At 37.1% G+C, this 144179-nt stretch overlaps 2 protein-coding genes across 2 annotated transcripts; both read right to left on the minus strand.

Annotated features, from left to right (window-relative positions):
* Positions 1–4260: 4260 nt before the first annotated feature.
* Dhx36 (DEAH-box helicase 36) lies at positions 4261–41232 on the minus strand. The gene is made up of 25 exons (XM_076867401.2): positions 40965–41232; positions 36447–36571; positions 35485–35719; positions 33051–33089; positions 31294–31464; positions 29389–29468; positions 28685–28759; positions 28382–28548; positions 26954–27035; positions 23438–23578; positions 23067–23169; positions 22264–22351; positions 21539–21594; positions 20223–20287; positions 19224–19367; positions 17117–17234; positions 16370–16468; positions 12520–12693; positions 12285–12371; positions 11410–11493; positions 9458–9557; positions 9275–9365; positions 6506–6626; positions 5416–5568; positions 4261–4921 (listed from the first exon to the last, which is right to left on the minus strand). Exons 1-25 carry the CDS (start codon positions 41181–41183, stop codon positions 4736–4738), a joined length of 3003 nt encoding a protein of 1000 aa, XP_076723516.1. The 5' UTR covers positions 41184–41232; the 3' UTR covers positions 4261–4735.
* An 11132-nt stretch (positions 41233–52364) lies between these two features.
* On the minus strand, positions 52365–121045 carry Gpr149 (G protein-coupled receptor 149). The gene is made up of 4 exons (XM_076868845.2): positions 120065–121045; positions 118976–119168; positions 112550–112998; positions 52365–52937 (listed from the first exon to the last, which is right to left on the minus strand). Exons 1-4 carry the CDS (start codon positions 121043–121045, stop codon positions 52365–52367), a joined length of 2196 nt encoding a protein of 731 aa, XP_076724960.1.
* Positions 121046–144179: the final 23134 nt, after the last annotated feature.

The following is a 144179-nucleotide window of genomic DNA, read 5'->3' on the forward strand; positions in this document are numbered from 1 at the left end:
ATAGTCAACACGTACTAATAGCCTACTGATGACTGGAAGTCTCACTGAATAACATGAACAGTTCAAATTAACATGTATTTTGTATGTTATATGTATCATTCGTATATGGTGCAAAATGGAACCAAGAGATCACACGTGACCGTGATATACAGTGATGCACTGCATACTCAAAGGTACGTCTGTGACCACCCACGTGGTGCCTCAAATGGATACCTGAAAGTAGTTCATTGGACAGACACAGGAGGACAGTGCAGTGGTTGCAGTGTCCCAGTGTGCTGTGCTAGTGCAGAGGATTACTCGATGCAAACAATGCTGCATCTTTGCATTTCCCTCTGCTGTGAGCAGCGTCAAGTAGTCTGTTAATTTTGATAAATTGTCTGGCACTTTTCAACATGTCTAGGCGACATGAATCACCTGCACCTTTTTTCAAAATATCACAAATCTTCTCCCCCAAAATATGCATATAAGCTGATCCACGAGGTTCTTCACAAGCATGTTATTCAGTGGTCAAAAACTGTGCCAGAATGCCAACAAAGAAAAAAGTCACCGAAGACTCTTCTTTAAAGCTTTCCTAAATGAATTATTCCTGCCCAAGTTGTGTTCACTGTGTGAAGGTAACACAATCTATTCTGCAAGGACTCAGAAATATACCACTTACCATTGTCTTGAAAAAACTTACTTGAAAATTGATACCAGATATAAAGAACTAGAAAAAGAGTAGTCACGACCCACAGATTTCCTAGCTCAGCAGGACTGGTGGATTCCCTCAGCTATGGTAGATCAGCTCCCACACACTTCCACCACTTGTCTCGTCCCTGGCCCGCCCTTCACTTTGTGGTGAATATGCATCATCTTGCCATCATGACTGCCTTTTCTCTGGGACTTACCTCTGAGCTGTAGCAGCCAACTGAATAGTAGCACAATTGGACATTTTAAATGTCAAGGAACACGAATAACTTCCTGTATATCTAAAGTAAATAAACTTCTCTCCCCTACTTACACATACTGTTCAGCTCCCAACCATTCAATGTGAGGTACAAAATCAAAACACACAGGATGTAAGACAATTAACAAAAACAACAAGCAAGCTCATGAAAAGATGCCCATCATTAATCATAGAAGCAAAAATGATAACATGAAACAAGACTACAACATGAAATAGGACTACACATCCACTAAGTTAGTATTAAACAACCAAAAACCAACTAAAAATTCCAAGTACTGGCAAGAATATGAAACACCTGGAACCCCACATATTGTTGTTAGGAATGCAAGACAGGCATGTAATTCATTAATTATGGCAAAAGCCTTAGATAAGCTGATACCAGTGAATTATAAGTTATTCTCTATTTTTTAAGTTATTCTCTATTTTTAAGGCATTTTAAAAACAGTCACTTCTGAGAAACTCAGCTGTTTCTTATGAATACACTTACCATGACACCACATTCTTATTTCTAGGTATTTAAACAAGAGAAGCAAAAACATAACCACACAGACTGTATGCACACATTCATAGCAGCTTTATTCATAATAGCAGAAACACTGAAAATAAGTCAAATGTCCACCAACTGGTAAACAAATACTGTCATAATGATAAAGTGCAATACTGAACAAAAGAACTAACACATGCGCCTACACGGCTTATCTCAGAAACTCTGCAGTACATTAAGAGAAAGAAGCGGGACACCAAAGACTGACTATATACATGATTCCATTTATTGGAGATTCTAGAAAAGGAAAAACTGAAGACAAAAAGCATATGAATGCAGGCCAGGGAGAAGTGGGGAAGGGGAACTGCCTGCAAAGAATGAGGAAATATTTAGGCGATGTAAATATTCAGTATCAAGATTGTTGTGGCATTAATTATACAACTTTATACAGGTGACAAATTCACTGACTTACACATTTAAACCAATTAAGTTCATTGTATACAAATACTTCAAAGTTTAAAAAAAGTATGGAAATATATCATAACAAATGGTAACATGATTTAATGTCTATGCTGAATTTCCAAAGATTCTGTAGTGAGGATGGATTGTTTTAAAAATCAGAATAAAAATGCCATTTAAAAACAATTAACATTATCACAAATACAACATAATCAGAGTTGTTAAAATTAAATATAAACTCAGAGCTAAGAATGGAGGGAAATCTACTATTTATTTACTCTGGATGAGGGGGTACTAAAATCCCTTCTAAAATTTTTCTACAATTAATAACTAGTAGGGGTGGACTTTTGTTTTAAAAATGCAGTAAAAATAGAGAATAGCTTGTAATTAACTGGTATCAACTTATCTAGAGTTTTTGCCATAATTAATAATTAAGCAGGTGTTATATGCTTTCTTTGTGTACTTTTTAAACCTTATACAGTGGTTTATTTCTTCCATGTTTTCCCCATATATGGCTGTTTCACTGTTAATTTTTCAAGTTATTCTCTATTCTGTTCAGAATGGTAAGACATTTGATTTCTTAACTTAATGTCTTTATTCTTTCAAAATCTCTACACAGCAAACACATTTCAGATATAGAACTTATTTTCCATGAAGCAATGCCCTATTCTGTAAACAAAAGAAACAACATTAGTAGCACCTTCAATAAGATTTCCAACTGCATCAGAAACAAGAAATAAACTAGAGGTGACAGTAACTGCTTTAATTTCTGTGAATCCCTCACCTATTAATTCTTCCTCAGCAGTTCTCCCATTCACAGGAAGACTAAATACCAGTTTGCAAAGATGGAATCAACTAATAATTTTTTTTAACAGAATCTTTAAATCCTGTCTTCCAAGACCATTTGGTCAAGTGACCAAGTAATTAAACTGTATAATATGGGGGGAAAAATCCCTACAAATAATAAACACTCTTCTAGAGCAAACAGGACACGATGGTCACCTTGACTTTATGGGCAAAACTAATATGTACAATATTGTGACATAACTCAGTCCAGATACTCACTGTGGGAGACCAGCTGAGAGAATGAACTGAGGAGGCACAACATACGTGACCCCTTGGTAGGCAATGATGGGTGACACACATTCCCAGAGATGGGAGTAGGAACTGAACCAGTGCCATTAACAGAACACCATACCATCATCAATACATCCCATCACCAAGGATACATTTACTCCTTTGGTTTCCTTGCAATTTATTGGAAGGCACAATGAAATCTGTATTCTTTAGGGTATAGCAGGATGCTCTCTCTGCGTTTTTTAAATACCTTCAGACATAAGAGTCAAAACTGTTACATCACAATAAACAAAAGGAGACCACAGCTCAAAGATACTGTTTCAGTTAATATGCTTTCTGCCAAGTTAAAAATACTTTGCTAAAAGGGGCTTTAAAAAAAAATGAAAGACTTATTCTATTAACATAAATCCATATGTAGGCAGTTCTAGAATCACTTAAATTCTGCAGCTCACCCAGCATGATCAAGGACTTTGATGTCCCCTTTCCACCCTGAGCCAACCTCAGAATATGGCTGTGTCCCCTTTCTGATCCTAAGTTGGCTACAGCAGTTCCCAGTATCAGATTCTGACAAGACAATGTCCAAAGAAAGAGAGCAGAGTTTTCTCTTTTATGTCAATTAGCAAGAAAAATCTTTCTCAGACACCCCGTTGCAGATCACTTCTTAGTTGCTATTGCCATGGACAGACTCATGTACACGCCTTACAAATGACTTATAAAGGGAGTAAGATTACACACAATTGGCTCAGAACAACCTAATTCACTCTTGGGGAAGAGTTCAACATCCGAGGGCCCAAGGCCCCACAGGGATGGGGATACTTTTGACAAGAAAGCAAGAAGGGAGGGACAACCAACAATTGTTGTCAAAATCTGACAGAGCTGAAAACACACATTACCTGTCCTCACACTAGCTTCCACTGGCTAAGAAAGTAAAGCATGTGTTGGAAAAAAAAAAGAAACCATACATTTAAAAAATATTTCATGGATAAATAAAGTCTCAGTGAGGATATAGTATGTACCAGACACTAATCTATGTGTTTAACAGTATCAACATATTGCAGCCTCATAATTTACTATATTTAAGAAAACAGAAAAGCCAAGTAACTTGCCTAAGACATCTAGTTAACTGACAGCTGAGATAGGAACTTGGTTAATCAGGGTGCAGACCCATGCTCTCTAATGCTGCCACATCATGCTGTACCAGGCATGAAGAGGAGGACCTGTATATTAGAAATAGCGTAAACACCAAAGAAACCAAGGGAGGGTGGAGATGTAGAAACCAAGCCAAGAAGTTAGCTGAGACTTTACATATTGTACATTTTATTAAATACTGGACTTTAGTACAACAAATTTACTTCTGTTCGAAGTTTCATTTTTTTAAAAAAATGTGGCTGTGTTCAAATTCTTACCTGACCCTGCTTTCTGACTAACCATTCATTTTTACTGGTTCTGCCCTTAATTATGAACAGAAAATTAATTTTTTATAACAGAACAAAGGAATTTCTTATGGTACAAGACTCAGAGGAATAGTTCCAAAGAGTGGGCATGACCCAACAGACTGTGATCAGAGAACATATTGCTTTTTATGGCATATTCAGAATAGCTACAGATAACATCATCAAGTCATGCACATTAAATCTTTACTACTCACTAAAGGCTTCTACCTTACAAATGAAAATTGGTCATGTCCCAGAGTTTGGCATTTAGCCAGAAGTTAAACCATGAGGAAAATGGTTGTCAAACTGGCTTTTCAGATCACCACAGAAAAGTTGTCAGCTGTAATATCCATCCTGGAAGCGTGGTGGAAAGTTCCTGGGAGTTGCCTTTTCCTGTGTTTTGATTAAGTCTGTAATAGCTGACAGGACAGCACAGTCTCTGGATTTCGTGTCCTTCCAGTCTACAGGATGAGGGCTTTCAATCTTCTCTTGTAGAAGGATATCTAGCTCCTTTCTTAATTCCTAAGTTTAAAAAAATTATACGTATTCAACAAAGGCAAGGTATATTATCCAACAATGTAATAGATAAAAATGACTTTAGTTCATACAAAGAGATTCACAAGCTATTACACACACACACACACAAAAAAAAAAAAAACATGAAATATTCAGTGAAAAACAAAGTGTGGTTAAAAAGTTCCAAATTTCATCAGACTGCGCCATTTTGAAGTTGGTCTGTTACTACCTCAAAAAACAACTTGAAGGGCTGGGGATTTAGCTCACTTGGTAGAGTGCTTGCCTAGCACACACAAGGCCCTGGGTTTAATCTACAGCACCACCAAAAAACAAAACAAAAAACCACAACTACTTGGAAAAACTGTGGATCAGTTTCTCTACACTATATGCTCTGCTGAAATCAAGCAAAAATCTTTACTGTATAACATATGAAACAAAACCACCAGATCACCTGCTGACTGACACAGACATCTAAAGACAATCACATAGAGATCAGTCACCTTAACGAGATGGGCAATTCTTGCTGGAGATTGAAACACGATCCATTCATCTACAGCAATGGTTTCCTGGTCATTATCCTTCTGGATGGAAATATCACCTCCAAAGAACAAGAGACAGTATGGGGAAACTTCTGTGCAGTCATACAAGTATATCTGTAATGAGAAATAAAGTAAATCAGTGTGTTTAGGAGTCTGAAAGGATGATTACTAGGCTAATTTGATAACATCATCAATACTGCTCTTATTTGTGGTCGCCTTCTAAAGTATTTACGTATTTGCAATGCTGTGGTTCAAACCCAGGTAAGCCTTCGCCTCCTTATATATTAGGTAAATGGTATCCCACAGAGTAATATTCCTACCTCCAAGAAATCTTTTTTTGAGGGGCTGGAGGTGTTTACTGGGGACTGAACTCAGGGGCACTCAACCACTGAGTCACATTCCCAGCCTTATTTAGTATTTTTTATTTAGAGACAGGATCTGAGTTGCTTAGCACCTCATCATTGCTGAGGCTGGCTTTGAACTTGCAATCCTCCTGCTTCAGCCTCCTAAGCCGCTGGGATTATAGGCATGTGCAACTGAAATATAATTTTAAATGAAATATTCTTCATCAATCCAGAAAAGACAGATTTCATATTTTTGTTTTAATTTAAAATACACTATTCTTTGGACAAAATATTTTATGAGTGTCAAAACCAAAACACTAGTGTAGCTGAAGTTATTTTTACCTATATATTCAGCATTTTAAAAATCATCTCATAAATAAACAGAATCCACTTAATATTCTGACCAGTACTTATGAGGTATACTGTTGTGCTAACAAAACTGTGCCCCAGTGTAAACTCCTGTACACCATAAAATGCAAGGATCTTTTGAAAGCAGGCTCTCAAAATCACACCAACCAAATATAACTATCTTATTTCATGAACACATAAAGTTCCACCACAACAGTTAAAAGCATAGGTTATCTGTTTAAAAGAATAAAGTTGCAATTTATGTGAGAAGCAAAATTATTCATTATTTTGAACACTATCCATTTATAAGGAAGTAAGACTGATAGTTCAGATTTATAATTATTTAAATGTTCACTTACACTACTTGTTCTCATCTTCAGGTGATAGATAAGCCAGTTGTAGTGAAAATCTGTTTGCTCCACATTAACAGATTTAGGATGAAGAGCAACCAGGCCATCTGTTTTTGTGTAAACTTTTACCCTTTAAAAAAGTTAAAATGCAGTTTGTTAAGTTTTTTAGGAAATTCTTTTTTCCCCCAAAATTCCAAACATACCCCAGAACCAAAAAGTAATTCCACAGGTGAATTTTTGCAACATATAAATGTCAAAGTTTACATTTAAGGAAAGAATGATTTTCTTAATGATACATGGGAAAATATCAGCTAAATAGGAACACTCTAAACCATATAACTAACTCTTATAGGTGTTAATTACTGAATATATTACAAAAAAGCTAACACAATATTCCTTATTTTAAATATATACTATACCACTAAGAATGAGGAACAACGAAAAATCTGAAATAAATGACTAATTTAAAATTTTTACAGGGTGTGTACACAGATGAATATACACTAAAAACAGAATTTTGCTGAGAAGCGAGTTTTGATAACACCGATTTAAAAGAATCTAACTTAAAATATGGTTAAATGGTCTCAGAGTCACTCAAATCCCTCAATTTCAAAACAGGAATATCTAGAATACATCTATTTTGACAGTTCAATATCTCAATTCTTACGGGGGGGGTCTTTTCTTTAATAAGTTATCACAATTTATAAGAGCTTATAATATTATTCAGGAGTTTATTTTTAAATACCAAAGGAAATTTCTTGTATTCCATAAGAACATAAAAGCTATAATTCACAAATTCTTCCCAATTGTTTTTAAGAGTATTTTTTAAGTTCTAAAAATACACAGTTATGAGATTCATTATTCAGAATAAATCAAATTATTTTTTCTGACCCAACAGTTAATTTAACCAATATCATTCTACAACTGTTGGCAAATTTCCACACAGCATCTGACTCTACAGCCTCAGACCCAGAAACCCAACACAGCACAGCAGGAAGGCAGACATACAGCATGTCAATGAGTGTGGCTGTGCTCTATTAAAAGAAAAGCTTTTGGCCTTTAAGCCAGAATTTACTGACCCGTCTATTCTAGAACAAAACAAAGCCAATCCAAAGAGAACTGTTTTTTCATAAATCCCTCCTAGATGACAGAGGAAGATAATAAAATATTTGTTTTCAAAGAGTCTCTCTGATAACCTACCCATAAAGTTAGATATAAAGAAAATAATCTTTCAAAGTACTGTAGTTGTATGACTTAAAATACAGATAACTCCAACCATAATGATGAAAAGTCATCAGTTATCCATAATCTTATACCTTTAAATAGAGTTTCTTGACCTCAGCACTACTGAATTGAACTGGGTAACAATTAACTGTGGGGAGTTCATATGGGATGTTTAGTAGTACCCCTGGCCTCTTGTAAGCGTAAGCATTGTCCCAGTTTTGACAACCTTAAATGTCTCCACACATTGTCCAATATTCTCTGGAGGGGACAATTGGACTCAAAACAGTGCCTCAAAACAGTGTTGGCATGCTCTATATTTTTTTCAAATATACTTGCAGTCTTTATTTTCAGGTTATAAATCACAGGGTATCCAACTTTGTGTATGTATACATGTGTGTTGTGTTGGGGATCGAACCCCAAACTTTGCTCATATCAGATAAACACTTTACCTGAGCTACATCCTTAGCCCCTGTCTCTTTTCTTTTTAATTTTTATTTTGAGACAGTTCTCAATAAGTTGCCCAGGTGGGCCTTGAACTTGGCAATTCTCTTGGCTCAACCTCACAGGTGGGTGGGATTGCCCAGGCTTGGCGGGGTACCAAACATTTTCATTTAACATCAGTTTAATATCTTATATGTTCTTCAACAATGACTGTTTAAATGCCTACCTACAGAACTACAGGATCACAAAGCTATTAATTTCCCCACTGGTACTAGACTCGTATATTGTTTGCAATGCCACTAGTAAATTAAAATGCAGTTATAAGTGCATTGGGTCAATGACTATTTTAATGACTCCTGATATATATAATTAAAATCTAGACTTGCCTTCCAAAAGTTGGCAACAATTCACATACCACTAGTAATTGATGACTTTCAGCTTCTCTGTACTTATGGAATTTACTTATTGGGCAGAAATATGCCTCACAGTTGTCCCCAATTACTACAAAGGCTATTTGTGGGTGTTTCTATACTAGATATACTTTATTTCTCAAAACAGTGAAATTACCACAAACTTATTTAAAGAGTTGTTATCCATTTTGCAATAAGAAAAATCACTGAAACAAACACTACTTAACCAATGTGCATTAGGCACTTGTTTTTTAAAGCTGACTGGCTTTCAAATATTTACATTGGTATCATGTTAGTTTACTAACTTTCTTTGTAATTAATGAGTGATCAGATAGGTGACTCTTAGGATGTGTTCTGAGTTTGCTGCCTTCTAAGTAATAAAAATAAAGATGAAACTGTGTGCGGTGATGCACACCTGTAATCCCAGTAGCTTGGGAGGCTGAGGCAGGAGGATCACAAGTTCAAAGCCAACCTCAGCAATTTAGCAAGATCCTGTCTCAAAAAAAAAAAAAAAAAAAGGAAAGGGCTGGGGGATGTGAAGCATTCCTGGATTCATTCCCCAGTACCCCCCCATATATATATATATGAAGAATATGGCCTAAATATGAGTAAGAACACTTTACAATTAAAAGCCCTATTAAATTAGAGGACTCAAAAGTTCACGGAAAACGGCAAGTAATCCTTAGTAATCTTCAATGCTTACATTTTTCTTTTTTTACCCAAATTTAGTCGAATTTTAGCAACTTTGGGATATAAACCAGCACAGATGACAGCTTTAATTATCTTCTCATTATCTAGGGGGGTGGAAAGGTAGAGGGGGAAAAAAGTAAAATACTGAGACAATGGACAACAGTGCAAGTTATTTACACTTTGTTTTCTCCTTTACCTGAATTTATATTAGATTCTGGGTCTTTAGGATTTCTACTGCTTACAAATCCAGCTCCAAGAAGATGCTCAGCAAACTGTCCTTTCATGTTATGCAGCATCTAGAGAGCAATGGTAACAAGCAGAACCAGAACACTGTTCACACACTGGGGGTATAAAGCATATACTCATAAGAATTATAAACTGTCCTTGCTTTATGAGAACACTTTTTTACAAAAATATAATATTTTAAAGGAGGTGTTGGCAAATATAAAAACTAGGTTTTGTCAATAGAATGCTATTGGAACACAGTCACATCGTATCATTTACATATTGTGTAAGGCTGCTTTTGAATTGTAATTATAAAGATGAATAATTCAACAGACTATACAGTCTGAAAGCGTGAAGTACATTCTGGCCTTTTATAGACAAAGTTTGCAAATCACTGATATTTAAGGATTATTTCATTTTGCAAAAAAGTCATCAATAGAATTTCAATAACTGCTCCTCACTCCATTGTTTTTTTTTTTTTTTTAGGGGGGTGAACCAAACACAAAATAACCAACATTAACCAACACCCATATTTGTTACTAAGAATGAACTCTTGTTAATGAATGGGCACATACACTTTTAAGAAAATTATGATTTGAGTACAAATGATACATGTCTCAGTAAAAGCATTCAAAAAATAGAAGTACTAATGAAGAAACTTCCTTCATCTCAAGTATCTTCAGATATAATCATTATTAAGTACACAAGACTGCAGATATTCATTATGCAGAGATGTTAACAAATTATATCCTAATAATGAGATCAGTTTTAAAAACAATAGTTATTTTTACAAAACTCTTTAACTTCAGTTCAATTTGAAGAAACTACAGACATGAAAGTGAACAGTCATCAAATGAGTCTACAGTTTCATATCCCAAGAAAGATTTTCTACGGAATTCCTTTTAAGCTTAGGAGATTATAAAACAGACTTGGGTCACCTCTATGCAAGATTTCATTTTCCTATCTACTATTCCCTATAACTGACTTTGTCATTGGTTCCTATTACCATTCAGAATAAAGATCTTTACATTCTGCTCTGTATGTATAACTCCTTCACCCCTTTACTCCTTTGTGTAAATTCTCTATATAAATAAAAGTACACTACGAGCTGACTCAGCGTGTGTTCTCCATTCCTTAAATCTTCATTTTGATTCAACTCTTAGTAAGAAGAATTTCACTATCAATGAGTTTTTCAAAAGCTCACAGGCACAGTATCTCTTGAGGGCTTTCTTAAATGCTCATCCTTTGTCTTTAGAGTTGAATTAGCATCTTTACTGAACATATCTCAACACTTTAATTAAGTCATCTTTTATACTTCTAATCCACTTTATTTTTTCCATTTCAGGGGAATAGTCCTTTACTTGTTTCTGAATATTCATTTATACACGATTTCTATATAGAGATATCTACTGTCCTCATGATGTATAAGTCCTGTCTAAAAATTTTTTATTATTTAACTGCTTTAAGTTTTGTCTTTTTTTAGCTAAATCCATAAACTGACCAACTCAAGCCTTTCTTCTATGGCAATAATTACTTTCAAGGGTGTCCATTTTGTTCTTCATGATTTTCTTTTGGTCTTCAATTTGGGTTCCTAGCTCAATGGTCTTCTACTGGCTTATTTTCTTTCATATGCTTTATGAAATACATATTCACATTAAACTATTTCATATCATAAAATGGTTAAGATTTCTTCTGTTGAAAGATGCTAGGTTCCATTCATTTTTTTTCTTTAGCCTCAATATCTTTCAGAGTTGTCAAGTCACTTTTCAGTTTGCTAATGACTGAGCATTTTTAAAATTAGGCTGAATTCTTCATTCATATCTCATACACTTGTACATATCACATCTTACTACATATCCAGTTATACAAAATGGATACAGATATACTCCAATGTGGTAATTACTGCAAAACATTCATCATTACCTGCAGTGTGTTTGAGGACAGAAAATACTCCCAGCAGTAGTCCTTCTCATATCTAAAACCACGCCGCCTAGCTTCTTCCCAGCCCTATGGGGCAAAAAAAAAGAAAAAAAAAGAAGAAGAAATCTACTCATAGCATTCCCTGGAGCAAAGATTATTTACTAGTTTCCTTCTTTATTTAATAACAGTCTAATCTTCCATTGATGTTTCATTTGTAAAAAAAAATTCAAAGATTTCAAAATTTACAAAGTAAAAATCACACTTATGATGCTGGTCCCTAAGAAATCTGTCACTCAAGTTCCAGGTTTTTATACAAATAAGTAAAAGTCAAAGAGTAAGAGATTGTGTACTTTACACAAAATGACATCATACCATACATAACTGGACTAAATGCCACCTACATTTTCAAAGAAGAGTATTAAAGATTTCTGTTCAGGTAAGCCTGACTTACAAAAGCAGAAAACATTTTCCTAATCTAAATCATGTACATGGTTATGATATTCTATCAAAATCTTAAATCTGAATACAAGAGTAATTGCTTAATGAATAAAGACTGTCATATAGGTCAGTAAGACAAAAATACAAAAGAATGATAACAAATATAAAAACAAATTCATTTGGTTTATTTGTACCTGCTCCCCCCAACCAAAAAATAATAATAATTTTTAAATAATCTTTTTTCCAAAAGGGTAAATATAACAATCTATTTCAAAACTAAAAATAAATTATTTTTTCAAATGTTTGCCTAATTTCAAACATTCTTAGCCCTTTCCTCTGAATCTATAATATAAATTTTTAAATGTTAAATATGTTCCTGTTCTACTGTCAGCTTTGCACTTGAATACAATCCAGAACAAGATCTTTTTTTCTTTTTTTACCTCAAATGCATTCACAACGGTCAGGTGATCACTTCTAGTTTGCTTTGCCAATTCCTTTCTTCTTGCATCTGCAATCTTTTCTTTACCCTAAAATAAAAATTTAAAAAAATCAATTTAAATTGTTCTGATACTATAACAAAGAATATTCTAATAAAAAGGTGCTGAAAAAATATTACACAATCAACTGCAATTTTCAGTATCTAAAAATGCACATCCTTTATTCCATCCTTCTTACCAATGGAATGACAAAGGGATCTTTGAAGCTGAGACTAGCAGCAATGGTGAGCACTGGGTCTAAGCAGCAGAAGAGAGCGCCAAAAAGAATCATCTTCCCAATATGTGGCTCAACTGGTAACCGGGCTAAGTGGACTCCAAGAGGTGTCAGTTCTTCTAGTTTATCCAGAGCATTCTGTAAAGAAAGTTTATTTTAAAATTAGACATGGTAAAGCATTACATTAAAGCTATTTTAGTTTTTTTCTTAAAAAAAAAAAAAAAAGATAACTTAATGCGTCAACATTGTTGTTTCAATTTTCTTCATCAAAACATAAATTATGATGTCATTAAAGGTTAGAAAGTTATTTAAATAATAACAAAATTAGTCCACAATCTGGCTTTATTGGAAATGGTATGAGAGAAATAACAAACTAGCAAACTTTCAGTCAAATAAAGAAAATCACCCAATAAAGCACAAGAGTGGTGGAAAAAAGAAAATAAAAGACGTGACTATATATTTGGATGGAGCGTAGAGCCCCTGGATTCTACTAGTTTAGGTACTAGGAGATAGCAAGGCAGAATATAAAAGGCCTATCTAGAACCTTGGGAAATGGGAATGACTTCTGCTCTGATTTCCTAGGCTCTGGTCCAACCATACTTGTGGACAGCTAGAAAGTGGCTTGATGAAACCAAGAAGCTAAGAAAGACCTATAAGAATTAAAAGTCTAAAATATGGATCGGGGAGGTAAGTTCAGAGGTCAGGCCTCTTTTCCTGGCAGAATAATAAATGCTCTCTGGAAAAAGTTATCATTCAGATTTCAAATTTTAATCTATAACTAATTTTGAAAATAGAACTTCCAATATATAGTTAAAATAACTAGACACAAATACAAACAAGAATTTTTTTAAAAAAAAGAAATCCATAAGCATCCCACTGGACACAAATTTCTAAATACTTAGGGAGGGAATACCACTGATCTTAAGAAAAGCTCTCATAGACAGTAAAATCATAATAGCCCTAATTCTTGAACCTAGTGTTAATACCTAACTCTGACAGAGACATTTGAGCAAAGGAAAACTACTAAATAATTTTACACATGAAAAATACAAAATACTGCAAAGGCAAGTGAATCCTAGCAACTGATTTCAGAAATGAAAACTGGCTTAACATCTGAAATATCAAAATAATTCAACACATAAATAACAAAAACTCAAAAGCAGAAAAATTATAGTTACTAGTATAAATGCATTTTGTAGCATTAATAATTATAAACAAGGTCAATATTAAAAAATGAATTTCATTTCTATCAGACTTACAAGAAAAAGAAAAACCTAAAAGTTAGTGTAGAATCCAAACATACCACTAACCTAGAAATAAATCTTTAAAAATACACATAAAACCCTAAAAAATGGAAATTCTAAATCAAATAAAAGGAAGATGGTAGACAAAGTTCTTATTAATAACACATTATAAATATGTCAATTCCCCCCAAATTGCTAAGTCAGTATAGCCCTGGATGAGGATAGAAATATAACCATTAGATTGCCTAGAAAGAAATGAACAAATCCATAAACACTTGATCAATGACAAAGGCCTCAGAATAAAACTGGATAGATACTTCTATAAAGGGTATCTGATCAAAAAAATCTTCATAATTAATTAAGAAGACATGCTGTGGGGCAAAAAGCAATAACCTTTAAGACTGATATATTTGACTGGATTAAAGTCAGGCATTGGTTAATCAAGACCTTAAAAAAAAAAGAGGAAAAAAACAGATATGTGCAATATACATGACAAAGGGTGAAGACTGAGTCCCTGAGAAATATATCTCATCTTCAACCCAGCAGAAAAACAGGGACCAACAATTCGGAGAAAGGACTTTCCAATGGACAATAAACATGAAAACCGCCCACAAATTCATGGAAATGAGAATTAAAACCACAAATTAAAACATCTGCATACCTAACCAGTATGGCTAGAGTAAGGCTGGTAATACCCAGGTTAGTGAAGCTACAGAGCAATAATGAGAACTCTCCCCTAGGATAAATGCAAGTGCTTTGACAACTCTGGAACACTGCAGGGCAACATCTACCAAATTTTATCATATATAATGCCGCCTTATGACCCAGTGGATTCATACCTAAGTATATACTCATGAACATTCTCACCAGGAAACACTGATTCTTGAATGTTCATACCAGTGTATATACAGTAGCCCAATATAGGCCGTGACAATTATATATGCCAAAGAAATGAAAACGAATAACAGCTAAAAGCAACAGTGCACATGAATCCATAAAGTTAAATTAAAGAAACCACAACTCTATTTCTCCCGCCCAAAGCAGGGGAAAAAATCCGTAATCTTATGTAAGATCATGTGAAGATCATAGAATCGACAAAATTAAACTGAATTCTTTACAGGAATGTACATTTGTAGGAAAAACCACAAAGAAAAAGAATCAAGGGGTTACTATTAGTCATGACAGAGGTTAGCTTCAGGATTAAGAGACAGGAGCAACTGGAGAGAGCAGGAAGGTGGCTTGTACCACACTACTGATGTCCATTGCTTCTCAACTCAGGCACCAGCCCATGCTTACTTTGTGGTGTATCCTTAAGGTACACAATCTAACACTTTTGCTAGATGTGCATGATGCTGTATTTCACAATAAAGCTTTTTAAAACTGGACCTCAGTCCTTCCTACAAACAGCTACAAAACGCTCTTTTATTCAGTCAGGAGACAGGAAGTCATCTCATTCAGGATTCAGAGTCCAGCTGATTCCTCTGGTTGTCTATTGATTCTCTGAAAACTACCTAGCTCTCCACACCTAGTCCTCAATTCCAGTAATATAACTAAACTTAATCCAATTCCAAGAGACCAGTGCTTTTTTGTTTAACAGGGTACTATATTAAGCACTATAAGGTGGTTCCAATATATTTAAATTACCAAATATTATCTACATGAATGAATTCTGAAAACTTATGAAATATGTAAAACAAGTCTTTGACAGCCTCCAACCCATCACTAACCATGAGAATTTATAGCAAAGACAGAAATGTCCTATTTCTGTGCTGTCCGGTATGGTTGCTGTATATGCTACTGAGCATTTGAAATATGTGAGTAAAACTGAGATACAGACTTTCTAAATTAATGCATAATTTAAACTGGCACATCTGGCCTCACGTATAATGAACGTCTCAGCTTTAGCCCTGTGGGCCTTCTGCCCAGGTTGGGCATTAACTTGCAGCCACTCCTGAGCCTCTCTGGCTATGGTCCTCTGCAGAAGAGTCTACCCACTCAGTGGTCAACAAACTGAACGTGGTTTCTCAAACCACTAATCTCACAAAAAGTAAACTAATGAAATCAGAAATAAGCAATAGTAAAATGACAGGTTGAAGACTAGTATTTTGGAGAAAGACTACATGCTAGTATTTCTTCAAAAAACATGTAAGAGTTGCCTTTATAAAATGACCATGCTATCATTAAATTATTTGGATGTGATACAAAATTATATTAATAAGAAATAATAGAATAAACCAACAAGGTTTATTTCAAGAATCTACAAAAAGAGCATACTTGAAAAATTTCAAAATGTCATGCAATTTTAAATCAATCCTCCAATGGGGGGAAAAAAGTGTAGAAAGGGCCCAGTATCCTAAGAACACAACAAAAGTATCATTTTATAATTTTCTAATTCAATCATGTATACTAAATTAAGAGCCACATGGTTAGTCAGAGTCAACACTGCACCTTCCACCAGTCTACTCTGCAGTAATGTTTTGTAATTAGTTGGCTTACTGCTCTGACACTCTGACTCAAAGTTAGATTAAAAAGAAAAAAAAGAAAGAAAACAAACAAAAAGCCCAACTTACCAGTTCCATCAGGTGTTTTATGGACAGTAACACTGCCTCATTTGATGGTGGATCCATTAACCTACTCAGAAAATAAGCAATTCCACCTAGTCTTAAAATCTGGGGAAAGAAAATATGATTAAACATATATCACACATCAACAGAATTATTTAGTCCTACCTATATGGATCTCTCAAACAAAACACTAATCTTACAATTTTCAAACTACATATTTTACCAAAATGAATTATTATGTGTTATTTTACTAAAACATGTTTAAAAGCCTACATACTGCTTTCTACCAACAACTTTGTTAGTGAGAAAAGTAGTAGCCCGTTAAAATCTCAACACGTTCATTATTATCTTCAAAATAAGGCTAGTTATATCAAAATATGTAAAATAAGATGCTAAAAGAGGTGAATAACATATAACAAGAAAAAGATATCTATCATAAGAGCAGCTAACATTTATTGAGCACTCACTGTATCAGAAATTCTGAGAATTTTCTATGAAGAGAGATAATCTGCCCAGTAATAGAAGAAGCTTTCAGAGGGCAAGGGGGATCCAAAGAGGCAGTCATGTTCCACAGCAATACTTGATTTAAAACTCGTTAGTACACAACTCAAGGAAATTTGGTGACACAAGCAAAACCAAGTATACAGTAATAATTCCTTCCTGAAGATTAATATGTTAACATCTTCTAAACAAGATATTGAAAATAAAAACACTACTCTCCACTTTGTTTCTTAACTATGCCACCTAATTTACCTTTATCTGCAAACAAAGTTCTTCCAAAGGTGTTCTCAGAATCTCTGGTAGTTGATAATCATCCAGAAGACTTGCTCTCAGGCCATTATACAGGTGATAGCAATGCCCAGGTTGAACTCTTAAAAAAAAAAAAAGGTATCAATGACTTTAAGAACTCCAAATAAAAGGAGGAAGGGAAAGCAGCCAGTATAATATCTACTTCTCATAAAGCACATAATTACTATTTCAATTCTATGAATCCTATTTCATTCTTCTCCTCTGTTTGGAATAAAATCCTAAATCCTCTATCCCAATGTCCTGAATTGTTTGTCCTGTCTTTCACTTTTTAACTTTATTCCGTCTTTTAAATTAATATGTAGTAACTGTAGATATTTCTGGGATTCAGTGTGTTGATATTGAGCAAACCAAATAACTGGCATTTCCATCTCACTTTCATTAATGCAAGTGTGAAGCTTCTCAGAGCCTCTCTTCCAGCTCTTCAGAAACTATGTAATGATACTGTGAATCGTAGTCACCCTACAGTGAACTAGAACTCGTAACTCCTAATTGTATTTAAGTACCTGCCATGTCCCAGTTTAGGAAAAAAATTAAGGCTCCCTTCCCTCTTCCAATAATTTGGTTCTCTATTTCTGATGGATTCCAGACTACTATGCTTAGTAATAGCAATCTATTTTAAGCCAAGGCCAAGAGGTACAACCTCAACTATGCCTTGAAAGTTTGTATTACGTTAACCTGTGTGTGTGTGTGTGTGTGTGTGTGTTTAAAGATTTTAAGTACATTTTATTCAGTGACTTCTCAGAGGGGCACTGGAATTTTTTGTTTTATGTTTGTAACTAGTGACATTGAGTATACTATTTTTTGGACAACGATGAGGACAAATGTGAAGAGATGACAGTAACGCATACATTTTCAAACGGAATAAATATTTCTATAGGCTGTTTCTGCTAGAAGAATAAAAATTAAATCTAAAAATCTTAGTTATTTTTGCCAAATCTTTCTAGACCCACCATTATATAACATGTCTGAGAAAGACCCTACTAGAAACTAAGAGTACATCCATTGAGGACGATACAGGATGGCGTTTTCCGGCCTCCAAAATAGCCACCTATCTAAATTGGGCTTTGCTAAAGGAATAATTTTGGTTCAACAACATCAACTGCATAATCTTTTAATTGACTGGAAATCAAATTCTACTGAGAAAATCCATGAAGGTTATAATAGGTGAGTCAAAACTTTACAGATATAGTACAAATTTAAAACAAAATTCCAGTAATCTCACTGGGATGATAAAATGGTCAACAAGGTTTCTTTTAACTCTACTTTTCTTAAATAGTCCATATATAAAGATTAATGGATATCTTTTCTTCCTGTAAGAAGCAAAAGAAAAATTCTCTTCTGCAACTCCAGAATGATTCTATCACTCATGAATGAGTGTAAAACTATTGTAGAATACACATTTGTAAGTCCAATTATTTCTCAAGGTAAATAATTTTCCCACCATTGAGTGAGAAATTTTTACTTTGTATACTACTATCACATTAATGCAGAAAAGGTACTTTCCTTGTTTTTCTCCTAGTAACTAATGTTTTTCTCCTAGTAACATTCTAGGAGCCTAGAATGTGGAGCCAGAGTGCCCAGAAATAAAATCCTGGCTCTGTTACTTAAAAAGCTATGTGACTTTGGACATATTACTTCTATTTTTATTTCCTTACTCTTACAAATGGAGACAATAGCCTATTACATGCCACTGTGGTGAGGATTAAGCAAAGTCAATACATATGACCTAACACTCAAATAGTATTAGATGTTATTATGATTAATATGCACTTTATAAAAGGGAATGAAAACAAGATTATAAAAAATATTAATTTTAGTTAAACAGACTGAAGAATTGAAGGTAAAATATTCATAAAGTAGAAAACATGGCAGATACTCTTCCAAATCCAAATAAACTATAAATAAAAACAATTTTCTCACTTAAAAATATGTCAAAGTAAGTTCAAAATAATATGAAAGGTGATTCTTCCAATAAATATTTTAAATCACAACACATTTTGCTACACAAAAACTATATTTTCTTAAGGCTTTGAATAAAGTCCCATCTTACCTTCCAGCTCGACCTTTCCTCTGTTTGGCATTAGCTTTACTAACCCACTCGGCAGACATTGTGCTGATGTTGTTCTGAGTGTCAAAGTGTGTCTCTTTAATTTTTCCTCCATCTATCACATAAACTACGTCATCTATGGTAATGCTGTTTGGAAAATAAAACAAATTATCAGACATCAAATGCTCTATTAATCTATAAAAGACCTACAATTTTTTCTTTTTTTGTACCAAGTATTGAACAGGGGTGTATAACTACTGAACCACATCTCCAGCTGGTTTTTATTTTGAGACAGGGTCTCAATAAGTTGCTTAAGGCCTTGCTAAGTGGCTGAGACTGGCTTTGAACTTACAATCCTGCTGCCTCAGACTCCTGAGCTGCTTGGATTACAAGCATGTGCCACTTTGCCCTACCAAATAGGGTTACTAGATCAAGTTGTACTTTGCAGCTCAGGATTTCCACCAATCTTCTCAAACTTACCAACACTACAAGATCAAGCGCCTAAAAGTGGGCAGCATGAGTGGCAATTCCTACTGGCCCACAACCACACTTCATAGCTTTTCTGGCCTTTTCATACCGAGCTCTATGGGCACCAAGTGCTATGACTTGGTATCAGTTTCTATAGTTAAAATGTTCCAGCAACCAAACTGTATATTAGTACCTCCAAGAGAACATAAGAAATTTTAAAGTCTGTATGGAATAACACCTAATACCAAATAGTAACATTACCCAACGAGGGAAGAGGCAAAAAGACCTAAATTTATCTCAGCTCCCATGCTTTGTTATAAAAGGTCTGAAAAGGATATCACTCAAAAGGCTGTTTTAATGAGAGAGCTAAAAAATGACAGGTATTATAAATAAAACAAAATAAAGCTATGCTTACCACTATGACTAAGTTAAACAGAAAATATTTTTAAGTAATTACAAAAATCTGGTAGAGAAAACAAGACTAGGTTTATTAATAATTCATGTCATCAACAGTGATATTTAAACTCTTTTTACCTAGTCTCCGCAATGTTGGTAGCAATTACTATCTTCCGAACACCAGGAGGAGTTCTTTTAAATACCTGTAAAATAAATACATCAAAATCCCAAAAGTAGACTACTTTATATTACACTATTACTTTAGCTACTGTACACTGTTAACACTGTATTGGTTAGATGACATGTATCCATAGACATATTTATAAAGTATCCTTCATTTTCAATACTACAAAATTCTTCTCTTAGTAAATCAGTTCCCACAGATGTAATTTTATCAAAAACAGCACTGCAAACACTAAAAAAGCACTGCAAATAAAATGTGCTTTATATGTATATAAAAATATCTTGAACATAAAAGAGGATTTATTTAAGTGAGACGGGATAGAGTTCCTGAAGGGTGAGAGGGAGACAACAGGGGTTTCCCTATAACACATCTTTTAACAAAAGCTTGAGGGTGTGAGGCAAAGGAAGAGAAGTATAGTTTAAGGGTAAGAACTATAAGATAAGCAATGGGTAAGAACATGGGACCAGGAGACAGATGCCTAACTCATCAGACTGGATGTCAGTTGGCTATAACACTGTGTATCAGTTTGAGAGTAGATTGGAATAAAAACTCCTCTTCAAAACTGACTCATAAAAATAATACTGTCCTTGACAATGCTACCAACGGATCAGATAGACAGGTGTCAAGCAGTACTGGCTGTATTGCATATACTTATATAATAATCAGTAGAGCAAATGTCATTTCTTATCACATATTCTCCAGCAAAGAAATACATTCTTTACTAAATTCAGAGGTCAGAGGTATAGCCACACTGGTACTCTTCCATCCAGTCTTTGAAGAGTTCATTCTAATTAGGGAAACGTTTATATCTGACAGAGCTAAGATTCATCATATGTCACTGACAGAAAAGGAACTCCCATGCCTGCTAATATATTAATTGTGTTAAATGAATATCTCAAACATCAAGCTGTACTATGTCACAGAGAACTGTTTTCTAGGTTGCGTTTTTTTAGTGACATTCACATATCTTTTTCTTTTATTCAGGAAACCCAACAAGTTAGGTAAAACCAATTCTTTAAACTTTTGCCTAATGTTGACAGAACTAATGTGATTTATGGATTACCTTCCGTTATTCAACTTTTTGTGCAAACATCCCCTGAAAACTTATTTGCAAAGGTTCTCAAGGAAGTATTTGTTATAATGGATTACTATTTGAAAATGTTCCTTAAAAAACAAACAAACAAAAAAAAAAAAAACAAAGAAAACACAAACAAGCAGTTAAAACTTGTATAGTTGGAAAGACAAAGAAAAACTAAATTTAACAACATACCTGTGTCTGGTTTACTGTAGGCATCAGCGAATGCAAAGGTATAATAATAAACTTATCTGAAAATTAAAAAAGTAAATTGAACTTTTTGATAAAGAGATAAAGACTCATCAAACATATGAAATAATGAATTCTGATACTGAATCACATAATATTTAATTTACATTTCTACATAATAATCAGATCAACTTAGTTTTCTAGAATTTTTGCTTTCTGAGTACTCTAGCAGGATCTAGTTGACATTTTATTTTGTTAATTTACTTTGTGACAATGAGCATTTCCCCCAAATTCTTAAAGAATGCTCACAAGCTGGAGTGATCCTTCCAAATTTCACCAATAAATGTCATTAACTCTATCCCCATCATTATTCAAACTTGTTCTAGGTGAAAAAAAAAAAAAAAAGAAAAACCCCAATACCAACATTTTAACTCACTTAAGAGCTTGATTTTGTTAGGTAAATTTAGAAAAAGAGGTAAAACATTCTCTTCATAATGCTAGATAAAGAGCTTCACTACATACCCAGAAGCTTCACTTGTGATTCAGACCTTTTAGAAGACCCCAATTTGTTATTTAAAAAAACAAAAACAAAATAATAGCAATGTAGATTTATATCATCAAGTTTCTTCACTGAGGTAGCTACAGAAATAATACTTCTTTAAGTTAAAGGGAAAAAAATACATGTTTCAACTATTGCTGTTAAATTACTATAAAATATATTAACATAATACCTGATTTAAACATCACTTGGGACATCAAGAGATCATGTAATGTGCTGATGTTGTCCCAGCCTGGTAGAAAGACCAGTATTGCACCATCCTATGTAGAGGAGAAATAACTATTACAAAGGATGACATCAACAAAACATGCTACACCATAAAATTCTGTACATACTTAAAAATTATACTAGCTCTGGATAATTTTATTAATATCTAAAAACATACAAGATCTTATTGATTGATCAACTGTGGTACTGGAGATTAAACCCAGGATGCATACCACTGAGCTACATCCCCAGCCCTTTTACATTTTTATTTTAAGACAGTCTCTAAATGGCCCCGGTTGGCCTCCTACCTACCCTCCCAAACTGCAGGTGTACAGTACCATGTTCAGCTACAAAATCACTTTTAGAAATATGATTTATAATCCAAAGAATTAATTTGTTTAGTCTTTTCTTTAGATAGGTCAAATTCCCAAATTCTTTGATATTTTGAGATTATTTCTAGTGTCAAAACAATTTCAACAAATCTATTCTTTTTATTGGGAAAAAATTTTGCTAACTACATCTGGGACTTTTTTTTTCTAGTAATCATTGCTTTATAATTTATAATACAGAAAAATGGAATTCATTCAGTCATCTTCATGTATGCACATAATTTGATTAAACTGATTCTCCAGTACCTTTCCTTTCCCTCATCCTTCCATTTGCTTCTACAAATGTATTTTTTGAAAGCATTTAGAAAATTATTCTTTTCACGGTTTTAATGGTAATAAAATTAAAATGGTGCTACTTGAAGAAAAAAATAAAACTAACCTCTTCTTCCAAAACAATGTACCGAATAAGGGCGGCAATCAAATTCAGATCAACTTTATCATCATCCATCATTTCTATAACATCTACAGTACTTGCAGAATACCTATCAAAGTTAAAAAGAGTGTCATGAAGTACTTGATAGTTTCCTGTGGTTTAATGTACTATAAAAATTAACTTAGCATCTATAAACAAAAAAAAATCATCAACAGAAACATGCTGAAACAATAAATAGCATTTAAAAGTTAAACTGGCATTGCTTAGCTGAAATGAAATTCACAAAACTTTCAAGCATGCAAAAATAAAAAAACTACTTGATATTTTGTTCAGCGATTCAGCCACAGTGGTCTCACCTTCAAATAACATAAACTCACCTTCTTCGCAGTTCCCTGATGTAATCTGGCCATCGTTCTTTATAGATTGCTTCTTTTTCTTCTTTTTCTTGTCTATTCACATGTCCTTGCATGAAACCCCTCTTAAACTGGGATCTCTGTTCTTTTTGTTCTGGAACGTATCTGAAATAAAAAGAATCTTCAACATTTTCACATTTTTTAAAGTCTCTGGTTCTAACTAACATCTGAATATCTGAAGCTTTTTATAATGAGGATTTATAAAAGGGTCCTAAAGAACATTTTTACTATAATTTCCAGTAAAAAATATAAAAATATCAATTTTGGGGAGGTGTTCATTAAATGAAACTTGACAAGTCAGATAATAATCATTCTTCTCTACTGGAGTATATAAACCTCCAGACAAACCTTTAGCAGTCAAAATAAAAAATACTAAAGAAACTTTTACCTTCAATTTTAAGTTTGCTCTAAAACGAAAGTTAACTTTAAACTTTAACATGAGTTGAAAATTACAAATAGATTCATATTTTAAAAACAGAAGCTTTCCAAACCTAATTGCATTTAAGGATCCCCTGGGGAGCTCATAAAATACAAATTACCAAACCCAATACCTTTTGATTCACATTTAGGTCTGTTAATCTAAGAAGTTTAATTAGTGACCCTGAGAAACTCAGATTGTACATTAAGAGACCTATAGACCCATACTAGACAACTATTTAATTCTGCTCAGTTATAATTACAGCAAATGGCAGATCCAGAATCTGCATTCAAGTATACTGTGTGTCTATCTAGTGCTACAATGACTCTAACATGCTGTAGTGACTGATAAAAACAGAGGGCACACATCTGTAAGAATCCTTCCTTCCACTGAGTTCTGAGAAGCATGCCAGATGGAGAGAGATAAAGAAAAACAAACCTACACTTCAACCCCCAAAACTCTCAGAGTTTACCTAAAGAAGGCATCTAAGACGGAATGAGCGGGGTGGAGCACGAGCTCTGGAGTTACACAAAAGTGATGTTGCAGCTCTATCTGTGTGGCCTTACACAAGGTTATAAATCTTCTGGCGCTTTATCTTATTTGAGTGATTGATACTTTTATAGTAGCAATTGGCATAATAATAATAAAAGTGATAAAGTACAGTGCCTGCTTTATAAACACCAAAAAAAGTATTAAGCCCCTTCACTATTCAGACCTGTAACCCAGAGTCCCCTAAATCTTCAATACATATAGAGGCACTGACATTACTGATCCCCCAATGTTGCTTTCGTACTATCAAGCTATTCCTATTATTCCCTTAGAAATGAATTGCTACATGTGCCATGGTGGGAAGTAAGGCATACTGTACAAAGTGGAATCGAGGAACAAGTACCTAGAACATTTATGGACACTAAGGAAAAAAACAAAGAATGGAAGAGCAATTGGCATAATAATAATAATAAAAGTGACAAAATGCCATCTCTCTCATTTTGAACAAGTTCCTCCCTCTCTGAAATATCAATTTCCCTCCTTTCTATTCTGCTTTCAACGTTTCCTTGACTTTCCTAGTCCATGCTTGATATATAAACTCATTTCCAAAACACATTTTACTTTCCCCAGTCTTTATATTACAGTTCACAGAGCTGTCAAGATGTGAGTGTACACCAAGTCTTCCCTTGCTTTATGCTTAAAATCTGTCGTTATGCAACACACAAGAGTAAAACTTAAATAACTGTTAAATAAATGTCTAGTCAAAAATCTAGTTGTCTTTTCTCCATGTAAAATAACTGGAGGACCTTTGTTGTTATCTTCCCACTCTCACCTTCTGGTTTTCTCATGTAATGGTGAGCTGAATCATTAATCTATCATTTATTTATTCTGATATTCATTATAGGCTAGGCACTTTGCTACTATTAACTAAGATGAACTCTAGAGCAAAAGGCAAATTCAGAGATAGACTACATGGCAATAACATAAGTATTAACAATAGATTCAAATGCTACAGGAAATGAAGATGAAATTTTCCTTAGTCACAAGTTTACAGATGAAAGGATAAAGTAGCAAAGGGAAGGCTAAATGGAGAAAATAACATGTAGCAAAGTACAAAGGCATGAAGAAAAGGCAGGGCCTGGCACATTAGGGAAGAGTGCATTGAGCACTAATAGGGGACGTCTGACAGAGAAAATGAGGCTAAAGAAGAGGATGCAGCCAAACAGCAAAGGGCTCTGGGATGGAATTTGGGGGCCTGGCTTTCCCAATCTTTTTCTTTTGAAGGAATACAAACATAATTGTGTACAGGTTGCTGGGAAAAGTTGGTAGCAGCTAAAAGCCAGTGTCCAGAGTGTTGAGGGCAAGTCAGATGAGCTTTTCTGTTAGAGGCCATGTTAAACCAATAAAGACTCAGTTTTTCAAAGATAAAATTATAAGCAGAAAGGAATCTCTTGTGCAGCAAGAGAAAGCTTACATGATCATATTTATTTTCAGTTGGAACAGTAAAGTCCATAATACCAAAAAAAGAACTATTATATTAGCACAGGACAGATTAAGAACCTCCAGTAATAATGAGAAGGGATGTTCAAAAGAAAGACTCATAGTTTAGGTGTGTTGGAGAATAAGTACAAAACCATCTGGAGTAAACTGGTTACTCAGCATATAAAGTAGGGGCACATTTCAGTGTATATAAATGCTTGATAAGTATTTGCTCTTTTAATTTAATGTATATAAAACTGATCAGGAGATAGTATTGTTAACTGTTTTAGGATCAATGTTTTTGTTGTTATTTTTACTGGTGGGAGCTAGGTGGGGATCAAATATACGACAATAACTTGGACTTGAAAAATATGATGTCCAAGGTATCTGTGGTGCTGCAATACTACTGAATAGAAAAAATTTCAGCATTCAAGAAGAGCTTTTCAGTCCTGAAGCTGTAGTGATAAGCTGTGGAAATAGTCAATTACAATTATGTAAATAGACAGGATGAAGAAAGAAAACACAAAGCACTGAAAAAGACTTGAGATTCCTAAGGGGATACAATAGTAAAGGGTGGTAGGAAAACCAGAAGAGCAGCACAAACACTAAAGACAGAGGATCCCAAACTCTGCTGCCCAAGGACTTCTAAAACTCATTGATTCCACCAGGTGTGGTGGCACACACCTGTAATTCTAGCAACTTAGGAGGCTGAGGCAGGAGGATCGCCAAGTTCAAGGCCAGGCTCAGCAGCATGGAAGGCCCTCAGCAACTTAGTGAGACACTGTCTCAAAATTTTTTTAAAAAGCATGGAGATGTTGCTCATTGGTAAGACCCTTTGGGTTCAATACCTAGTACAAGAAAAAAAGAAAAAGATTATGGCTACCAACACAAACTTCATAATGAAATGAAACAGGAATCTGGATTTTTAAAAACTCCAGGTAATTTCAACATGTAGATAAGTCTGAAAATCCCTGATCCATGGAGAAGTAGAAGGAAGTGGTCAATGCTGAGTATCTAAAACTAACTGAAGCTTGGTATGAGAAACGTTGCACTCTAGTAGCTGTAAGTTTCTTCTATTCCTAATGTTTACTTACCTTATTTTTTCAATAATATCTTCCAAAAGATATTCTACAACCGGAAAAGTAAAACCAGGTATATGTATCATTGGACAGTTACCTATTAAGGCAGACAAAAATAAACATAAATTTGTACTTGAATGTATATAAATAAAAATAATCAACACACCATAAACTAAGACAATATTCTGAATTTTAAGAAAATGTTCCTATAATATAGTTCTACTCTATTTTCTACAGATCTCACTGTTCTACACGATGACATAAGATATAACGAAAGATATAAAAGAAAAAGAGCTATTTTAAGCTGAACTCAGAAACTACTACAAGTCTACATTCTCTTTATTATTAAACCAAGATAGTACTACAGAAGAATACATGTTTTACTAAAAACCTAGATAAGAAGTCTTACTACTGGTGGCACCCAGAATTAGAGGGGAAAAGGAGTCAAAACAAGACCTACTTCAATTTTAAATTGTTACTATTTCAAAATCACTAATTAAAAAAAAAAATCACCACAGTACTGTTATTTAAATGCTTTTCATAGCAAGCAAAACAAGCAGCACACACTCTAAACAAACCCTAAGACAGCAGAGATTAAAATATCCAAGCCACCATTACTATTGCTCTGTCTCTGGCCTGTATCAAATTGAGCCAAGGTCTTCAATATTAGTTGCAGATATCTATTAAAAAAAGACAAAAGGAAAAAAATACCTGCCTCAACTAATCTCATAATGCTTTAAGGATTAACTGGTATGTATTTTAAGGAAGTTATTAAAAGCCAAAACAAGAGCATTAAATATTGTCACCTACACTGATTCTCTCCCTTTTCCCCTTCTTCCACCATAATTATAAGCAGAAAGGACAGTGAACTTAATTTTAAAATAATGTACTTTATAGCCAGTTGAATCTAATTTTAGATTTTTGTCCTCCCATTAATTATGCAACCATGAATAAGCTACTTTAACTGTTCTGAGTCTGCCTTCTCACTTTTAAAAATGTGAGTAGTAACACTACCTACCATACAAGGTATTACTCAGGTTACTGAAAACAAAGGGTCAAACACACTACCTGACACATTCAGTATTCCCTAACTGATCATTAGTGCTACTGGCCAACTGTCAACCTAGCCACAGAAGAATCACAAACAGATGTTTATAACCTACTATGTCTTTAGTTTGCTTCCATGATTCCACCTAAACTGTCTGGTGGTGATATCAGTAACCTGCTATCACTGATATCAGAAATGCCACCACCATTTAAAAATATTCCTCTAATCCAAGAAACTAAATGGAGGCAGGGATCTGTGTGTGTGGGGGGGAGTTAAGATATTATTAAAATGCAACAAATTACATGACATGTATTATGACTATACCAATTCTACATTTTTTAAAATTAAATTTAGTGGTTTTCTGGTACCTTTTCTAATAATCAAAGTTTACTCACCAAAATATTCTGAAAATTTCTCAGCATTCAGAGTTGCACTCATCAATATTACTTTTAGGTCAGATCGAAACTGGAGAAGATCTTTAATCACAGTCATTAAAACATCTGACTGTAGATTTCTTTCATGGATTTCATCAAGTACAATATGACTAACACTGGATAAATGCCTACAACAGAAGTGTGAAGTATTTTAACTCAGTATAAAACTTAAAAACACAATTTTTCTTTAACAACCAGCAACATTAAATTTAATAATTACATCTTTTGATAATATTTACAATTTCTCAGTTGAAACATACTCACGGGTCTGACTGGAGCCACTGAAGGATGATTCCTGTTGTACAGTATAAGATAGAACCCTGTTTCCTTGGCAACCGACTGTGGATGAAAGACATAGTTAATAGTTCTGGAGTTTCTTTTCTAATAATTTACTAAGTACCATACAAGTTTAATAAAAAATCTTCATACTTCATATTTAGTTATACAACACCTACTACAATGGGGACTAATGAGGAATATAATGCCATAATAATAGAGAGAATAACAGAGATTTATATGCCCTAAATTTCTGGTTCAGTGATTGAAAAGTCTAATCATTTAAATAGGTAAAAGGAATCTGAAGTTCCAGAAAAGAGCAAAAGTTCAGTGGGGAGACTGTGGGGTTAGAGTAAGGATATCAAAATCAATAAATAAAGCCAGTCAAGGGAGGGGCCATGAGGTATCAAAAGAATAGGATACCAATTCCTTTGAGGAGAAGAGATGATATTCAACTAAAAAGTCATTTTTCTTATCACTGTATAATGTAAAAGCACATTTTAACATGGCAATTTGGGGGAAAAAAGATGACTTAGCAGCAGCAAGCCAGCTATGCTGCAATGGTTTTAAATGTTAATTCTAACAGTAATGACAAGAATAAAAATGAAAAAAAAAAAATCCCCTTTCTTTTCAATCGCCAGTTTCAATGTTTTCACTTAATCTATCTGTAACAAGAAATAAACATTCTTTACCTCTGGAGACGAATTTGGTATCCAGTGCTGTTTCCATTGCCACAAGATTCTGCCCTTTCTGCAGCCACTCTCTCTGCAACCTTTAATTTAAATAAAACAGTTACAAAGAAAATACCATTTCCTTTAGGACAAATGTCCTAATATCCATGAAAAACCTAAGATTGTTGAAAAATAATTCTTTAGATTTTGAGATAAATTTTAAAAAGATATTAAAATCTGAGATAGTTAAATTGTGCATTCCTTTCTTAAAAGCTGTAGACTACCTGATTCTTATATATTCTTTTCATTTATCCTTATAAAGTCCTTCAAAGCCAAATGTTCTTTCATCATTACTTTCAAAATGCTTTTCTATGGAATCCTCTGATAAATTTCTATCTTCCCTGACTTTATTCTACAAGAGTTGGAAATCAAGGTAATTTATCTTTATCTTACACAATTCGTAGTTTTGTTTGGTTTTTATCTTAAAAAAAAGAAAACTGTACTGTTTAATTCCTAGTTTTTATGTATAGTTGAAAGGCTGTCAAATGTAAACTCTGGACCAATGTTATTATAATCCAATACTGATATGTGTAACTAAAAGTATCAACAGTCCCCTTGTGACAGACCAGTGATAATTTGATGTTAGAAACAGCAAAAGACAATCATTATAATACTTCAGAAGTAAAACTTTTCAATCAGTATATCCAAAATACACTTAGACCATATTAATCTGCACATCCAAATTCAAACAGATCTTAGAAAACAAAGAAAAAAATCAAATTAGCATTAATTTCTACTGTCAATATACATTATTAAAAATTTAAGTACAGCTATATATCTGTTACCATTTTTACCACTGTGTGATTTTATGCAATGTACAGGAACATGGCTCTCCCCCAAAATAGTGTGAAGAATGTTGCTCTATTTAAAAAGTACACTATACATTGCTTAAAGGTATGCTATATTTATCAACAAGTATTGCTATAATAATTGGTAATGAGTCCCTAATCAGAAACCCTTATTAAATTACTTAGAAAATGTGATAACACTATCATAAAACTAAAGACAACCACAAATCTTTATATTTTAAATTTATACACAGAACTACATTATATAACATGAAAATAAACTCACATACTCACTACATATTATAACAAACCCCAAAATGCCTTTTGATACTGGGGATTGAACCCTGGGCCTCTAGCATGCATTCTACCATGGAGCTACATCCCCAAGCCACCCTAAATCTTTAAAGGATACGTAACTCATAAATAAGGTTACCTAAAACAACTACACAAAGAACTAAAAGACCTAAATGTTGTTTGTAAAAACATGTACTTATAACTATTACTTGTGCTTATCTTATTTAAACTTTGTTTTTACAGATACAAAGAACTCTAGATCACTTAAACAAACAACATTAACCTGAAAAATTGATAAGCTCCCTCTTGATAAGTAGATGAATTTGTAAATCACCGACTACTAAAATGTTGCTTCAAAAAAAGGGGGCTTTCCACCTTCAACATTATTCAGTTTACTTATATACTGAAAAAAGAGATTTAAGAAATACTAAATAAACCAAGTTGCAAAATTTAAAGCATCTAATGTTGAAGATTATTTGGAGGATGTCATCAATTCTGCAAATATTTTATTTAGTTTTCATTCTTGTGGATTTATTCTGAAAATTTCCTGGATTAATAATTTATCTTGAATTCATAAATATCTACTATCTATTAGGCAGATGTTGTTCAATCTTTTGGCCTTTATTACTAAGTATTTGTCAAGCAAATATGTACTTTCATAGCAACAAATTCTATGCCTAATTAAGAATCACTTCAAACCTTAGAAATTAGTAAGTCCTTACAAAATTACTTAAAGGAGAATAGGAGTTAAAAGAGGGAGTTGTAACAGGTGAGAATTACTTACTGAAATGGCACTAATTCTTCTTGGCTGAGTACAAACTATCCTGCATGCAGATCCTTTTCCTCTTTCAATGTAGTTATCCAAAATGAACTGAGTAACTTGAGTGGTTTTTCCACAACCAGTTTCACCACTTATTACTGTTACTTGATGATTATCAATTAAATTTACCAACTCCTATTTCAAAAGGGAAAATAAGGAATGTTGAGTAAATCTGAAAAGAAACTAATCAAAATCCTACCCGACTGAAAATATAAACATTTTTAATAAACATATTAATGCTTTTTAAAATTTTGTCATGTACATTGCTGGCAGTTTGGATACCTAGATCTTACAATTTTCAAGAAATAAAAAGCATCAAGCTATAAAGCAGAGAGAAGGTACTGCCAAAGAAAAACATGGATAAGAACAGAAAGAAACAGGTCATGAATTCCAAGCATAAGTGTTAACATTAAACTGAAAGCAAATCTCTTGCCTGAGTAACTACTGAGGATATCATGGAATTATAGCATAATTCATCAATATGGCTTAAAGTACTAGCCAAATTTTACATACTGCTTAAGTTATTTTCAGACTATTTCCTTTCAAGTAATTAAAATAAAAACAGATTTTAAATACCTAATTAAATGGATAAACTTTAGGTGTCTAGAAAACTCCATCTTTAGGAAGATTTTCCTTAAAAATTTTTGATGTATACTAGCATTCTGAATAGTAACATTCACTGTATTAATGAAATCTTCCTGTTACTTCAAAACAAATCATGGGTTATATTTTCAACTACAAAATAATGTTACTTGAAAACTTATGTTTTAAACATTTCTTGTCTAAACCGACCTATTTGGAAAACGCTTCAAATTTGAATTCTGAAAATATAGTTGGTAAATATAGCGAGTCCATCCTTATCCTTTAGTGTTGCATCTGTGAATTCAACCAACTATAGATGGAAAATTTTTGAAAAACTGCATGTATTCTGAACATTTTTTGTCATTATTCCCTAAATAATATAGTACTAACAACTATTTATAAAAACATTTATAATGCATTAGGAATTATAAGTAATCTGGAAATGACTTAAAGTATACAAGGGATGTGTGTAGATTATATGTAAATACTGTCCATGTTATATAAGGGGACTTGAATACTTATGGTATTCATAAAACATCCTGGCAGCAATTTTTGTGGAGACCAAGAGATTACTATACTAAGAAGTGGAATGTAATCTATTCATTCATTCAATAAATATTTACTGGATGGCTGTACAATGCCAGGAGTTTCGCATTATATAATGTTTGGAGTAAAGAAATACAGAATAAACAAAACAGACCCAGTTCTGAAGAACTTACACTGGACTAGGAGGGGAAGACAGTCAGGTAGTAATAGAAAAATAAATAAGGGTGGGAGGACAGAGAAGGATGGGGTACTTCTTCATTCTATATAAGGTAAATGTGTTATGAAGCATAAATATTAAAGTAAGTAATGTCTTCATTTTAACTGAAGTGCTTAGTCTTGCATTAAGATCAGGGTATTTATCCAAAGGAAATTATACAAAAAAATTCTATTTTTTTAAACTCCAAAGATTTCAATTGTAGATATAAATGATAAATTTCTAAAAGACTATTTCATTATCATTTTTCCTTTAATCCTGCAAAAATTTTTAAAAAATTACTTCCCTTTGGAAGGTTCATTAACATATTTTTCAACATATATAGCTATTTTAAAAAATTGTACTCATGCTACAAATCAAATAGTATAAAGTATTTTACCTTTTGCATTCCATATGAAGGCAGCTTTTCCCTGAAATGCTGAAATTGTAAGAAAAAGTAATTTTTATAAAAGCAATATATTCAAATTGGAACCACAGTAATAACATAATCTAACCAAATGTGCTAGAATCGAAAAGTATTTTTATTATAACTTGTGTGGGATATTGTAACTCATTTAATTCTCAAATAACCTTCTGATTTATACATTCATCTCAGATTTGATCTGAATATCACATTCTTTTTTCTATTCATCAGTAAACTGTTCACTAATGCAGTAGGCTCTTGATCTGATTTAAAGATTATTTTAGGGTAGATGCCTCTGAGTGTAAAAGAAAACTTAAAAGAAGGACTATACAGTCATTTCAGAACTGTGTTCTTAGTTAATTCAAACACAGCCTGAATGCCTCAAAGGTTTTATTTTATAGGGCTGCCACATCTTTTTATTAAAAAAACACAAAAAGCAATTTGACACAATAAGATACTGAACAAATTTACAATTTGCTGGATTACAACTGAAATACTAAAAAGGAAGTGACTGATTCTTTCCTATATTTTCTTTTACTATGAAACAATTTCTGGCTAATTCTGAAAGTTTTTATAGAATCTTATATCCTACTACATAAAAACACTAAGATTTACATTTAACTAGAGACAGCATATGACATGAACCTCCAGTGGCATAAAAATAAATGTTTTAACACTCTCTTAATAAAATAAACTTGATTTTAAAATAAATAAAGTCAAAATTAGAATTGCCATAGGTAATTAATTACTCCCACACTTGATATAGTAAAGTAATCCTTCCCAGTAGCATAAAAATGACAACGTGATGATTTAAAGTGACTTCAGTGAAGTAATAAGTGACCACATTTTTGCTGTAGTAATTAAAAAAAATTTCTCGAAGTAACATCTGAAAGTATTAATACCCACTGCATCAAATGTAACCATCTTAATATGTAAGCATGTCCACATTACCCCACTGCACTTCAAACAAGAAATATCCAGATTTGCTTCCCATGTATGTGAATCCTGCTAAAATAGAGAGATACGGTCCAATATTCTTTCCCAAGGCCACCAAATCTTCTGTCTTAAATTTCTGGCTGTGGCCAAGATACAAGATGTGATTATAAGCAATGTGAAGAAAGGGAATGTCTTATTATTCTTCAGAAGATAAGCATAACTAGCATATAGCAAGTAGAAAGTTAATGCTAATTATACAAACCATAAAATAAAGAAAAAATATTGCATATTGCCAAGTATTTAAAAACAGTTCTTTGAGAGTCCTTAATTTTTTGTATACATTAAGCCTTTACAAATTGTCTGGGAAATAAAAACAAATTGTTTTTACGTTTTATGCATTTCTTCTTTCTGTTTCAGATCAATTTTCAGTCTTTAAGAACATTTGAGTTCTGTCCACCATACAATAGAAAGCGAGATAACAACCAACTTTCCTTGTTCATAAGTCTACAAAAGCAGCTAATCTTTAGCAACAATATTTTGAATTAATTCACCTCAAAATCTTCTCCATCTCCTCAAATCGTATTTTTAACTCATAGGTATCAAAGAATTACATGATTTGGCTCATGGACAATCACAGCTTTCAAAAAATCCAATTTTTATCAAAGAAAAATCAATGAATTGATCCTGTCTTTCTTACAGGAGATAGCTGCCTTTCTCAAAAAATGACACATTATTTGCATAAAGATATGTTCCTCAAAATTCCCTCAATATTATATATATATTCACATATACATACATACACACACATACACATATATTTTATTACATCTCTAGAATACCCACAAAGCATACATTTGTGTGTGTGTGTGTGTGTGTGTGTGTGTGTGTGTGTGGTGTGCTGGGGATGGAACCCAGGGCCTTATGCATGCGAGGCAAGCACTGTACCAAATGAGCTATATCCTCAGCCCCAAAGAGTACAATTTTATAACTACAAGAGACCTTGAAATGTCTCGCCTAGTATGGAAAGAAAATATTAGAACCACTCAGGGGAACTTCAGTTCTTATCATAGTTTTATATTTAAAATGTTGGTTAATATATGAACATCACAATTTTTTTTCATTTATAGAAGGAAGGAGATGATTAAATGATCTGAAAACTTCATAATTCTAATCACCTTCACTAAACAGACCTAAGAAGTTAAGAGTGATTTTGTTTTCACTGGCATTAGCATTTCTTAAACATTTCTTCTCACCACACAAGCTTCTGCAGATGAGATAGGAAACTGTAGGTTATATGTAGTAATTTTTGTTCCCAATGTTTCTTTTTACTACTTGAAAAGCAAAAGATTCCCAGAGAATGGTTTCTTGAGAAATCTCACATATCTACATTGTGCAGCCTATCTTTAACCATTTCTCTCATGTCTAAGGAGAGATCGAAGAGTAAAACTTTTTTCCACGTCTTGTTTTCTATTACCTGCATTTCAATATAACGAGGGTCAGTTTTTTTCTTTTGTAAATCCTCCAGTAACTTTTGGTCTAAGGTTCCATCTGGTTCATTTTCTTGTAAGAGATACTCAGAATCTTGGTCAATGTATGATTTGTCTCTGATCCTAAATGTCTTTTTATCTTGGTTTTTCACTTTCTTTTCCTGGCTGTCAAGTTTCTTCTCTGAGCTTGGTTTTGTCTCATCAGAAACTTCAGTACCATATCTACTTTGACAAAATAAAGAGTAAAAACAGGTCAGATGAAAAGACACTCAAGTCCTGGAACAAAACATAATAATGTGCTGTCTAAATATTTCAAAAATCACCAAAACTTAAAAGCTTGTATTTCTGCCTATAAAGCAGTAATGAAATATACTTAGATTCCTGTATAAATTCAGATTTTTCCTCCTTTAAAACAGATACTGTCAGATGAGTTATTCTCTGTGACAATTAAAAACAAAAATCCACAAGTTATTCTTCCATAGAAATTTTTTTTCTGATTTTTATGGACTTACTGTATTTCATAACTTCATTTTCTTCCTTTCTGAGCTACAAATGGGATACATTATACAGTCTCTGAAATACTTCTAGGTTTTCCTCTCAATGATTTAGTTTTTTCAAATTTCTAAAACAGAAGCAATTTAACTTTATGCAGACCTCCCCCACAGAAGAATTAAGAAAATACAAAGTTGATGCACAGGAAATACTAGTACATCTCACATCTACATACACTATGTATTCCCACTGCATGGGTTTCCTATGGGAATAAGCCATCTAATATTTTTCCTCAAAATCTGCCTAATTAACATAAGAAAAATGAATTACTTCAAGAGTAAATTCTACTTATCGAAGAGCCTAATGATGTTATATTTATTATCACTATTTTCCAGCTTATGCTATAAAAGAAGTGTTATTCTTTGCCCTTTTTTTAAAAGAACGCTCTTTGTTTTACCCATGATCCTCAGGCGCAAACCAGGATATCTCTGCTTCTGAATCTTTATCATTCTTTGCTTGGACAGAATTTAGCAGCTGCACAATTTGCTCTTCTCGTCGTTCATCCATGTGTACCACAGCTCTCTATTTTGTGCAATGGAAAGAGTGTCTTTATCAATGTAAGAAAGCATGCGCAAAACCATTTGATAACTAAAAAGAAAAATAAAGGCAAAATAACATATGTTCAACAAACACATAAAAAAAAGTTAATTATCCATACATGCCCTCTAGCCCAACCCTACTTCCTAGACCTAGTTAACGTTAACATTTTAAATCTATCTTTATAGACCTTTTCTCACCATCTAGTTTTAGAAATAGCTGTAAATGAGACTGGGAAAGAAAGCATGCTTGTATGCTTCCTCTCATGTACGTATGATAGATGTTTTCCTGTCTTAAATTTTTATTTATTAAATTCTAAACGTCCTATCTAAAAAAAAAAAGAAAGCTGAACACAGGGAAACAATATTTTGGGTGTAATGAGCATCTGAAATTTCTCACACTAAAACAAATATAACTGGGAAGTAAGAAGGCTGATCTCTAAGAGGGACTAAATAAAATCGATAAGTACTAATGGAGATAACAAATGCAGTTGTTTCAGAAAACTAATTAAAACACCAACTTGAAAAAGATAAGATCCTTGGTAAGCCATGAAAACTTTTAGAAACCTTAAGTATGCATCTAAAAATTATAGGCCAAGGTAAAAGAATGAATGCCAAACCCAATTTTTGGTGGCAAAGGATGAACTAAGCTTGAATTTTAGGCAATGAAGAACTAGAGGACTTTAGATAATTGAGAACAACAGTGAAGTTTCCTAACTATAGTAATCATTAGGCAGATGGAAATATAAACCTTGATCTCTGGAGAGATTTTATATTTTTAAAGTCATGATATAAATTTTGGAGTGCTCAGCAAAAGGCCAGGAATTGAAATTACACAGATACAGGAAAAAACACCATCTCCATAGAGATAAGGAAGAACTTTGACAAAGTCTGGCATTGGTGGGTGGCTAAAGCAGAAAAACAAATCAGTACCTGAACATCATCAAACATCTTAAAAAACAAACAAACAAAAAACCCTCTCTTGAATCCTTCCACCCCAAAACCCACTGCACTATTTTGCTTCCACCACAGTAAAACTGTCAGGAAACACTCCCCTTCTCATCTTTCCTTCTCTGGCCCCACTGCAATCAGGCTGCAATCCCTCCACTCAGAGAGGCGATCTCACCATGGCTGCCCATGACCTTGTTAACCAATCTAAGACATTCTCAACTCTCACCTCAGGTCTATGCAGTCTTGCCACTGTTAGTTCTTCTTTCATACACTCTTCTCTCAAATACTGCTCCTGGATTCCAAAAGATTGCCCACCTCCTCATTTCTTCACTTCTCTGACTGCTCTAACCTGGATTCTTTTGCATCCTTCTCTCCCTTGGACCATCTCCTAAATATTTGTGTTCTGTATTTTACAGCCTGAGTGCTCTACAGACCAAAAGCACTGCCATCATCTGGGAATCTATCAGGAAGGCAAAATCTCTGGCTCCATACCAGTCCTACTTTTTAACAAGGCCAGGTAGTTCCTATGCACATTCAAGCTGGAGACACCAACTGTTTACAGAATTCAGGCTTGGGTCCATTCCTCTTCTCAATATTTACTCTGACCCTTCAACGGTATACCACATGTGGACCCATGACCAATCAAATGCTTACCTCTGGTCTAGAATTCTCTAAGCATCAGATGCATTCTGAAATCCTCTTTTTTATGCCCCCATACAGTATCAAATTCACAGTGTCCTTAGCTGAGCCCACCATCTTCCTCCAACAAGCCTGATATCTATATAGTCATAAAAGTGTCATCCATTAATATTGCTGTTCTCATCCTTCCAGATTAAAAAAATAATAATAATACAAAAGCATTCAGTGTATCTGCTAAATCATTTCAATATGTCCATTTCTACTTCCAGTAATTATAATCAAGCTGCCAATCCTTATCTTAATTAGTACAAGGGATACTTAACTGGTCTCCCTACCCCAGGATTACCTCTCTTCAATCCTACACTGCTGAGTGAATTTTAAAAATTTAAAATCCAATCATTTCATTTTTTTATTTCATGTTTCAACGCACTTCCCAGGAAAAGTCAATAAATTTCAAGTTCTGGACTAGAAAAATATAAGTCCAGAACTTTTCAAACTAGTGTTTGTACAATTTTATTAAAGAATCATGATTTGCATTAATGTATTAATTTAAAAATGCAGAAAAAGTGCAAAAACAAAAACACAACAACAAAAACATAACAATATGCAGATAATTATTACTTTGTGAAATTTTTGGTTTAAGTATGTTCTGAATTTTAAATCGTAACACATTTCCTTTTGTGTGAAGTGACACACAAGTTTGAAATTCATTGTTCTACCCACCAAACTCTAAGTTTCAGGTTCTTATCGTTCAGGTCTTTGAACATGCTTTTCCTGATCTCTATGCATGCTGTGGCACATACTTCTGCCTCAATCCAAAAATCCTTACCAAACTCCAGAATCCTGAACACATAGATAAATACACTTTGCTATAGCTCAGGTTTCAGCTTAAGGATTACTGCTTCTCCAAAATCTTCTAAAAGTTCTAAGTCAAAAGATAACCCATACTGTCCATAACTTAATACTTTAACACTGCACTTTGTCTATACCCCCTAACAATCTCTCTGGTAAATATGTTCTACACCTTTTAAACACCAGGCTTAAGACAATGTCTCAAATTAAGTCCTCCATGAACATCTATTGAAAGAACTGTAAGACTCTATTAGCAGAATGCTTTTACTTTGCAATTACATGGGTTACTTTAAAAGTAAAAGCTATGGGAACTCTAATGAGGAAGTAATCATACCAGGTTGAAGGCAGTCAAAGGAAAAGTTAGAATACAACACCAACTAAAAAGTATTCATATTTCAAGAATATACACTCATTTCGGACAGCAGAATGATGTGTAATAATAAGAAGCAAAAATAAAATACATTTACAAAGTCTACAATTACTTCAAATTGGAGACATGGTCTCAGAAAGATAAGCACAGAGAGGGCAACCTGATATGTTGAAGCCAGAATCACGAAGATTCCCAGAAAACATGCTAAGAAGCATTAAAATGAGATAGAAATGACTTAGCTTCAGATCTCAAGTTGCAAGCAAGAGAATGAGACAATGAAATTAGCAAATCTTTCCTTTTAAAAGATCACAACAGTGGTTTAATAGGTCAGTTTAATAGCATGTAGAAGTAGAAGCTATAAGACTAGTTAGGAGTCTATGAACAGAAAACAAAAAGTGGTCTGAGTCTATGGTAATTGTTAGAGATAAGTGGTTGGATCTAGGATGCATTAAAGCTGCAGAACAGATAGATTTGCTAGAATTAGCAGAATGAAAGATATATACCATTTGGCTATAAGTAAATAAACAGTAGTGAGATTTATTAAAATGGAGGTTTGAGGATGGAGCTAAATATCAAGAATTCCTTTCATAATATTTTCATGTGAAAATAATAATCAATATTTTTCCTTATTTAACTTTTCATCTGTTTAGGTCTTTTTTTTCCAACTACACTATAAAATCCTTAAATATAGCTATGTCTTTAGAGCCCCATAGTAACGTGTAAAACCTTGTTTGAAAAGGGGTTAATAAAAGTTAAGTTACTGTGTACATAATTTTAGTTATGACTCAATTCTATTACTTTTCCAATTTCAATATGGCTTATATGTGTTTCTCTGGATTTTCAAAAAAGTTTATTCAACGAACAATTAGCTATTTTTTTAAGATAAAAATGTGATAAGCTGTGAAGATAAAGCCCCAGAATCATTTCAATGAAAATGACATAAAGAAAAATAGTTCAAAAGATGATTTAATTACACTTTGTATCTAATATAAAAGATGCTTTCCATAAAGTCACTAAAAGTTGTTTTAAGGCCTGTATTAAGCCAACTTTTGTTTAATGAAAAAAATCATGTTTTTATTAGAATAGATACTCAGGAAACTTGATATTTCCTATAGTGCTGGTCTTCAAAATAGTAAACTCTTAAAAAAAAACTTAAGCCAAATCATATAAACTACTTCTTTCACTTCTAGATGCCTAAGTTTCCTCCTTAAAGAGGAGCAGCTGATCAGAAATTTCCCCACCCCAACATAGAAACAAAAAACTCTGGGTTCATGGCTAATTTTAACGCTGACGAAAACAGCAGGCCAATTTCCCTGAACCACCTACATTTTAAACAGCGCATGGCACTTTCGTCCTACGTAAATGTAGCTGAAACGCACAAGGTCGCGACTCCAGACTGAGACATGCAAAGCTCTGGACAAGAGTGCACAGAGCGCCGCACGCTAAGAACCTGCGCGCACGTGCTCAGCCGGCCCCGCCCACTCGTCCGCCGGGGCTGACGTCAGAGCGACGTACGACCCAGCGGCCCGGCGCGTCGAGAGACCCGCCCGCCCCGCGCTCGGTGTACCTCCTGCCTCTCGGCATCCTTGTTCTTCTGCGTCTGCTTTTTCGCGTACCATAGGCCAATCTCGCGACCCTTCAGGTGCCCGGGATGCCGACCGCGGCCGCCCCGCCCTCCCCCACTACCCCCAGGTCCTCTGCTTCCCCCGCGGCCCCCGCCGTAGCCCCCGCCAGAGTTTCGGGATCCCCCGTCGCGGCTCCAGTTCTGATGGGAGTCATAGCTCATTGTCCCGGCGGGCGGCAACGGGTGAAGAGCCGCAACCGCTGGAAATGGCGTCCAGTCCCGGAAGCGGATGTGCGTCCACTTCCGTTCTTGCGCCGGCCCGGGGGGCGGGCCGCTGGCGTCACAGGCAGGCGTTTCCGGTGACGCCAGGAGGCCGCTGGGTGGTTCACGTGGTATCTGCTGAAGGGATTGTGCTGGAGTCTTGCGTGGATTCTGGAGACTACTTGTTATGGTCTGAGTCTAATCAATGTTATAGATTGTAGGTATAAGATGTTGATAAGCAGAGTAAGTAAGATCAGATAAAGTAGGATAATAGAAATGGGCACTACAGGGGCTGGGGATGTGGCTCAAGTGGTAGGGTGCTCGCTTGGCATACGTGTGGCCCGGGTTCGATCATCAGCACCACATACAAAGATGTTGTGTCTGCCGAAAACTAAATAAATAAATAAATATTTTTTAAAAAAGAAAAGAAATAGGCACTATAAGGTGAGCAAACTGCCCTGGTAATAAGTTAGAAGTGAGCATAGAACTGACCTTCATCAGGCAGGAATGGGCCCACTTATGGGAACATGCCTCAAGAAGCACTTAAGTCCGAATTCAAATCAAAAGAGAGCTTTATTTACTTGGCCAGGGATTGTTACTCACTGCAGAGACTCAAGCTCTGTGGGAGGACAGCAGCTTTCTGGTCCATCCAAGGAGAATATAAGCACAAGAACCACAACTCAGTGACTTGCCTATTGTCATGTAAGCTATCCAATCATAGACTTAATTACTAAATTAAAACATTAATAAGTGGGACCTGTGGGCTCTAGGCAGGAATGGAATTTTCCAATCAGCAAGTGAGAAACTGATGCAACTTCATTTTTTAAAATAAATAACAGCAGCTTCTACCTCAAGACCTGTCCTAAGGAAGGGGGGTGTGACCCTTGCCTTGGAAAAACCCACAGAGCACTCCTAAGCACATACCCACCCTGCTGAGTTGTTTGTCTGTAATTAACAGGAGAGGTCTGCAGCACCAGGTGACCCTGACTCAGGCTAGGTGAGGACCCATAGCAACCCCCCTAGCAACCTCCAATCAGCATGAGACAGGGAAAATACCTGGAATGCCAGATGACCCCCAAGTAGTTTATGGTGGTTGATATCATGTTGGGAAACCATGTAGTTTAGCACGCCTCTTGGCCTACACCAATCAGTTCAAACGAATCCCCCTATTGTACTAACCAATCACACCTACCCAACTTGTTCCCGCCATTGAATGTGCTAATCAATGTTAAGAGTTGTTGTTTGATTTTCCCGCAGTATGGAATGATTTGCTGTGTGATGTTTTGACGAATAGAGTATCCCCCCCCAAACCTTTAAAATCTCACTGAACAAAGGACCAGGACTCACTCCCTGGTACCGCTGCATCAAGAATGGTTGTGGGTCCAGGCTCTAGCTTGCAATAAGGATTCTTGTGTGATTGCATCAGATTCGGCTCCTGGAGGTCTATTGGGGTCCCAGGAATCTGGCATAACACAAGCAAGCGATAAAATAGAAGCAAAAAAGAAAAAAAAAAAAAACATTAGCTTTGCAGTTCAGTTGACCACAGTCCTGGGTTCAAGCAGGTGTTAGACAGTCGCATCCTGAATTTGGGTTGGGGGGGGTGAGAATCTACTTCAAAGTCATGTAGACCAACAAGGGCATTCAAACCCAGAACATAGCTCACTAGGACCACCTCTGCATCCTGAGTAGGGTACAAAGTACAGAAAGATAATTTTTTATAAGAAAATAGCTTTCATTTCAGTTTCTCAGAAACAGTTCTTTTAACAGTTTTTAAATTAAAGAATGCAGCAAAATGGAGTCTTAGGCCTATGACAGTTCTTGCTTTATAATTGTCTTATCTCATTTATCAAAATCTTATATCTATAATCTCTATCTTTTGCTAATCTATAACCTATAACTTACACTCTTATTGATTGTATTTATCAGATCACACTACAACATCCAGGTAATGGTGTAATCAGGTAACCATAAGACATAGAAAGTAAGCCCCAGGAAACAAGATCTAAAACATGATAAGGTTTAGATAAGTAGGCCAGTGGTTGTAGATAAGTACAGGCTAACAGGCTAACATGGTATGAATAAGGTTAAGTCAATGTAGCCATAGTAACCCCTCTATGAACTTGTTATGTAAGCGTTTTTTAAGATTAATTAATTTTTTATTAAGAAAGAGAGAGAGAGAGAATTTTAATATATTTTTTTTTTTAGTTTTCGGCAGACACAACATCTTTGTTTGTATGTGGTGCTGAGGATTGAACCCGCGCCGCACACATGCCAGGCAAGCACGCTACCGCTTGAGCCACATCCCCAGCCCCAAGATTAATTAATTTTTAATTAATTAAAAATTAAATTAATTAAAATTTTAAAAATTGTTTGTTTGTACTTCATGTGCTTGCCCACCAATGTACCTGAACCCAGGATGCCCACAAATGTGGTCAAACCCAGCATGTGGTTGTCTGTTTTTATTTTGCTAACTGCTTTCTCAGCCCCTGTATTCAGCTTGCTTGCAACTTACAGAGTCCATAGGATGTGGTTTTCTTCCTTAAATACTCTGGCCACAGACAGCATGAGGTTGTTCTCCCTTAGGGTCCCTTAGACTCCGTGAGGGACAGTCTTTGGCCAGATAATAAAAATTCTTAAATTGGCTTTTAATTTGGATTTAAGAGTGTTTTCTGAGTGGGCACCCCATAATATTCTTGAGTTTGTTTCCAACATCAGTTCAAGCAGAAGAACTTGTGATTCAGTGCAGGGTACTAAAAATGAAGAAATGAGTTCATCATCTGTCACGAACAGCCTGGACCGCATTTACATATGTAATTAATTTTACGCTTCATCAAAGCACTATCTTTATTTGCCACCTTTTTCCAGTAGTCTAAGAGCAGCATGTGTACCCACCTTCAGTGCATGGCACCTGGGAACATAAATGAATAGCACTTTTAAGATCTGGACACTCACTTGAAATCATATACTATCAACCAGGAGGACACTGGGGATTGGTACAAAATATTCTGGACTGATAGATTGGCCCACACAGGCTTTCTTCTTATGGGGGAATATCCAGTTCATTCATAAGTCTAACTGATCCACAAGTGCTGGAGATACCCACTGAACAAGGCAAGTGTGATGAGCTTTCATTTCTTAGTGCGGAGTGGGAGGTATGGGCAGAAACCATTGTGCTATGAACTAAAGGGAAATGCTGTAGGCCATCCAGAAGTCCAGATCACTCTGCTCAGTACTGAAGCTACCTTGAATAGATGATATTTGAGTTCCTGAAGTCTTATCCCCAAACTGAGTGTCAAAAGAACTCAAGAGAGCTCAGTTGTTGTAAATCCCTTGGCTAAGAAAGGAACCAGAAAAGACCAGAGTTTCCTTGTTGTAAAGCTGAGATTTTCTGAGAAACAGGCAGCTTGAAGACAACCCCTTCTTCAAACCCTGAATCTTATGATAAATTCAGAAAGATATCAGACCTGCTAGTCAAGACTATTAGGAATGAGTTCATTGAAGGAATAGGGGAAGAGGACACTTAAGGAAAATAGTGGATATTCTCAGAGAGGAGGACAGCATGCCTCTCCTGCATTCCAGTTTTACTGGGGATCTCAGAGAAGTTTCCAGAGAGTCCTGCCCAGGCCCATCTCTTGGCTTTTGGCTGATAGCAGCATGACATCAGGTTGTCAAGTACCCACTGCCATGGCAACTCTAGGTCATCTTGGCCCATGCTGACCAGTTTTAATTGGAGTCTTAACCTACATTCTTACATATTATATTATTGGGAAAAATTATCCCTAGCTTCCTGAGTTTCAGGATCTGGTCACAAGAGTCTCCTGGGTTTCTCCCACTGGCGTTGGGGCTGCATTTTCTCCTGCAGATTAGTTTGCTGAGGAATGTGACCTGTCCTATCTACTTAGGCCAGACCAGGCTGCAGGTAAAGTGCTTCTTGGAAAAGAAAGCATGTGGGGATCAGCACAATGTTTTATAGAATTATTGTCTTAATCTCATGTTCCCTTATTTACATCTGTCTGTCTCCAAACATCACTAGAGACTAGGAGTCAATACTGCCTAGGTATAAAACTATCATAGCTCCCATCTATCCTGTGGACCCTTTTATCCTCCCTAAAATCATTCATTTTCCCTGAAGTGTCCTTCTTCCCTTTCCCCTCCATTATCAGACAGAAAAAAGTTGGCCCACTTTATGCATGTTTTCACTTTCCATGGTTCAGTTACCTGTGGTCAACTATAGTCTAAAAATATCAAAATAGAAAATTCCAGATAAACAGTTCTTGAGTTTTAAATTGTATGATAGTCTTACCAAAATGCTGGAATCTCTTACTGTTCTACTCCGTCCTGCTGGGAATATGAGTCACCCCTGTGATGTATCCACATAGTGTAGGCTGCCGGCCCTATACTTAGTTAATTGATCCAGCGTGGTGGTATTGGAGTGCTTGTGTTCATGTAACCTTTTGTTTTGTTTTTTACTTAATAATGGCCCCCAAAGTGTAAGAGTAGTGTTTCTGGCACTTCAGATATGCCAAAAAAGAAGCCATAAATGAAAAGATGAAAGTTCTCAGCTTAATCAGAGAAGGGAAAAAAATCTTGTTGAGGTTGCTGAGCTATATGGTAAGAACAAACCCGTCTCTAAAATTGTGAAGAAGGAAAAAGAAACTCATGCTAATTTTGCTGTTGCACCTCATACTACAAAAATTACAGCCACAGTGCAGGATATGTGCTTAGTTAAGATGGAAAAGTGGTTGTGTTTTAGGTGAAGGACATGCACAGAAAACATGTTCCTGTTGACAGCAACAGGTTGCACCCAAAAGCACCGCTTCTGGCTTCAGCTCACAATGTGGGAGTGTTTCATCTCAACATCATTAGAAAGGTAAGTTCAGAACAATGAGATAGTCTAAGAGGGGAAAGAAAGAGAAGAGAGATACCACATTCATATCACTTTTATTACAGTATATTTCATAATTATTTTATTAGTAATTAATGTTAATAACTTAATTACCTAATTTATGAATTAAATGTTATCATAAATATGTTTGGGTAGGTAAAACATTCTTTATCTTGACATGGTGACATTTGGGTCTGATATTTATGAAGGTCTAGGAGTAGGTTTATTGTTCCCTTTGGAAGATAAAACCCTTATTTGACCCCTGCCTCCACTTGGAGATGAGGATGATGGGAAGACATGGTGATGAATGTGACCCTAGCTCTGTATAGATTATAAAAGTATGGATATTTGTGAGGAAGGGAAAAGGGGGAGAAAGGGAGAAAATGTTTCTGTGTCACATCAGAAAGAATACGGAAAAACTTTTAAAATAAGTTAGTAGATTCCCATGTTCAATTTTGGAACAAACTGGACATTTTAATTACCTTGAAAATGAATTTGTAGAGAACAGCTCTTCCTAACTATAACTGGTACAGTAAAATCATAACTAACTTAAAATCAGCTGGGCAAAGAAATTGACCGATTTAAAAAGTATTACTTTTATTTTTACTAATTTGTTCTCCAAGTTCCCTCCTTGCTAGGTAAAAAGGGAATAGTGGGAACCTCTTAAAATTGCTAGCTAATGTTTGTCGATTTCTTCAAACCAATCTTTTTGTTGTCGTTACTGTTTTTTTTTTTTGTACTGGGGACCAAACCCAGGGGCACCTTACCACTGAACTACATTCCCAGCCTTTTTATTTTTCATTTTGAGACATGGTCTTGCTAAGTTGCTGAGACTGGCTTTGAACTTGCAATCCTCTGCCTCAGCCTCTTTAGCTGTGGGATTACAGGTATGTGCCACTGTACCCAGCCTCTTTAGGACAGTCTTGTTTCAGGTAATTTTGAAGTTCCACTTCCTATTAGGCTTTTTTCACTCTGTTCCCTTTCTCTAAGATGGGGCATGATTGAGATGTCTGGCATCCCTGGCCCTGTCATTGACTGCTCTTCTGAGGCTGCTGGTTTGATCTGGTGCTTTGGCCTGTGCTCATTAATGAAGTTTCTGCTAATGCACTCATACCCATCATTGCCTGGTGGTTGGCCCTGTGGCTAATTTAGTTTTGCTTCAGGAGTTGTGTCCTGGGACCCCTGCAGTGGGCTTTCCCTTCCAGTTGGTTCACTGGCAAGCAGTCCACCTGAGACTTTCAGCTTCAGGTTCACTTTGCTTCATCTCAGCAGTCTCTCTGGCAAAAACACTAGCTAGATCATCACCTGCCTCCTCATCTCTTGAGCAGTAAGCAGCAGCTTCTGCATCTCTTCTAAGCTACGTGTGTGGGAAGGAAGGTTCTAAAGTGCAGTTACAAGTATTTTTTTTTTTTTTTGTACAGTGAGCCACCTGAAAATTCGGTGTAAAAACAACCATTATGCTCATGTAGTTCATGCATCAGGAATTTGGACAAGGCATAGAGAAGAGAGTTTTTCCTTGCTGCAAAACAGGTGGTATCTCTTCTGGAAGGCTTGCTAGTTTGCATCTAGAATCATTTGGAGGCATCTTCCCTGGAATATCTGCTGGTGGCTGCAGGCTTTGGCTGGAGCTTGGTTGGCTGTGGGCTGGGAGGCCTCCTTGTAGCCCCTCCCTTGGCTTCCCTGTGTGACCTCCTTTGAGCCTTGCAGCAAGACAGCTGGGTTCTAAGAGCAGGTGTCACAGAGCAAGGAGGAAATGTTTGGCATTAACTAACCTCAGAAGTCACACAGCATTTTACTAGTTGAGATGGTTACAGATGTCCATCTGGGACCACATCTGGAATAAGACCCAAGGTCCATACCTAGCCTACAGGGCGCTACTGACCTGCCTTTCCCTTCCTCACCAGTCTGCCTCCACCTGCCAGCACTCTCTCCCTCTCTCACTTATCTATATTTGTGTTGACCTCCTGGATGGTTCCACAGCATCCATAAGCACCCTCCTGCTTCCAGAAACTTGTGGTTCTCTTTGCTGGGCTAGGATTGCCCGAGAGAATCACAGTATGCATCCTATTTTGAGTCTCTTATTCATGAACCTTTCCTGACTGAATTATTAGAAAATGCACTCAGTATTTTCCTTTACTCTAATTTTTCTCCTCAGCACTTACTGTACCTGATCCTGCTTTTAGTTGGTCTCCTTGGTACTTAACACATGCATGCATGCTCACATGCATACACACATACAAATTCACTACTCATGATGGTGTTATATCCAAATAAATCCATCAGAAATTGAGTGTATCTTAAGCTGAAAATGTGTTTGATGCTCCTAACTTGCTAAACGTCATAGCTTAGCAACACTACCCTCCAAGTCCCGTTGTCTGCCTGAGGATCCTGGGGCTAACTGGGCACTCCAGCACAGTGATGCCTCCCAGCTTCTCAAGAGATTAACCTACCATGTTTCACTAGCCTGGAGAAAGGTCAGAAAATTAGAAGTATAGTTTCTTCTGAATGTGTATGGATTTTGCATATTTTTCATAAAGTCCAAATTTTTAAATGGGATCACTATATGTTGGTATATATATATAGTGTAGTAAAGAACCTGATCTTATTCAGAGAGATGTAGTCTCTAATGCCCTGCAATGTCATGCTTGATCAGGCTGTCTTTGAGGGCATGGGCCCAGCCAGACAGTAATGATGTGATTGATAGTGGGGGGCTTTGGGCCACTTTTGGCTGGCTTGACCTCCAAAGGGGCTGGAAACTAGCATCAGTCTAGTGAGCAGTCCATCATGCTTACCTCTGCCCCTACTGTGATGAAGCCCATTAAAGACACTGGACTCAGTTTCAGATGGCTTTCCTGGTTGGCAATATTCTGCACATGTTGTCGCACACTGATGCCAGGAAAGTATTGTTGTCCATGACACCACAGGAAAAGTGCAACGCAGATTCCACACTTAGTTTTCCTGGATTCTGCTCTATATACTTCTAACCTTGGCAGATTTCAATTTGTAATCTTTTGCCCATAATAAACCATAACCATGAATGTAGTTTCCCATGAGTTCTATGACTCTATCAAGTGAATATGCAAACAGAACCCTGTGAACTTGCAGTTGTGTCAAGAGGGAGGAAATCTTATGTGGTCTGTGTTCACCAACTGCAGTTCCTCTACTCACAGAATATGTATATTTATGTATGTATTTTGCTTTTCTTCCCAGTTACAATTCCAAGTAACTAGAATAATTTGTAATGTGTAGTAGTCATCTATTGTAGTGAAGAAATGAATGGAATTAATGGAAAAGTACAGAAATTAAGAGGAAATCTGTAAAATCCAACCCTTTAGGATCATGTTAAGAAAGCCTCCAAGAGGAGGCATAACCAAGTTCTCCTTTATTATATTCTGAGAAATTCTGTCTTCAGAATGAGTTGCCTCTGACAGTCACAACTTTTGGAAGTTTGGAAGATTATGTGTTTTTATTATTCGAGAGGTGTAGGAATTATGTTTGCAGTTTGTAAGTGTCGCCACCAGATGGTGACATTTTTATTAGGTAGCAAGTTGTTTTTATCCTCAGATACATTAATTTATGGAGAAAAGAGATAAGCTATCCAAAGTACTTCCTAATAAGAGCAACTATGTGATCATATTTTACAAGAGTAAGAGATCGGAATATATCTATCACAAGATATCAGTAAGGGTAGTTCCTGTGCCAGGAACACGTTTTGATCATTAGAATTACTCTAAGGAGTAAACAAGCCTGAGCAGACTGTGTAGTGAACTTCCCTCTCCACTGTCCATGTGGGTCTGGAGGAGCCACATGTGCTTGTTCACAGATCTGCCTGGTCTTTCTTGCAGACCCAGCCGCTGTTGGTTTAGGGGTCGAGGTGTCACAGCTTAGCCCTATGCTGTAATGAGCAGGTTTCTTTGGGCTACATCATCCCAGTACTTCTACAGTACAGCAGAATTTTGAAATGTGCCTCTTGTGTTGTTCAGTACCAAGGGCTGTTCAGGGTATATCCTAATGGGTTTCATTTTCTCAGTCCCCAGCTGTGTTCTCCAGTGAAAAGAACGTGGAAGACAGCAGGGAAGTGGTCTTCTAGCCCAGTTCCTCTGCTCTTCTGACCTGATTTCTATCGTCTTTCCATTCACTGTGCCCAGTTAAAAGGGGTTTGTTTGCATTCTTTACTGTCTTTTCAGTTTTATTATGATCCTGTTTCTAATTTCCTTGTTGCCCAAAACTGCATTTTTAAGTAGCAGTATCATATACCTCTTCTTTAGAAAATGATATGTCTACATTTATCAGTCTGTCTTTTAAGCATTATTGGAATATTCCATTAACTTTTATTTTTAAAAGACATTTGGTGTTAATGATTGATAACATTAGACTGATTTGATATTTGTCATTGTGTTAAAATTTGAATTTATAGGTATGCCTTATTTGAGACTTGATTGCAAACATTACTAATGGCATTGCATTTGTTTCCCAAATTTAGATAACAAGATATTGAGTAGTTATGTAAAACATTGAGAAAGTCCATTGAGATCATCATTTTGAAAATTATTTTTTCTTGGTGGCAAAAAATGCCTTCTAAAAATGAAGTCATCTGAAAGCCCATTTGAATCAGTTTGGAATTTCAGTTTGGTATAATTAAATCACCAAAACGAGCTGTTCCAGGGAACAATTCACTCAATCTATAAGTTAATAAATGAGGTGTGAGTGAGGTGGGGCCACAAAAATGTCATTTCAGTAATTTTGGGAAGTAAGTATTTAAGTGATATATTTAATATCTGCATACAGAAAGAGAAGAATAAAGCAGTTTGAGGAAAAACCACTTCAGAATGTTTGAAATATACATCATAATAAACTGACAAAGGAGATTTTGCAACTTAATGTATTTTGAAATTAATCTTGAAAAGTCTACCTTACAGTCATTTAATAGAACATATTTTGAATCATTTCTTTGGGAGAACATATCTTTGGGGAAGAAAGAAAACAGTGCTTCAACTTAAAGTAATATTTGAAATAAAACTGTGCTTCAAGAATATCTAAGTAATTCACCCAACTTGCACCTTAGGGACACTTTTGTTTTAGACTTAGAGGGTTTCCCTCTACTTTATCCTGCACCTCTTAGGACTTAATCTGGAAGTTTTCCCCAAAAATTTCCATTCAAATAAACCAGACAGTTCAGGATGAAGTGTACAATTACAGCCTTGTTGAAGCTTGGATCTTAAAAATTCAGGTAGTGGGGTCTTGTCCCAAGGAAGGTGCTGTTGGGAGGAAAGGGTGACTCTATAGGGTCTGGTGGAGGTCCTTGTGTGGTTGGGACATGCCCTTGAAGGGGAGTGTGGGATGGGTCCTTCCTCTGTCCCTTGCTCCCTGGCTCACCCTGACCTGAGTGGCTTTGCCACATGCTACTGCCATTATGTGCTGTCCAGCACAGCTTTAAATACAATTGGGCCAACCAGTCATGGACTGGAGTCTCTGAAATTGTGAGCCAAATAGACCTTTTCTCTCTGTAAGTTGATTATGTCAGGTATGTATTATAGTAAAGGAAAGCTAACACAAACTTTTACAATAATATTTGAATTAAGAGACTACTTTGAATTACACCTGTAACATACAACATACTAGTTTTATAGGCTAGCTGTTACATTTAAGAGAGAGAGAAAAAATAAGAACCAGCATTTATAGAAATGAAAGAAACAACTATTTATAAACTAGAGACATGCGTATTTCCAAGATGGAAGCTAATTTGCTTTTAAACACAAGAATGTATTTCCTAGACACAGGTGTAAAGATAACATAGTAATTGGAATAAGCTTGCTTTGCTAGCCACATTTAGGCAAGGCTCTTCAAATATAACTTGAAGTTTTGCTACATTGCTTCCATTGTCAAAATGCCTCTTTCCCCCCCTTTCTGTGAAGGCCAACACTGGGTGTAGAAACATGTGCGTGGGATCAGTATATGCACATGACAAACACAGGCAAACACATTAGTAAACTAGGCCAGGATTTGACTTAGAAAAGATTTTTTTAGAAATCAGATAAGACAGGAAATCATTTAATTACCACAGTGTGTGATCTTAGGTAGCACATAAGATGCACTCAGTGTCTGCACTGGTTCCAGTTCCTCACACTGAGCATAATCAACTAGTAGAGCAGTGAAGCTCACACCGATGGGAGATGGCAGGACCTCAGCCCTGGAAGGAGGGCTGGTGCACAGTACGTGGTGGCAGTGTCCCCTCTGCCTGTTAGAGCAGCCCATTGCTAAGTCCCCTTGCCTTCCTCCTCTCTCTTCCTGTAAGCTTGATTGAGCAGCTGGATTTCCTCCTGGTAGCCCTCCCTTTCCTGGTGCTGCCTCTTGCTGTTCTGTCTGTGAGCTTCCACGGTGTCTGGAATGGAGATGTTGATGTCTCCGTCGGGATTGCTGGTGGGTAAAAAAAGGGAGTAGGAAGCCGATTCCCCTAGATCACATGAAACAAATCTGTTCTCTTTCCGTGAGTAGCGCAGCGACGGGGATCTGACTTGGGTGGAGGACTGGCTGATGTTGCTGATGATTGACACAGTGTCCAGGGCCTCCTCATTGTCGCAAATTTCAAGAACCTCGAGGTGTATTTTCACACTGGTGTCCGCAAATGTGGGGTGAGACTCCTCTGAGTTTGGTTCATGGCCAACGCTTTTAGATCGATAGACTTCTATTTTCTTAGAGGCTGGGGTTATTTTTTGCCCTTCTGCGCTTACCTCATATGTAGAAAGAGAGAGGGTTTTCCCCGTAGGTGCCTGGAGAGATACCGTCCCCTGGAATGCACACAAGGGAATGGCGAGCCCACCACCAGCACGCTGTGGACAGAAACAACATGTTGTTATGGAAAATGAGTCTCTGAGAGTTGCATATTTACAAATTCATTTTATGCATCAGAATAGTAAAATTTTTCTCTTTCAGAACCATTTCCCTAGAAACTGTTTATAGATATAGGAATCATGTCACAAAAGTACCAAGCTCAGTTTCTCCAAGTTCAAATACAGCCTCTAAATGAGCACAGTCAGAACCTTTCTTTGAAGATAAGGAGCATATTTCCACAGTTGAAGGCAAAATGAATGTACTGATGGGAAGGAATAGACATTTCTAAGCGAAGAATTTGGGCATAAAATTGAATACATATTTACAATATGGAGTTGCTTTTATATGTTTGTTACATATTCATTTACATTTAAAAGTTTGCATAGGTTGAAAGAAATACCAACTGCATTATCAGCCTGTACTTTTTTTTCTAATTAGTATGCCTGAGAGAATGATAATTGAACAATGGTGACTCAATGAGGTACAAAAGCTATTTCAACTTTTTGGTTTGAACATTCGTAAGAGGAACTAAATGTCATCAGAACTATGCTGCAGTGGCTTTCTTTCCAGAGAAACCACAGTCATTAAAGTAACCCAACAATGGAAGACCTCTCTACATCACTGCAAAATCTTTCATAGAAGTTTAAACCTTTTCTATTATACTTTGTATATTGTTATTTTTCAAACCATACTCACCACTGAGAAGTGCTTAAGAAATGGAGAAGAAAATAAAATTAATTCTTGTGAAAGTCTATGCTTCATATTGCTAATTCATCCCTTTATACTTTCAACTGACCCTTTTTTTCCTGCATGTTAATTAGTCTCACAAGCAGATGGCAATATGCAAAATTTCCCTGTGCAATGGTTCTCAAAACCGAGTCCCTAGACCATCATCATCACCATCATCTGATAACTTGTAAGAAATGCAAGTGTTAAAGCTGAATGCTAGACTTCCTAAATTAAGACACTCTGAACACAGGGTCTAGCAGTCTGTTTTAACAAGCCCTCTGGCTGATGCGGTTCCCTAGTAAAGTTTGAGATACATTGCTCTAACTACAGAAATGTCACAGTTCAGTAAAAGAAGGGTGTGTTGGTCTGACATTCTATACATGTGCTTACTACCCCAAAAGCCTGGATTTGCCTGTTTCTGTCTACTAGGGGAATTGATAGGTAGCTACTGGTGTTTTACCTATTTGGGGTGGCCAGCCTTCCCAATTTCCCTAGGACTGTTATAGCATTGAAATTTCTGCATTTCCAGAAATCCCTCAGTCTTAGGCAAATTGTTGTTGGGCGGTGGAGAGTGGGAGCTTGGTTACCTGTTTTCCATGGACATTTTGTATCTAGACCCAAGAAGAGTGACTAGAGGAAGCACAGGATCAGGTCCCACTTTTGGAGAGCAGCTTGGGTTCTCTTCTGTTCAGAGAAGTTTGTATGACAAAGTGTATCACAAACTTCTTGGGTGCTTTTACACTGTGCTCCTTCAGTGAATTTCGGGACTATGAAGAATGCATTCTGGTATGTGTATGACATGTCTCCAGATTTTCCCAGTTACTCCCTGTGGAGAAGTTTTGAATTTCGTTTATCCATAAAGGGACCTGGGAACCTGACTTCAGGGCCTTGTACTCCAAGGGGCCAAAAACTTTAACAGCATATTCTATAAAATTCAGTTTGGCCTTATGCCGAGGTCGAGGACTTCATCAGCTCCACTGAATGATGTGGCTGAAGCTGGAAACAACACTGAGTTTAACAGCTGTATATAGTGGTGTTTGGTGGCAGCTTTTGGCAAAGAGAAAATGGATGGCCTCCATGTTTATTAATCTATTCATTGAACATTTGCTAATTGTTATATGCCAGAATCTTAGCAAGCATTGGGAGTGCAGAGATCCCACAGATGGTTGAACAAGTAAGACATGGCAAGATAAAACATTTTTAGCTTTAGGTGTAGTAACTGAGTTACAAACCAAGTTCTATCGGATCCAAAGAATGATTACCTCTGATGGAGAGATTAAAGGTAGGGGTGGCACTTGAAATTGACCTTAAGAATCAAAAGATTTGTAGTTTTAAAAGCCAGCCAGCCAGCGAGCCTGCCTGCCTGCCTGCCTATCTGCTTCCTTCCAATACAAAATGCAACAGGATATTGAGCCATTTTAGCTTATTTACATACATGTTACACTTCTGGCTAATTTGAAGAAGAATTTACAGCATCACATTGTGAAGCTAGTTTACATATATCCTTTTAAATGACATAAAATCAGTGTTACCGTCCTTAGTATCAGACTTTACAGGCCTTGATTTCTGAGTGACACCTCATAAGTTGAAGGACTATCCTAAAAAATGTCCCAAAACACTTTTGTTATCAAAGACAGAAACTTCTGTATTATTTTTTAAATCAAACTTGAATGAAACATTACTCAATCAGAAAATCCAACTGTCATGTAGTAAAACTTATAAATACAGCTTTCTTTCTTTATTCTGAGAGTAAATCTGAAAACTGAACTCCCTTACATGACACTTGGTTATGAGAAAAAAAATCTACCTCAGTGCTTCATAAATAATTTCTAACATTTTTTTACATGATGTGATATATTATGTAAACAAAGTGCTATGGACTATACTAGCTTAAGACAAAAATATGCTACAGAAACTTAGTTACTAGGCAGTCCTCAGTGGTTTAGACATGTCTGTCTAGGGAGAATTTTCACTAGACCATTTACCATGTAAGCACTCACCATGTTCTTATGTGTACCAACTTGCACCACCGATAAGCCATTAATATAAACCAAATGAGATGATGAATTTCTGTGCATCTGATTTTATATTTCCACATAATTCACATTGCAATAACTCCCCCAAGATAACCTTCCCTTCAAAGGAATAAACCAACCTCACTAAGGTAGCAAATGACAGCTCATTAAAATTGGCATTTCAGAATTGCATAGAGCCAGGGTTTGGTTAAGTATAATGCCTGATTTTCCTGAAATAACACACAAAGACCTAAGTTATTAAAATCATTCTGAAGCATTCTCATTCAAATGGATGGTCTCCATTTAAAAGACATAGGGGCAAGAACAAAAAGACGATAACAAAACAACAGCCTGGTTAAAAATGTGCAAAAAACTTTCATAGATAACTTCTCTAAAGAAGATCTACAAATGGCCAAGAAGCATAGAGAAAATGCTCAACATCACTTCTTACTAGGAAAATGCAAATGAAGACTGCAGTGTGATACCACATGGCACCTGTTGGTCTGACTGTTATTTTAAAAAATAAACAATAAATGAGGAGGATGTGTAGAAGTTGAAACTCTTGCACACTGTTGATAGGAATGTAAAATGTGGTAACTGCTAAAGAAAACAGAATATAAGTTTCTCAAAAAGTTTAAAATTGGAATTATCACATGATCTGGCAATTCCACTTCTGGGAATATACTGAAAAAGAATTTAAAATGGTCTTAAAGGGATATATGCACACTGATGTTCATGGCTACATTATCTGCAATAGCTAATGTGGGAGCCATCTAAATGTCCACTTGTTGATGGATGGTTAAGGAAAATATGATATATACATATAATGGGATATCATTCAGGATTAGAAAGGAAATTCTGCCATATATTACAACATGGTTGAACCTCAAAGACATTATACTAAGTGAAATAAGCCTATCTTGAGAAAGTAAATAGTGTATGATTCCAGTTCTATGAGGTAATTAGAATAGTCAAAATGTAAAGACAGGAAGTAAAATAATAAATTCTAGGGACTGGGGAGAAAGAGTAATGGCAGAAGGGGCAGGGGGTAATTGTGTAATGCACATGGAGTTTTAGTTTCACTAAATGAACAGAGTACTAGAGATAGATGGGTGATGGTCATGGCATCGTTATATAAATATACTTAGTACCATGGAACTATACATTTAAAATTGATTAAGATAGTAAATTTTATGTGTATTTTACCACAATTAAAAAATTAGGGGGAAAATTAGAGACAGATTATATAGAAACAGATATGAGCATCCATTTATACCATCAAAAATTGGCAACTTAATTTCAGCAAAACAGTATTACCTGTCATTTTAAGCCAATTTATTAATTAGAATCATGCTGGGGTGTAAATATTTAATGTATAAATTTGCTTTGGTTATAGAGTTCATGAACAGTTACTCCATGTGATCCATGCCGCAATATACCCATGCTGAGTTATTATGAAAATATTGGAGAAAAAGTTCCTTAACTTGGATAGATCAAGGGTTTAAGAAAATCCAGGAAATTTCCTATGTCATGACTCAGTTTTTACAGATGAGTAGAAATATCTGATATAAATGCTTTTATGTAACATTCTTCTAGAGGTCCTAGCTGGGCAAAAATCAAGAAAAAGAAATAAGGAGCATAAATGTTGAGTAGAAAAAGATAAGAATATCTTACAGATGAAATAATTTACAGATGAAAATATTGTAGAAAATTCTAGAGAAGCAAATCCAAAAAAGAACTCATTAGGGAGTTTAGTAAGGTGACTGAGTGCTAGATAAATAAACATAGTTTTTGCCAACAAAAAGCATATTTTAAGATGGTCCTATTCAGAAATAACAAAGCTATAAAAGTGTGTGACACTTTATGAAGAAAACACTACAATAATGAGAAATCCAGAAGAAATAAAAAACAGTGTTTTCTCATCAAAAAACTACATTTAGATACAAAAATTTGATTAAAATAAATTTTAATCAAAAATCCCAAAGAAATTTTATTTTGGAACTTAAAAAATTCTGCTTAAGAATTATTTGTTGGAATAAATATGCTTGCAAATAACCAAGAAAATTGGAAGCAGACTAATGAGGTGGACTTCCAAATAGAAAATGAAGTTATAGTAGCTAATAGAGGGTGTTAATGGCAAGATTTGATAAATATGTAAAAGAGGCTAGACAGTCAGGAAGCTAGTTTAGTATATAATGAAAACGGCAATTCAACGTATGTGGGGTAATTGTCCTTTAAACAACAAACTCCAAAATTAAAATAAATAGGAGAAGGATTCAGATGAACTTTTTACATGTCATCGGCTGTACATTACAAAATTAGATCCCTTTTCATTTCACGTGAACATTTTAAAAAATTGTTAATTCTTTTAAAAGCCTAGGTCAATGAGAACTTTTCAAATCTGGACTGAAAACTGGGAGTCATGAAGTAAAAGATCAACAGATTTGATTGCCAAAAAAGAACAAAAATTGAATTTCCCCTGTAGAATATATAGTATAAACAAAGGCAGAAGGGCCACCGGGAAGATACCTGTAGCCTAGGTAAGAGAGCATTTACTAGTTAAAATATAGAGAGTTCCTCTGAATCAATGATAAATCTCCAGCAGGAAAGTGGAAAGGGAAATTAAGCGTAAGTTTAAAGAAAGAACAAAACATGGCAAATGCACAAAAAGATTATCAATTTCACCAACAATAAAAAGCAAGTAGAAACAATGAATCATCTTAGTTTCTCAGATTGCCCTCCATGAAAAACAAAACAAAACAACAACAACAACAACAACAAACTCAGAAGAAATAAAAAGATTGATGTTATCTTTAGGGTACATTTTTGACCATATTTGACTGCAAAACAAAACTACATATACTTACCAGCAATCTTATTTTTGTGAGTCTGTTCCACCAAATGTCAGCACATGGTAGTGTTTATTTCAGCACTTTGTAAGCCCCTGGTTAGAAACAACTTAAGTATCCATGATTTGGGAAATAATTTAATACATTGTGGTAGAGTTATATACTGGGAACTCTGCTGAATGAATGAGGTAAGGCTGTACAGGCTGCATGGGTAAAATCACTTCCATACAATTTACATTGTAAAAGCCAACTGCAAATCTATATTATTGTTTTCTTGTAGAAAAATACCCACCAGAAATCAAGCCAGAAAATTATTCATGTATAGGAATAAAGTAGATACACAGTACATCTATATGATAGGCCTAGAAAAAATTTTTGAAAGACTACCAGACAATTATTTTCAACATTACTTTATGATTTTTTTCTTCTCTAAATTGTATCATTTTTTCTTTGTTACTGTGGTTATTATTTCAGTTATGGAAATGTATTGGGTAGGGAGGAGGCAGAGACTCTTACTCATGATGGTGTCAGCCCCAGGCCTCCAGAGTTGGATTCTGAACTGCATTTGGAGTTTGCTTTCTTATTAGGTTGGAAACAGAAGATACTCTGGATGGAAGGTATGTCTCAAAATCTTGCCCTCATGGTTTGGTTGATTGGAATAAGAGTCCCAGTTGGGGTATATAGCTAATTTCTTATTCACATTTTAAAGAATAGAAAATGCCACTAAAATAGAAAATAGTTGAATTTGATAATTAAAATTCTATTAAAATAATCTTCTGGCTCTAGTTAGACAAAAAGTTACAGCATTCTCAGAGTGCCAGAGTCTATAATAAGTCAGAATCTCCTCCCTAATTTTACTGGAAAAACTGTTTTATAAATATTCAAGTTCAGTGTCCGTCATTGTAAATATAAAAGTTCTGCCTGGGGAAAAATAGAGAAGGAACATGAATCACAACCATAGTGCCTTGCTGTCCAAGGATCTGCAACTCATTCAGAAGTTCAAGAACAATTTCAAAAAGACACCAACAGCAAATGGCAATAAAGCTTTACAAGAAAATGAACATTAATTGTGTGAAGTAAGAGATAATACAAAAACCTACCAATACTGGCTTAATTTATCTTTACATTGGTGCTGAGCTGAATAGTGTCCCCCCAAAATCCGTGTTTACCCACCTCTGTGAATGTGACCTTTTTTGAAAATAGGGTTTTTGCAGGTGCAATGAAATTGAGATGAAGTCATTGAATTCAAATGGGCCCTCACACAGCTATTGGTATCCTTAGGAGAAGAGGAAAATTTGGACACACATACACAAACACACACACACACACACACACAGAAGTTGGCCATGCGAGGATGCAGATAGTGGTTGGATTTATGTAACCACAAGCCAAGGAACACAAAGGATTACTGGGAGATACAGAGAAGCACTCAGGAGAGTGCACAGCCCTGCTGACACCTGGATTTCAGATTTCTGGGCCTCAGAACACAGATTTCTATTATTTTAAGCCACCCAAGTTTGTGGTGATTTGTCTAGCAAAAATGCAATACAATGTTTTATGCAAATAGGTACAAAAATTTATATGTAAATGACTTTATTTTGCAAAGTCCTACAACTGCCCACTTTTTCTTGGAGACAGGCTATGTGGTTGCTTTTCTCTAATTCACAGAAAATATAATCTCCTCAAGGGAAAAGAACATTTCCAGTTGATCTTTATTTTCTCTGACATTTGTAACAGTACCTAGCACATAGCAGGCCCTCAAAAAATATTTGTTGAATGAATATAATTATGCATGAATAAATGCATCTGTAACATTGACCTTACATGATTTTTAGATTCCATATTTTAACTTTCTAAAGCACAAAAAATAGGATCATTTTTTAAAATATTGCATTTACAACTTTATTTTTGTATTTTGACAGTCCTATGTAATATGTATTGGCAGTCATAAGTGCATCAGAATGTTATATTAGAATATATTCTTTTTAAAAATAAAATATATAGAACTTAATTGCATGTGAACATGTATTGCATGATAAAGAATGATAGATTCAGAGAACATAAAATGATTCATTTCATAGTCTCTGTTTTCTTTCCATCAAAAAGTCAATGAATTAGCATATGCTGTCAGAAATAATGATGATCCATTATCGCTGTAATCCTGAGTGGGTGGCAGGGAGCTTTTTTATTTGGAAATGAAAAGCAGTGTCTAAACCTCACAAATACTACTGGAGGGGGAACATGCCATGTGAGCACATTAGCACAAATAATCTACTGTGTTATTTGACTCAGACTTACTGACCTTGAGTACATTGAATACTTTTTATTTCTTTGCTATACGCCTCTAGGTGAATTCAGGGTGAAATTACAATATAAAAAGAGTTGCTTTTAATTTCGCTCCTAACAAGGTGAAATATTCTGTTGATCTGAATCACTCAACTTCAGAAAGATATAATATAGCAGGTAACATCATACCCATTTTCAATGATCTGGGAGGTGGTCATGGGTTTTCTGCCCTGGAAAGGAGAACTATATCATTAACTCATGAATAATCCAAGTGATTGACAACGCAAATATAAATAAACTCATGTAGAAGACCTTTAGGTGATTTAGATGACTTTTAGTCTCTAAAAGTGTACAAACGGAGAAATTTAAATCAAGCAAGACCACCTAAAATGGTTTGGGGGAAAAGGGATAGAGACACTAAAAGGAAAAAAGTAGAGTGAGAACTTGGTGAGGAAAGGAAAAGCCAATGTTTAATCATTTGCTCTCTGGAGTTTTACTCAGTAAGTAAAATTATGTGGTTGCTATCTTTTTATTTACTTATTTATTCAACTCCCAAAGTTTCTTTGGAGTATACTGTCATATTCATGTAAATATTTAGTAAACCCAAGTAAGAGCACACAAGAGCTGCTCGAGGCAGGATAGGACAGCTTTGATCAAAGGCCACCACTGGCATGGAAAGGGCCAGGCATGTGAACACACTTCACCATTAGTTCTCCCAGGCCTTAGGCCCATAAATTAAGCCTTTTCTTTATAATGATACAAAGCCTATAACTGATTTAAGATTGATATTCTCATAGCAAGTACTTATTGATCCCGCTAAACACAAGCCACAGGTCAGACTTCTTGCTGAGCACCTCCACTCTCATAGTTAATATTCACATTAATCTTATGAGAGACATTGATTGTCACCATCACACACACAGATGATATAACTGAGTTGTAGGTGGTAAAACAAATCATTTCTTGGTAGAGTCAAATCCAAATCCAAAGTCACTTTCTCAGATCCTCTACTGTTAGCCATTATGCTATTTCAAGGCGTAGTGAAAATATGGGTGGCCTCTCACTCTCCCACTGCAGCTAGAAGCCTGAGATAAAAAATGGAAGACATCCCACTCTCTAATTCCTGCAGTGTCTTGTGGATATAGGAGAGAGAAAGCATTTATTCACATTAGGATGTGAGGGCATATTCAGAGAAGAACCATAAGAAAATGGCCTTTAAAAGGTAGTTTTAATAGGCAGAAAAGTGAGACAAGCATGTTCTAGGCAATTGGAAGTTGGGAAAATCACATAGGAGGTGAAAAGTGGGTCAGGACAGGTTTGACTCAGGGATGAGAAGCTGAACACAGATGTAAATTTGTTTGTAACCCACAGACAAGGAAAAACCTCTGTTTCTCATTTCTATAATTGTGGAAACAAGTCAGATACACTACTACCAGGTGCTGCCCTAGGCACTTTGCATGTAAATCCTCATTTAATGTAATTGTAAGCATGGTAAAAGCATTTTCATTTTACAGATCAGAAGGTCAGGTGTGAAGAGGTAACTAACTTGCAGGGTTCCATAGGAAATTGAGGTTGAGTGGACTGGGGATATAGCTCAGTTAGTAGAGTGCTTGCCTCATATGCACAAGGCCTTGGGTTCAATCCCCAGAAAAATAAATAAATAAATAAATAAAACACAGAAGGAAAGTGAGGTTGGAACTCTGATCTAAACTAAACTCAGATTCCAAAACCTTTCCATTGTGCCTCTCGGGACCTAAGAAGACAACTGAGGATCCTGTGAGGGGTGGATTGGCGGAAGGACAGTGGGCTGGCAGGGGGAGCTATTAGAGGTTTTAAAAATCTCATGTGCAGAGAAAGGATCTGGACTTCAGTACTGGAAGTAGAAGTGGCAAACCTGGTGAGGACTTGAAAGGCATTAGAACTCTTGGGACTGTGGACTGTGGAGTCATGTGCACTGGGCATTAAATCCCATGGTCACTATCTCTGTAATCCTCAACTTTCTAAGCCTCAGCCATCTCATGTGCAGAACGTGAATGTTAAGCGAGTGAATGCACCTGCAACAGTAATGGGACACCTCACACATAGCAAGTGCTCCAAAGACTTAGTTGTTTTTGGAAGGTGAAGAGAGAGGAATCCAAGATGGCTTCCAGACTTCTTTCCCCATGCCTGGTACCAGTGGTTGAGATGAGGTGCTTAGGAAGAAGTAGGTAAGTCAATGCTATCAAACAATGTTTTATCTCCTGTTTAGCATGTTCCTTTTATTCTTAGGATCTAAATAAACCAAGTAAAAATCAGAGATTAGCAGAATGGATTGAAATCATGTCCAAACTATGTATCATTGTAATAATGAGTTGGTAGAATATAGAAGAGTAGGAACAGACATATTATGCAGAAATCAATCAAAGGAAACAAGAGTGTCCATATTAATATGAGAAAAAAGAGACTTCAGAACAAAGAAAATTCTCAGCAATTAGGAAGATTATCATGGAGTAGCAAAAGGATCAATGCACCAGGAAGACATAGCGATCCTAAATGTACATATAGCAGACAACAGGGCTGTAAAATAATAAGACAAGATGGTAGAACTGAAAGGAGAAAGAATCAAGCTTGCAATAAAAGAGACTTCGACACTCCCTGTGGACAACTGATAGATTACATGGACTGAAGATTAACACCATCCACCAGTATGATCTGATCACCATCTGTAGAAAATTTTATAAAAGAAAATTCCACCTAACAACAGCAGGATACACTGTATTTTCAAGTATTCATGAAACATAAACTAATATAGACCATGTCTGGGCCATAGAACAAACCCAGATAAATTTAAAAGAAATTAAATTATACAGACTATTGTTCTCTGGTCATAATGGAGTCATGGTAGTAAAAAATAGCAGAAAGATAACAGGTAAATCTTCAGACTCTTAGAAACTAAACAAAACACCTATAAATAACCCACGAGTCAAGTATAAGTCATGAGGGAAATTAAAAAATTCACTGAACTGAATTAAAATACACACGTCAAATTCATGCTAATGCAGTTCTGACAAGGAAATTTAAAGCTCTCAATCCACATACTAGGAAAGAGAAATGGTCCCAAGTCAGTAATCTAAGCTCTTACCTCGATACATTGTTTAGAAAAAGGACAAAATATACCAAGCAAATATCAAGGAGGAAATATAAAGATAAGGGAAGAAATCAATGAAATTGTAAACAGAAAAACAACAGGGGGGAAAATCCATAAAAAAAGAGTTACTTTTTTTTAACAGATTAATAAAATTCACAAACTTTTAGCAACATAGATTTAAAAAAAAAAAAAGGAAGACACAAATTTCTGGTGTTAGAAATGAAACAGGAGAAGTCAACACAGAATCTGCAGATATTGAAAAGATAGGAAATATTGCAAACAATGTTGCACATTTAAATTTGACAACTTAGATGAAATGGACTGATTCCTTTAAAAACACAAAAACTACCACAACGTTCACACTATGAAATAGATAGTCTGAATTTTCTTATACCTATTAAGACCACTGCAATCATTATTTTAAAATGCCAAAAAAGAAGTATATTTAGGCCCAGGTAGTTTCACTGGAGAAATCTATCAAACATTTAGGGAAGGACTAATATAAATTCTGCAGTCTCTTGCAGAAAATAGAAAATACTTTTTCATCTATCTCATAAACCAAGCTTGCCCCTGATACCAAAACTACAAAAACAATACAAAATAAAACCGCCATTTGACCCAGCTATTGCCCTTCTCAGACTATTCCCTGAAGACCTTAAAAGAGCATACTATAGGGATACTGCTACATCGATGTTCATAGCAGCACAATTCACAATAGCTAGACTGTGGAACCAACCTAGATGCCCTTCAATAGATGAATGGATTAAAAAATGTGGCATTTATACACAATGGAGTATTACTCTGCACTAAAAAATGACAAAACCATGGAATTTGCAGGGAAATGGATGGCACTAGAGCAGATTATGCTAAGTGAAGCTAGCCAATGCCTAAAAAACAAATGCCAAATGTCATCTTTGATATAAGGAGAGCAACTAAGAACAGAATAGGGGGGAAGAGCATGAGAAGAAGATCACCATTAAACAGGGATGAGAGGCGGGAGGGAAAGAGAGAGAGAAGGGAAATTGCATGGTAAAGGAAGGAGACCCTCGCTGTTATACAAAATTACATATAAGAGGAAGTGAGGGGAAAGGGGAAAAAAACAAGAGAGAGAAATGAATTACAGTAGATGGGGTAGAGAGAGAAGATGGGAGGAGAGGGGAGGGGAGGGGAGGGGAGGGGGGATAGTAGAGGATAGGAAGGGCAGCAGAATACAACAGACACTAGTATGGCAGTATGTAAAAAAGTGGATGTGGAACCGATGTGATTCTGCAATATGTATACAGGGTAAAAATGGGAGTTCATAATCTGCTTGAATCAAATGTATGAAATATGATATGTCAAGAGCTTTGTAATGTTTTGAACAACTAATAATAAAAAAATAAAATAAAATTCAAGTGTCAAAAAAAAAGAAATTTTTTCTTTCAGAATATAGGTGGTAAAATAAGACAAAAGAGAGAATGTGAAGCATAAATATAGTAAGTAATATGCAAAAAAAATCACCAAAATATTTATTACAAAAAAATCATATCTACAGAAATGGTTCAAAAGAAGCAGTCTTTTTGTCAGGAATAAACATTTGGACAGGAATGGAAGTTTTGGTTCTCTTTTTAGGTAGTTTTACTCATAGTGAATAATCTTTACACTTTGTCTGCATTTTACTGGTTGGAATTAATTATAATTCATATATCTTCAAAAAAGTTACTGAATGCAGAAAAATATTATTGCTCATGTTTTAATCACCTATATTATTTGATCTTCCCCTTTTTAAACCAAAAATCTGCATAAAACCATCTCTAAATAAATATCTCTATCTCTGTATATTAGCAGCAACTGAGTTATAAAATTTGCTATGATAACTTATCTCTTCATGTACTTAAAGACTATGAATTTGCTGCTTTGCATTTAGGTATAATTTTCTATGGTGTTCTCTAGTTATTTATGACTCTGTGCCAAGTTTTATACCAAGCTCTTAGTATGTGCCTTAATTACTCTGTGTAGCAATGTAAGATCCATGTCTTATTTGTGACACTTTGTTCTCAGTACTGTATCTAAAGGGAAATATGTATAAGATGATTATGCAGAAAAAAAATCTAATATTATAAAATAAATAAATAAATAAAACTACAGATTGATCTGATTTATGAATATAGATGCAAGCATCCTTAACAAGTACTAACAAATGGAATTCAGAAATCTATAAAAATAATTATACACCATGACCACATGGAGATTATTCAAAAATGCAAGGTGGGTTCAATACTCAAAACTCGATTGATGTGATCAATTAGTAGGCTAAATAAGAAAAATTACATGATCTTATCAATTGATGCAGAAAAGTATTTAGCAATTTCCAATATCATTTGTGACAAAAACAAATCAGGAAAGTGGGCATAGAAAAATAACTTTCTCACTTTTATAAGACATCCATAAAACTCTACAGCTAACATTATATTTTATGTTGAAAGACTATAATCTTCCTAAGACCAGTAGCAAGTAGAGGATGTAGGTGCTCATCGATTTTATTCAACACACTGTTGGGAGTTCTAGCCAGTGCAGAAAGTTAAGAAAAGGAAACGGGTTATACAACAGGAAAGGAAGAAAGAAAATTGTCACTATGTGGAGATGACATGATTAGTCTAGGTAGAAAATCCTGAGTAATCTACAAAATACTCTTAGAATGATTAGCCTACGCAGGATTGTAGGATACAAAGTATATGTACAAAATCATTGGTATTTATATGCACCAATAATGAACATGGGAACATAAACAGTTGAAAATATGGCGCCATTTACAATTGCTGAAAAAAGTTACTTTGATGTCAATTATACAAAACACATATGTACTTACATATTGGAAACTACATGGCATTCTTAAATCAATGATATGAATAAAGGAAGACACCTATGGTGTTCATGGACTGGAAGATTCAACTAGTAAAGATGCCAATTCTCTCCAAATCAAAACATAACTTTGATGTAATTCCTATCAGAATCCCAGCAAGACATTTTTGCAGATATTAGACAAGAGTCTTTTAAAGTTTATATGGAAAGGCAAATTAAATAGCTAAAAATTACTCTTAAAAAGAATGAATATGGTGGTAGGAATCAGTGTTCCTGTTCCTAATTCCAGAAAAGGTACAATAATCGACACTATGTTGTTGATAGAGGGCTAAACACACAGATCAGTGGGACGGAATGGAGAATCCAAATGTAGATTCACATGCATATGCAGCTGACTTTCTACAAAGATAATGAAACAATTTGGTGAAAGAAAAAGAGCCTTTCTTACAGACCGTGCTGGAGCAATTGGACACAAGTAGGGGAAAAAAATTAACCTATATCTATGTCATACTTTATTCAAAATTTACTGTTGAAGTCAACAAGATGTAAATACACAACTTCTGTTTTAAAATGTAGCAGAAAATCTTAGAGATCTAAGGCTGGGAAAAATGTTGTATTAGACTGGAAACCAAAATCAAGATTCATAAAAGGTAACTCCATAAGTTGGACTTCATCAAAATTAAAGACTTGGTTTTGTGTTAGAATCTGAACAGTAGTTCTGTGTTTGGACCTGAGATTCTGCACTTGTTAAAAGCTCTCAGCTGATGATGCTAAGGCTGTGTTTCACAGACCAAACTTGAATATCAGGAAACAATAAAATGCTTGGCTCCTTACAGCTCTAAAATTACATGACTTCACAGATAAGTAGTTTTTGTTATTTTATAGTGTAAGCAATGTACAGAAGTAAAAGAGAATTCAATTTCAATTTAGGGAATAATAGAAATCCCCTAAATGCCTGCTTTATAGCTAAGTAGAATACAAAACAAAATCTTACCTTTTCAAATACCTTTAATATGTTCTAAAGCTTTTTCAAAATTTTATGGCAAATGATGAACCTCTCTGATGACAAACTGGTCAAGTGCAGCATGAAACCATTCTACACTGACCTTGTAGGCACAATATGCGCTGCTGAAATCATTCTACACTGACCGTATAAGCACAATGAGCGCTGCTGAAATGGATGTGTCATTGCATTCACTTTACTTCACATTTATGGGAATTGTGTTCTCATATTTCAATTCATACTTTTAAACTTGTCTGAGTCCACAAGCACAGCCATCACAGGCTATAGAAAATCCTACAGAAATTTTGAATTGTAGTGTGTCATTGCTCTTGGGATTATTAGATATGGTTTTTTTTTTTTCTTTCTCTGGTCTAATAGAAACTAAATCTCTTGCCTCTAAAAGTGACATTTCAACTCAAATGTGGTATATATTCAAGTTTATTTCCATATACTATCAGGTTTTTTTCTGCCCTTCTGAGATAATTGAGTAACTTGAGAGGAAGGGCACACTAATTTAGAAAAGTAAGATTTCATCAGAAATAAGTGGATCCTAAGAATTAGAATGCTTTTGATTTTCCTTCCTGCCTTTCTTTTCTTTCTTTCTTTCTTTCTTTCTTTCTTTCTTTCTTTCTTTCTTTCTTTCTTTCTTTCTTTCTTTCTTTCTGTCTTTTTCCTCTCTCTCTCTCTCTCTCTCTCTCTCTCTCTCTCTCCCCCTCCCTCCCTCCCTCCCTCCCTCCCTTCCTTCCTTCCTTTCTTTCTTTTTCTCTTTTGGTCCTAGGGAGTGAACCTAAGGGCACTTTACCACCGAATCATACCTCAACCCTTTTTATTTTTTCCATAGAATTTTTATGTGTTCTTGTTAGTTACAAATAACAGTAGAATATATTTTGACAATATCATACATAATAACATCTATACATGGAGCATAACTTCTAATTCTTGTAGTTGGACATGCTGTGGAGTTTCACTGGTTATGTATTCATATGTTAACAGAGGAAAGTTATGTCCTATTCATTCTGCTGTCTTCCCCATTCCCATCTCCCTCCCTTCCAGCCATTCCCCAGACCCCAATCTAATTTAGTGAACCTCCACTCCTCCCTCCCTGCTGCCTATTTTGAGTCAGCATCTGCATATCAGAGAGAACATTTGGCCTTTGGTTTGGGGGGATTGGCTTATTTCTCATATTATCATAGCCTCCAGTTCTATCCATTTATGAGCAAATACCATAATTTCATTCTTCTTTATGGCTGAATAATATTCCACTGTGTTTTATTTTTTATACTTAGATAGGGTCTCACTAAGTTGTTTAAGGCCTCGCTGAATTGCTAAGGCTGGCCTTGAACTTATATCCTTTTGTACCAGCCTCCTGGATTATCAGAATTATATGCATATGCCACTGTGCCCAGCCAATTTCCCATATTTTAATGATACAAATTCATTTAATAGGGGTGTTGTATCACTTGTAAATATCCTACTAAAAATGACTATAAGAAAAAATATTCTTATATCTTTTTGGCTAGATTAGATGAGGAATAAAGATATATTTTTGTTTGTAAGACATTTTCAAAAGATAAAAACATTGATTTGGATAAGACTTCTATGCCAGAAAAGGTTCATTGATGATGTTTGTGAAAGATGATGAGAATGTTTGTGTCAGCATATTGTAGCAAAAAAATCATCAAAGTAAAAAACACACTTATGGAGATTAGGGATGTCTTGGGACAGGGGAATGGTGACAGGGACTGAGTAAATGGGCACATTAGATGTTGTTGGAGTGATGAACATGTCCTAAAATGGATCCACAGGGATGTTTACAACCCAGTAATCCTAGAAATCACTGAGCTGTGTGCTTGAAATGTGTAAATTATACAATATGCAAATATTCTTTGATAAGGTTTTTTTTTTTAAAAAAAAATGTCTGACATTCAGGAGACCCTGAAACACACACTGTTCCACCACTAAATAGGTGTATGACCATGCAAACAGTATTCTCACTAAAGGTCTCTGTCTCATTATCTATGAGGATGGGGTAGGGCTAGGTGAATCTCAAAGTATTTTTTTTTAAATCTATTTTAGCCAATATAAAAGAAAGCACTTTCATTTCTTGACAAATATCTAAGGGATGCTCCTCTAAAGGAAACTGCAATCACAAAATTTCTATTAATGATTGCCAAGAGATATTATGGAACTAAGACTTCTGAGGACCCTATTTTAATTAATGAAGCACTGTGGCTTATGGAATGTTTTTATGCTTTCAAAATTTCTGAAATCCAAGTCACTATGCATGCCACAGTGAAAACATGTGTGGTGAGAAAGCATAATAGGGGAGAAAGTGAAGCTGATTATAAACAATGTTTTATGTGTGACAAAGACCTTTGTAAACCTAGAAAGAAATCAATAAGCAGGACTTACTGATGCTTATGCTGTCTTAACTTAAACCCTCCACCAATAGGACACATTTATTGGGAACTGGATACTGCTAAGAGACCTTGTGGGATTCTGCAAATATGGGTGCCTATGGGTATGCATATGTGTGTGTTATATATCTGTGTGTTTGTATGTGTGTGCATATAAAATAATTTTAGTTAACTTTTTTGATGATAAAATAATAGGTTACTAATTAATTTTTGAAACTGATACAATATTTGAAGAATATGAATATGCACCAAGCATTCTTTAGGTTATAGCAAATTAAGAATGACTTTTATGTGATTTTAATTTAAAAATTCTTAATCCTTATGAAAAAAGGCTTCATCTAATGTAGTTTATATGGATCCTATGTGTTAATCTGAATAAATGCAATTTGCTTTACAAATTTTGCAAAATGGAGGAAAATTCTCTAGAAAAGTCTTTGATATTTCTTCTTTTGACAGCTATTTGATAAATCTAATATTTATACCAAAAAAAATAGGACAATACTTGGCGTTATCCTCTGTGGTTTTTACCTGTTGGTGCAACTAACCTGGGAATCACCACGATTCCCTCCCTGTGTGCCAGACTGGAGCTGGGCAAGAGAAGAACTAGGATGGAATATGGAAAGTGGAACCAAGGCAGTGACCATGACATCGATGGTCTTCTCACAGGCAGGCAGAGACAGAAGAAGAGCTGCCCACTGGAGGCCAGTTTGTCATCCTTCTTTCTGCTCTGCAGTTCTTCCTGACTGTGACACTGTGACTGTCAATGGCCACGGATGCACCCACAGAAGCTTGGCTATGGACACACAGTGACAATAGCTTCTCATGAACAGCTCTAAAACCTTTTCTTCCTCGTGCTCCCTACATGACAAGACATACTTGACTTCTCAGACTGAATAGATGAGGCTTATCTCTGATCCTCCAACTTGTCTTCATGACCTTCACTTCCCCAGACTTCCCCAAAACTCTCAGATCAATTTTTACCCTATAATACTCAGTGCTTCTGTTCAAACAGGAATTCCTATTTGCAAGGAAAAGGAAAATCCAAGCACAATAGTTTAAAAAAGTGATGACTTTTAACTAATTCAAAACTCCAAACATACTCTGCATGAAGGTGAAAAAACATGTTCCAATCACAGGATCTCCCTCAGCCAGTCATAAAATGAAGAATAAAGGAACCACCATGGATTTACTAGCAACAACATAATAAGGCAGAGTAGGGTCCAAAGCATAGACCTCTAGAAGTAGTGGTTACAGAAAGAGGCAAAGTATGCATCCACCTCCACAAGCAGCTGTACATAAAGAAGATGACTTCCAAGAGCTCCAAGAGTTTAGACTATAGCCTCCACTTTGGCAAGAAGTGGTTTGAAGTGCTTGGTTGTTCTGCAGACCGTTTCTGCACACAGTTCCAGAGATCTGTGCAGTCAGAACTATTTTCATAACACTGCTAAGGCTTTCTTTGCCATTTTCCCTGTGTTGACATTTTAATTGATGTTGCAAAAACAGTAATGGATAAAACTTCTGGAACTTTAACATGAAGCAAGGCACTGATCCCAAGTGCTATTGGTAATCATTGTATATTTCATAAATAAAACACAGAATAAAAAGTAAATCAAGGATTTCTTTGATGAGGAGAATATCATCTCCCTGTTTTGCAAATGAGGACACTGAGATACTTTTTAAAGGTCAAACAGACAGTAAGCAGTAGAACTGGGATACTAATATGGGCAGTATGACTCCAGAAAAAAAATAGTACAATCTGATTCATCCATTCACTGTATTTTTAACAGAGTACTTAATCAGAACCAGGCCCTGTTCCAGGAACTGAAGACAAAGAGTAATTATCCATCTATCCATCCCTTATTCTCTCTGTGCATGCAGAGAAATCTATGTTTTCTTTTTTTGCCAGTAGTATGATTTTTAGTTCAGTTGCCTCCCTCCTCTGAGTACTTTTTGGTGTTGCTTGAATTTTAAAAATAATGAGGATATGCTATTTGGTAGAAACAATAAAGTAATTATTCTTAAGACAAAATGGAATGCAACTCGCTTTTTTTTTTCTTTTGAAGAAAATACAAAGTAAAATTTCAGGTCTCAATTCAAAGAGTATAAAAAGGAAGCTTCGTTCTTTCTTCTCACTCTTAAATTTTCTTTACTCCCACTACTTCCATAGCAATAGAACACAGTGCATGGAAAAATTATTTTTGAAAACTAATTTGGAAGACAAGGTCTCCAAAATCTACCCATCCTACTTAGCAAATATTAAAGCAATCTTTTTAAATACACTATTACAAAGATTCTTTAGAAAAAATTAACTAAAAAATCCTACTAACATTATTGGATCTCAAAAATGGAGAATACTAATGATGAATGTGCACCTGTATGCACATGTCTTAGAAAGTAACCACTTCCCTTCAGAGGAAGGGAGGCCTGTGACGGTTAAATGGCATCTTGGACTGTGGTAGTCCCTCTATCCACAGGGCACATGTTCCCAGATCCCACTGGATGCCTGAGACCATAGGTAGTACCAAACCCAAAACTTACACCATGACTTCTCCGAAATATGCATACAAATGTAATACCGGTGCCATCTAAAGTTAACTTATGAATTAGTTAGGATGTGGGGACAGCGGTAGTGGCCCCTCGAGGCCTGGGAGTAAAAGCATGGATTTCTTTTTCCCTTCCTCACAATTTCACAATTTTACCTCAGAGCCTCGCAGGTTCAGCATGTGATTTATTCATTTTTTAGATTTGGAACTTCAGTCTTCTCACTTAAAGGAACTATTTTATGACTTCTCTGTCTTATTCAAACAGCCAGCATGACTACTCTTGTGCATTGAACCAATATTAAGTAAAATAAGGATTGCTTGAGCAGAAGCACTGTGATATCAAGACAGTACCTCTGTCACTAAGAGAGCTCCTAAATGACTAGTGAGCATGGATGAGGAGGGACAGGGCGGGTTTGCACAAGATCCCATCTCTACTTAAAATGGCACATCACTTAAAATCTATAAGTATTTTTATTGCTTGAATTTCCATTTAATATTTTTAGACTATGGTTGATTTCAGGTAATTAAAATTGTGGAAAGGAAATTTGCAGATAAGTGGTGACTGCTGGATTCTTCTTATTCCTTAGTAGAGAACAGCATACAACACAACATCAGGAACATATTCAAGTCCTTGATCTAAAATATCTGTATGGTTTCCTCAGAACATGTTTGCTAGTTTTTTTTTTTTAATTGATGAAATTACGAAGATTTCTGTGTTGATATTTTCTGTTAAATTTATTTTAATTCACATTAGTTATTTGCATAGTGGACAAGACAACCATATGCACAAATGCATGTTTTAGTTTCATGAGGTAAATTCTATTGCTGCTCCAAAATCTGTTTTTTAAAAGTTCTGAGAAGTTCATAGCAGGTTTTTCTCTGTCAAACTGGTAGGGTTTCTGCACAAATGGAATGTGCTAATGAGACAGACTTATGAATCTAACATAGGGCATCTAAGTTCTTAGGATCAGTGATCTCTGTATTACAAAAGTGTTTGAAGAAAATTAAACGAGCTGATTGGAGCTATTTGTTCTTCAGGGACTCAAGCTTACATCTGTCCTTCAATCTTTTAATCCAGTATTTTCCAAATTTGAATCTTAATCTGGTGGCAAACTGACCGAATAATAATTACCAGAAGGGCTAGATAATAACGCAGGTTTTCTTACCTAATTTTGTAGTTATGATTTGCATGCTTTTTTTTTTTTAATCTCATGAAAAGTACAGTATTCAAATCCCACACATCCTGGATCCATTCATTTCTAATGTGTCAATATTAATAAAGGAGCAGGAATATCAGGCCCATTTGGAGACACTTCACTGGAGAAGTATTACACATGGGATCACTTGATGATTCACATTATCAGATAATCTGTGAAAAGTCCCTTATAAGAACGTTGTGGGTGGAGAATGCAAAGGTCTTGTGAAGCATAAAAGCATGACATGATCAAGGAACCCAAATTAACAGAGCAGGGTGTTCAAAAAGAAGGAGTCGAGGAAGAGAAGAAGCTAGAGGACCAATCACGTAAGCCACATTAAGGAGTTTTAACTTTGTCCGGGGTTGACACAAAGAAAGTCACATTTTTTTGCAATTTTTTTTCTGGGCTGTGATGTGTAGAATAGACACTAGGGATTCAAATAAAGAGATAGTAGGAGATACAGAGTAAGGAGGGCAGTGAGAAAGAATGGTGAGTAGAAGAGCCACCAACAGTGGTAAGACACTGGCATGTCAAGATGTATTTAAGGTACAGAATTTGATGTGAGTTGCGACAGAGAAAGAAGAGAAAAGAATGTTCAATAAATATCTAGCTTGGAATACTGGATTGATGATGGGTTTCAGTTCTTAAGAGAAGGAACACAGGTGAGAGGCAAGTTTGGGGGGTGCGGTAGTTGAATCAAGGGAGCTCAGGAGTTCAGCACTGAAGAGCTGAAATTGAAATGCCTGTGGATCTCCAGCTGGGTAAATAGCAGGAGGTTGGATATTGGAGCCTAAGGCTCAGGAGAGAATTGACCTGGAGTATGTATTTGAAATGAAATTGCATCAGAGGAGTGTGTGAGTGGGAATCAGGTCCGAAAGGACACAGACATTGAAAGAATGAGCAAGAGATGGGTGGGACGACAAAGAGCCTGGGAAGGAGTCCCCAGAGTAGGAGGGAGAAACCTAGGAAGGTGTGACGTCACAGAAGCTCCTGAAATGCACAGGAGGTCAGGGTGGGACAGCTCATCGGTTCCAGACTACACAGGCACGCAGATGGAAATCTGGCCACAGCCATGGGATCACTGCCAAGGTGAACGTGTGTGTTCTTCCTTCGGGGTTGGCTAATGAAACCAACACTGAAATGCCCCTGGGAGATTTCAGAAGAAATCCGTGAGCCTCCATCAGTGTTTACCAAGGACTCCGATTAAATAGCCTCAGTTTTAACTGTCAGCTCCAGTTTTATCAAGCCCTCTTTTATAACATATGTTGGAACTGGTCATTCCATTTTCTGAGGTTCAGGAAATGACAGAGCTATAGCTCATCCTGCCTCCTCCCCTCTTTACACTGAACACCTAGACAAGAACCTACGTGGATTGGATCCAGAACTCTTTGTCCTTTTCTACCTCCCCAGAAATGCTTGGTCTAGGCTAATCTCAACCCCTGTTCATCAGACTGATGTGTGGGATTTTAGGTAAGGTAAAGTACCATGAAGAAAAAAGATGGTTATTCATTCTATATTTTCAGTGCATTAGTGAGTCTCTGGAACACAGTTGGGTGTTAATAAATATTTATCCAATTAACAGATGAAAGGAAGAGGATAATAGCAATCGTTATCCTTATGTTTGATAAAAAGGATTGGGGGGGAACCCATAAAAAAAAAAACTATTAAGAAAATCCCTTTGGGTGCTTGGAGTTGGTTGTTTGACCAACTTTTTTTTTTTTTTTTTTTTTTAAAAAAAAGAAAAAAAATAAAAGAACTCTAAGAGAGAGCAATCACATATTTAAGGTGGCACACACAAGTCTTAACATCCCTGAGTCCCCAGAGGGCAGGTGGTTGGGGTGAGGACTCTAGTCCCTCTTGCTGCCCAGGATTAGAGGGATGGTCTGACTCTCAAACTGGGATTGGTCAGAATGTATGAAAAGGAATGCCCCAGAGTTTCACTAGCAAGAAGGAAACATTGCCATCTCTAATTTATTTTAATTAGTATGTGTAGGCCTACTGGGGATATTTTAAGGAAGAAATCATTCTTGGCACACCTGGAGGAAGCCAGGGAAGGTTGAAAAGTGTTGAGGGATAACATCATCAGAGAAGTTGAGCTTGGTCCTCAGAGAAGCCCAAGAGTGGGCTGTGCAAACTCACTGCGGTCCAGCCCTCACCCACCATCCTAAAGCCTGCCGTGCAGGGGGCTTCGTAGGCTGTTTCTCTGGCTATCCCTCCAGTCTATTGGATGTGGTACAGTTGGAAAAGATGTAAATATTAGAAACTAGCTGTGTGGCAGCTTTGACAGAGGTTTGTTCCTTGAAATTTAAATATCATATGCTCCCTGGGAAATATTTAATATAAAATTTTAATTCACCCAAGAGCTAGTTTTTAATATTGCTTGCTTGCTTGTTTTTTTTATTTTCCTACGAATGTACTCTCTTTTAAAATGCAACTTAGAGTTAAATAGGAAATGTAACCTTACAGCATTTAATAAATGATTTGAGAATATTTCACCCTCAATAATACCATGAAAAATATTACAGTTAGTAAAGATTGTGTTTTTTTTTTAAATGATGTTCTTCTTTTTAAACAGATTTTTTTTCCCTCATTGAACTTTATTCAATACCATTATCATCACTTACTACAGGGTAGTTTTGTCAGTATTAACTCTGTATAAATTCTGGCCTGAAATACCTTTAGGTTATTTTGTTAACTTCAAACTGGAACAGTATTTTCACCCGGGGACCACAGGTATCAAAATATTAGCTGTTAATATGCTAAATGTATCCTAATACTGAAAGTTATTATGCAATAAATTATAGTCCTCAGTGGCAGTCAGGCTTAGCAAAAATCATAATAGATGAATTATGCTGAAAATGGATGGATATTCTTGTCCCTGATTGTGAAAAGTATACAGTTAATTATATGTGTCGACTTGAGTGGACTTGGCCAGGCATGGTATCTCCCTGAAATCCCGGGAACCTGAGAGGCTAAGGCAGGAGGAGAGCAAGTTTGAGGCCAGCCTGGGCAATTTAGTGAGAAGCTATCTCAGTATAAACCAATCCTCAGTATTGGGAAAAACAACCAATCACTCCACAAAACCACTACCAACAACAACAAAAGGAATGACAGGATTAATGAATGCCCAGATGGCTGGTAAAACATTATTTATGGGTGGTAAATTAAGTATGAATAACCCAAAAGGCAGCTTCCAATGGTGGCACCAGAACTGTTGCTTTGTCTAGATGCCTATCTTTATGGCTATTCCAGGTGTCCAAGCAACCGTGCCACACCTCTTGCCCCATCTTCATGAATCACTTTGTGATTCTCTTGTGCCTTAATTTAACTAAAATGTGGAGAGAGCTGCTTGTGAAAGATAAACTAAAATTAACATTTGTGCTGATGAGAATCAGTAGACCCTAATCTGGTATAGGAAAATATTCCTTCCTAATGTGTTTGTGTAAATAGCCTCTTTTACTCTTCAAGAAGCCCTTCAATGCCAGATTAAATTTAAAATGCATTCATGAATTGCTCCCCCTACTTTTAGAAATGAATACATTCCAAATTTAATATTTGGAGCTAATATGTAACACAAATTAATTAATTTAGGGTCAAAATTGTGTGTCTAGAAAAATTAAATTCAAACTGCCAAGATGTGATCCTATAAAAGCATTTACGAGTTTGTTATTCATACAGAGAGTTTTGCTGTATGAGTGTTTTTTATTTTCTTTTTTTAAAAGAAAATCCACTTGCTATTAGGCCAGGTATCCAAATAAATCTCAAGCAAACCCAAGCCCAGCTTCTCTTGAGCTAAGGCAATGTCAAGTATAGGATTTAAGAAATGGGAACAGCAAAGCCAATGACCAGGCTCTAGGGACAGAAAACTGAAACAGAGTTCCTACAGCTATTCTGTTCTTTAAACTCACAGATATTATGTTCCAAACCAGTGTTTTCTAAATCTGAGTGCATATAAGGATCGCTTGGGGAATGATTTAAAAATGCAAATACCAGGATTCCACACTCGGAAATTTGAGTTAGTTTATGCAGACATCGTTAGGTAATCCTAATGTGCAGCTAGAATCACATGCAGTTTGAAGGGCCACTTTTGTAAACAAAAACTGGAAAAGGCAGTTCAGTGTGATGTCATGATTGATGCAAGTGAGGCTTTCTCCAGTTAAAATATTGAAACTACTTGGCTTCCTTGAAAGGCCACTGTGAGCACCAGAGCCAGCTACCGACACCAGCACTTGCTGTCATTCCCATGAACTTATCTATTCCATCCACTCTGCCACAACCTGACAGAAAAGAACCCTTGAATGGTGTGCCCTGGATGCTCTCTGTGCAGTTTTCCAGGTAACAAAGCATCTCAATGCTGCCAATCGACAATTGCTGGATTACTTTGATCTGAGAAGTCAAGATTTTTCACTTAATATTTTCCTTGAGTGTCAACAAAATAAAGTTTTAATCTTTGATGTGCTATATTTAGAAACTAATTCAGCTCTGTTCTTCAAATATTTCAGGGTTAGTTTTTCTTATAACTAACAATTATTTTGAAATATTCCATACCATAACAGAAATATCTGATTGCTTTAAGTTATTGAAAGTCTTTATATTTGGCAGTGGTAGGAGTGAGGCTATGCCACATAAAAGGATATGTGGCAGAACTCACTTAATTTATCTAGGTTTAGTTGAAAAAATAAAAGTAATGATTTGAAGCCCACCTAAGAGAGAGCAGAGAAGTCCTCCTGAATATATTTAGTAAATGTATTTTACTCTAGGTGTAATATAAATAATCTTCAATTTATTAAATGACGAATCATAAGGATCATTTAGATTTCTTATATTTTCCTAAGAAAAAGATTCATAGAAATATTCATATTAATTAAATCTATTCAAAGAATATATTTTTGATTATATTGAAGCAAAAGGTATCCTTCCATATATTGTCAGTAAGAATATATACAAATTCATTTAGTATATATAAAGTAATTTAGTATATATAAAGTAATTTATTAATAAAAATAATTTATGGGAAATTAAAGTATATGTATTTTGTGTATATAAAAATTATATATGTTATGCCTATTAAGAACTATGACTGTACTATAACAGTACTGTAAAGTATATTTAATAAACTAAGTCTCTCAATGAAAATAATTGGAGCCCACAACAATTAAAGAATTGAAAAAATGAAATACAGCTGTGAAACTTAAATTCTAGGGGCTTAAGAAAAGCTTTTAAACTAAATAATTGATAAACCAATTCCAATCACAAAAATATTTACACAATAAAAATAAAATTAACAAAATTTTCCCTTAAAATTGCTGATATATTGGTATATGTATTCAGTCAGTCGTTAAAAATTTCTCCTTCAGGGAATTGACTTTAGATGAATTGTTCTGTTTTCTATCTGGGCTGGAATTGCGCGGTAGGCTTAGGTCTGGGATGAGGGTTGCAAGATCTGAAAGAGGAAGAAAAGCTCTGGTTGGGACTGCAGCGAGGGTGATGCAGGACCTGTGCACCTGGGGCCAGCCTACAGGAAAGGGCACACTGGAATAAGCCTGGACAAGTGGAGGCCCTGTGCCTCAGGCCACTTCTCTATGTCCTGCTGAATCCCCAATTGCTTTAAAAATAGTGAGGTGGACCTGCAGAAGATTAAGTAAGTTGACCCAGCCTGGAAGAACTGGGGACAGTAGGGACTGAAAACCAGGGGGTGCTAAGGAGGCCACACTAAACCCAGTCAGATCACACACTGCTTCTTGGTTTAAGAAGATGCTCGAGCAGTGCTTGAACACAGGTTTCTCTCCCAGGAAGGAAGCAGGATTTCTCCTTCTGATTTTGCCTGAGCCATCCACAGCTGTTCTGGAATACTCAAGAAACATTCCTCGGCTTGGTACCATTATGTGTGGACTCTTGAGAACTCTTGTCAAGTCGCTCATGGCCCTCTTTTGTGCCAAGTTCTGACTGATGCTGTGTGTGGCAGATTCCCCCAGGACTCAGTCCCCTGGGGGACTGGTACATGCTGGGCACACAGAGGTACCATGACGTTCCTTGTTCCTGGAAGAGATGCTATGGCCTAAATATCTGTGCCCCCCAACTCATTTGTCTAAATCCTAACCCCCTGGGTGATGGTGTTAGGAGGTGCAGCCTTTTGGGGACAGTTCTGCCCCTATGAATGGGATTAGTGCCCTTATCGAGTAGGCCCCCAGGAGCTGGTTTGCCTCTTGTACCACAAGTGGACACAGCAAGAAGTGGGTCACCTGTGAAGCAAAAGGCAGTCCCTCACCAGGTGCTGTGTCTGCTGGCGCCTTGACCTGAGGCTGCACAGACTCCAAAACTGTGGGAAAAATGTGGTGATTTATGGCATTTTGTTACAGCAGCCCAAGCAGGCTAAGAGAGGAAGAAAGAAAGAAAGCCACGTATAAGAGAGTCATGGAAGCAAGGGCCTTTCCTCTCTGAGTGCTGGAAGTTCGACAGGGACAGAGAATTCTGAAGATTAAAAACCTGCAGGCATTTTCCTAAAGCTTTCCATGAGGCTTTATTTCCAGTAAATTAAACTTGAAAAGCAAATTATAAATAGCTTTAAGTAGTAAGAAAACTGTTTTGTTATTGTTTCTTTATTTTCAGGCTCTTTTAATTATGTAGCAGGAATGCCTTAAACATAAAAAGGATTATTCTAAAGTAACTCCTACTTGATTCATTGATAATCACAAGTGTGTAGCTCTGCAACAGATATAAACAACATCGAAAAGAAATACCAGCTGAGGCGATCACGATCACATAGCTGTCGTGGAACATAAAGCTGGGATGTAACTGGGCTGGGGAAGCCCTAATACTATGAAGAGAGAAACTCTTTGAAGTGGAATCTGGGGACTGTCCAGAGTATGAAAGAGAGCTACAGACCATAGCATTTTAGGGTGGAAAAAAAACCTGGGCTCATCTAGTTCCAGGCTTTGTCTTTTCTCAAATGCCTCATTTATTACAAGAGGGAAAACAGAGAGAAAGCCTGCTCTATGTCCGAGCACCAGAGCCAGAGTCCAAATTCTGCCCAGCAACAGGAAAGCCACCCTTGATTCCAGGGTTTATGTGCCTTAGCTAAATTGCTCTGTGCCAAGCCAGGGCTAATTCAGGTGTCTTTCGTTGGAATTCCATTCTCAGGCTGACCACTCTCTATGGAACAAATGCAGAATCATTATTTGTGCTTCTTTTAAGCAGAAGGTAACACGTGAGCCATTGCTATCTCTTCTTTGGCTCTCCTGGAAACTTCTGTGGACTGAATTGATATGTAAGTTGACACGGCCTTGAATGCATGTTTCTTATCTTATTGTGAGCATGGGTGAGTACATATTTTTGTGTTTGGGAAATATATATTATGAAGATACGAATGCTTTTTTTGGGGGGTGGATGGGGTTCTCACTATGTTGCATACGCTGGCTCCAACTCAGGATCCTTCAGCCTCCACCACCCAAAGAGCTGGAATCATAGGTGTGTGCCACTGTGCCCAGCTGAGTGTTTCTTAAACAGTTCAAGTGGGTCATGCATATTTGAGTTTCTGAGTTATATCTCGGCCAGTTTTTGTCTGGAGACTTGATTCTTATGTGTTGTTAGCCAGAGGCATAATTTGCTGAAAGGAAACTCACAGTATGTCTGGTATGGGGCAGGCCAAAAGTAATGAATTTAGAAGTTATCCTACCTGATTACCATCTCCTATCCCGGGAGACCCTGGAGATGTAAAATCCAGAATGGGTACCTACTTTTGGTACTGTGTGTGAGCACTTAGAAGCTTAAAACTCAAAAGAAGCAATACAACTACAGTCCCCTTGGGTAAAACTCTTTGTATAATTTCCAAAATCCAATCCTTGTCTTCTTTGTGAATGACTGCCTACTATTTCCACAGTTTCTTGGAAGAGTAAATAAGTAAAACAGTTCAAAGTGAATTCTGGAACCTGTCACTCTGGGTAGAATCTTGACCCCACTATTCATTAGCTTTGTGGTTTTAGTGGGCTTTTTGTTGTTGCTTTATTATCAGGTCTAAACTTGGACTCTACCCTTAGGAACTGGTAAATGGCCTGGAAAAATACAAATAGCTCTGACACATGTCCATTGCAATAAGTTTGACAAATTTCTGTAATTATTTGATTCTTCAGGTGCAGATAAGGGAAATGATTAGTGACTCCTAACAAATATTAGTTGAACATGAATAAATACATATTCAGTGAATGACAAACCCCTAAGCTGCTTCATATTTTCAGCTTGTTTTACCTCAATTCTTATCCTTCTTTTTAATTGATAGAACTGAGAGCCAAAAAGAGATCTCATAGTAGCTGAGACTCAGAAGTACAAAGTTCCAGTTTTGAGGCACCTGCGTCAAACTCTAAAGACCCAGAATCACAACTTATACAGTAGCAAAGAGCTAGACATCTTTTCTGAGGATCCAAGAATGCCTGTCTACCTTTGTTTACAACAGTGTCAGTGTTGTACCTGATGAGGTACAGGCCTGACCTCAAGGGTATACCCTGCTGAGGGGTGGGAGGTGCTGACTCACAGTGGGACTCTATGATCATAACAAAGAGCCATATACAGACGTTTAAAAGAAGAGGAGCTCCAAAACCAAGCCTGTGTCCTTGCACAGGAAGCTCTTAATGGTGTAAAGCAATTCCCTAAAGCAGCGTGCATCTTATTCTCAGGAAGGGACCACCTCCCACTTTTTGATTCCACTAGGATTTGCCTTAGAGAGACTGTGTTCTGTAAATAAGTTATTCCTGTGAAAGATGTTACTAAAACCCACAAAATTAGGAAGCTGGTAGAGTCTAAATCATTTCCCTAGTTCAATCATCTGCTATCTCCAGGTGTCTCATTAAACTTCAAAAGTTGTGACTTTTCCTTTCTCAAAGAATGGTGGAAAACAAATGAACCATATCTAAAGAGCTAGAATTTCCTTTTTTTTTTTTTTTTTTAAAGTTGTTCATGGACCTTTATTTTACTTATTTATATGCAGTGCTGAGAATCAAACCCAGTGCTTCACACATCCTAGGCAAGAGCTCTACCTCTGAGCTACAGCCCCAGCCCTAAAATTTCTTATAGTACCATATTATCATTACATCATGGAAGTTCTAGGCACTTTCCAGAGTACTAAAACATCTATCCTGAAAATAAAAAACAAAACAAAATTAGAAATGGTTTTGCTGGGGCTGGGGATGTGGCTCAAGCGGTAGCGCGCTCGCCTGGTGTGCGTGCGGCTCGGGTTCGATCCTCAGCACCACATACAAACAAAGATGTTGTGTCCGCCGAGAACTAAAAAACAAATATTAAAAAAATTCTCTCTCTCTCTCTCTCTCTCTCTCTCCCCCACTCTCTCTTTAAAAAAAAAAAAAGAAATGGTTTTGCTCAGCCTGTATTTCAGGCCTGTGCTCTATGATTACATTTGATAAAGCTTAAGAGCAGACACAACTAAATTAAGTGGTTTAGGGGTACATACAAAAGTGGTAAAAGCCTAAAAAAAGAGGTGGGAGATGATTGTCCCAGGAGTTGGAGCACCATTTACCTTTAGAAGGGGTTATGGGGGCATGGGGGTCAACTCACCAGGATGATTTAACAATCATAAATATATATGCATCACACATCATAGCACCTAAATACATAAAGAAAACTGTAGCAGAACTCAAGACAGGATTAGACCGCAAACAAAAGTAACAGGGAACCATGATGTCTTACTTTCAATAATGGGTAGAATATTTGGATAATAAGATCAGTAAGAAAACTGAGGAACCAAACTATGAATCAGGGAGCTATACTTAACATTCCATGGAGCGGTCACACAGAATAAATTCTTCTCAAGTGCCTTTGGGACATTCTTCAGGATGAATAATATTTTAGGCTGCAAGACAAGTTTTAACAAATTGAAAATGATCAAAATCATGCTGTGTCCTTTCCAATCACAGTGGAATAAAACTAGAAATCAACAGCAGAAGAAAGATTGAAAACTTCACAAAATTTGGAAATTAAACACCACCTACTGTGCCAGTAACAGATGAGAAGATAGAACTAGATTTCAGCTACTGAAATGAGAGTTAAGATGAAAAAACTATCAAGCCGCTCTATTCAAAAAAAATTTATTAATATATATTTTTTAGTTATAGTTGGATACAATATCTTTATTTTATATATTTATTTTTATGTAGTGCTGAGGGCCTTGCATGTGCTAGGTAAGCGCTGTACTGCTGAGCCACAACCCTAACCCTCAATTTTTGTAGTGATGGAAACATTCTATGTCCTTATTGTCTAGTGAGGCAGCCACAAGGCATGTGTAGCTACTGAGTACCTGAAATGTGGCTATTATTACTACAAAACATATTTTAAAATTTTATTTAATCTTATTAAATTAAAAAAGCCACATGTGGCCAGTGGCTACATTATTAAGGAGTGTAGGCTAGGTCCCAGAAATCTGAGAAGAAATGGCCAATTTAGATTAATTAGGTTAACTCCTTTAGACCTAAGAGAGGGATAGCTGGGTCAAATGGTGGTTCCATTCCTAGATTTCCAAGGAATCTCCATACTACTTTTCATGAGTGTGCCTTTTCCTCCACATCCCCACCAACACTTATTATTGCTTGTATTCATAATAGCTGCCCTTCTGATAGGAGTGAGATGAAATCTTAGAGTAGTTTTGATTTGCATTTCTCTAACTGCTAGAGATGTTGAACATTTTTTCATACATTTTTTGATTGATTGTATATACTCTTCTGAGAAGTGTCTGTTCAGGTCTTTGGCCCATTTATTGATTGGGTTATTTGATTTTTTGGTGTTTAGCTTTTTGAGTTCTTTATATACCCTAGAGAATAGTGCTCTATCTGATGTATGAGGGGTAAAAATTTGCTCCTAAGATGTAGGCTCTCTATTCACCTCACAGATTGTTTCTTTTGCTGAGAAGAAACTTTTTAGTTTGAATCCATCCAATTCACAATAGCTAAACTGTGGGACCAACCTAGATGCTCCCAGTAGATGAATGGATTAAAAAAATGTGGCATATATACACAATGGAATATTACTCAGCAATAAAAGAGAATAAAATCATGGCATTTGCAGGTAAATGGATGGAGTTGGAGAAGATAATGCTAAGTGAAGTTATCTAATCCCCAAAAACCAAATGCCAAATGTTTTCTCTGATATAAGGTGACTGACTCATAGTGGGGTAGGGAAGGGGAGCATGGGAGAAATAGATGAACTCTAGATCATAGGAGGGAAAGGGAGGGGCAGGGGGTTAGCAATGATGGCGGAATGTGATGGACATTATTATCCAAATTACATGTATGAAGACACAAATTGGTGTGAACATATGAATATGAAAAATTATGCTCTATCGAAATGAAAAATTGTGCTCTATATGTGTAGAAAGAATTGTAATGCATTCAGCTGTCATTTATTTAAAAAAATAAAGAAAAAAGTAAGCTAAAAAATAGATTAACTAGGTTAACAACTATGAGTTATGCCAGAACAAAATTGAGAATAGTTTTAAATACTGTAAGACTTAAACAGAAACCTAAAAGTCTTCAATGCAGTATACAGATGTGTGGACGTTGATTGAATGGCATGAATCTGTAGCTGCCCAAGGCCTGAAGGTAACTGTCTTCTAAGTGGAATTCCAGCTCTCAATAGCTTCTGTCTACTGTCTATTATGCAAGGTGACTTCTCCCTTCTTGTTTTGTAAAAGAATAATTTTTTTTTTCTCACAGATTGCAAGGCTGACATACAATGCCTCACATGAGGAAGTCTACAATTCATGTAAATGAAAAACTATAATAAGGAAGATTGTTTTAAGCTGGAATGTTTTTGAAAAAAAATTGAGTGCTAGGATACTAACCAGCTGGGAAGCCAAAACAGGCTTGAAGTTTAACACACCAGCCTAAAAGATGCAATGAGTAAGAATCTCAGGAAGAACTACATTCTTACAATGTAAGCAGAAAGTTAAGGAGGTAGATTTGGGTAACTAACTTTAAAATCAGGTTTTATAGTAACTTTGAGAGTGGGACTAATCCATGGTTGCCCAAAAAAAAGCCCACACTCTGATAAGTAAAGGTGGTATTCTCCAAACTTTGAAGTACTTAGCCAAAAAAAAACCCCAAAAGGGCTGGGGATGTGGCTCAAGTGGTAGCACGCTCGCCTGGCATACATGCAGCCCGGGTTCGATCCTCAGCACCACATACAAACAAAGATGTTGTGTCCGCCAAAAACTAAAAAATAAATATTAAAAAAAATTCTCTCTCTCTCTCTCTCAAAAAAAAAAAAAAAAAAAAAAAAAAACCCGAAAAACAAAATCATGGGAATCATTTAAAAGTTTTTTTTTTTTTTTTTTTTTTGGATAGGAAAACACATCCAGAGGCTTTAGAATGTTTAATATTTGAAAAGTATTTATCAACTAATGCTTTCCCAGATCCTTAGGCTTAGATAGTGACAGCAGCTAGCAAGAATTATAAATATGCTTGTGATTCTAATTTTGAATCTAAGGTACTGAGGTCATTTAAATTCTGAAAGACTCTCACTGGAACATTTTGTACCAAGCAAACTTTTTACATTCCCCTAATGAGCTTTAATTTATTCAGATCAAGCTTTTTATTTATTAGGGAATATATGTAGAGTGAGGGATCAGTGTAACTACTCTCATTTAATAAGACAGAAAACTGACACTAAGTAAGAAAGGCAAGCTTCTAAGTAATTGTTGAACAAGATTCATACTCTTTTTGGGGGGCTGGGTACCAGGAATTGAACTCAGGGGTGCTCGACCATTGAGCCACATTCCTAGCCCTATTTTATATTTTATTAGAGACAGGATCTCACTGAGTTGCTTAGGACCTCGCTAAATTGCTGAGGCTAGCTTTGAACTTGCGATCCTCCTGCATCAACCTTTTAAGCCATTGAGATTGCAGGCATTTGTCACTGGGCCCAGATCAAAGATTCATACTCTTAAGAGGCAGGGTTAGAAAAGGTCATGGTAAGAGAAACCAGTCAAGGGAGAGGTCCAGGTGGGGCTTGGAGGAGGACAGCTTGTGTTCAGACACTGGATGCTACCATGTGTATTTTATACTGGATCTCAGAGACTGCACTACACCAGTCATGTGCTGCAGCTGGCTTGCTCTGGCTCATGAAATATTCAGGAATCTTGTGAGCCAGTGTTTAAAAATTAAATTATATAAACCTATGATATACTTTAAAATATATGATACACATTAAATTATGAATTAAAAAGCTACATTTAAAACAAGGGTAATGAATATCAAAACTCACCACTCCCCATTAATTCTACTTTGCTGTTATCAGTGATCTTGAGATGACATGCTCTTTTGTATCTTGGAAACACTGTAATGTGCTTGTCTCTTCCAACTCTGACTCAGTGATGTCCCTTTGGTAATGTGAAACCAATCACAGTGAGAGCACTTATTCCAAGACACTCAACAAGTGCTATAAATCAGAGCCTGACTTATTGTTTTATTGATTGTCTAGACTTAAGAAAGTAATGGGAAAAAGTTAATAATACATAGTAAAATTAATAGTTTGTCCTGCTTGTAGTTATTACATTGTAACCAGCACAGAAAATTATATATATGAAAACTATTATTTGATTCAATAGGAGAGTAACTTACATTATTGAAAAACAAGTTTAACAAAAGTCTTTGTTGTCTCACTTTCATCTTGTTCATTGTTGTGTGGAAATGTAACCAGCATCATGCTATCAGTTGCAACTTTAATCTGACTTTGGATATAAAATTTTGCTAAAAATGAACCAAAGTATTCTGTGAGTATGAAGTGGCTATATGGAAGAATCAAGTGGCTCTATGTAGTTAATGATATGTAGATAATGATACATTAGTAGTTAATGATATGTATATGTTAATGATACAGTATATGTTATATGTACACATGCTATATGTAGTTAATACACATTTTAATATCATTTGTAAATTGTGTGCTATGCATCCTTTATATCAGTTAAATTTGTCATAAACATATACATTTGCATCTACATGCATAAATGAATAAGTGTGTGCGTAGACACACAAGTGCACACACACATTTTGCCCACAGAGCCAGGTAAATAATTGCTACACACCCCTGAAATGTTAATCTTAGTTCAATTTACTTATCTATTAAAACAAAAATAAACATCTTTTGTGAGTAGGAAGATAAAGAATAAGATCAGGCAATGAAAGTCTAAAGTGTAAAATTTCTTTCTACATTGTTAAGTAATCATAAATAAAAATTAAAACAATATTAGGTCAAATAAAAGACCTACTTTCTTGTAGTGCTGACTTTCTTCAAGACTTAAAAAGGAAAGAATGTTCTAAATGGAGAAAAATTGAAAAAATTCCTGCTAAAAACTGGAACAAGACAGAGATGCCCTCTTTTACCACTTCTATTTAACATAGTTCTTAAAACTCTAGACAGAGCCAATTTTAGACAGATGAAAGAAATTAAAGGGATTCAAATAGATAAAGAAGAACTCAAATTATCACTATTTGCTGATGATATGATTCTATACCTGGAAGACCTAAAAAATTCCACCAGAAATTTTCCAGAACTAATAAATGAATTCAGCAAAGTAGCAGGATATAAAATCAACACCCATAAATCAAAGACATTTTTGTACATCTGTACAAATCCTCAGAAAGAGAAACTAGGAAAACCACCCCATTTACAATAGCCTCAAACCAACAAACAAAAAAATCTTGGAAATCAACTTAACGAAAGAGGTGAAAGACCTCTATGATGAAAACTACAGATCACGAAAGAAAGAGATTTAAAGAAGACCTTAGGAGATGAAAAGATCTCCCTTGTTCTTGGATAGGCAGAATTAATATTGTCAAAATGAGCATACTACCAAAAGCACTATACAGATTCAATGCAATCCCAATCAAAATCCCAATGACATTCTTCATAGAAATAGAAAAACAATCATGAAACTCATCTGGAAAAACAAGAAACCCAGAATAGCTAAAGCAATCCTTAGCAAGAAGAGTGAAGCTGGTGTCATTACTTTCCAGACCTGAAACTATACTACAGAGCAACAAAAGCAGCATGATATTGGCACCAAAATAGACCTGTAGACCAATGGTACAGAATAGAGGGCACAGAGACATACCCACATAATTTCAGTTATCTAATATTAGACAAAGGTGCCCAAAACATAAAAAAGATAGCCTCTTCAACAAATGGTGCTAGGAAAATTGGAAATCCATGTGGTATAACAAAATGAAATTAAATTTCTCTCTCATCATGAACAAAACTCAACTCAAAGCGGATCAAGGACCTAGAAATTAAACCAGAGACTTTGCACATAATAGCAAAAAAAGTAGGCCCAAATCTCCATCATGTCAGATTAGGCCTTGGCTTCCTTCATAAGACTCCTATAGCACAAGAATTAAAACCAAGAATCAATAAATGGGAGATGCCACTCCCATGCCCAGAGGTCTCTTCTCTGGACACGCCTTGGTTACATCGGACATGAATTCCCAAGCTACCTCCAAGGTCGCTGCCACTGAACCAGAAGTCTCCTGTCAATCAACAGCCACCTGCACTGTTACTGCCATTGCTGCTGTCTCTGATTCCTCTGCTGCCAGCCTGAGATGGCCTGGAGGTCTTCTTTCTGAGTGCTACTACCAAAAAAGAAACTGCTGTCCCGGATGCATCTGAAGCCAACACTGCTGCTAACCGCTGGAGATAGCCTGGTGACGCTGCCTCACAGCTGCACTACTGCTGACACGCTGCCTGCTGCCAAAAACCACCGCCACTACCACTGCTACCATGGCCTAGAGGACTGCTTCAGGGAGATCCAGGTTTGTTGCACGTGGCTGCACCCTGCTGCACCCATTTGGGGCCACCAGCCAAGGCCTGGGGCCCAGATGCCAGCAGGTTTACCACCACAAGAGTCTCTTTCTGGGGACTCCAGTGGGACCTACAGGTCCAGTGCTGGGGTGCCTGTGGGTTTGGAGGAGCCTGGGGTCTTCCTGCTGAGAGTGCTGTTGGCCCTTGTCTTGCTGTGGCATTTCAGAGTTGCTCCTTTGCAGGAGTCTATCCCTGGTGGTCTCTCTGCAAGTGAGAGCAGCATTGAGATCTTGGTACTGCAGTGTGGCTGAGCCTGAGGATATCTGAAGCCCAGATCAATGAGATAGAGACTGGGTTTGTGAACACTGATGTAGGTTTGGTGAGAATCTGTTGAACACTGACAGAGACAGTTCCACTTTCCAGCAAGATTTATTTTATTTTATTTTTTGATTCACTAATCTCTACCATATTTGGAACAGAATGTTTTTTATCCCATCAGGTGTGGAGGACAAAGATATACAAATGGTGTTTTGCATTCTTGTTGTGTTCTTATGTCTTCAATTTTTTCTCTCTGTTCATATTCTTCCTTTCTCTTGTCTATTTTCTTTCCAACTTTCCCCCATCCAACAGCCAATCTGTTGGCCCTTTTTCCACTCTTCCTATGACATTTTACTTCCAGCTTCTCTCTTCCTCCATAGCAAATATTGCATACTACACTACCTCTGTTCTCTCATCCACCATTTGAAATTGTAAATCATTTAAACAAATATTCTGTTTGTACTTTAGATAGTTATTGAACTCATTATTTTGATTTAATATGAGAAAGCAGTAGACGCCTTAGTAGGAGCTAAACATATTAAAAATATATATATAAAAAAAGGAATAAAGCACCCCAAGCAAACCAAGATGCTTCAAAACAGAAGCCACTGATTACTCAGTAGAAGAAATGTCCAAGAAGGAGTTCAGATTATATATAGTTAAATTGATATGTGAAGTAAAGGATACTATAAGGAGTGAAATAAAAGAAAAAATACAGGAAGTGAAAGACCACTTCAATAAAGAGTTAGAGATTGTGAAAAAAAAATGAGCAGAAATCCTTGAAATGAAAGAATCAGAAAAACAAATTATAAATTCAATAGAAAGCATCACCAAAATACTAAACCACTTGGAAGACAGAACCTCAGACAATAAAGACAAAATGTATAATCTTAAAAGTAGAGTTGAACATACGGAGAAGATGGTAAGAAACCATGAACAGAACATCCAAGAATTATGGGATAACATTAAAAGACCAAATTTAAGGGTTATTGGAATAAATGAAGGAGTAGAGATACAAACCAATGAAATGCACAATCTTTTCAATGATATACTAGCAGAAAATTTACCAAACCTAAAGAATGGAATGGAAAATCAAGTACAAGATCCTTACAGGACCCCAAATGTACAAAATTATAGAAGACCCACACCAAGACACATTATAATAAGAATGACTAACACAGAGAATAAAGATAAAATCTTATAGGCTGTGAGAGGAAAAAAAATCAAATTATGTATAGGGGGAAACCAATTTGGTTTCTCAACTAATTTCTCAACCCAGACCCTCAAAGCTAGGAGATCCTGGAATATTGTATTTCAAGCTCTGAAAGAAAATGGATGCCAACCAAGAATTTTGTATCTAGCAAAATTAAGTTTCAGATTTGAAAATGAAATTAAAACATTCCATGATGAACAAAAATCAAAAGAGTTCACAACTAGAAAGCCTACACTACAGAGCATTCTCAACAAAATATTCAATGAGGTTGAAGTGATAAAAAAAGTGAAAACCAGAAAAGGGAGGATCTACACTAAAGGGACATTCAACCAAATTGGACACTAAGACAAATCAAAAACAAGAAATAAATCAAAATGTCAGGGAATACAAATCATATCTCAATAATAATTTTGAATGTTAATGGCCAACTCATCAATCAAAAGACACAGACCGGAAGATTAGATTAAAAAGCAAGACCCAACAATTTGCTGTCTTAAAGAGACTCACCTCATAGGCAGACATCCACAGGCTGAAGGTGAAAGAATGGGAAAAAACTTATCACTCATATGGATTGCATAAACAAGCAGGGGTTTCCATTCTCATCTCACATAAGGTAGACTTCAAACCAAAATTAATCAGAAGACACAAAGAAGGACATTTCATACTTCTCAAGGGAAGTACATATAAGCAGGGTATAACAATTATAAATATTTATGCCCCAAACAATGGAGAATCTATGAACATCAAACAAATTCTTCTCAATTTCAAGAGTGAAATAGACCACAATACAATAATGCTGAGTGACTTTAACACATTCTCTCCTACTTGATAGATCTCCCAAACAAAAACTATAGAACTAAATAATATAATCAGTAATTTAGACTTAACAACATATATAGAATATTTAAACCATCAATAGCAAATATGCTTTCTTCTCAGCAGCACATGGCTCCTTCTCTAAAATAGGCCTTATCTTAAGCCACAAAGCAACTCTTAGTAAATACAAAAAATCAGAGATAATACCCTGTATTCTTTCAGACCACAATAGAATGAAATTAGAAATCAAAGATAAAATAAAAATAGAGGCTACTGTAACAAATGGAGACTATAAAATACACTATTGAATGATGAATGGACAGTAGAAGAAATCAAGGATGAAATAAAAAAAATTCTTAGAAGTAAATGAGAACACAGAAACAACATATCAAAGTCTCTGAGACACTATGAAGGCAGTACTAACAGGAAAGTTTATTGCATTGAGCTCATTCATTAAAAGAATAAAAAGTCAACAAATAAATGACCTAACACTACATCTCAAAGCCCTAGAAAAAGAAGAACAAATCAACACCAAAAGAAGTAGAAAACAAGAAATAATTAAAATCAGAGCTGAAATCAAAACAAAAGACACAATTGAAAAAAATTGAAAAAACAAAACCTTGGTTATTTGAAAAAATAAATAAAATAGATAAACCCCTGGCCATGGGTTTATCTCAAATTACTAAACTCAAATTACTAAAATACAATATGAAGAAGGAAATATCACAACGGACACATCTGAAATACAGAAGATAATTAGAAACTATTTTGAAAAATTATACTCTAATAAAATAGAAAATATAGAAGACATCCATCGACAAACTTCTAGAGACATACGACCTATACAAACTGAATGAGGAGGTAATACATGATTTAAACAGATCAATTTCAAGTAATGAAATAGAAAATGTCATCAAAAGCCTCCCAACCAAGAAAAGCCCAGGACCAGATGGATTCTCATCTGATTACTATAAGATTTTCAAAGAAGAATTAACACCAATACTCCTCAAAGAATTCCATGAAATAGAAAAGGAGAGAACCCTTCCAAACTCATTTATGAGGCTAATATCACCCTGATAACAAAACCAGACAAACACACATCAAGGAAAAAAACCCTTCAGACCATTATCCCTGATGAACATAGATGCAAAAATTCTCAATAAAATTCTGGCAAATCACATACAAAAGCATATTAAAAACATAGTGCACCAAGACCAAGTGGGATTCATCCCAGGGATGCAGGGTTGGCTCAATAAACGGAAATCAATATATATCAACATAATTCATCATTTTTATAGACGTAAAAACAAGTATCATATGATCATCTCAATAGATGAAGAAAAAGAATTTGACAAAATGCAGCACACCTTCATGTTGAAAACACTAGAAAAACTAGGGATAGTCGGAACATGCTTCAACATTGTAAAAGTATATATTCTAAACCCAAGGCCAGCATCATTCTAAATGGAGAAAAATTGAAGGCATTTCTAGTAAAAACTGGAACAAGACAAGGATGTCCTCTTTCACCACTTGTATTCAACATCATCCTAGAAACTCTAGCCAGAGCAATTAAACAAAGGAAAAAAAATTAAAGGGACACAAATAATTAAAGAAGAACTCAAATTATCACTATTTGCTGATGACATGATTCTATATCTAGAAGATCCAAAAAATTCCACCAGAAAAACTCCTAGAACTAATAAATGAATTCAGCAACGTAATAAGATATAAATTCAACACCCATAAATCAAACACGTTCCTATACATCAGTGATAAATCCACTGAAAGAGAAATTAGGAAAATTCTATTTACAATAGCCTCAAAACAACAACAACAAAAACACTGGGAATCAATCTAACAAAAGAGGTGAAAGACCACTACAATGAAACTACAGAACACTAAAATTGAAACACAAAAATTGAAGAAAACCTCAGAAGATGGAAAGATCTCCCATGCTCCTGGTAGGCAGAATTAACATTGTCAAATGGTCATACTACCAAAAGCATTATACAGATTTAATAGAATTCCTATTAAACTCCCAATGACATTCTTCATAGAAATAGAAAAAGCAGTCATGAAATTTATTTGAAAAAAAAATAAGAGACCCAGAAAAGTAAACTTTAGCAAGAAAAGTGAAGCAGGAGGCATCACAATACCAGAACTTAAACTATACTACAGAGCTATAGTAAAACAAACAAACAAAAAACAAACAAACAAACAAAAAAACCCCATGGTATTGGCACCAAAATAGACTTGTAGACCAATGAGACAGAGTAGAGAACACAGAGACAAACCCACATAAACACAGTTATCTCATACTAGACAAGGGTTCATTCACTGAACCTAACCCTGACCCTAATATTCACTGGAGAAAAGAGAGCATATGCAACAAATGGTGCTGGCAAAACTGGAAATTGTTACATAGCAAAGTGAAATTAAACCTCTAAATCTCACCCTGCAGAAAAATCAACTCAAAGTGGTTCAAAGACTTAGGCATTAGAACTGAGATCCTGTGTCTAATAAAAGAAAAAATAGGCCCAAGTCTTCTCCATATCAGCCTGAGATCTGACTTCCTTAATAAGATTCCTAAAGTGCAAGAAGTAAAATCAAGAATCAATAAATCTGATGGATTCAAATTAAAAAGCTTCTTCTCAGCAAAGGAAACAATTAATAATGGAGGAAAAAGTCTACAGATTGGGAGAAAATCCTTACCACATGCATCTCTGATAAAGCACTAATCCCTAGGAAAACTCAAAAAACTTAACATTGAAAAAACAAATAACTCAATCAATAATTGGGCTAAGGAACTGAACAGATACTTCACAGAAGAAATACAATTGATCAAAAAATATATGAAAAAGTCTTCAACATCTCTAACAATTAGAGAAATGCAAATCAAAACTACTCTAAGATTTCATCTCACTCCTGTCAGAATGTCAATCATCAAGAATACAGGCAACAATAAGTGTTGGCAAGGAAGTGGTGAAAACTGTACACTCATACATTGCTGGTGGTACTGCAAATTCATGCAACCACTATGGAAAGCAGTATGGAGATTCCTCAGAAAACTGGGAATGGAATCACCAGTTGACCCAGCTATCCCACTCCTCAGTTTATACCCAAAGGACTTAAAATCAGCATACTACAATGAGGCAGCCAGGTCAATGTTTATAGCAACTCAATTCACAATAGCTAGACTATGGAACCAACCTATGTGTCCCTCAATAGATAAATGGATAAAGAAAATGTGGTATATTTACTCAATGGAATATTACTCATCTTTAAAGAAGAGTGAAATTATGGCATTTGCTAGTAAATGGTTGGAATTGGAGAATATCATGCTAAGTGAAATAAGCCAATCCCACAAAATCAAAGGCTGAATATGTTCTCTAATATGTAGATGCTAATTCACAATACAGCAGGGGGCACTAGGAAAGAATAGTGCTACCTTAGATTAGATAGAAGGAAGTGATGGGAGGGCATGGGAGGAGATGTGGGGATAGGAAAGATAGTAGAATGAAACAGACATTATTACTGTATGTATATATGTGACTATATGACCAATATGATTCTGCAATGTGTACTCTCAGAAGAATGAGAAATTATATCCCATCTATGTATATCAAAGTGTATAAATGCATTCTACTGGTATATATAACTAATTAAGACAAATAAAAATTTTTAAAAAGAAAATGTTATTAAAATTTTTTTCCTACAGAAAAAAAGAATCAATAAATGGGATGGATTCAAATTAAAAAACTTCTCAGCAAAAGAAACAATCAGTGAGGTGATTAGAGAACCTACAGAATGAGAACAAATCTTTACCACAAGCACATCAGTCAGAGCACTAATCTCTAGGATATATAAAGCACTCAAAAATCTTAACACACAAACCAAATAACCCAATCAATAAATGGGCCAGATGCTGAGAGCCATAGCTAAGTAAGAATGACGCATGGCAATTTCCTTGTCAGCCTACCCCATGTTGCTTAGAGGGAGGACTCTCCATTGTGGAAATGGGCTTGCCTTGGACCCAGGTCATTTGCAGTGACATTGCATGAATGTTTGAGTAAGGTGACCCTGCTCAAGGACCAGGGTGGATCCGGGTTTAGGGAGGATCCTGCTGGATTAGGGTGGGTCCAGGTTTAGGGTATATCCTGCTGGGAATAGGGAGTATCCCGATCCTTGGGTTTAGGGCGGTTCCAGGTTTAAGGTGGACCCTGCTGGGAATAGGGCGTATCCCTGCTGCCTCAGGCACCCACCCGCTCCTTGAGTTCCCGTTGAGTTCTCGCGGGATTCAGAGAGTATTTTGGGATGCAGAGCCCAGTGGAAGTGTGGATTTCCCCCAGAACGTGCGTGTAGAGTGCCGTTGAGAGGTCGGGAATAAAGACTTGCTGTTTGAATCTACAAGGCTGTGAGTGGCTCATGATTTTGTGCCCAGCCAGACTTCGGCAGCCAGACACTTCTCAGAAGAGGATATATAAACAATCAACAAATATATGAAAAAATGTCCAACATCTCTAGCAATTAGAGAAATGCAAATCAAAACTATTCTAAGTTTTCATCTGACCCCTGTCAGAATGACAGCTATCAAGAATACAAATAACAATAAGTGTTGGTGAGGATGAGGGGGAAAATGCACACTCATATACTGCTGGTGGGACTACAAATTGGTGCAGCCAATTGGAAACCAGTATGGAGATTCCTTGGAAAACTGGGTATGGAACCACCATTTGACCCAGCTATCCTACTCCTTGGTTTATAGACAAAGGACTTAAACAGTATGCTACAGGGACACACAGCCACATTAATGTTTATAGCAGCACAATTCACAATAGCTAAATTGTGGAACCAACCCAGATGCCCTTTAGTAGATGAATGGATAGGGAAACTTTTATATATATACATACACACACACACACACACACACACACACACACACACACACTGCAATATTGCTCAGCATTAAAAGAGAATAAAATCATGGCATTTGCAGGTAAATGATTAGAGTTAGAAAATACACTGCTAAGTGAAGTAAGCCAATCTCAAAAAACCAAAGGCTGAATATTTTCTTTGATATGAGGATGCTGACTTATAATGGTGATGGGCAGGGGGAGCATGGGAGGAATGGAGGAACTTTAGATAGGACAAAGGGAAGGGAATGGAAGGGAAGGGGTATGGGGGTAGGAAAGACAGTGGAATGAGTTAGACATCATTAGCCTAAGTACACGTATGAAGAAATGAGTGATGTGAAAATACTTTGTGTACAGCCAGTGACTTGAAAAATTGTGCTCTAAATGTGTAATATGAAAAGAATTGCATTCTTCTGTCATATATAACAAATTAGAATAAATAATAAATTAATAAAAAAACTATAAGCAACAATAATAGTTGGTGAGGATGTGGGAGAAATGGCACACTCTTACATTGCTGGTAGGACTGCAAATTGGTGCAACCAAACTGGAAAGCAGTATGGAGATTCCTTAGAAATCCACCTTAGAATCCTTAGAAACCACTATTTGACCCAGGTATCCCACTCCTTGGTTTATACCCAAAGGACTTAAAAACAGCATACTACAGTAACACAGCCACATCAACGTTTATAGCTAAAATGTGGAACCAATCTATATGCTCTTCAATACATGAATGGATAAAGAAATTGTAGTATATATACACAATGGAATATTACTCAGTGTGAGAAGAGAAAAAAATCATGGCATTTGCAGGTAAATTGATGAAGTTGGAAAATATCATGCTAAGTGAAGTAAGCCAATTCCAAAAAACCAAAGCTAAATGTTTTCTCTAAAGGGGGGAGGGGTGGGGGAGCATGGGAGAAATGGAGGAACTTTGGATAGGCCAAAGGGGAGGGAGAAAAAGGGAGAGGGCATGAGGTCAGGAAAGATAGTGGAATGAGATGGACATCATTACCCTAGGTGAAAACACGAATGGTGTGACTCTACTTTGTGTACAACCAGAGAAATGAAAAACTGTGCTCCACTTGTGTACTATAAACTGAAATGCATTCTGCTGTCATGTAAACAAATTAGAACAAATTTTGAAAGGCTAGGTATGGGGCTCAGTGGTAAAGCACACTAGATTCAGTACCAAAAAATACATAAAATTTCTCTTTAAAAAATGATTATCATGTTTATCTCCTTGTAAAATACTTCACAGATTATAATTAAAATGTTCAGCTATTAGCCTTAAAAAAAAAACAAAACGGAAAGAATGTTGACTCTAAAGTGAAGAACTTGCTGGGAAAGAAACTTCCTTCATGGAGTTGATAAAATTGTGTGGATTTCATCTATCTCTATTTTTCTTTATTTTATCAATGATTTTTTTCTTTATGCTACAAAAATAGCTTATTCAGAATGATTATTTCCATCTATATCTGAATAGAAACCAATATGATCTCCCAATATACACAGCTGAGTGCAGGAAGCTGTGAGTGCAATTTATAATGAAAGAAAGAAACAGCAAAAGCCCTGTAGTCACCATGAGAGGAGGCAAGCAGAATAATTTCCAGAATTGGAATTTGGCTAGAATGGCACATCCAAGCCCAGCCACCTCCATATGTCCTCCTGGATCTGAAGTGATCAGCAATGGCCATGACGCATTGTTCCCTGTGGGACTGACTCAAGGGAAGCAGTGTCCCTGTCCAGGGATGCTTCTTCCATCCTCACCACCAGTGGCTTGGCAGGCTGGAGAAAGGCTGGGTAAAGGTGATCTGATCCGTTTTCACCATCTGCTCAAGTGTGGAATTGTGCCTCCTCCCAGTGGCAGAGCTAAATGTGACTCCGTTAAAGATGAGAGGAAGAGGAAGGGATCTAATTACTTGGTAACTTTGGTTTATAAAGTACGTATGAGTGGTGCTCCAGCTGGGTTGCTCATTGGAACCACTTGTTTAGGAATCATCAATGCCGGCGACAACCTGCTGAGATGCTCCTTTGATTGGTCTGAAACGGGGCCTTTCTAAGGTACCTCGCGTGATTTTAATACCCAGATGAGGCTGTGGACCACTGGCTGGACGCAGAGTGTTTTCCTTTAGCAGGTGCTCTCCAGAGCTCAGGCTCCTGAAGGACAAGTCAGAGCTCACATCTGCAATGTGACTATCTTGTCAGAGATTCAGGATACAGTGATTTTCTTACCATCTTTGTAAAATAAGACAAAACAAAGCTAAATCTCATGTAAAAGATCTATTCACAATAATATTAAAAAGCTAGCAAATTTTATGAAACTAATATTTTATACATAAGAACAGCCAGGTGTAACCTCTTTTCCTGCAAATATTTTAAAATCTTCCCATCCCTTTTTACAATGAATGTTATCATCTTCAACTTCAGAGTAGGCTTGGAATCCTCCTTTCTAATCTCTGCATTCTTTCTTGGAGCTAAAGTTCTCTTGGATTTGCATCTCTGCATTGGAATCTGAATTCCCTGAGCTTGTTTCCTGAGCTGTGGGCGGCAGCTTTCCTCTGCCCCAGAGATTGATGATGCAGTTACTCAGCTAAGACTGTTGGAAGTGTTTAAGGGAATGGCCTGAGGTGTTACGGTGGCACTATTATTAGGAAGTATCTGACACCCTGGGTGTTCTTCACAAAGAGCAGAAAAACAGCTCTGTTACTGAAACCTAAGTTATCTCCATGCTGGAGACTGAACTGCACAATTGCTTTCACTGACAAGTGTTAATTTATTCGAAAGCACGTAACTGATTCCCCACTGCATGCAGACATACAAACCTCAGGCTTCCCTTCCTGATGCTTCTTTGTTATTGTAGTCACATGTATGTGTCAATGGTTGTGCTTGAAATTACTTAGACCATAGTACTGAATCTTCATAGCAGTCCTGGGAGCTTACTAAGGGACAGAGGGGTAATATTCCTTGCCTTAGATGTGATTCACAGGGGTTGTACAACCTGGGGGAGGCTCTTGGTGTCCTGCTCAGTATAGCTCACTTGTGTTCTCCAAAGCCACTTCAATAAACATGTCCTCCAGTGGAAACCAGTGAGCCTCCTATGCAAACCGAACCAGGATTCTTTTTTTTTTTTTTTTTTTTTTAATTCAATCACTCCCTAGTAAAGTTGTCTTTTGTTTTCTATAGGGGATTGGTTCTAGAACCCAAAAAAACACCTGGCAAGTTTGGTGATTGGTAAATTCAGCTAATTGGTAATTGGTTTCTGCAGGGATTAGTTCCAGGAGGTTGATTCTTATGTAAGGTTGAGTTGAAGTAATATTAGAAAGCAAACAAAATCTATGAGATTAATATTCTGCAGATAAAAATAGCTGGATACAACCTATCTTTTCCCATAAAGATTGAAAAATTTGTCAGTCATCATTTGTCTTTCCGATTACTCTATCTAAATGTAGGTTCCAGGGCCCTTCCTGCCCTACTGCACTGTGTTCTGTTGAGTTAGATGATGTAATTTCTGAGTGGGTCCTGCCTCATCTTCACTACAATAAATTGGAAATTGCAAAATTACCTTCCTACGGACACAGAAGTAAGCTATATATAGTTGATAGGAGTTATCTAGGTGAGCTTAAAACATCTGAGGGAAATTTAAAGCAACTCAGTAGATTTGGGGAAACTACCTGGGATGTCCATCTGTCCTCTTCCTTCCTTTGTAACCATATTATCGAGATAAAGGAACATACAGAGGAGATAGGCTTCTCTGCATGGGTCTAAGAGAGAGAAGTAGGGCACGGTGAAAGGCAGGAGGCAGTAGATGCTCACTAGAAGCATTTGGACACATTTTACGGATTTATTTCTAACTTCTTTAAATTATGAGATGAACACACACCCAACAGTGTACTAAGGGTGCACATGCAGGGTGAGGAAGCACAATCACTCCCTGAGGTGGCCACAGAACCCTGTGAGCACCTCAGGCCCAGGTGGGCCTCTCCCACATGCCCAGGCTCCTGGGACAGGCAGCCGCAGCTCTCCTTACTTTGATCCCTTTTGCAGGTATCCCTGAACTAGCGGATGTGACTCTATCTGCTTCCAGGCTTTGTTAGCTGTAGCAAAGCTTCTGTGATTTTTATTTCATTATGTTACTGAAGCTCATTGACATTTTGTGCAGATTTAATTTGTTTAGTTTCATTGCTTTTTAGTTAGGAGAAGAACTAACTTTTAAGGGGCTTGAAGTTTACATGACTTGTATTCTTTAAGAAAAAGAATAGGTAAATCTCCTTTGTTGCTAATTTAATAGATGCATTTGCTCTTGTGAGCACATTCTAGGAGGATTCTAGGAGCCTAGGAGGAGCTCAGACCACCACAAGGCCACTAGCTTTGGCCTCACCGGCTTTATGGTAAACAGTCTTCTGTGGGTACTCTTCCATGACCAAAACATCCAATGGCTTATCCATTCTCATGGCTGTTTCTAAACATTTTGACCATTAAAAACTGAGCTCTCAGCTATGTAAGCATGCTCTACGGAGCACTGGCCAAGAGAACTGTGAAGATGGGAACACTCTGTGGTTCAGCACGGGAGCCATGAGCCACACGCGGTTTGTGAGCACTGGAGCTATGGCAAGGGCAACTGAATTAAGTGTGGCTATTTAACTTTTTAAGAGGTTTAAGTCCATTTAGATTAAAATAACCACATGTGACTCAGGGCCACCATACTGGACAATGCAGTTCTAGGCTGTGTAACTGAAAGTGGCCGAAGTTAGGCATGCATGTATTTGAGATCCTAATAGTCTGTTTTCCAATGTGATTTTAAGAATTTATCACAACATTAGTTTTTATGAATTCCTATTTTCCCACATTCTCATCAACTCCTGAAATTGTCAGACTTGAATTTTAGCTCTTCCTGTGGATGTGTAGTGGTGTGATCTCTCATTGCCATTTCAATGAAGATTTCCTGATTGTTAAAGATGTAGGTTATTTTTATGCATTTATGACTATTTGGATTTTCTCTTCCATGAAGTACCTGTTTACATCTTTTGTTCATATTCTATTGGTTTGTCTGCTGCTTTCTTGTTGATTTACTGGTGTTCTTTGTAAATGATATATTTTAGATACAAATTCTTGGTTGATTATATTTTTGCCAAATATCCATCTATGGGGAGCTTTTTAAAAATACTCATACCCAAATCTCACCAGGGCAATTAAATCAGGCTTTCTGTGAACTGGATTATGGCATTTTAAAAGTGCTATTAACTTGCCCCTGTGAGGGGAATGGAGCTGAGCTCAGGGTAAGAAAGGACTCTCCAGCCATCAAAACTGTCTCTCTGATGCAGTATATGGTAGTGGATATGTGACCATCTCTGCAGTCAGACGATTTAAATTTGCTCCCAGGCTCGGAGAACTTTAAGCTTAATTTCTTATGCCTCAATATTTCCATCTGTAAAATTGGGTGACAGTGTCTACCAATTAAATCAGTACAAAATAAGCAATTACACGTAAAGTGCTTAGGTCCTCGTGTGAAGCACAGCAAGTGCTCAGTAAGTCCTGGCTGTCACATCTTCCTTTAATCATTGTCGGTGTCATCACCGTCATCACCACTGTCATTGTCATCTTGTCATTGTTATCATATCACCGTCATCATCATGGTCATCACCATCAATGTCATTATTGTCATCATCATCATTATCACTGTCATCCTCATCATCATATCATCATCGTCATCATCGCTGTCATTGTTGTCATCATCACTGTCAGTGTAATCTTTGTCATCATCATCGTCATCACCATCATCATCCAAAGTTCTAATCAGCCTCCCCACAAACTGGCAGCTAGCAGCTTCCTTAATGGGAGACCCAAGAAACCTTTCCACTGAGGTCAGGAACAAGGTAAGGACGGATGACACCATTCACTGTTGCTCCAAACGAATCAGCCAATGGAGTCAGACAAAAACATTAAGCAGGTAAAAGAACAGGAAAAAAGGAAATAAAACAGTCTCTGCAATGACATAACAATGATATGATGTTATATTAGAAACCCCGGAGAGTGGTAACACTAATTTAAGCAATAATAATTCAGTTAGGTTGCAGATATAAAATTAAGTCAGAGCAAGATGCAGTGGCCCATGCCTGTAATACCAGAGACATTGAAGACTGAGGTAGAAAGATCAAAAGTTTGAGGCCAGTGTGGGCAACATCATGAAACCCTGTCTTAAAAAATAGAAATAAAAAGGGATAGGGATATACCTCAGTGGTAGAAAGCCCCTGGGTTCAATCCCCAACACCACCAAAAAATTTAAGGAAAAAAAAATAAAATTAACTGGCAATAATTAGTACCCTTACTATACATACACACTAATCAGGTATGGGACGTGGTAGTAGAGAAAACACAACAGAAACAAAGAAGAATGGATGCTTAGGAATAAGCTTAACAAAAACATGTAAAATGTATAGGAAGCAAATTTAAAAATGTTTCAGGAGAAAGGTACAAGTGTAGAGTAAAACAGTGGCAAGACATGCCTGGCTCTTGGATAGAACAGCTAGAAATTAAAACACACCCATGGGTTAATTCACATGTTTAACACAATCCTGATTAAGCTTTTTTAATGGAGTGAGACAAGTTGAAATTAGATTTGATATGAAAAACAAATATGCAAGACAAGGACTGAAAAAGAAAAACACACAGGTGACCAGCTTGTCCAGGCATGAAAACTCACTGTACCAACCTCTCTAGTTGGAGCGGTGAAACATCAGTAACAAACAGATGAATACAGCAGAACAGAACAGAAAGGCCAGAAATAGACCCAAGTAAATATGGATAAGATGAGATCTCAGCTCACTCTGGGTAATGATTGACTTTTAAATAATGGCACTTTCTAATAAATGCTAAACCACCAATGGGAAAAAAAGAGAAAATTATATCCATATCTTACACCAAGTACAAAAGCAAAGTCCAAATGGATCTGGAATCCAAATGCAAAAAGTTAAGACTACACGAACACCAGAAGAAAACATGGTAAACTCCTTTTAAGATGGATTTTTTTCTTCTTTCCACATCTTTTATTGGTATATTGTGATTTTACTTGATGATGGGATTTGTTGTTGCATATTCATACATGCACACAATACAACAACAAAAAAATTGGGTCAATATCACTCCCCAGCACTTTCCCCCTCCCTCCCTCCCTTCCTCCCACTCCTCGTCCCTTTGTGCTACCGATTTCCCTTTGATTTTAGGAGATTCCTGACCCCCCCCCCATTTTTCTTTTCTTTTTTTCCTCTCTAGCTTCCACATATAAGAGAAAACATATGACTCTTGACCTTGTGAATTTGGCTTATTTCGCTTAACATAATGGTCTCTAATTCTATCCATTTTCCTGCAAATGACATAATTTCATTCTTTTTATTGGCTGAATAAAAGTCCATTGTGTATATATGCCACATTTTCTTTAGCCATTCATCCGCTGATGGACACCTAGGCTGGTTCCATAGTTTGTCTGTTGTGAATTATGCTGCTATAAACATGGAAATGCAGGTACCAGTACAGTATGATGACTTTAATTCTTTAGGATAAATACCTAGGAATGGGATAGCTGAGTCTTGGGGTAGTTCCATGCCTAGTCTTTTGAGGAACCTCCATACTGATTTCCATAATGGTTGCATTGTTTTGCAATCCCACCAACAGTTGTAAAAGTGTTCCTTTTTCTCTACATCCTCTCCAGCATTTATTATTATTTATATTCTTGAGTGTTGCCATTCTCACTTGAAATTAGATTTGATATGTAAAATGAAGTAAAATAAAGTCTCATGTAATTTTGATTTTCATTTCCCTAATTGCTAATGATGTTGAAATTTTTTCATATATTTGGTAGATATTTATGTTTCTTCTTTTGAGAGGTGTCTGTTGAATGCATTTGTACATTTATTAGTTGAGTTATTTTTTTTAGTGTAAAATCTTTTGAGTCCTTTATATATTCTAGATATTAATCCTCTGTCAGAAGAGTAGCTAGTAAACATTTTCTACCATTCTATAGGTTCTCTCTTCACATTCTTAATTGTTTCCTTTGCTTTGCAGAAGCTTTTTAATTGGATTAAACTGGCTTTCCAATAAGGACTCAAAATGCAGAGGCAGTTAAAGAAAATATTAATAGTTGTGAATCATCAAAAAACCAAATAACAAGGATGTGGGGGAAGAGGTATACTTTTGCTTTGTTGGTGGGACTGCAAATTAGTACAATCACTGAAAAACAGTATGGAGATTCCTTAAAAGACTAAAAATGGAACCACCATGTGTCCCAGCTACGCCATTCTTTGGTATTGATCCAGAAGAACTAAAAATCAGCATACGATAGTGATGCTTGAGTCCCAACATTTACAGCAGTGCAATTCACAGGTGCTCAGTTATGGAACCAGTCAAGGGGCTGGATGAGGCCAGCTATCTTATCTTATCTCGTTCACAAATGAATGGATAAAAAAAAATGTGACACACACACACACACATACATACACACACACACTGAAGTTTTACTCAGATATGAAAAAGAATAAAATTATGACATTTTCTAGTAAATGAATAAAACTGGAGAACATTATGCTAACTGAAATCAGCCAGACTTAGAAAGTCAAAGTCAAATGTTTTCTCTCATATGCAAAAGCTAGTGAAAAAAAGAGGAATAAAAAAGGGATATTGCAAAAAGAGAAGGGATACTAATAGAGTAGAGGGGGGTTGAGAGGAAGGGAGGACGGGAAGACTTGGGAAGCACTGGGGAACTAAATCTATCAAATTATGTGACATCCAAGTACAACTATACCCCGAGTCCTGCTTTTATGTATAATTATCACACACAACTCAAATAACAATAGTGATAATATATGAAAAACAAAAAGAAATGAAAAATTGTGCAGAGTTTAAAAAACATTTCATAAAAGAGAAAAAGATTTTAAAAGTCCTTAAGCATATAAAAACATTTCAAATTTGTAAGTGAAATTTAAAACAACCCTGAGCTGTCATTTCTCTCCTGTCAAAATAGATAAAGTAGAAAGTATGACAGTATTATAGTGTTACACAGATGAGGGTTAAGGACCTTATCGAAAGTTGCCGGGGGGAGTACAAACTGGCATGAACTTCCCGGAAGGGAATCTGGCAATTCCTAACAAAACTGAACTTACTCTTCAACCCAGAAATCTTAATTATAAGAATTATCCTGAAGGTTAGCTTCCAACAGTGTGAAAATACTTATGCACAAAGATAGTCATTGTGATACTTTTTTTAATTGCAAAATATTGCAAGCAACCTAAAGAGAGTGGTTGAATGGATTGCATCATATCACTTTGGATTATTATACAGATATAAAGAATAGAGGGGAAGGTCTCCGAACTGATGTGGAGTGATTTCTTGAGTATATTGTTAAGTGGAAAAAGCAAGCTGCAAAAACATGTCTATGTATAAGAAAGATACACATGTATTTGTAAGGGGAACAGAAAATGTTATTCAAAACGCAGGGAATAGAGAAGAAAACAACTGACCTAAATAACTTTGGAAGATAATGTTTTGGCTTTAAGCTATGAAAGATAAAAAGAAGTATACACAACTATAATTCTCTAGTTAATATTTTCTCCAGGGGTGTGGGTTAGCTATTCTAGAACTACCTTTTGTGTTTGCCAGAATTATGCAGGTAAGTAAGAGTTTTCTAAGAATCAGAATAAGAAGTCACAAATAAGAAAAAGGAAATATTTAGGTGAACCCAGCACTGTGCAATGACAGGCTATGGAAGCAAGAGACTTCAGGGACAGTGAGCACACCTGCATTCCAGACCTTGGTTTCTCAACATAATCTCCCAACAAAAGAGATCTCTGGAGATGTGGTTAATTCCAGGTCTGGGTTAAGGAAAATACAAGATGTGGCTTTTCTTACCTGCTAGCAAGTAAAGAAATGGTCAAGAGATGATAATGGCTTGCTGAAGGGCATTAGAAACCAACATGAAAGACCTCCCTGTAGCTGGATGAGAAAAATTGGGGTAACAAAAGAATAGTAACAGCATGACTTACATCTTATAGATTAGAACAAATGCCTGTGGGTACATACTGACAAATAACTAAGAGAAGAAGAAAAGACAGCTTTCCCTTACAGTAGAATTCTAACAATGAATCAGCACAGAAGGAATGATAGAAATAGGAAATCACCCTCATAATTGTTGCAGGAAAGATTCATCAATGAATGGGCAAAAGTTAGTAGGCAAGAGTATGATATGAAACAATATTTGCACCTTATCAAAATATCTCCCCACAAGAGATTTATAAATTTAAAAGGAAAAAAAAAATAACATGGAGGAATCTGGCAGACACCACCTTTACACAGTGATCAAAGCTTATGGAATCATTGTAAGACATACCAGCATCGAGTACTTCTTGATAGGACACACCAGTTAAGGCTAACATATTTATGTTATTCTTACCCAAAATGCACAAGCTCAATTTGATCAATAGAAAACAAATAACAATCACAAATTGATGAATGATCCTAAAACTGACCAACAAAACAAACTGGCCAGGGGTCCTCCAGAGCATCAAAGCCATGCATGACAGACAGACTGGGGAGCTCTTATAGGCTGGGGAGAACAAGGAGCCATAAGAACATAAGGATATGTGATGAGGGATTAGATCCTGGGCCAGAAAGAAACATCAGCAGGACAATGGCAAAACTGAAATAAAGCCTGTAGTTAATTTTCTGATAATTGCATTGTTATTTTGTAACAAATTAACAATTAACTAACAATTAGTGGAAACTAGATGATGAATATGTTGGAACTTTTTGTACTATTTTTTGCAACTTTTTTGTTGAGTCTGAAATTAGTTCACAGTAAAAGTATTTAAAAATATAGCAAGTTCCCAGTCACTTGAGTTCAAAATAGGAGGTAACCAATCAATAGAGGGTTGTAGAAGAAATTCAAGGCATAGCCCCGTGGTTTGTTAGCCTTTAAGTTCTCCTTAAGCCATGAGATTTCTTCAAGAACATTAACAGAATTCTTGGTTTATAAGGGCAAATAGAGGGTTCTATGTGAGCTTTGATCCAGTGCTAATCCCTTGACTATAGAAAGTGAGCTGCTAGCTCATCACAGCCAATGGTACACAATCTGAGGATCACAACATGCATTATGAAATAGTTCAGAATAAAATTATCTTAGTTTTCACTTCCAAGATGTTACATACTTGAGAACAAATACACATTTATTGATGAGTGTTCAGTCTTACACAAGATAATGACACAAAGCATTTCAACAGGGCTGGGGTTGTGGCTCAGTGGTAGAGCACTTGCCTCGCATATGTGAGACTCTGGGTTCCATTCTTAGCACTGCATACAAATAAATGATTAAAATAAAGGTCCATCAACAACTAAAAAATATTTTTTTAAATGGGATTTCAACAATTTAAATGAGGTGAAAATTAAACTACTGAGTGTAGATAGGACACACCTGTTAAGGCTAACATTCCAAAATAGTATTTGCAGTATGGTCCCATTTTTGTCAAAGTTAAAATACATGTATAGGAAACAGCCTCATGTTTTATAGGACAAAATATAAACAGTGGTTAAGTCTTTGCAGTGGAAGAAAGTGATTTTCTTTTTGCTTATCAATGATTTCTAAAATTTCCCCAATAAAAATGAAAATAATAAAAATTATAAATGTTTTGAAAGAAAGCAGCATGACAATTTTTCACTTCTCTGGATGGTGAGTAATGAACTAAGCACTCAAGATGAGTAGAGGTAGCTAAAAATAACACGTCTATACTCTGGATCATCACTTGTGTTAGGATGACTTGGTAGAAACTACAAATGGGAGGTGATAAGTGAACTTTTCTGACTGTGACTATTTCAGTTGAAATAATGTCAATAATCAATCAGAGACAATTTCAAGCACTGGTAATTATTAATGTAATAATGTCACAGGAAACACTGACATCTATGCCTGATTCATTTTATTAGTAGTTTTCTTTTAAAAGTGAAAAGAGAGGAAGTACCTTTTTAAGGGGGAGGAAAAAGAACTATCCATTAGGACTTTTTTTTTGGTCTTATTTTATGGTCATATATGAAATGGAAAGAATTAATTTTGTCCTACTTTTTAAACTGACATCCATTCTCCAGGGATCGGAATATAACACAGTGCTCCTTAAATTTTCCTGTGTGAACAGCTTGGGAATTTTGATGACACTAGTCTTGGGTGGAAGCACAACTCTGCACAGGAATCCTCTGGACGTTTTCTAGCACTCTGGATCTTGGGCCCAATCTCATACTTACTGGATCACAATCTACATTTTTCCAAAGATCTCCATCGGACTTGCATGCACATGAAAATTTGAGAGGCTCTGGTCTAAAGAACTCAGACAGTCTAGCTGACTTTGGGTCTCTCTAGTTTCCTATGAAAATTAGTTCACAAAAAGATCACAGAACCTGAAGCTGGCACTGAACTCTACTAGCAAATGAGAAAGCTTAGCTTCGCCGTGTAAAAATGTTTTTTAGATAGTTAAAACATTTCCCCTAAAATAAAAATAAAATTTTCCTTGATTTTCATGTGGCTTTCATATTTGTTTTTATTGGCTTTAATTGGCTGTGTGGTGAATTCAAAGCCCATCATTTACTGGCACATCCTGTCTCACTTGAGGACTGCTTCAGAATCTGCTTTTTAACCCTCCTGGTGACCTTTCGTCTCTCGGATACTGTGATGGTAGGCAGCTTTAGGTGGCATAACTGCTTTAGGTGGCATAATATAACTGCCATCTAAAGATTAGATTTTCAGGCCCTTGAACATGGTAGGCAAGTGCTCTACCTCTGCACCACACCCTCACCCCACATTAAAACTTTCTCACAGAAGGATAGGGCATCCTGACTATTCTTCCTGAACATTTTAGTAGTGAACCACTTCTGATTATACCTGCTAGAAGGCCAAAAAGAAGCCAATTGTGTGCCAGGTTTAATACTGAATTTCAGTCTTACAGACACCCTCATATTGGATCATATTTAAATCCATGAAGGTCATTCCACTACTATCATTTTTGCACAGTAACTTTGATCTGATATTCTCACTCCTACTATGAGTTCCAACAAGATGTGCTGAGAATTTACTTACTAACATAAAGGCTAACATAAAAATTAAGCAAAGTATATTACAAAAATAAAGCTCATGAAATACATTTAAAATCAAATACACTATTCATTGTAGTAACATTAGATACAAGCTGAAAAATTGAGCCTAAATATTTGAAAGTACAAATACAGAAAATCAATAGGTAGTGTTTTTTCATGGAGTAAATGCAGTGCCTGCTAAAGCTTGATCTATCATTCTCTCTACTATGTATACTACTTAATGTTGTTTTCAGAGCAAAGAAGCCACTTGGAAGAAAAGCTAAAAATGAAAGTGCTGACTCACCAGGTACTCTCTCTCACCTGAGATCTGTTGCTCAAGATTATGTAAGAGTTAAATTTTCTTTTCCTTTTTTTTTTCATCCTTAGGAAAAGTTCTCATAAGTTTTGAAAATGTTTGGTAAAATTTATAAAATTGTTTAACATTTTATAATTTGATTTAATGCTAACCTTAAAGATCATAGGCAATTTTGATAAGGGAGTCATCCATGAGCTTGTAGTTTAAGGATTTCTTACTATTGTTGTAAAATCTATGATAATATTCCATCTAACTTCATCAAGACTTCTACAGAGATTTTTTTTTTTTTGGATATTGCATTATCTATTTACCACTAGTCATTTTTTTCCCTATAGGCACCATTTTTGGATAAATTTCTTGTTTATCACTGATGTTAAAATATTAATTATTTAGTAAACAAATCATTACAGTTGTAAGATTATATTTGTTGAGCAAAGTTTTCTATTTCCACACATCATTTTATATTTTGATTTAAAGAGGGTTTGGGGCGAGTTGTACTTCATTATTCTCATAGAACAATATACTTTCACGTAAACAGGATTTGACTGTTTCACATTTTTCTAGGTATAGTTGATTGTTTATAATTTCCAAACTATAAATAAGATTTTTAAATGAGGGTTATGTATTGTGATCTTTGACATGATAATTTCCAATTTTTAAATTTTGTTTTTTTTGGTATGAGAGATTGAATCCAGGAGCAGTTTACTACTGACCTACATCCTCAGCCCTTTTTATATTTTGAGACAGAGCCTCAATAATTTGCTAAAACTGGCCTCAAACTTGGGATACTTCTGCCTCAGCCACACAAGTCACTGGAATCACAGGTGCACCTCGTCATGCCTGTCTAAACCCCAATGTTCTGAAAAAAATATAAATTGAGTTGTTTAAAGTAAAGTTGACTTAAAAAACATCCCAGCAGACGTATATAGTATACTATCATCTTGAGAAGGCTAAAACTTAGAAAATCTAAACACTGCATTGTGCTAGAAGTACAAACATGAATGATAAAATAAGCAGGGAAAAAAAAGTATGAGCAAGATCCATGACTGCTGTGACCTCTAAGGGGTCTGCATAAGAATGGTTATAAGGAACAGCTCACAAGATAGCTGTAAGTTATTGACGCGCACGCTCACGCGCACATACACACACACACATACACACACACTTCATCATGAATATCACTTAATTTTTAAGTGCAAGAAAACCAGCAGGTTTAGATTCTTCAGGAACAAATTACTGATGAGAATGTAGGAATCCCTTCTGAGTTGAGGGACTATATGGAGCACTGTATTCTTTGATTTCCAATATATATTTCAATTTATGACAAATATTTACTGATTTCTTCTGAGATTCCTACTGGCTAAACAGTGTGCATGATCATCTTTTCCAATAATGTATTTTGTGTAGTTTGTTTTACTATTCCACCGACTTCTTAAATAGTAATATCAGAACAATAACAGTTCTGCTTACTCCACAGGAGAAAAGGAAATCTTAGATCATCCTGCTCATATTCAGAGTTGATGAGATGTGGTCACAATTTAGATCAATGAATGTGTTATTCCTAGCAGAACATTTCTGGAATTATATTTTTGATTATGGAGACTCAGTGTAAGTAGACACTTGGCAAGGCTTACAATGGCTCAGAAGAATGTTTTGAAATAAATCATTTTGTTCATGCTGGGTACTGGATAGACTAGTTTTTGCAAGACTTAGAGGCAAGCTATGTTATTACTTAGACCCGTAAGGACAAGCCTCCATATTACTAGTTGTATAAATATTTTCCTTCAGAGAAAAAAAGAAAGCCTCTCCTGGGATTTGTGAGGCACCTCTGGGATGCAGAAAAGAAAAATAAACCCTACAAGTTAACAAATTTAACTAATTAACTCAGAAGTATGAGTTCTGAGAGTCTACTCTGAATTTAAGCAGATCACTTGGGGTTAAGGTAAAATGCTTCACCCTTCTCGAAGCATCTTGAACTCTGTTTATTCCAAAGGTATAGATTTTGAATGAAAATGTAAACCTAGCTTCAAAAATTAAAGACTGATTGAATGAAAGCAGATCTAATGGTTTTCACATCCCTTGTGTTCGGTTTCTTTTTTAACACCTCAGAACCAACATCTACTGTACCTGGCGGGGAGTCCTCTCTGATTTGCTTCTGCACCACTCCCAGTCTGAGAGGTCTGGCTTCTGATTCTCTTCATGAGACAGCCTTCTTTCTGGGCCTTCAGAGAAGGTGGTTTCTTCATCGTCAACACCACCTCCTGATCTCTCAGAAAATGCCCCCTTTCCTTGGTCAGAACCTCCCTGGGCCTCCACAAGGTCGGCACTGCTGCCTTTCTCCAAACTGCTGACTCTGTCGCTGTCCAGAGAGGGTGTGGTGCTGATCTGCACTTTGATGGCATTGAAGATCCTGGGGTTGTCTCTCTGAGAGTCTAGCACCGTGGAGCACTCAGGGTTCATCAGGTGGTGACAGGATGTGGAATTTTCATCATCGTCATAGTAATCCCCAAGTGCTAGCTTATAGATCCCATAGCTTTGTTGGAATGACAGATTGAATTCAAAGCCTCTCCTCTTGGCTAGGTGAAAATGAGAAAAAAAATCCCACAGTTAGGTGGATATAAACAACCCTTGGGTGTACATGGTGAGTTACAATAGGAAGTGTTTTCAACAAGATTGCTATCTAACTGACTATTTTCAGTTACTTCTTGTCAATTATGTGAAACAATTATTCATTACAAAATGCAACCCTCGTATCTCTGGTCTAATTTTCCTCCATTGCACATGAAGGGGCTTGAATTACATACAATCTGAAGAACTCCTTTATTCTTTAGGATATTCCACATGGCAAAAATTTAACCATAAATTAGGAATCTCTCAAATAGATTCAGTTTTAGTTTTTTTGTCCATCAATTCTGAAATTTATTTATTTGGGAATATAACATAATGTGTTAATTATCAAGTAACATTAAGATTACATGTTATTCAGTTAAGAATGCCACAAACAGGGGCTGGGGATGTGGCTCGGGTGGTGGCGCGCTCGCCTGGCATGCGTGCGGCCCGGGTTCAATCCTAGCACCACGTACAAACAAAGATGCTGTGTTCGCCAAGTACTAAAAAAAAATAAATATTAAAAAAATTCTCTCTCTCTCCCTCTCTCTCTCCCTCTTTCTTAAAAAAAAAAAAAAAAAAGAATGCCACAAACATATAATTGCTTTAAAACTTTTGCTGTATAACACTTCTGACATTTGTGTGACTATGAATGCTTGTATTAAAAATTATACCATGCTGCCATGTGGCTTTTAAACTTTTTTAAAATAGCGAGTACATTTCTTATACAAATCAGTTTGGAATAGTTGGCTAAAAAAGTGAATGGATGTATATCTCTGTGACCTGAAGCATTTAACAGTATGTACAGAGCTGATTAATTAGCAGGAATGTAGAAAATCTAAAGAATGATTTAAATAAGGTAAAATATTCTAGAATTTTAGACATAATACTGTTAGTGAGTACGATGCAAAATCTTAGTAGAATAACAAGACTGTGGCAGAAAGTGATAAAATGTTTGTGTATGAATGCCATTCAATATTAGGTAATATATTTTAAGAATGAAGTTATAGCCAAGTGGTAGACAAAATGCAATTTAATACTTTAGTTGTCAACTTTGAAAACATTGCTTGTTTCAAAGAAATTTTCTACTTTGATAGTTCTGTGTTTTATAGTCCGACATGTTGCTATCTTTGGTGGCAAAAGTTATGAAAAGCTATAAAGTTTCTATGGGAGTCATATGAAATATTTGCTTCACTTTCTAATACACTCCAGTGTCATTCACATGCTGATTCTATTACTGAAATGTTCCCAGAACCAGAGATTTACAAACCAATTTTGCTGACTGAAAAATAGAATTTATCAGTATAATTCATTGTCATTTGAGCCAGAACACAAACAAATAAAAAATTCTATTCAGAGAAAATGGAAAAACAGAAACAGATGATCATATTTTATATACTGCCTCATTTGTGTTTTTCCTTAGGATTCCTATTAATCTAGTCCAGTAAAATTAAGTTAGGATTTTAGACCTACTTTAAGAATGTCAAGGTGAGGGGAACTGAAAAGATTATTTAATTATTGATAGGCTTCCTTTTCTCCAAAAAAAAGGTATGGAGTTACAAATTGGTAATTCAGGAACATTAAGAAAACAAAAATGTCATAAAATGCCAACTTCTTGATTAATACTTGATAAAACTGATGTCTGACTCGATAGCTTATTAGCTGTCATAATTTTGAACTATGTAAAAATGAGCAATATTTTGAAGGCATTATAGAATATGTTAATGGAGACTCTGACTTGAGCAGGACATGATGAGATAGTCCCAGGCAGGCTCTGAGGAGCAGCTGGACTGCCAGAGAGACTACAATGTGGCGGAACCTTCCAGGGCCAAGCTGTTCATGTAGACTACATCATTTGGCACACCAGCAGCCCTGCACGACAAAAAGTTTTATTGGTCCTGCTTTACAGTTGAGAAAACTGAGGCTCAGAGAGCAAATCTAGCTAAGATGATTTGTCTGTCAAAAAGATTTGACTTTGATGCTGATTCCAGAATTGAAGTAATTATCCTACATAGGAAAAAATTTCTCTACTGCCAATCAGACCCATGAGGAAAATATGTTAGCCTAAGCAGAATGACTCGGACATGCTATTTGTAGGTCGGAGGAAGAATTTTATTTATAAAGTGTAACCCATGAAAACTGTTTGTCTGTTTTATTTTGTTTTGTTACTGATTTCCTTAATGCTAAAGGTAAAATCTGACTGAGGTCACCAATGGACATAACAAGATGTAATGACATCACAGAGCTGACAGTGTTTGAGGAAGGCTAAAAAATATGTTAAAAATCAAAACACTTAATAATCAAAACAGTATTGAAGGAGATGTTAGTATCAGAGTCAAACCTGATCATCCCTAAGTTCCTTGAGGACAAAGACTACATCTCTTTAACATTATTATTAACAATAATAATAATAATAATAATAACATTATTTAACATTATTATTAACAATAATAATAAGTCCACATGACTAAGGGGCCAGTCAGGCAACAGTAATAACTGACAGGGGCCTGTGTATTCAGCAAGTGGGAGAGCAACCCTCCAGCTCTGTCCTTTCCAGTGAAGCCACTAAGGGGGCCGGGGTGGACTGTGCAATCTTGATTTTTAAAAGATGAAGCTGAAGCATAGAGTTTGTTCTTAAAATTTTGGCCCATAATTAAAATTGGTTAAAAATAAGTATCAAGAGTCAGGTGTGGTGGCACACACCTGTAATTCCAGTGGCTCAGGAAGCTGAGGCAGGAGGATCCTGACTTCAAAGCTGGCCTCAGCAACTTAATAAGGCCCTTAGTGACTCAGCCTCTAAATAAATAAATAAAGGGTTAGGGATGTGGCTCAGTGGTTAAGTGCTCCTGGGTTCAATTCCTGGCACCCCCTGCCCACAACAAATAAATAGTATGAAGATAGGTTCTAAATAAAACATGTCTTTGAGTCAAAATCAGCTTAGAACAGGAATGACTTATCAGTGCCTTGCTGGACAGGCAGTGACTTCCCTGTTGGACATTGTGCTGGAGCGGCTGAGAGAATGAATGAATGAAATGACCCATGGTAACCACCCAGCTGTGTGTGGCAGGGTGTTTGTCAGGACAGCCTGACTCTGTGAAGCAAGCTAAATGGCACACATGTTAATAGAAATGATATCTTTTAAAATTGGTATCTTTATGTATATTTTAAAATTGATTGATTTGGGCTGAGGGTATTAAAGTTTCTGAATCTTGTATTTATGCTGCTTAAAAAATATTGAGCTGTTTTTAAAACTTTTTGTGTAGTGAGAAGCCTTTCATTGATTAGTAGCTTTCAAGAAACTTAACAGTCCATTATTTTCTGAAACCTATATCATGCTTTAAAAAAATAAATATAATTTATTTGTTCTGCAAAGCAAGAGCTTCTAGGATCACTAACCTGGCTAAAACATGAAGTAGTTCTAGTCTTTTTTCTTTTAATCACATTTTGTCAACTATAATTTTAAAGTACTTATATCAGTTTATGAAATGAATAATTTTTGAGGTTAATACATCCCTTAACAGATACTCTGATTTTGTGAAAGAATAAAGGCCAAATATATCTGCTCTTTATATGAAGTATTTGATTTTTAGCTGTTTATGTACAGAAATAAAATATGTCAGGCAAACAAAAGGAATCTGAAGGCTATATCCATCTCTTATGTCAGCCATCTGATATCTCTGTGTTAAAAATCACTTAAAAATACTTTTTGCTTGGAGATCCTAGTAATGCAGATGATTGTCAGAAACCAAAGTAATTCTTATTTCTGTAAATTATTTCCCAGTACTGACAATCATTTCTCTGCTTGCATGTCTCTCTTTTTTTTTTTTTTAACCATTCTGTGAAGCTGAAATGGCAAATTGTATGTGCTTACATCTGAAAGGTAAACCTGTAGGAAATATGAGTCAGAACAATTATTTTCCCTTCTTTGCTTCTGTGTCCTTCATGGAAAAAGAATGTAAAGAAAAGGGGTCTTAGTTTGTTAAGGAGAAAAATTGAACGTGAAACTTTTGAAGAATTAAGTCATACAGCTGATAAAACCCCTGCCCTTCTTGGGAATGAGCCACCTTTGGGTGCTCAGAATGTCATTGTGTCACTGTAGCAATAGAAAAATTCATGCTGGCTCTTCATACAGTGAAAGCACACTCTTGTTATCAGATTTCCCTATGGCATAACCTGAATCCTAAGAGGGAGTGGATCCTATAAAGATCCTAAACTATCATTTGGCACAATGTTTTGTTTGAAAACACCTTTTTTTTTTTTTTTTTTTTTTTAAATAAGCTTTTATATTTCAAGTCCTCCTATGGCATTTTTAAATAAATGCAAATAAAATTCTGGCAATTTTAGAGGAAAATGTTACTCTGAAAGACACGTTTTTAATTTCAAATTCGACAGTGATGTGATCATTGACTATGCTAACCAGGCTGTGGGCTTTTCTGTCTTGAGCAGTACCCAGGATGGAACACTGAGGAGGTCACTTCAGTGACAGGTCATTGTCTTACTTTCGCTCTGGTATGGGGGCTCCCCACTTCTTAAGAAAGCCTGCACTCAAACACTTCACCAAGGCTTCACATTGTCACCAGCACTTGACTCTCATCTCTGTCACAATAGTAAATGTTGTGAGACTGACTGGATTGGTTCACTGTTAGAGCAGGCTTGTAAATGAGTTCCTATTTTATGTTTTTTTAAGTGAAGCATAAAAATTCATTATTAATTTTTTTCTGTTGTTGCTCTGCATATTAATCTCCAAAAGAACATCATTATTATATGTCCCATGGTCATTTCACAGACAAAATGAACTTGGTATCTTGTTAACAATAAAACCTTATGATATTCTTAACAACGAAAAGTCATTTTTGTCTGTTGAAAAATATCTAAATGTTATCAATACCTGATAAACAGCCAGCTCATGACTGATAGTTATAAAATAACTCTGTTGTAGAATTGATTCAGAGTATACTTTGATATTTTCCAATTTTTACAACCCCCAAATAGTGTGATACAAACTGCATTTATTTAACCTAATTTTCTATCAAAGAATAACACACTTGCCTATTCTGAAAAAGAACAATTAATGGGACCATTAATTCAGTGTATACTTAGATTTATTAAGTGGCAAAACATTGTATCTTCTGTCTGGAATGACAAAATAATGTCATTTTTTTTCTTCTTGGCAGATCAAAATATGCAGCTTATTCTTCTGTTTTTTCCTGTTTTATGATATGGAGCAACTACACTGGAGTGAGATTTACCCTTATATCTGCCTCCCACCCCCAACCTACCTGTGCCTATCCTCTATGCTTATCCTTGGGACATATTTTTTTTTTTAAGTCAGTAGCAAAGCCAGATTCATATATGCATACACAATGACAAAGTCTGCCACCTTCCTCCCTTTTTGGAACTGAGGGGTTTTGCTTCCTGGTTGGGGCTGAGCAGGTTTATGTTGCTAATAGCAGAGAATCATTTGGGGACCATTTCAGGGACTCTACAAAATAGTAAAGATGTGTTTCTTACTGTTCCAATGACTAAATGTGGCTCCAGCATAATCAATGTTTGATTCTTTCCAGAGTGTTAATACTCTCTTACCAGATGCAGGATTCTCAGCAATGTTGCTGCTGATATATAGTCCTGGCAGGGGATTTATTTTCCACTGAGAACTTTCCTAGATAAAACATCTAAGAGCCTTTGTTGACATCCTTGAGTCCTCTCTTCCTTTTTTACCTTGAAAAATCATCATTGCACAAGTACTTCTATGGTTGCTTAAAACCTGCTGGTTGAAAAGCTACTCCATCACTGAGCTGAGAATTGTTTCACATAATTGTTTTTCTATTTGCCATTTACATTTGTCCTTAACTCTTCATCCTCTACTAGGCACCTTTCTCAAGGGCCAGTATTCTGCATTGGAGGGAATGCATATTGCTCCCAACAGCCACATTGTAGGGGACTTACTTTTTTTGCCATCTGATGCCACTGAGTAAGCACTCTGCCTGCAGTTGATGATGCAGCCACAAGGCAAGTGGGTCCAACGTTTGGACAAGACAAACACCGGGGTTACGGTGGTGGCCAGCAGGGTTAGTAGAAAGCCGAGTGTCTCAAAAGGAAGGCTCTGAAGCCCCACCGCGTGCTTGACCACCATGTGGATCTGCAAAGGGGAGAGAACTTCAGACCTAACTCCAATCCCATTTCACTTCCCAAGCCTTCCCCGCAAGCCCACGGCCCCAGTCTCCCTCTCCAGCCTCCTTCCCTGGTTGAGAAAGTTCTGCTTCTGGGCTGCGGTGCTAGGCTTTGGTGGTGGACTCTTGGGATACACCCTACTGCGCCAGACTCCAGGGTTTGGTGAATTCTGCTCTTGGATGCTGAGCTCACTGCCTGTTGAAATCTCCACCAGGGAGGCACAGTTTACAACATGCGGTCGCTGCCCAGGCAAATGGGCAGCATCTGTGGGACCTGTACCCGGCACGCCGAATGGTCTTTGTCACCCCCCAGAGCCTCATCTCCACCCAGGAGCGCTTGTCAGAGCAAGGCGCCACCGACACTTCTCCCGCGGGCTCGCCCCTGAGGCCAGAACAAAAGCCTGGTTGGCCCCCTCTCTTGTCGCTCTACAGCACAAGCGCCTCTCCTTGGTCTCCCCGCTGGGCCTGGGCGCGGTCCTCACCTGGCAGGAAAGGAGCATAGAGAAAAGGGCCACAGAAGGTGGAAAGAACCTTTCTCTCCTGTTCTGAATATTCCAAATTTTTGCTGGGAAATTGATCATAACAGAGATTAAAAAAAAAACTAAGTCGCCCGTTACGGAAAGTGCTCCTCAAGCCCCTCAGTTTTGAAAGGAGAGAAGTGCTTGGCTGGAAAGGTTCGGTGACAGGCTGCTCCCAGCGGGAAGCCGCCCTCCTTCCAGCGAGTGTCTAAAACCTGGCGAGGCACCTCTCGAAAAGGACTTCACTGCGCATCTTTTGGTGGCTCCCCAAACCCGCGACGCTGGCCTCAACATGCACTCACAATGCCTGGCACACACGCGCGCATTAGGAGCAAGTGCACTTTTACCATTAGAGGCAGCCAGAGAAAGACTTTTGTCAGCGCTAAGATCAAAGCGAAGCGCTTCTGCGCAACGCTCCTGGTGAAGCTCCGGGTGCCGTACGGTGTCCCCCGGTTCTCACGCCTGCAGGCTCCCGCCCCTGCGGCCGCCGGCGGACCGGGTCCAAAGGCGGTGTCGGGACTCGGGGAACATCTCCCAGCGCAGCGCAGAACGGGGCCCGGAGCATCCTCAGGGGACAGCGAAAGCTCTCTCCCCGCAGCAGACGGGGTCCCAGGAGTGGAAGCCCCACGGGAAATTTCCTGGTAGTTGGCATGGATTCTCGGCGGCTCTTCCGAACACAGCAACTGGTGAGTGAGCGGGACCGAGAGGCCCGCCAGGAGCCCGAAGGCCGAGGCGTACACGGAGAAGAGCAGCAGCACGTAGGAGCTGGAGCAGTCGGCCAGGCAGCCCCAGGGCGTGCGCACGAAGGCGCCCCAGCCGCACAGCGGGAGCGCGGAGAGCAGCAGGCTGGCTGCCCACACAGTGAGCGCCACGCCGAGCACCTGGCCAGGTCTGCCGGAGGCCGCCGGGCTCCCTTCAGCCCGGTGCATGGTGTAAAAGTTGTAGGAGACCAGGAGAGTCGCCTTCAAGTTGCTGGAGAGGCCCTGGCATAAGTACAGCAAGGCGGACGTGGTGCACAGAGACTGGAAGTAGCCCGGGAGCTCCTTTGGCCACTGCAAAAACATGAAGATGGTCACTGACAGGACACTCAGGAGATCATCCACAGACCAAGAAGCCACGAGCATGGACACGACTGTTCTGTTCCGCATTCCCAGCAGGGACACGAGTGAAAAAATGCTGCCCGCTAGGGCTGCAAGAGCCATCAAAAATGTCAGGCAAAAAAGATAGATATTCAGAGTTCCTGGTGAATTTAAAAGGTCCGTAGAATTATGATTTTCTTTCCACAGGCTAGAGTCATTTGCTAGTAAGTTACTGAGAAAGAAAGACATTGTCCTTGATCAATATTTAATTTCCCTTCTCAATGAGTCTGATGATTTTCTCAAAATAAAGCATGGTTGTTGCCAATCGGATGTCATTTCTCCTACCAAGTTTCCCTCTAGGTGTCCCTCAGTCCTGCAGGAAATGGTCAGGCATGGCTTCTTTAGATCTGACTCAACCCATATCTAAAAACTGAGTTCCATTTCAGGCATCAATAAGCAACTTTTCAACATTCCAATTAAAGGCAGACAAACTCCAAACTCCAAACTCCTTTCCACAACCAAATTTCCGTCAAGAAAGCCAAAACTCCTCAGGTAGATTGACAATCAATGATGTCTAGGTCCTTTTGGGTCCTTCTTATGGAGGAAAGCAGCCCGTAGCTGGATGTAATCAAACTATTCACTTTTTAGAGCAATAAAAGGATGCATTTGGTTCCAGAGCTGGATTCAGAAGCAGAGAGACTGTCAGGTAGGTTTTAGCTTTTATGAGAGAGAGAGAGAGAGAGAGAGAGAGAGAATGAATATGAATATGAGCAAGCAGAGCCAGCCTGTACTCAGGCTCCCATCGGAACCTTTGTGTTCTTCAATCAGCCTGTGATCCTCTGAGCTGCAGGAAGGAGGAGTCAGCTCCAAGCAGGAAAGAAGCAGGGAAAAAAAGGGAGGGGAGTTCTGTGTGAACAAAATGATGTGTATCTTCTCAGCCTGCCTCACTTGAAGCAAAACCAGTGCCCTTGCCAAGACTTCCCCTTCGGTTTTGACACATGAAACTAGTCCAGATACTGGATCAGCTTGATGTGAAGTACAAATGTCGCCTCAGAGAGGGCTAAATGACTCCAGTAGGTACAAGACTCCTTTTATCTCATCTCCACTTTCCTGCCCCATAACCCACTGGAAGAAGAACATTATCCATGCCATTTAGGAGAGTAGGATGTACCAGGTTTCTCTTTACAACCATATTGTATAGAAAGGCAAATGCCTCATGTCCTACTCTATGGAAGCTGAAAGAGTTGATCTAAGTAGAATAGTGGTTACTAGAGACTAGGAAGGGAGGGAGGGGGGAGTGTAGAGACCAATGAGAAGGTACCAAAATACTGTTAAATAGGAGTAATTCTCACGTTCTGTAGCATAGTAGGGTAATTATGGTCTATAAGAATTTTTTGTGTATTTCAAAATAAGTAGAAGAGTCCAAAAGTTCCAAACACACAGAAATGATAAATATTTGAGAAGATAGAAATGCTGATCATATACATTGTATACATAAACTAAGTTATCATACTGTACACCATAAATATGTATAGGTATTTTGTGCCAACCATATATAAAACTGTATTTCAGGATGTCACATGGCCCTCATTACAATTAACAAGACTCTGGAGGACTTGGGGTAGAGTTATATGAGCTTTAGGCTTCATTTTCTATGAATGTCATTAAGTAAGCAAGCGGTCATTTGAATCAATGACATTTCTAGATGTTCATTAGGTCAGATGACATTATAAAGGGTCTGAAGGAAGGTCACTACACACAAAAATTTTTTTAAATAGAGTATTTGGGGCACTGGGGTACAATGGTGGCATCTCTGAGTTGGCAACTTTATAAGATGAGAAGTGTAGCCAAGAAGTGACTGACAGCTGTCATCCTGACTGGGTGTTCATTACTTGGGTGCTTGACAGTGGCATGCCTCCTTGGCTCTGCCTATGACCTGATGGCTGCATTTCCAGGCTCAGTGCTGGGGGGCTCAATTGGTATGGTGATGATCTAAATGAATGGAAATGGTGATAGAACTGAAAATCATTCCTTTCATTTTTAAAATAACTGAAGTTACATTTTGAACCTGAACCTGTTCAAGTGGAAAATGACTCTGTTAGTCACTGTTGGCCACGCCCTTCAGTGACACTAGGCAGTTCACTCAGCTTGGCTCACCATTGTTTGGTTTTTCTCTCCACTCACAAATAGAAATAAACCCCACAAGTGACATCTAGCTCAGCAGTCTAGCTCTCCCTGTTGCTAGGAATGCACACACCTTGCTGAGCTGTGTGAGTAAGACAGGGCCGGGGGTATATCATTTAGAAATGATTCAGAAAGTGCAATGATCAACAGACCCTATTTTGAATGCTTTCAGAGTTCTGACGCATGCCATGTCACTTCTTTTTGCAGATCTTATTCCTTTTTCAAAAAATTTTGTATTTGTTTAATTATACATGTCATGTTATACATGACAGTAGAGTGCACTTTGATACAACATATATAATGGAGTATAATTTCTCATTTTTCTGGTTGTACATGATGTAGAATCACACTGGTCCTATAGTTGCATATATACATAGGGTAACAAGGTCTGATTCATTCAACTATCCTTCCCACCCCCAAACCCCCTCCCCTCCCTTCACTCCTCTCTACCTAAAGTAACTCTTTTCTTCCCTAGCCTCTCCCTTATTGTGATTAGCATTCACATATCAGAGAAAACATTTGGCTGTTGGTTTTTTTGGCATTGTCTTATTGTGCTTAGCATGATATTCTCTATCTCCATCCATCTTACTGGCAAATGTCATAATTTCATTCTTTAAGGCTAAATAATATTCCATCACATATGTGTGTGTGTGTGTGTGTGTGTGTATGTGTGTGTGTGTGTGTGTGTGTGTGTGTGTGTGTGTGATATCACTTATTTTTATCCATTCATCTGTGGAAGGGACCTTGGTTCCATAGTTAAGCTATTGTGAGTTGAGCTGCTATAAACATTGATGTGGCTGCATCATGTAATAAGCTGAGAAGTGGAATAGCTGGATTAAATGGTGGTTCCATTCCAAGTTTTCTGAGGAATCTCCGTGCCACTTTCCATTCTTATTCCTTCTTGTCAGAGTAAAACTATCTTTCTTCAGGATGGTATTTAATCTGGAATCTTCAGTTGGTTTGGATAATAAATGTCATGTTGTTAAGATATAATTAGTTAATAGAAATTAATAGTAGTGGCTGCAGTATAATTTCTGATCTGGAAGACCCTCTCCATTATTATGATCATTCCTAAGTTTTCTTTTAAATATAAATTTGGAGGGAACACCTAACTACCATGCTGCTCTGGTCTCCACGATATTCCCGAAGAGTCAAGAATGCTGAACACACCTGCAGAGGTTGGCCGAGGAACTGCAGCCAGCAGGGAGTTAGAACAGGTAGCAGGGTTTGACTTCAGGCCTGCCCTTGCTGGGTGGGAAACTAAGGCAAAAATTCTCATATTTTCTCTGACCGTTTCTGCATTACAAGGGGTTTGACTGGTTTATTTTTAGACAGCTTTCTAGTTCTGAATTGGGTGATGTTTTTTTAAGTTCAGGTTAACCTTATCTTAATTTTCTTTCTGCCTACTTCACAATAATCAAAACTCCACCTAATAGGAGGTGGAGCTTAAGAGCCAGTGCTATGCATCTGCATGTCTTTTCTTTCTCTTTCCCTGCTCTGACCCCAAGGGTGCCTGTTAGGGTGAGGATGGTAGGAGTCAAGCAGCCTGCTGTGTTGGCCAGCTCAGGGATCTCGGCCACCCTGAGAATCTGTGTGGACCTGGGAAGGCTCTGTATGAGTGGGAAGTCACGTGTGGTATGTTACCACTGAGCTTGGGCGGTGGCTCTTATTGGTGGTTATTACTGGTGGTTATTACTGGCATCCTAGCTTATCCTAGTATAATTAGGTGCCCCTGTTGCATAGGTGAGGAAACAGAGGAAAGAAAAGGCTAATTAATTTGTCCCCAGTCACATAGTTAGTCAAGTGGTGTAGCCAGATTTTAGAACTGTGGTTGGGCTTTACATTCTTATTTACAACTGATGCATTTCCTAATAATTTCTTCTTAGTGCTGCCTCCTCAGAGATACATCCAGTGGATGCTGATTATCATCTGCTTTGTTGCAAAGCATGTTTGCAATGTTTCATTTTCCAGAATTTTAATTTATAATGATTTACCAACCTTTATAATTTATAATGCATTATGTTTATATAATACATAAATGTATATGTTTTATAATGTATTATATGCATTAGAAAAATGATGCATTATAAAACTTTTATGCTTAGCTTTACATAATTTTATACTTCATGTATTATAAAACTTAAAAGTTTGAAGTTAATCATGAAAGTACAACACTTGTCTATTTCTAGAAATATAGCACTATGCAGTCAAAGCATTTTATAATACTGGTCGAATTTAAGACTCATACTAACTTATCCGCAACATTCAATGAAAGATCTCATAAATTATCATGAGATAATTATCTACATATGTATAATTATCTACATGTGTACATATGTACAGATAACATAAAATACAAGTATATAATAAACATAAGTAATATACAGTTGTATACGCAATGATATATAACATCATATAGAGTTTTATGTAAAGAAGATATAACTGTGTACCTATCTGGATCATATAACAGGCACTCTTGCTCTGCTGCCAAAGAAGTGACTGGCACTTTGCATAAGAGAGCCCAATGCTGTAATTTATTTTATAACTCTTCAACATCTTGTTAGAAACCTACAGTTTCTTAATACTGTGTAATTACCACAAGGCCATGATTTAACTTGGCTCTGAGTCAGAGATTAACTTTGTGAATATAACCTATAGTGAAGTGATAAATTCATTGTCAAGCCAAAATAGCTCTTGACATTTATGGGGATTGTTTCAAAGTTCTCAAAGGGGGAAATTCCATATTTTTAGCCTATTTCATGGAAAAGACACACAAAAAGTCAGAGGCATGCATGTATGTACGCATGTGTGTGTGCATGCATGTAAATGTGGAAGGGCTGTTGCTGGTGGTCTGTTTTACTTACTCTAGACCTAGACCTTGACTATAGTAGTTAATGTTGACCTAGCCATATGTTAAAGACAATTATCTAGAGGAGAATTTTTCTTAGAGATCTGTCTGAAGCCATTGAATGGATTAGGAGTGGCAGAACCCATCCCATAGATTGAAAATATAAATAATATACATTTATCCTATACATAATTATATACAATAATTATGTATAGGATAAATTTGTATCTAAATTTCAGAAATGTGCATTAATGGCAAACAGAATACTACGGTTCCCACCCTTATGAATCTTGTAGTCTAATAGTTTTGTGAGCTATCTTCTTCCTTCAGTTCTGTCTTTGAAAATTACCTTTCTTCCAAGGGATCCAATACAATAAATGTTTAATGCTTGGGATGCAATCATTCTGGGAAAAATGGAAGGACTGAGCTTTAAATTAGTAATGAGGCACTGCAGGTGAGATCTCTGCCCCTGACTTTGACATGGTGCATTGGAGTCACAAAGTTTCAAAGAAATGCTCCCTGTGTCTCTGTATCTAAAGGATAGAATGCATCTGAAGGATAGAATGCTACTGTGAACTACTTTCTATCACTGTAAATGATGTGCAAGGGATTCTCATTTTTTTTTTTTTTAATTTCTTCTTATTAGGGAGCTCGTGAAAATTCTCAGAGCTGGGAGAACAGTTCTTGGCTCTGGTCTAATTTAACTTTCTCTTTGTCTTGCATGGTCCATGTTACCCTGCTTCTTGGTTATTGGGGGACATTCCTATTCATTGTTCCTGTCTCATTCCAGGGATGCAAGTTATCACTTCCTTTTAAATGAAGTATTTTTTTTTTTAGCATTTTCAGATATATCTGTAATTGCTCAAAATTAGCTCCAGGTATCAAACCTTCATTAGTCACATTCTCAAAGATAGTGGTGCTCTGATTCTTTGTGGAAAGAATGCCCCCTCATTACCCTTGAAGGTAGCTGGTCTGCGTTCAATGCTGTAGCTTTGTTTTTTTTTTTTTTTTTTTTTCTGTGCCCTCTTGGAACATCCTCATCTTGACCTGGGGACCGCAGTAACTGGAAATACATTTTATCTGATGTCTTTTGGCAGGAAAAGTAATTTTCTTATTGAGGTTCCAACTTCTCTGGCTAAGTATAAATAACAATGACTTTGAAAGGTTTCTTGGTTTTATTTTAGGGCTTGTCAAACTACAGTCTATTTGGGTAAGTAAGGTTTTAAGGGGACACAGTCACACCCATTCATTTCCCTCTTTCAATAGCTGCTTTAAGTTACAACAGAATTCAACTATAAATGGTTTTAAAAGAGTCCGTATGAGCCAGGGAGCTAATAGCACTTACTATGTAAAAGCACGTACTAGCTGGCCCATTGAAAAGACCCTTGGTTTACCTGGAAGAGAATTGCAGAGTTAACTCATTTCTGAATGGTAGAATGTTTGGGTCACTTGTGAGATTTAGATGCATCTTGTATCTCTTTAATTTAAGTAGTATATTGTATTATATAACCAATGATATGCTATACTTATAAAAATGATATATAATTATTGATAATAACATCAATAGCAACAACAATTACAGCAGCTAACATTTATTTAGTGTTTATAATGTCCTGGGAATTCTCCTAAGCTATTTACATCTATTAACTAATTTAATTTTTCAACCTACCACATGAATATGAGGTTTAGCTGGTTTTCCAGACATAAGACCTGACGTAGAGAGAAAGTAAATAACGTACCTCACTTCACACTGCCAGGGTGGAGGGACTGGGCTTTGAGCCTGGTGATCCAGAGGCAGATCTCAGCTCACAGAGGCAGGGAGCCTGTGTCATATGGTCTACCCTGGTCTCTAGATCTCTTGAGGAGGCAGAGGCAAACATCCCGTCAGCCTCAACAAATCAGAGGAAGTACTGGGAAAGAGAATTTGTGGAGACTACACACATCCTTTATCAGTAACCACAAGATGCAGAAGGCCTCCCGTCCCTCTTTTTCTTTTTCCCCATTGAGTATCATTGAGCTCCAAAGACTACAGAAATTACCTTCGAAGCTCCTACATCCCCAGGGGAAGTAAAATTCCCTCCCAACCCTACAGCTGAGAAGCCAGAGCATGAAAACAAAATCACCTCTTGAAGAAGAGTCTAGAGGCAGTCACTGGGGTGGAAATGGGAGTCCTTTTTGCTCTCCTGGTTCCTTTTCTGCTCACCCAGGAAGGAGATTCTCTGGGCTATGCTGAGAAGTGCCCGGGATTGGGGTGTACGGAGAGGGAATGTGATTTATATATGTAGGATTTTAGAATCTTGAATGAAAGAGAAACTTGCTAGGGGCCCAGGAGAAAGAGCCCTGCAGAGAGGAGGCGCCCAGTGGCCATCCTCTGGTCACTGGGCGGAGCTGGCGTCTGCCCGCCTGGGGATGTTTCTTGTCTCCTCTGGCTCGCTCTTGGCCCTTCCCCAAGCCACTTCATCTCACCTGTGGTCCAGTTCCTCCCTTCCATACACAGGAAAATAACAACCATCCTGAAGCTCTTTAAAGGGCTACTAGGAACCTAAGAGCCTAGGAGAAGTAACCCCAATTTCTGGCTCATTTGTCTCCTTTAGCAGCAGTTGGGCTTCTGGGTGCCTAGGTCGGCGACAAGGAGAAACCCAGCTGTCATGTACTGAGTGCTCCCTTTCTCCACCTCTGGTGAGTATCAGAGTCCCAGAGTCACTGTCCCTCCCTCACCAGTTTTCCTCAGATGCTCAGATTAACAGACTTCAATGAAAAGGAGCCGGTGGGACCCAAGAAACAGTCCCAGAGCTTCTGACAAAACCCAAACTCTCTGCCTGTGGAACGGCATCTGTCAGCCTACCCAGCACCTGACAGCCATGCTCTTCTTGCTTTCCAGGAATGCGGCTCTCTTAGATCCCTGTGTCATCACTGAGCTGATGTCCTTGAAGCCCACCCGTGTTGCAACACGTGACTGCATTCCTCCATTGCAAGACGAAATGATGCTCCACCACGTGTCCACGCCGTGCTTTGCTGGTCCACTTGTCTGTGATGCACATTGGCTGGTGTCCCCCTCTTGGTTGCTGGGCACTGTGCTGTCAGGAAGGCACAGACACAGCTTCCTGGCTCAGCTTCCGCTGATTTTGCATCTACACTCGGAAGTGGGATTGCTGGACCGTGGGTCCTGCTTCTCTTTTTCTGATGAGCTGTCCTCATGTTTTCTCTAATGGCACCATTGGGACTCACACTAGCGGTGGACAGGGACTCCAGGTCATCCTCACTTTCACCAACACTTCTTTTCTGAAGATAGAAGACATTGATATTACTTTTACATTTAGATTTTTACCTGCTGAATTTATTCTGGCATAAGAAATTTAAAAAGAAGGTCACTTTACTTTTATTGCCCAAGTAACTATCCAGTTGCTCCAATGTAATTACATGTCATCTGTTGTTTCCCAACTGCTTTGATATGATGCGTCTAATACAGTACAATTTCCAAAATTAATTGTTTATTTGCAAGTCTCACTTCTGACTCAAAGATCATTTTCTATTATTTCCTTTCTAATGAAATAAGACTTCAATAAATCCCACTGAAATACAGTATGAATATCAGAAAAATGTAGAAATGACAAGAACGTACACGTCCATAAATTTCGTAAGGTGAATTTACCTGTTTCAACAGCATTTGATGAAAAGAAACACAAGGTTAGAGTGTCATACGTCTTTTGTGTCCCTTCCAGGTACTACCTCTCCCCGCTCAGAAAGACAAAGAATGGACAACAGTCATGTTTTTTAATATAGCAGCTTGTTCTTTGTCTTCAGTGTATACAGCATTCAAGTTCATTAACACTTCACTATTTATTTATCAATTCTACCACGGATGAACATTTGTGTTGTTGCCACTGTAGGGCTATTACAAACAAACGTTTGTAAATTTTATCCTGCTTGCAAAGTAATTCCTTTCTTGACAGAACACATGAGATTCCTGGTTTAGAAAGAAGAATGCAACCGCAGTAGCCAGAGAACTATTATTTCATATTGCTAATATCCCAAGCCCAAATTGCACATGCATAGGGTCAGGTAATACCTTCACAAATGGAGGCTGTGTTAGAAGAGAGCAATCATGAGCTGAGGGAATGCCAATAATTCACGAGGGGCATAGGCGTTCCTGTTCTGGACTGTGGAGGGAGAAGCTCTCTGTCCTCCAAGGCTGTGAATAATCCTGCCCTTTACCTTGGAAGAAGATTGTTTCTTTATTTTCCAAAGCTGTTTGCAATAAAAACAACAGTGAAAAGAGAATCTGGACATGAGATATCCATGGAATTCTCCAGTCCCCAGGAACAGGACATGGTATCTACCGTTACTATTAACTAATAGTTACTACCATTACCATTAGAGTTTAACATGTTCCTGGAGGTCTTAGCCAGGGTTGCGAGGAAAATAGAAACAAGAGTTGGGAAGCAATAGAAGTAAAGAAAGAAATTCATCATAATGTGTAGATGATATGATCATACACATAAAAGCAAAAAAAATCTATAGACAAATGATTACACCCCAAACAAATTTCAATTCTGGGGTATAAGATAAATTTTAAAAATCAGTAGCCGAAACAACCTACTAGAAAATCTAATAAAAATACTATTTTTCATGATTTTATTCCTTGAAGCACTAAAAATTACAAAGAATCCGAGTAATTAATTTAACCAGGAACCTCAATACTTACTTTGAATAATAAAAGTGCATAAAAATGATCTAAGTAAATGGAGAGATATTCTATGGTTTCTAGGTAAAGTAACTTAATATTGAAGTAATATTATTTCTAAGTTTATCCATATATCTTAATCAAAATTCTAGTTTAATTTCTTGAAGAATACAATAAACTTAAAATTTATTTGGAAGAACTGGCCTCCATGCAGAGCTGATCCAGTGCTGTGGTTTGGATATTAGGAGTCCCCCCAAAGCTCCTGATAACGCAGGCTTGTTCAGAGGTGAGACTAACTAGGTTAGGAATGAACTAACCTGATCAGTCCATCCTCATTTGAAAGGACTACATGCTGGGTGGCAGCTCTGGGCAGGTGGGGCATGTCTGGATGAGGTGGTTCACTGGGGGCATGCCCTGGAGGGGTGCATGTTCCCTGTGGCCCTTCCTCCCTTCCCTATTTCCTGACTGCTGTGAGGTGAGCAGCACTTCTCCACCATGCTCTTCCCCATGATGCTCTGCTTCCCTTGGGCACAGAGTAGTGCAGGGGCTCATCTGTAACTGTGAGCTCCAAATAAACTTTCCATCCTCCAAGTTTCTCTTGGCAGGTTTTTGGTCACAGTGATGAAAAGCTGACAAAAACTGTCAGCGTCATAGAAAAGTAACAACACATAAAACAAAGCAATCATTACACACGTAGTGAGATATTAGCACATGAAATGTGGCATGCCATGCAACAGAATGGAGAGAGTTCAGAGACAGGCCCTGTGCATATTCTCACAATTGTGCTGCATGAAGCACTGGCTGTAGCATAGGTAGCGATCGAACCTCACTTACTTTATGGAGAACCATAAAAATGATCTTGACCGCTACCGGGTCAGAGTGATTCTAGATGGATTAAACATCTAAACACAAAATGATCAAATCATAAGTTCATTGTGATCTGAAACTATGAAGTTCTTACTTATTAATTAAAGATTGAAACATAAACTATAACACAAGATTATTGATGAAGCTTTTTACATCAAAATTTTTAAGAATTTCTGCTCAAAAAAAAAAAACATGAACAAGGTTTAGGGAGATATGACAAAAAGAAATGTCAAATGGTATGAAGGCAACTTACCAAGGAGTACCTTCTAAAAGGGAAGAAGTACAGAAAGGCATCTTCATGCTAGGGCAACCCAAATTGACATGAGCCACACAGCTTTGAGACTGAAAAAGATGAAGTTCAATAATGCCAAGATTTAGAGGACACACAGGAGCATTTTTGCACTGCTGGTGGGAGAATCTGGAGGTGCGTTCACCTTGGGAAAGCACTTCTCAGGGAAGTTAGGGAAACTAATTTCCTAAGTCCACACCCAGAATCTGATAGTAGTGTGAAGCCGTCCTATGGATTCTCGAGGGGACGTTTAATGGGTGTTCATGATAGCTGTGGCCATGTGGGTGGTGAGCTGAAGGCACTGGAGGAGGGGTGGGCAAAAGTGGGGAAAGTGCTGGCGAGGTGTGCTCTAGGCAACAGGGGTGCATTTTAGAAACTTGGTGTTAACAGAAGCAAAGATCCTTAAGAAGCAGAAACAACCATAGAGCATGAATCCACACCTTGTAGAGACTTAGACAAAGGTGTAAATATGGAACAAGATGAATTGGGTGCCTAAGGGAGTGGAATAGAGTCTAGAAACAAAGGGAGAAGAGGAAAAATTGTCCATTTCATCTGGGATTTCAAACTTATTTGTGCAGAGTTGCACAAATCATTCTCTAACAGTCCCTAAGATTTTTCTGTATCTTGGCTATTTCTCTCTTTCTAAATTCCATTTTAGTTATTTGTGGTTTTGCCCTTTCTTTTCTGGATTAGAGAGTAGTGAATCATCTATTTTATTGTTTTATTTAAAATACCAGCTTCTGAAATTATTTATTCTGTTTTTCTTCAACACCTTATATTAATTTTCTTATTTTTAACTTCTTAGATTGCATATTCAATATTCTTGTTTAGGAATGTGAGTGCTTATAGTTATTTTTAAATTTATGGTTGCATCCCATTGGTTCTGACTGGGAGCGAGAGCAGAAATGTTAACTGTGTGTGCTTAAACTAGATGGGGGTTTCCAATTATGAATATTGGATCAATAGCATTTTCCCTTTGGAGTTCAAATTAATCTCACTATTCCATTTCCAACTGTGTGGGTATGTTTATTTCATTGAATGACTGATCATCATTAATACTTTTCTAATCTCAAGGACAAACCCTGACACTCAAAACAGGAGTTTTGTGCTGCTTGATAATGGGTACCTTTCTGTTTTCAGGTTTCTTTGATTCTCAGGGATTTTCCCTGGCCATGGTGCATTCTTTTTAGATGACTTCCTCATAAAGCACAGTACAGATTTGCACAGAATGAACACGACCCGGAAGGCAGAGGATAAAGTAGGGGCATCGTAAGGATTCCATTATCATCAGTTAAAAAATTATGTGCAGTAAGAACTGCTTTTTACTCAGCCTGAAAATCATTTGATGGAATTTTCACTTGAAATTCCAGGTGGGAGAATATTTTTTCATGTTTTTATATAATTTCTTGTTTTATTTTATTAAATGAGAAAAATGATCCACGTTATTGCTAAATTTTGTAATGGATTTAAGTATTCTAGATGATCTAATATTTGGTTCATTATTATGAAAAATCCATGAGCACTTGAAAAGAAGATATATTCTCTACTTTAAGAAATGGCTGTGGGCCCTGAATTCTGGATAGCTCTGTTCCTGGATGACACCGAAGACCTGTGCTTACTCTTGGAATCTTCTAGTGCCTTCAAACAAGGCTCATTGCACCAGATGACTATTTCAAGGGTGGAATTTTCTTATATGTTTTTAATTTTCTTTTTGGGGGTGGGGCTTGTTCATATTATAGAGACAGTTATATAAAAATACCTTTTCAAACTATCATGGATCAGAGATTCCCCTAAATATTTGAAATAACCATTTCAAGATAACAATAAAGCCCAAGTTAAACATCTGGAAACCAAGGATTTAGTTACTACAAATCAAAGAGCCTATGGTGAAACAATTATGTTCTACAATAAAATTATTAGTACAATAAAATTGTGATAATATTTCACAGGAATTTTCCAGTCCTGTTTATGGTGGGATTTTATTATCCCAAAGATTCCTAGGATCTTCTTAGAGTATGCTTAGAATGAAGCTTGATTGTTTTTATAGACTTTGATTGTCATAGGACTTGGCTCATTTGAATCAAATGTATGAAATATGATATGTCAAGAGCATTGTAATGTTTTGAGCAACCAATAAACAAAAAGAAATTTACCAGAAAAAAAAGAAATGAGTACCCATTTATATATTTCATAAATATCTTAAATATTTGAATATTATAGCCAAAAGTTTGAAATAAAGCTAATGATGGTAGTAATTGGTAAGATAAATGATCAATATTATGAAAATTAATTTTAGTGTATTTTGATAATGGGTAAAAGTTCTATAAATAATGATTTTGAAGGACCAAAGGGAAACTTGCATGATAAATTCTCTCAGAGCCACAGTGAAGGAAAACTTCAGACTGGATGAAAGAGCAGACTTTCCAGAAATACTTATTTCACTGAGTTGAACTAATCTGTCTTTGTATAAAAGGTCATGAAAGAATAAAGGTGAATACAGAGCCCACCATCTTCCTACCTTAGCCAAGTGTTCAAGCTCTCTGGAAAGAATCCCAGAATCCTAAACACAGCTTGATTTTGATGGAGAGTGGGGTTTTTCAAGCTTTCTAAATAATAGAATTTTGAAGAAGCTTTGTATGGAATATCTAAGAAAGAAAAAAGTTTAGGTGTTGATACAAAGTCCCTTCCCAGGGTTTCACTTAAGATAGCTGTTTCAACAGTTGTGGGCTTTCATATGAAAGTGGAATTAAATTTACTCTTTGAATCTCCAAATGGAGAAATTAGGACTAAGTGGTAGCACTTAGAAATGGACAATATAAGGCCAACGTAAGAATTTTTTAAAACACTAGAACTCTCGAAATTCAAATAAAGATCTCCAGATGCAGTGAGATTCCCTAGCAAGGAAGATGTCCTAAGAACATGTGGGAGGGTTTAGAGATAATTCATGATTTCAGCTGAAGATCAGTCTGGCCACAAAAAAAGCCTCTTTCAATTCTGAAAATCTGAGATGCAGAAATACATTTCTTGGATCTTATTAAAGTAACATACTTTTAGAAATAAAAATACAGGCTTTGGTAACAAGGTGTGGAAATTGTCAGTAGAGTTCAACTTCTTCTACAAGATTCTGAGGTAATAAAATCCTAGGCTAGTTAATATTTGATTGATAAAACCAGTAAGACCCACTTGTGTCTTAAACACAAAGCTGGAAGGGGGTTGACATAGCCGATAACCAACACACAGCTCCTATCACCTTATTTAAGGGTCAACAAGCATAATGTGAAAGTTTAAAATGTTCTTTTTATTATTCCACTTAAATATATAATGTGATTAAATATGAACAATCCATGACTTTTCTAGCCCTTTTCCTTAGTTTTTTATTCTTTCCCAAACAATTCCCTTTTAGAAACCCGTGGAAACATGAAGGCCAGAGTGGCAGAATGTAACTGGGACTTTTTTTGTTTTATCAGAAAGATTACAAAAATGGTCTTTTATCTTTTTGTTACACTCTAGCACCCTTGGATAAGGTTGCATCTTGGTATTTTTCTTTGCACAGCTATTGATATTTTTACACTTGCAAAGTGATTTATAGTGCATTAAACTGTTTCATTGACATACAGTTTACATACAATGCTAAATATAGATTTAGCATGTACCTACATAGCATTCATTATCATTTGTCTTTTGCGTCTGACAGTAGACTTTTAACATCTGCAATAGCTATGTTCTAAATTTGGGAGAGTGTATATAATGATTTATGAGGGCATATAGTTTCCCCCACTCTTTCTTCTTGGAAAGCTTATGAACCTCTGCATTATAATCACTGTCCAAAGCATTTGACACTTTTCTGAGGTCACCTTTAGTAAAGAACAATGTTTTTTTATTTCGTAAGAATTGCAAGAAGGTAACTTCAAAACCGTTGTAGACAATGAGGTGTTGGGTATTTATCTAGATTCTCTCACTGGCTACATGTCTCACACATATTCAAAATGCCAGTCATGTGTAAAGTGGGGAAAACTATTGATAAATTAAAACATTCGTGATCCTTTTGTAATTGCTTAGACTTATTCAAAATGATGGATATTTCACTGGGAATGACAAGCTCCAAGTGACGTGGTTCCACAGCCGGCCCACTGGTCCCTGTTGAGAAGTACAGAGGAAGTGGTAGCCTGGCTGGGTTGGAGCATGGGTGATCACCACAGTCCATGCTTCTCAAGCCCACCAAGCAGATATGGAGGTCCTGACGTGCTGTGAGTCACGCTGTACCCACCTGTCACGCCTTGGCAGTAGGGCCTGGGCATGGTGGAGACTCCTGCAGCAGAGCCCATGCGGCAGCAAGAACCTAGGAGCATAGCCCATCCACAGACCTCAGCCTCCAGCTTTCTGACCTCCAGGAGGAAACAGAAGTGGGCGGACCTGAATGGAAGTCGGGATTCAGAGTTGACCAATCACATTGGTGCTTTTCCCAAACCCTAATTAGCATAATTTGCACCAATAGCATTGGTACTTTCCCCAAACTCTAATTAGCATAAATTTGGACCAATAGCAGTCATCTGTGCTATATAAACCCCTAGACTAGTACCCTTGGAGGGAGAAAATCTGCTGTAGGGTCCCCTTTTGCATTGCACGGTCCTGTTTCTATTTTTCAGCAAATCCTACTCTTACATTCGCTCTTCTTGGTTTGTGGATTTCATTCTTCAAATTCAGGAGCCAAGAAGCCAGAAAGAAGAAACTAACAGTGAGCTGCTTGGGTCTGCGACACCTCTTGGCTACAGAGGCCTGCCACCTGAGGCAGACCACACCTGCTAGCAGAAGCAGGGGATCACAACCCGATGTGAAAAACATCTGATTTTCTATTGCTGGGAACTGATTTCATGTTTGGAGTATATATAAAGTTGATGTTAACAGGATCAACCTATTTTATGGGGCTTTAGAAATCTTAACAACATGAGAAACATGTTAGCAGAATAAAGTACTGGTTTCAGCCTGATTTCTGTGGTTCTGAGGCTGTGCCTTTGGTAGCCCCAGGAGCAGCGACACTGTGAGCAAGGGTGGAAGGTACTCTGGGGTCTGCCTGTGGTTTGCAGGTATGGCCTCTGGAATGTGATGGAGCTTCTCTGAGGGTACCACAAGCCCTTATGTGGTGAACTTTTCTGCCAATTAAGATTCAATTTAGAGATAACAAGAGATGGCACATCCCGGGGGCTAGTAGGTCTGGTAGTGAAAACCTCAAGTCTGGTGTCAGAGCCCCTGTGAATCAGGTAAACATAGATAACTGTTTCCACCATTTCAACTCAAGCTTGACACCAATTCCTAGATGTATGATTTGCATGTAAACATCAATCATCTAATTGGGACTCATTGTTCTTATCTACTCACCTCATAGTTAGTGGTTGACTTTGTTTTTTTTTTTTTTTTTTGTATTTCTTTCTTTTTTTTTTTTTTTTTTTTGAGAGAGAGAGAGAGAGAGAGAGAGAGAGAGAGAGAGAATTTTATTATTTATTTTTTAGTTTTGGGCAGACACAACATCTTTGTTTGTATGTGGTGCTGAGGATCGAACCCGGGCAGCACGCATGCCAGGCGAGCGTGCTACCGTATGAGCCAGATCCCCAGCCCCTTGTTTTTGTATTTCTAAAGAGGAACCACACTTAAATGAGGGGTGCAGCCTTTCAAGTTTTAATAAGAAATGTTCAAGAACTAAATTAGCATTATAATATTTTCAGAATGATTTTTACAAAGAATTTTCAGAGACTTTTAGGATTATCATGGTATTATGCTATTACAGAATTGTGGTGAGTGGGTCAAAATTAAAATTAAATTTGGCCAAGTGCATTAAGCTGAATTTGGGGGGTAATTATCCCAAACTGGGATCTGTCACTCTCATAAGTAAAAGCCCCAAACAGAATGAATTTGAAGGGGAATGGTAATATTGCACACAGATTGAGATAGGTCTCTGAATAGTTCAATAAATTAAAAAGGTAGCATTTTATTTGTCCTTGGAAGAGCTTAAATTCTCAGTCTTCTGCTAGAATCAAAGGCCTGCCTCACCAAAAGGACTTGGAATCATTAGTCAGTGCCTGATTTGGAGAGGAGGAAGCTGCGGCTCAGAGGTGTGAAGTGACTCACAGGGGCCAGGAGCTCACTAATGACAGAGCTGGCCCGGAGTCCAGCTCCACTGAGCCTTAGATAATGCTTTAACTTCTGGGAAGAATTTTTGAGATTATGAAGTTTCTCTCTTCTGTTAGGCTCATGAAAGTGCTTCGGTAATGACCTGCTGGTGATTTAGGACTTTTCCCCTCCACTGTCAATCCCAGCCTCATCTCCCTCTCTCTGCCTCCCTCAGTATCTCTGACAGGTCCTCCCCAGGCTCTGCTCTACCTGAGTGACGTTCGTCCAGTTGTAGCTACAGTCCTGTCTACCTTCTGCCTCCATCTGGGAGCGTCTGACTTAATTACCCTTCCCCAAACTTGTTCTCTACCTCAGAAATTCTCTACCTACGGAAAGTTCTCTTCCTACGGAAAATACAGGAAATGTCATATTGCATGTAAAAACCAGTGGATGATATGAATACCCCTGCAGAGGGTTATTTATGCAACTAATATTATTATTATATTAATATGTGAAAAAAGTCTGATTTTCTATTGCTGGGAGCGAATTTCAAGCATATTTATGCAACTAATATTTGTTGAACAATGATAGGGCAATTGTTGCGTCAGGAAGTGGGAATACAGGATGGTAAGCCACGCACCTGCCTCCAAGACCTCTGTCATCTAGTTCAAATGTCACATCTATCCCCTGCAGGCACATGTGAGGCTTGCCTGGTGCAACTTGTCTCCCTCAAACTAGAGAAACCCTGAGTGGCCTCTTGGTTCATGCTGAGTGTTTCTCACTGAATATCTCACTCTTTTGATTTTCTCTTAAGCCTGCTTCCTTTCCTTGGTGAGTATCAGTACTGTCCACTGAACCTCCTAGCCAGCATCAGTGGTCCACCATGATTTCCACTTGGATGTACCTTGATGCTTTCTGGGGAAACTTTTAAAACTTCAGAGACTTTCTGAGGGCCATGATGCGTGCCTATCATCCCAGCAGCTTGGGAGGCTGAGGCAGGAGGATTGCAAGTTTGAGGTCAGCCCCAGCAATTTGGTGGGACTCTCCCTCAAAATAAAAATTAAAAAAGGACCAGAGATGTACTTCTGTGGTAAAGTGCCCCTGGGGTTCGATCCCCAGTACCAAAATATAAATAGATAGATAGATAGATAGATAGATAGATAGATGATAGATAGATCTATCTCCTGATGCCTGAGTCAGTCTCCCCAGTTAAATCACATTCTCTGGGTGCGGTGTTGTCTTTTCCTGAGCTGCCCGACCCATTCCAATATTCAAATCCACCTAGAGACCAATGGTTGCAAGTGCATTTCAGTGGAACATGTGGTGGGCAAACTGCTCATCTCGTGGCATCCGGGAAGCAAAAAGAGAGTGAGAGGAAGGGGGCAGGTACAAAGACACACCCCCAGTGACCTGCTTCCTCCAACTGGCACCTCCCAGCCGTCCCTGAAGCTAGGAATCCATCCGTGGGTCAGAGCCCCTGTCATCAAGTCACGGCCTGTGGTTCACCTCTCAATCTCGCTGCCCTGGGGACCAAGCCCTCAACACACAAGCTTTCGAGGGACATTTCAGATCCAAACCACAACAACTTTTTAAACATAGCTTTCTGGGCCCAGAGTTTCTGATGAAGACATGGGGGTGGGCCTGCAAATCTGTATTCTAACAGGTGCCCCAGGTGATACTATCTCAGGTCCCGTCTCCCCCTCTTTCCTCTCTCCACTTCCCACTTCCTAACCATCCACAGTCCCCTGAATCCTGCCTTCCCTTTAGCACCCACCCCCGCCCCTCCATTCCTTCATCGTTGTCCTGCTTCTCCCCTCTTGACATTCTTCTTCCGGTGTCCTTCCTTCCAGCCTTACCCTCACTTCAATATTTTCCCATAGGGTGAATTTTTTTTTCTTTATTTTTTTAAATTCTCCCATCTGTGGTAAAGCACCCCACATTTCCTTTTGCTTATAGAGAATTCCTTCTCCTTTGCTGTGTGCACTGATGATGGTATTAACCCTTATGGCGTGTGCCCCCCTCTGTTATTCAGTGGGTGGGTGTATGGACCCAGGGAAACCCCCTGACTGCTGCCTGTGGATTCTGGAATCCAATGTTGCAAAAGGGGGCACAACATGGCTGAGCCTGTCTTGTCTAAGCAGTGGTGCCCAGGGTAGTTGACCAGTGGAATGCCTTCCGTCAGGGATCTAGGGATCTCCCTTCTCCAGATCTGCTCTCAACAGTGCACAGATTCTCTGAGCTGGGTTTACCTCATGGTCTCAAGATGACCTCCCTGCATCCTACTGATGGAAGATAACAGAAAAGTAAAGCTTCCTCTGTAAGATCAAAGAACACCTTTTAAAAAAAAAAATCTCAATAGTAAACTTTCTCTAACATATCACTGGCCAAAATTGCCTTAAAGGTTCATTCCTAAACCCTGTCATGGGCCGTGCAAATGGGATTTCTATGACTGGCTTTGATGGACATCACACATGATAGGTTCTAATGGAGCCTCAGTACTTCCAATACCTATTTTCACTGTTGGAAAAATACCCCAATTCAGCACAATGTGAAACGGCTTCTGACTTTCATTCAATTATGTTCTGATTGCTTCAGGTACACTCCCATAACAGAGGCAAGAAAGGTCGAGGACACTACTTCTCTCTATCTCTGCACTGCGTTCCCGAGCAGCCTCTCAGCGTTCTCAGCCCTGGAGGAGGCAACCATGACTACTGGCCTCGAAGTTATTTGGGACAGTGAGTATTTGGAGCAGTGTTGGGCACAGAACAGTCTCACAATACACGCTGACGAGTATCATCAGCTGAGAAGCAGGGGGCAGAGAGCAGAGCTTCTGGCTGCATCTCTCTTGACCACGTCGCCAAGAAGGCTCTGCTCTGTCTTTTCAGTGGCACTCATCTTGGTCCAACCGATGACAGTAATGACCACATTGTTTTGATCAGATTTTATGTGAACGGCCGTGGTTAGGCATGTTTTTTTATTTGTGTTATTCCTAACTGCATGAAGGGTCATAAAAGTATTCTTTCCTTTTAATAGCTTTTAACCTGTTTAGAATTGTGATTTTAATCATAAAAATTTATCCAGAAAAGAATATCAACAAGGTCATGGGTTTTTAATGCAAATAATTTTTTTTTTTTTTTTTTGGAGAGGGGTAGTACAGGGGATTGAACTCAGGGGCACTCAACTACTGAGCCACATCCCCAGCCCTATTTTGTATTTTATTTAGAGACAGGGTCTCACTGAGTTGCTCAGTGCCTCACTGTTGCTAAGGCTGGCTTTGAACTTGCAATCCTCCTGCCTTAGCCTCCCAAGGCACTGAGGTTACAGGCATGTGTTACCGCACCTGGCATGAAAACAGTCTTCATTAAGCATATTTTATACATCAAAAAGTGGACAGAATATCATGAGCCTCCATCTTCTAACATCAGCCACAATCAACACTGCAAAACCTGCTGCACACACCATCCACTAGAATCATATTCTAGAGATCATGCCTTTCATCTGAAAATAGCATGTATTTCTCAAAGTTGAAAGATGCTTTCCAAAAATATCATCAACCTTAGGAAATACTAACAAGTCCTTGACATCAAGTATCTAGACTGGGTTTTTATTTCTCTAATTGCTGTTTTTCTTCTCCTCTTTTTTTTTTTTTAACAGATTGCTTCATAAGGATCTGAATAAGATCTGCACACTGAAATCATTTGTTATTTAAGTATCTCTGCATCTATAGCACCTTCTTCTGTGTTTTTCCTTGCATTTTATCTGTTGAAAGCATGTACAGTTTGTCTTTCCAAGGCTCTCCACTGTCCAGATTTTGCAGAGTGCTTGGTTTTTCTGTGCTTTGTGAGTTGGAAGTTAGATGTAGAGGCTTGGTAGTGTTCCGACTCACCTTTTGTTAAATAGCTGGTGGCATGCTCTTGGTGATGCCAGTAACCATTGGAGATCACTACCTGGATGCATAAACCCATCAGAGGTTGCAAAATAGTGATATTGTGCTGTCTTATCTTTGTTCTCAGCTGGGACAATGATATAAAGAAAGACTCCCTCATCAACTTTTCAGTGACCATGAAGTCTAGTATAGACGCTTTGAAACTGCAGAAACAATTCTTTGATTCTTTCCCTTTCTTTACCAGTTTTCAAAATGAGTTGATTCCCTAAGATTCTCCAAAGGTGGCTAATTATTATTATCCTCAAAATATTTTAATGAACTTGCAGATAAAAATATATTAATGTTTTATATTGGTTACAGTTATTTTCTTTATATTTACATTACTTGAAGTTTTGCATCTTTGGCTAGTGAGAATTTTATTTATTTTATTTTTTATTTTTTGGTACTGGGGATTGAATCTAGGGGTGTTCTACTACTGAGCTATCTCCAGACCTTTTTACTTCTTCTTTTGAGACTGTGTCTCACTAAATCATTGAGGCTGGACTTGAACTTTGATCCTCCTGCCTCAACCTCCTGAGATGCTGGAGTTAGAGATGTTTGCCACTGTAATTGCCTAGTGAGAGCTTCTTAAAGTTGGTTCCTAGGTCCTTTGGACACAACTATGGTAGTCTTTGATAGCTTCATAGCATTTTGGTGTGATAACAAGTAGTATGCAAGGTTCATCGCTTGTATTTTCTGCTCCAGAACTGGCAGTGAATTATTTTGCAGTGGGGGAAAGTTTCTGTGTCAGCTGGAATTGATTTATCAATGTCACTGAGTAGATGATCCTGTAACACAGGTGCTGGGAGAGCTTAAGATGAAGCAACACAAAGCTGGAAACCCCTTCTAAACCAAAATTTGGAAAGTGAACTGTGAAAGAGCGAAAGTCCCTCCTGACTGTGTTCCTGGACTGACTTGACACTTTGAGTGTCTTCATTCAGGTCCACAGGAGATGTCACATAGCCTGGCTGCACCTATAAGAGCCCTGTCAGACCTGCCTCCTCTGTCCTTGTTGAGGGCCACAGCCGAGTCGGGATGACGCATGGCATTTTTGCCAGAAGTAGTGGTTGAGAGGTGACGCCAGCGAGCCATTAAGATGATGACTTTTGAGTTCTCCCAGAGTTCCCGTTGAGTTCCGGTTGAGCTCTCACAAGGATTCCTAAAGAGTTCGCATTGGTTGGGGAAGTACCGGAGGAGGGATTTCCGGTTGGTGGTTCCTGGAGGAGCCGCGTGGCGTTCGGGAGAGTTCCCAGGGAGCGTGTGTGGAGTGTGCTGGTGGAGTTCAGAAATAAAGTTTGTTCCTGCTTGAGTGGCTTGTGATTTGTGCCCAGCCAGACTGCGGCATGTTCTCTTCATGTTTAACTGCTGACCTGGTGCCTTGGACCAACACTCACCTTTTTGCCTGACCCCTCTGGGAATTTTGGTTCTCTCTGTAGGCAGCTTCCTGGGGTCTGAGCTGCCTTTCTGTGGGAAAGGCCTCCATCTCTGCCTGGCTCCTTGCTGCAGGGGTGGGCTGGCTCCGCCTCACTTCCCATCTGGAAGAATCTCCAGAACCCCCCTCTCTGATTCCTGAAGATGACTTCAGAGCTCTCAGTGTTATGACTTGACAATAGTCACACACCTGAAGAAACCACATCTCAGGCCCTTGGTTTCTGTGAGAAGAAAGATACCACCTTTAGCACATAATTGGATATTTTTCAAAATAACTTTTTAAGCGTAAGAAAGCAGGAAAGCCTCCAAACTTAAAAACTGCAAGCTATTTCCAAGAGCCAAGTCTCTCATTCCCCCCGTGAGGCCTCCATCGTACTCTGCGTTGGCTAACTATCCCCTCAGGAAGCTTGAGTCTTCTTATCTAGACAAATAATTGGGAAGCCAAGTGATAATGACACAGCCAGTTGCCTGAGACAGATCTTAAAGTGCTAATCTGCTCTTCATAATTGATCCTACAAACAATAAGGCAAATTTCCAAGAAATGGTAGCCAAGTCCAAGAAGACTGGCTAAAAGAAAAAGTGATATCATGTCTAGGAAGACTTCAAATCCTGCAGCTCTTCTTGGGCTGCTTCATATCCTAAAGATGGAGTTGCAACATCAATCACATAGTGTCTATTTACTACTATCTGTCACACGCTATTAGTTGTCCTATTTACTTATTTTATGTAATCTTCACAATGGCCCAGAAGAGTAGATATTCTCCCATTATGAGATATGAATAACGTCTCAAAGAGGTCAGTTATCATGTGCTATACCATCCCGCTGTGAGCGTGCAGAAGAAATTCAAAGCCATATCTGCTGGAGAGGAGCATCACAGTCTCTGCATTCATGCTACATTTCCTTGAAATTGCTGTCAGAGTGTAAAAATGCACTTTATTTCTCATCCCCCTAACCTCATTCCCATACCTGTTCATTTTTCATTGATCCCCAGTGAAGCATGATCACTACAGATAATTTCCAAGATTATCTCATTAGTTGTTGAAAACTAA

Source organism: Callospermophilus lateralis, chromosome 10 (genome assembly GCF_048772815.1).
Source record: "Callospermophilus lateralis isolate mCalLat2 chromosome 10, mCalLat2.hap1, whole genome shotgun sequence".
Classification (NCBI taxonomy): domain Eukaryota; kingdom Metazoa; phylum Chordata; class Mammalia; order Rodentia; family Sciuridae; genus Callospermophilus; species Callospermophilus lateralis.

What these genes read in the sequence shown, in the direction of transcription:
- Dhx36 (XM_076867401.2), bottom strand. Translation starts at nt 41,183, where the DNA reads ATGAGCTATGACTCCCATCAGAACTGGAGCCGCGACGGGGGATCCCGA. An exon ending in ATCAGGGAACTGCGAAGAAG is followed by an intron (nt 23,170 to 23,437) that starts GTGAGTTTATGT and finishes TAACTTTGATAG; the next exon opens with GTATTCTGCAAGTACTGTAG. An exon ending in TGTCCTCAAACACACTGCAG is followed by an intron (nt 9,558 to 11,409) that starts GTAATGATGAAT and finishes ATTGCTCTCTAG; the next exon opens with ATGCTGCATAACATGAAAGG.
- Gpr149 (XM_076868845.2), bottom strand. Translation starts at nt 121,045, where the DNA reads ATGTCTTTCTTTCTCAGTAACTTACTAGCAAATGACTCTAGCCTGTGG. An exon ending in GGCATCAGATGGCAAAAAAA is followed by an intron (nt 112,999 to 118,975) that starts GTAAGTCCCCTA and finishes ATTTTCACCTAG; the next exon opens with CCAAGAGGAGAGGCTTTGAA. An exon ending in CAGAGAGGACTCCCCGCCAG is followed by an intron (nt 52,938 to 112,549) that starts GTACAGTAGATG and finishes TTCTGTCCACAG; the next exon opens with CGTGCTGGTGGTGGGCTCGC.